This window comes from Adelges cooleyi, unplaced genomic scaffold (genome assembly GCF_023614345.1).
Source record: "Adelges cooleyi isolate 19-005CV unplaced genomic scaffold, UGA_ACOO_1.1 ACOO_flye_CR_arks_rails_tigmint_CR_PRNA_1, whole genome shotgun sequence".
Lineage (NCBI taxonomy): Eukaryota > Metazoa > Arthropoda > Insecta > Hemiptera > Adelgidae > Adelges > Adelges cooleyi.
In genome coordinates, this window is record NW_026095751.1 from 4,648,965 (window position 1) to 4,790,487 (window position 141,523).

The 141,523-nt window shown below is 30.9% G+C and overlaps 11 protein-coding genes across 17 annotated transcripts; 5 read left to right on the forward strand and 6 right to left on the reverse strand.

Moving 5' to 3' along the window:
* Nucleotides 1-399: 399 nt before the first annotated feature.
* Nucleotides 400-9,096, reverse strand: LOC126833331 (uncharacterized). Its single transcript, XM_050564601.1, has 17 exons — nucleotides 8,947-9,096; nucleotides 8,700-8,856; nucleotides 7,481-7,623; nucleotides 6,522-6,711; nucleotides 6,312-6,454; nucleotides 6,078-6,231; nucleotides 5,751-5,893; nucleotides 5,513-5,675; nucleotides 4,114-4,571; nucleotides 3,879-4,029; nucleotides 2,900-3,036; nucleotides 2,709-2,827; nucleotides 2,489-2,613; nucleotides 2,266-2,432; nucleotides 850-1,160; nucleotides 671-772; nucleotides 400-608 (listed from the first exon to the last, which is right to left on the reverse strand). The coding sequence occupies exons 1-17, from the start codon at nucleotides 8,990-8,992 to the stop codon at nucleotides 495-497; spliced, it is 2,823 nt and encodes a 940-aa protein (XP_050420558.1). The 5' UTR covers nucleotides 8,993-9,096; the 3' UTR covers nucleotides 400-494.
* Nucleotides 9,097-10,868: 1,772 nt separating this feature from the next.
* Nucleotides 10,869-11,762, forward strand: LOC126833340 (uncharacterized). Its single transcript, XM_050564612.1, has 3 exons — nucleotides 10,869-11,044; nucleotides 11,176-11,292; nucleotides 11,420-11,762. The coding sequence occupies exons 1-3, from the start codon at nucleotides 11,009-11,011 to the stop codon at nucleotides 11,594-11,596; spliced, it is 330 nt and encodes a 109-aa protein (XP_050420569.1). The 5' UTR covers nucleotides 10,869-11,008; the 3' UTR covers nucleotides 11,597-11,762.
* A 1,836-nt stretch (nucleotides 11,763-13,598) lies between these two features.
* On the forward strand, nucleotides 13,599-21,325 carry LOC126834466 (actin-binding protein WASF3). Its single transcript, XM_050566403.1, has 10 exons — nucleotides 13,599-13,922; nucleotides 16,812-17,115; nucleotides 17,216-17,369; nucleotides 17,433-17,547; nucleotides 17,616-17,768; nucleotides 17,857-18,041; nucleotides 18,131-18,334; nucleotides 19,000-19,258; nucleotides 19,317-19,530; nucleotides 19,595-21,325. Exons 2-10 carry the CDS (start codon nucleotides 16,824-16,826, stop codon nucleotides 19,768-19,770), a joined length of 1,752 nt encoding a protein of 583 aa, XP_050422360.1. The 5' UTR covers nucleotides 13,599-13,922; nucleotides 16,812-16,823; the 3' UTR covers nucleotides 19,771-21,325.
* Nucleotides 21,326-23,168: 1,843 nt separating this feature from the next.
* On the reverse strand, nucleotides 23,169-46,401 carry LOC126836390 (chloride intracellular channel exc-4). 2 transcript variants are annotated; one of them, XM_050569734.1, is made up of 6 exons: nucleotides 46,099-46,401; nucleotides 28,107-28,249; nucleotides 27,418-27,580; nucleotides 25,191-25,365; nucleotides 24,232-24,371; nucleotides 23,169-23,773 (listed from the first exon to the last, which is right to left on the reverse strand). In XM_050569734.1, exons 1-6 carry the CDS (start codon nucleotides 46,180-46,182, stop codon nucleotides 23,672-23,674), a joined length of 807 nt encoding a protein of 268 aa, XP_050425691.1. In that variant the 5' UTR covers nucleotides 46,183-46,401; the 3' UTR covers nucleotides 23,169-23,671. The 2 variants fall into 2 exon arrangements, with proteins under 2 accessions (XP_050425691.1, XP_050425699.1); XM_050569742.1 differs by having other exon boundaries at nucleotides 23,169-23,758; nucleotides 46,099-46,400.
* A 1,565-nt stretch (nucleotides 46,402-47,966) lies between these two features.
* LOC126836373 (peptidyl-prolyl cis-trans isomerase sig-7) lies at nucleotides 47,967-52,633 on the reverse strand. The gene is made up of 7 exons (XM_050569673.1): nucleotides 51,981-52,633; nucleotides 50,962-51,094; nucleotides 50,781-50,885; nucleotides 50,556-50,711; nucleotides 49,659-49,755; nucleotides 49,346-49,581; nucleotides 47,967-49,281 (listed from the first exon to the last, which is right to left on the reverse strand). The coding sequence occupies exons 1-7, from the start codon at nucleotides 52,048-52,050 to the stop codon at nucleotides 47,982-47,984; spliced, it is 2,097 nt and encodes a 698-aa protein (XP_050425630.1). The 5' UTR covers nucleotides 52,051-52,633; the 3' UTR covers nucleotides 47,967-47,981.
* A 494-nt stretch (nucleotides 52,634-53,127) lies between these two features.
* Nucleotides 53,128-55,753, forward strand: LOC126836374 (mRNA cap guanine-N7 methyltransferase). Its single transcript, XM_050569689.1, has 6 exons — nucleotides 53,128-53,460; nucleotides 53,533-53,771; nucleotides 53,891-54,072; nucleotides 54,947-55,226; nucleotides 55,299-55,428; nucleotides 55,610-55,753. The coding sequence occupies exons 1-6, from the start codon at nucleotides 53,313-53,315 to the stop codon at nucleotides 55,660-55,662; spliced, it is 1,032 nt and encodes a 343-aa protein (XP_050425646.1). The 5' UTR covers nucleotides 53,128-53,312; the 3' UTR covers nucleotides 55,663-55,753.
* On the reverse strand, nucleotides 55,668-57,944 carry LOC126836375 (uncharacterized). 3 transcript variants are annotated; one of them, XM_050569704.1, is made up of 5 exons: nucleotides 57,494-57,944; nucleotides 57,384-57,434; nucleotides 56,613-56,750; nucleotides 56,321-56,537; nucleotides 55,668-56,238 (listed from the first exon to the last, which is right to left on the reverse strand). In XM_050569704.1, exons 1-5 carry the CDS (start codon nucleotides 57,589-57,591, stop codon nucleotides 55,750-55,752), a joined length of 993 nt encoding a protein of 330 aa, XP_050425661.1. In that variant the 5' UTR covers nucleotides 57,592-57,944; the 3' UTR covers nucleotides 55,668-55,749. The 3 variants fall into 3 exon arrangements, with proteins under 3 accessions (XP_050425661.1, XP_050425671.1, XP_050425678.1); XM_050569714.1 differs by lacking the exons at nucleotides 57,384-57,434; nucleotides 57,494-57,944 and adding an exon at nucleotides 57,080-57,335; XM_050569721.1 differs by lacking the exons at nucleotides 57,384-57,434; nucleotides 57,494-57,944 and adding an exon at nucleotides 57,104-57,334.
* A 950-nt stretch (nucleotides 57,945-58,894) lies between these two features.
* LOC126833060 (immunoglobulin-binding protein 1) lies at nucleotides 58,895-61,262 on the reverse strand. Its single transcript, XM_050564188.1, has 4 exons — nucleotides 60,995-61,262; nucleotides 60,689-60,915; nucleotides 59,230-59,718; nucleotides 58,895-59,158 (listed from the first exon to the last, which is right to left on the reverse strand). The coding sequence occupies exons 1-4, from the start codon at nucleotides 61,109-61,111 to the stop codon at nucleotides 58,966-58,968; spliced, it is 1,026 nt and encodes a 341-aa protein (XP_050420145.1). The 5' UTR covers nucleotides 61,112-61,262; the 3' UTR covers nucleotides 58,895-58,965.
* A 2,465-nt stretch (nucleotides 61,263-63,727) lies between these two features.
* LOC126833041 (delta-1-pyrroline-5-carboxylate dehydrogenase, mitochondrial) lies at nucleotides 63,728-71,418 on the forward strand. 3 transcript variants are annotated; one of them, XM_050564160.1, is made up of 13 exons: nucleotides 63,728-64,022; nucleotides 64,471-64,560; nucleotides 66,336-66,412; nucleotides 67,076-67,209; nucleotides 67,307-67,354; nucleotides 67,443-67,657; nucleotides 68,793-68,964; nucleotides 69,131-69,318; nucleotides 69,388-69,610; nucleotides 69,667-69,845; nucleotides 69,920-70,108; nucleotides 70,189-70,307; nucleotides 70,821-71,418. In XM_050564160.1, exons 2-13 carry the CDS (start codon nucleotides 64,511-64,513, stop codon nucleotides 70,931-70,933), a joined length of 1,707 nt encoding a protein of 568 aa, XP_050420117.1. In that variant the 5' UTR covers nucleotides 63,728-64,022; nucleotides 64,471-64,510; the 3' UTR covers nucleotides 70,934-71,418. The 3 variants fall into 3 exon arrangements, with proteins under 3 accessions (XP_050420117.1, XP_050420124.1, XP_050420133.1); XM_050564167.1 differs by lacking the exon at nucleotides 63,728-64,022 and adding an exon at nucleotides 64,065-64,414; XM_050564176.1 differs by lacking the exons at nucleotides 63,728-64,022; nucleotides 64,471-64,560 and having other exon boundaries at nucleotides 66,336-66,423.
* Nucleotides 71,419-72,194: 776 nt separating this feature from the next.
* Nucleotides 72,195-99,241, reverse strand: LOC126833020 (bestrophin-4-like). Of its 2 annotated transcripts, none has more exons than XM_050564128.1 (10): nucleotides 98,572-99,241; nucleotides 82,961-83,095; nucleotides 82,570-82,736; nucleotides 82,056-82,213; nucleotides 79,920-79,997; nucleotides 79,642-79,794; nucleotides 77,960-78,040; nucleotides 77,602-77,753; nucleotides 77,376-77,537; nucleotides 72,195-73,850 (listed from the first exon to the last, which is right to left on the reverse strand). In XM_050564128.1, the coding sequence occupies exons 1-10, from the start codon at nucleotides 98,748-98,750 to the stop codon at nucleotides 73,358-73,360; spliced, it is 1,758 nt and encodes a 585-aa protein (XP_050420085.1). In that variant the 5' UTR covers nucleotides 98,751-99,241; the 3' UTR covers nucleotides 72,195-73,357. The 2 variants fall into 2 exon arrangements, with proteins under 2 accessions (XP_050420085.1, XP_050420092.1); XM_050564135.1 differs by lacking the exon at nucleotides 98,572-99,241 and adding an exon at nucleotides 83,156-83,293.
* Nucleotides 99,242-124,328: 25,087 nt separating this feature from the next.
* On the forward strand, nucleotides 124,329-127,993 carry LOC126833077 (apolipoprotein D-like). The gene is made up of 5 exons (XM_050564220.1): nucleotides 124,329-124,549; nucleotides 126,713-126,843; nucleotides 126,927-127,018; nucleotides 127,462-127,554; nucleotides 127,637-127,993. Exons 1-5 carry the CDS (start codon nucleotides 124,424-124,426, stop codon nucleotides 127,825-127,827), a joined length of 633 nt encoding a protein of 210 aa, XP_050420177.1. The 5' UTR covers nucleotides 124,329-124,423; the 3' UTR covers nucleotides 127,828-127,993.
* The last annotated feature ends 13,530 nt before the right edge of the window (nucleotides 127,994-141,523 follow it).

A 141,523-nucleotide genomic window follows, 5' to 3' on the forward strand; every position in this document is an offset into this window, starting at 1 on the left:
CAGTTTTATTATTTTTTGTTATAAAATAAAAATGCTTATAAACTAAAGTGTCAACTGTTAAATTTATAAAAAAAACCATTAACCTCATGAAAAATGCAGAGCTTAAACACCCTCAATTTTTGTATTGAAATTGCGCCTATGATAACAATACTATTCTATTGTTCACAGTGTTTGACTTCAGGGGTGTTGGAGGACGCACGGGTACTAAGTTCCTCAACTAATGTTTAAGGTATTTTACACCTTCTTTTTTTAAATAAAACAGTTTAAAAAAAATAAAATGTAAGTGTAAAAAAGTGATTTGTTTTCGATTGTTTTTTAAATTTTTATACCAACACATGCGTTATGATTAACCGGATTAAACACTTTCTTAGATATCTAAAAATCGCAATTAGCACACAATTTAATAAGTTATATATATTTTTATTTTCATATACATAAAAATCGCTAGCCACAAATGGTCATTGTCACTGATGGGCTCGCTGAACTATTTCTGACTAATTGTGTCTAGCCCACGATGTTATTTTTACACTCTGGACACGTAGGATGGACTTGTCGGGGCTCCACGTCGGTTCCCAGTGGTTCTTGTCTCTGTGGAAATTGACCAGAGCCTGAAACGAGTATTTTCCATTAAAGACCCCTGAAACCAATTATAAAAATATAATCGTCATACTTTAGTGTCGAAGTTCTTCCAAGGTTTCAAATGGCCGTTACTCAAACAACCGTCGGGGAATCTGGTCATGCCGCCTACTGATAAGCCGATGGAGACGTAAAACTGTTGATAACAAATCCAATTAGTGTTTGATATGCATATAATTTATTGTTTTAGAAGAAGCCGAGTAGATAATTTACTTCTGATTCGTTTATGACTTCCAGCGGCACCTCGGAAATGTCAATGGGCCATTTTTCACCGTCGATTTCGTACTCCATACTTGTCTGGGTCCAGGTCAACACAAACGTGTGGAAACCAACGGACCAAGATTTTGGCGAAATGGCTTTGGATAGTTTCGATTTTACGGATCGGTTTGTATCGTCAAATTGTATTCCGTACTTCAAGACGAACGAACTCTCATCGTTGGATCCGCAACGCAAGTTGGCGTTGCCAGTCGTCGAGGCCAATACGATCTTCAACTGTTCGTTGCTCTTGCTGACCAATGCGATTTCTGGAGAATGAAAAAGTGAGGTATCAATTAGCAATACCTAACGCATTGTACGACAGACAGAAAAGTTGCGCTGACACGATTGGCTTTAGCGGATTTAAATTTTGTGTTAGAGAGTCTACAATGTTTAATAAATAGAAACAGCGGCGCAGCGTCCTAGCAGAGCAGTAAAATGTATTTATGATTTTTTTTTAACGACTGTTCTGTTAAATCAACATTAAAAGCGACATTTTAAGGGGTAATTGTTGATAACAGTAAGTATAGTGTCTACAGAGCTGATACGACCCTAGACGTATAGAGTAAAAGTGTACTACGAAAGAGAAGATCATTAAAACCCCTATCAAGGTCCACGTATAAAATTGGCTAGCCTTTAGGTAAACTTTTTTTTTTACGCATATGAATGTTTTTTTGTGCAAAAATTTGCATCATCGAAAACGATCGAAGCCTTTATCAAAACAAAACTAGATTATTGATAAGGGATCATTCATAAGGGATATCAATATAAGACTTTAGTGATAATGGATAACCGCTAAAAGGATGAATTTAAGGATCGACTGATAAGAGCTTAATAATAAGAGATAACTCGTCTGTTCGGATCTCAAACACAATAAATCCTTTTTTGATCATTTTTCGAAAGGACCATTGTTCTAAATAATATCAGGTCCGATAACATACAAATTCTCGTAATTGATTGACACCAATTCCAAACATAACGATTAGATTTCAATAAAAGTAAGAAAATAGACTCCGAGTAAAACAATAAGAAATAGTTCAGGCAGCAGAGCCTTAGAAGTGCGCATACAAAAACACGCGAAAGATGTGACTACAGAAGAACGCAGAATCGACAGCAGAGCATACAGACCAAAAACGCCATAATATTAAATTTGAATAAATTGAAATTGTCTTCATAGAAACCCATTACGCAAAAAGAACAGTAAGACAAGCCATCGAAGTAGAAAAGTGCCCACTAAATTCATATAAGATTGATAGAAACTCAGTAAGACGTGGAAACTAGGAAAAATCCAACTAAAAAGAAACCCAGAGAAATACAGCGGTTAATGTGTGTTTTATTTTACGTTTTATAGTAGTACCAACGGGAAGTCCATACCTGGGACGATCCAGTCTCCCGACGGTAAGTTAGCCGTCACTTCCACTTTGCCATAAATAAATAAAAACGAGTTCCTCGTAGTCAGTTTGGCCGAAACTACTGGAGGCAAGATGTTATAAGTTGATGCGTTCTCGGTACACACTCCGGTCACTTCGGGTTTCGTGCAACTACATCATAACATGCATATTTATGTTTAATTATGAGCCAGTCAAAGCAAACGTACCCCTTCAACGTGACGCTACCCCTCTTCACGGTGTTGTCCGGCAGCAGAGTGGGTCTGATGAATAGCTCTCCGTTTTTTATATATATATTTTTGTCGGAGTTATTGTAAATGACGAACTCGAAGTTCTTTTATGTAACAACAAATCGACACAACAATAACAATTAGTATAATTCGCCACGCTCGCTAACACATTGTAAACGGCATAAATCGAATTCCGTACCGGTTCGTAGTCGTTGGCCAAGTAAATTTCATGATTCCAAAGCGACTCTAAGTTCAGAGTGTCGAATTCTTCTTGTACCAAAATCGACCCCGGGGTGCTTTCGTCCACGAGTAATGAATCTAGGCACAAGACAAAGTATAAAATCACCCTATTGTCCGAGTACGCAGAAAACGGTATATATTCTGTTATACCTCTGAGGTCGTAGATTTGTAATCTGTCGCTATCGCCACACGTTTGAGTGTCGTCGCCCGAACACACGACACTGCATTCCGAGTAGTCTACTTCGTTTTCGTTGGACGGTATTTCATTGTCGCAAAAACAATTGAATCTACACAAAATATATAAAAGAAAAACATAAGAAACAAAACAAATGTACCGAAGATCACGTATGTTAAGGCGTAAACCATTGAAGACGATCAAATGTTTAGTCTTACTCGCAGTAATGCCAAATCTGGGTACATTTTATTTAATGATTATTTTTTTATTTAAATAATTTTAAAAAAATGAGTTCTTTGAAACAATTTAACATGGATATGTTTTTAGCCCAGGATCAATCTAAAATTCCCGAAATATCTTACGGAAATTTAATCTAGTAACATGGTTGTTATTATAATAATAATATTTACTCCTTTTCTCGGTTTATTTACTCGATTTTATTCAACCTTGTACTGTACTTGTATTATATTTCAATTTTTCGCGATGGAAATAAATGTAAATCAAAATTTAATTTTTTTTTATATATAATGTAATGTATTGCATTGTATCATAATAATCATGTAAAAACATTTAATCGTGGTGATTAATGATTATGTATTTCCGTAATGCTAAAACATAATTTTATTGATGATTCAATGCTTTTCTGTTGATAGGAGAAAATAGACGTATTTTTTGTACTTAAAATACTATTATAAATCATAATTCTCTTCGATTATTAGTAACTTTAAATACTATATTTATATAGATTTTAATTTGACCTTAACTTGGCAAGGGCTTACTTTTAAATATCAAAAATAATTAAAATAATAGTACATTTTAGGTTGGCCACGGAAAGAGTTGTAAATAAAATATATTATGTACCTTTGAAGACACAATGCCAAGTTAAGGGACAAAAAGTTTCGCTTTAAAAGTTTGCCACTCGGGCCGGTCTCCCCTAAACGCGCCACTCATTACTTGGAAATTCCCGCATAACGGAAGCCCGCATCGTGGCAAAGTCTCGCACATCTGCCAGGTGTGTTTGTGTTTATCAGCTCGAACTTGACGTCGTTCATGACGTCACTCTGCGTTGTGTAACATCCCACTTTCCTATTCAAGACGTCAAAGTCTACAAGCAAAAAAAAGCACGTTTATGGAAGTTGGGCAACGTGGGTGGATGGGTGACATGGGAAAATCATACTGGAAACTACACCTTTTAACCCGGTAGCGAACACACCCATCCTCCATCCGCCGCCGCAATATTGATTGGCGTCTCCCGAACACTTGGTGTTGCACTGGCTGTCTTCTACTTTGGTAAATCTGACAGTGTTCGGCGAGTGGCTGCCGCAGAAACATTCGGATTTGTACGTGACGCCCGCGTATCCGAATCCCATTTTGTAACAGAGCTTCGTGCAAAACGCCGGCGTGTTCACCATATACGACCGGGAAAACCCGTTGAATATTCGGTTTTCGGCGGTCTCTTCGTAACAGCCCAAATAGTAGTTGCCCACCTCGGTGGTCGGCCATTTCAAACCAGTGCTGTACACGTCGATGACGTTTTTACCGCCGCACTTTGCGGTTGCATCACCGGAACACGGAGTGTTGCATTCGTCGTCGGAGTCGGTCTTTGCCTCGTCCGAAGGCTTAGTAAAGCTGCACATACACTCGGTTCTGTCGAATATTCGTATTATGTGTTCAATGAGATACAATTCTGACATTAGTAATGGCCCATAGTATTACGCAAGATGTATCATCTTAAAAATACATGTCCCTCTTATAAGGGAATATATTTTTGAACATAAGTTCAAAACTTATGATTTTACATATTTTTTTTTTTAATTCAGAAATTTATCATAACAAAACATAAATATTTAGGCTAATAATGTTTATTAATAAAGCCTTTCTTATTGAAAAAAACATAAATAATGCCACGACAATTCCTGCTAAGTCCTCGTACAAACTTGTATAATACTCGACAGTGATATTATTGTTTATTGCTGATGGCAAACTAGTTAAATATGAAATTGTTGTCAAACGATTATTTTTTGATATTTGACAAAGAATAAATGTTGTCAAATATTGTTTTTGATTTCTATTTAACATAAAAAACTATATTCTTATTCGAAAAGCGCAGGGTCATATTTCCCATTAGGCACGGAAGAACAGCTATATCAATTAAGTCAAATAGAAAATTAATATAAAAAACCACTGATGTTTTTTAATACGCTCTGAAGTTGCTATGTGCTCTTTAAAAATAATAGGGTTGAAAATTGAACTATGATAGCAACTTTTATGGGTCAGCTGTGTTGGGAAAAATTAAATATTATTTTCGTGGCGGCTACCATTTCAAAAAAAAAAAACCAGTATTATTACTCAATCGAGTGATTCCTAATGGTAGTATAGTAAAATTATAGTTAACGGGGAAAACAATTTTGGGAAGATATTTTTTATTTGTATTTAATTTATGGGAAGGGGCACCCAAAGATATTTTACCTTATGGTTCAAAATGTCTAAATCACGGCCTTGTTCAAAAGAGCAATTTATTACCAATTCAATTTCTACCCGCCTCAGATTGAGATATTTAGTCGGGCAAGTGAAAATGTTGAACTTACGATGACACAAGTGCGGCGTACGGAAACCTCCTGGCATAACAGCTGCGCACGCATTGCCTAACCGTAAGACTGCGATCGTTTATACGCCAACCGTCCATTGTCGGGTGTCTCCTGGGATTCTTAAAGCACCCGTGTGGCTTTGCATGTACGAGTCCGGTGTTTTCTTTAGAGCAACGAAAAATTTAAAAATGAACAAGACAGTTAAGTGGAAATCATACGAGGGATATTAAATAAATACCGTCATATAAGGTTTTGTAGACGCTTAACACGTTCTGTCCGCCGCAGTAGTCTGAAGGGTTTTCTAAGCATACCGTATTGCAAGCACCGTGATCTCTTTTCAACGAGTAATTCACTTCGTTGTGTCTGCATTCGCACACGTTGCTTAAACATAAAACGATCGCAATACCGCGTTTAAACCGACAGTCGGTATACTCTTTATTGTATTTGAAATACAACTTTGTAAGACTTTTCAGTATGTATTTTGTGTAACAAATACGTGTGTTTTAAATTAGGTTAAAAATAAAATACTGTATTTTGCCCATTCATAAATGTATTTCCTACATACCCTTTGAGCAAGGCGTATTTGTACCGTTCAATGTTACAAAGGTTCATGCATCGCTTCGGACTGTTGTTGGTTCCCATTTGAAAAGTCAAAATACCATTTTTGTGTTTGACCGGTTCGTCGGCGAAACATCCCTCATATTTGGTAGCAACGTATTCTACAAACACAACCCTAACATAGTGTTAACAAAAAAAAAATCACCTTATATCGCTAGAATTGATTTTGTTTTTAACTGACGAGTCATTCCAGTCGAGTATACACCAGTCTTCCAACCTCCACCGCAAAATTGTCTACTATCGCCACTGCAAGGTACATTACAATTCGAGTTTTCGACCATTGACGATTTCGAAGGTCTCTGATTTCCACACCAACACTCCGACCTGGGAACTCGTTTCGGTGAGTATTTGGTGTAATAAACACAAGAGGTAGCGATTTATAAGTACATACCCGTATGTAACGCCGGCGTATACATAACCCATCTTGAAACATATTTCTGAACATTTCTGTGGAGTGTTATTGTTGTATGGTTGAGCTGGTCCTTTGAGCAATCTGTTCTCGGGATCATTAGCGTTTTCGGCGTAACACCCTAAGTAAATTGCCGTTGGATATCCACCGCGGCTTATAAAATTACCATTTTCTGTCAAACATATACAACCGATTATTGGGTAAGTATAAACAATAAAATTAATTCAGAATTGTCTCAGAGCTGGCAAAAGAAACTATTTTTATTGATTAGCTTATGTTAAGTTAATTTAAAAAAAAAAAACACTGTTCATCATCATCATCGTCATCATCATCATTAGCTTAACATACCAACCCATTGTAAAACCGATGACAATGAGCGTTCAATACACTCCCCCTTGACCGACTAGGCCTTTTCAAAAATTATGAAATAAGAAACTCATTACTCCCTCCCTTTTCAATTAAAATTAAACACAGTGTTTTAATTTTTACAAAAATTGTTTTTATTAACCCGAAAAACCCCGAAAACCTATAAAAGTTTAAAAATACCTTCGTATAGGAAATACATTACACAGGGTGTAATGCGTTCACAAAAACAGCTGAGAACATTATTAATGGACCGAATAACTTAAATTTTAAGTTTGTGGTAAGAACAACACTTTATATTTTTTCTGCTCAAAAATTAAGGACTAAACGACAATATTAGGATATAATATATAGACTACATAACATAAAAGGGACAAACATTTACGATATGCTCTATATACAACGGTTTGTAACATGACGTGGAAAATTATACAAAAAGTTAATGCTGTGAGGAATATTGAAGTTGCTAAAAATTTTTCTAAATTTTGACTCATAAATAAATAATAATAAGTATTTTGTAATTGACTCTTTTATGTCAATTTTCAATTAATATAGTTATGTATAGCACGGAGTCTTACTTGAATTATCTGTTAAATAAGAAGATATTAAATTTGGAAAGGCTCCGCAAGAAGCCCATGGCTCTCCTGCACAAGATATTGTGCATTCCTTATCATATTGTTTCATCAGTCTAGAAATGTAAGATTTGCTACAATAGCAGGTGCTAAAAAAAAAAAATAAAGTAAGTATATTAAAGTTTCAACAATACGAGAAAATAAAAAAAGTATATAAATACATTCTTTGCAAAATATTTTTTGTAAGAATTAAATATTTAAATAATACACCAGACTACAATTTGAACGTTTCATTGGTTTCCACTTCCGAACATAATTTATCAGTTACACTAGTAAGTAGTAACTTAATAATTTTTTTCATTGAGAGTGTTTTTTCACTGTGAATCTGATGGCAAAATGGTTAACAAATAGCTTGACACATTATTTTTTAAACAGCATGTATTTGTATTGACTATTGTGTAGTTTTTGATAAAATCAGAATTTACCTATTGTGGTTACTAACAGTGACCTGTGGTTAATAGCACGGTATTCGGATCGAACCTTTAATTAAAATGCTCATAACATACAAATATACAATGATACAATTATATAAGTTTGTCAATGGGAACCCCTTGAATGAATAAATCAACAGGTTACAGGATAGGTATTTGATCTGATTTCACCTAAAAATTCACAATGAAAATAGAACTTTATTCAAATTAAAATAAATTGTTGAAAGGCCAACATTTTCAAACATCTTATGAGATTAATTCAAAATAAAAAAAATAACCCAAAAGTAGTTTTAAGTGATGCTTGCAACATAGTTTTTGACGTAAAATATAAACAAGTTGAATAAAAATGTTTTCGATAAAACAATTTTTACCCATTTTGACACTTAACAAAATTTAAAGCGTTTGCTTGAGCTTTGAGTTGATTTGATTGCTTTTTTTTTATACTAAAATTCAAAAAGTAAGTGCGGGTGACAATCTCAGATTGCATCATCAGATTCAGGGGGTTTGAGTTAGCTTAATAGTTGATTGCTATTTTTTTTGGACTACAACTCAAAAAGTAAGTATGGGTAGCCAATTAAAATAATTGCACCATCAGATTCAGAGTACAACAACATACATTTTGAAGAAGGGGAATCGAAACAATGGCATGGGTACTAAACTGCGTTAGTTCCAAACTGTTTGAACAACAACGTTGTTAAAGGTCAGTAACAAAGGTATAAATATCGGGTTCTTACTCGTTTTTGATAGCAGCGAACAGATAAGAATTTCCGTGACAGAATCCTGTGCATGATTTAGGTGAAATCGATGACAAAACCCGACTTTCCTCTCCTAACGATACTAAATTGTCATCCCGGTAACATCCCAAATAAGTTGGAGTGACTGTCTGTGAAACTGCAACGAATAAACGGCGTAGATGCTTCGATATTATTTTTTTCGATAAAAAATTTGTTTAAAATTATACATTTAATTATATACGATTACCTATTAATGTGACGATGCTAAAAATAAAAAACATTAAACTCATCATTATTAACCTATGATTAAACGAAAAACATTTTATACTATCGTACGTCTTGTATAATTAAACTCTAGTTTGTAACTAATGAGTGGCCACATATTATTCAGTAGGTATTTACCGACTATTTAGTATTATTACAATACCGGTTTACCAAGCAAATTCCCACCATTCCCAATACTCGAAGAGAAGATGTTATTTACACACAATAATAATATTATAATCGCAATTCCCTACCATAACATTAACTTTTCTATGATCCTGATGTTTAAGATCAAGGATCATTCCATAGGTTATAAATAATATGTTTAAATGATAAAAACATTTTGTCAGTTTCTGTTAAACCGTGCAAATATTCATAATAAAAGATTGTTTTTAATTATTTTTATCGCGTTTATTATTAATTATTAGCTTATAGCATTGTTATTTGTTGATATTCGTATTTGTAGTAGGTAGGTACTGTTACTTTTACAATTGATCACACTGTACAACAAAATTTTACCTTTTTTTTGAACAAGAACCGAAATACATCAATTTATTTTTCGTTGGATCCCTATTTGACCTCAGATATTTTTCTAGCACATTTAGTTGATTTTAAAAATCGTCTTATAAGTTGTAAGTAAATATCATATTGTGGTATTTTCCATTTGAGGCGTCAAGAACACAAGGGGTATAAGTGACATTTTCGTTTGGAGGTTAGGTGATTTGCTACCAGATCGCAGCAAATGATGAATAATTCACTTATTATCATTACCACCAATTAAAGTGGACAACTTGTAGTTAAGCTGTGGTCTGTGGACTTAACTTAGATTTTGTAAAAATGTCACTTATTACCCCCTGTGTTCTAGGCGCTTCATTTGTTCTGTATCATTTGGTTACATTTCTAAATTTATTTGAAATGGGTTTTTTTGTTATATTTTCTTGACTGAATCGGCAGATATGACTAAATGTTTAATGATGAAAAATTTGTAACGTCTCATATAAACAAGAATCTTGAATAGTCTGGAAAACAAATGTTCTATAAATAAGAAAATTATTACAGTCGTTAAAAAGTAAGCGGTGTTCTATTAATGATTTATTTCTATTAAATTTAAAACTGATCTTAAGAGTTTTTTTAAATCATATTAAAAATGACTTTTATATTGAATTACTAAACATTATGAAGGAAATATTCATAAAAACAAAAATCTGTTTGTGTAATATAAAAGTAATTTCCTCAATAAACAATAAATATATTAAAAGTACAAATGTACTTAGTAAATAAGTCATATTTGTAATTGTAAGGTTTTTATACTGACAATTCGATTACAATTTGAACCATTTACTTGGTTAGGCATAGTTGAGCATCATTTGAATAAAATTATATTTAAATAAATTAATAAATAAGAGAAATATATTGATTAGTAGATTTTTTTCTTTTTGTAATAAAAAAAGAACTTTTATAAGTAAGAATAATTTATTTATTATTCATTCTAAATTCAATAACTGTGAATATTATCTAATTTTTCAATTTAAAATTGTTTTAGTTCAGTAAATTGTATACAATGATTTTCCATAAATGTTCTACCTTCTCACAACAGCGGAAAATTGTTTAAAATCATGTAAAATTTGCTTTTCATGTTCCACTCATTACTGACATTTTTTAAATGTTGTTCAATACAGATTAGAGTTACTGTTTACATGTAGTACATTAAAAGTGTTCGTAATTTTTTAAACCTCGATTTCAAAAACTGTGCAAGAAAATATCACGCATGTACATAATATAAAATTTAGTCTATACGTGTATAAGTTAAGTACTAATGCGCTCTCGTGGATAAACGGTGAAGCTGTTATTTTTTATAACGTTTTTATGAACTCATTTATCATTGAGGTTATGGCAAAATGTTTAATTTCAAATAATACAAACAACTACTATCTCCAATTGTCCGTCTTGACTCTTGAATAGTTGAGACTTGAGTCTAGCTATTGTTAACTGTTAAATATTATTGGGTTTATTGGTATTTGCGAATTATTTTTCTAATCACATCTATGGTCACTAATAAGATGCCAGAAGGCGAATCCGAGGTAAGACCTTTATTGTCTAAATTAATATCAACCATGTTCTTGGAAACAATACAAATAGTTTATGTTGTTATTTTAAATTAAAAGGTTTAATAATGGCCAAATTATGATTTTAATATTTATTTTATTTCTAGCCAGCCAATAACACGTTAATAACCATAAAAGAACCGGTTGATTTGATTCGACTAAGCGTTGATGAACGTATTTATGTGAAAATGCGTCATGATCGTGAACTACGTGGTCGTCTTCATGTAAGTTAAATAAATATAAGCTATCGCTAATAATTTGTTTAATCACTTATTTTTTTTTAAATAAATAAAATGTTATGTTTATAATATTACATTGAAAACCCAGGTTACATTATAAACCCATTTTTAGGCTTTTGATCAACATTTAAATATGGTGCTTGGAGAAGCCGAAGAGACTATCACTACTGTTGAAGTAGATGAAGAAACTTTTGAAGAAGTATACAAAACTACCAAACGAACAATACCAATGTTGTTTGTTAGAGGAGACGGCGTTATACTTGTTTCTCCACCATCGACTGCATCTTAATAATAATTTTCCTGTTCATTTCTAATGTTATTACTTTAATATTAAGATTATTTTAATACCATTGTAGGTATTCATTACTGAAATAAAACTTTTGTTAAATTATGAAGTATTAAAAGTCACTTAAAAACGTAATAAAATGTTTTCAAGTCGACATTTTTTTAATGCATTCTTGTCTAAATCATTTTTCAACATTTCTTTTATAAAAGCTTCTATCTTTATAAACTATTTAGAAAATAATAAGAATTAATTGAAAATATATTGCACATACTACAAATAGTCTACACTATTATAATCACATTTATGTAACTGGCAGAAGTAAAACTACTGTGAAATAAAATATTTAAAAAAAATGTGAAATTGATGTGCGAACATTGTGCTTTTATACGATAAGAAAAAAGCATGCCATTGTTATTTTTTTAAAACTTATCTTGAAAAAATATATACGGTTCTGAAAAAATTATTATATTATTATTTAAATAAAATATTATAAAACAAAGATACCGATGATAAAAAAATAATTTAGTGGCAATTCAATTTTGTTTTTTATACATAATATTCTATTTGACGCTGAAAATTCTTTAAAAAAATATGTTAGTTTTTGCCAGTTATGTCACTTTCAAAAAATTATTGATATTAAGTTTTTGTGTGTAACTACTAAAGTAAGACTTTTTGACAAAATCTGTGACTCGCCATCACTCGGCATTTTAAAATGCATATTATTATATTTTTTTTATAAAAAATTGTTTAAATTAAATTATTGCTTAAATAGTTATATACCCTGTATAGAAATAATGTAGAAACAAAAGTTGTCAATAACTAATGCTGAAAAAAAAAACTTATTGTAAGCGAATTAGTCTATTTTTTATTTTTCATATTCTGTTTGAACTTTTTACTAGCTTTCTAGCAAATTAATTAAAATTAGATTTATGCCTACATATTTTCAAGTTATACAAAAAAGAAAGTTCAAAGACGTTTTATGCCTTGTGTCTGAAATAACATTTTCGAAGTATAAAAATTTGATATTTTTGTTCAAGAAGTATTGAAAACCCTTTTTTAATTTATCAAGAATCGTAGTGTATTTGACTATTCACTATATACCTATTCATAGTAAATTAACTTTTTTCAGTTGTATTTATGAAACGTTTTTGCTTTGTATGTATAACGAAATCAATCGACAATACATACTTTTTTAGCGGTCAAATTTGATATCTTTTTTTTATAAACATTAAATTAGCATTTATTCTTTATATTGGTGTTCGCTATTGATAGTAAAATTGAAGAATAAAGACATAAATATTAAAAAAGAAAAATCATGTTGAAAAAGAAAAACTATGAAGCGATACAGGCAAACTTACAATTTTCATCTGAGGCCTGAGGGTGTTATACCTACAAAAAAAAAATTACCTAGCTCCCTCATAGAAGACCAAAAATGTTGAACCCAACCATGTATTTATCTTTAGCATAATACTGGTACCAGGGTAATAGTTTGTTTACCTACATTGTCTGTTGTTTTCAAATTTCAATCGGACAACATTTATTTTGTTTCAATTTTTAAGTTTGCTCATAAATAAAAAAAACAAATTATTCAAAAACGTTGTTGCTTGTTAGGTGAAAAAAATTATTAAAATGTCCGTTGTTATATTTTTAAAATAAAAATATAACATTTTACCTAATATTGTAATGAATTTTTTTTTTTGCTTTGTGACATTTCGTTAAAAACTTGTTCGTTAATAAAAGGAGTTATTTATTTAACAAAAAAATTATTAATAATATTTGTATAAAGTTAAAGTCTCTGGGGGAGTGTGATATATCACCCTGAAGCCTGTTCACTCCTTGTAAATACGCCACTGCAGCGATGAGAGTTGACAGGGAAAATATTATCTCCACCGGCAACGGCGCAGCGGGAGTTTGCGCGGCAACAGTTTTTCTCTTCCATGAATCCACCGTGAGTGGGACTGTATTACCGTACGCCATTTGTTGGTACCTCGTATACTACCACGATCACGTCGTCGCTTCAGTGTGATAATCGATGGTATCGAACGTTTTCCGCTTCTCGAGTCCTTGAGTGTGTTTATTAGAATAAAATAATATATACGCTACGATTATTCAACACTGCGTACGCCTTTATTTAGTGCGGACTCGTTGCGAATTCGGGCTCTGTGCTGTCCTTGCGACCGTCTAAATATCGGCCCCCATGATTTATCTGGACGACGGTAACGCATACGAAGCCACCTATCCGTTGCAGATACCGCCATGGACGTATCTCGGTGACCGACGTAAGCAATAGGCGTCAATCCCGTTGTATCACTGTTAGATGACACTTTTGGTAAGCTAATAATAACCACCCAACAAGTATAACTGTCGTAAGTTTTGCCCGTGTCCCGTCGTCATCGGTAGTAAAATGCCGTTGTCGACCGTAGCCGGACAGACGGACGAATGCTTTACGCAAAGAGCCATAACCTTAACAGAGTTCAACCTTTATTTGCATTTTCCTTTTCACTAGACCAAAATGGACAGCTTTTTAGAGTTAACTTAAATAAACAATGTGTTAGGATCAACCCCACCCTTATTTCTTATAGTTTTAACGCCATAACGATACCGGCTATCTCCGTTAAAAAAATGTAATATGACATCATTTATTTGTTAACACTAATGGGAAACGCCCTCTGATATGTAAATTGTCTGCAGTATTTCTATCAAATTTTTTGTTTGCTATTTTAGTGATAAGTCATCGTAACGCAATTCTTGGGAAATTGTCAGAATAAGTTGGGCAAATATTATGTATCTAGGTACTGTCAATAACTGATGTCTTCATTACGTTATATATCCTTACAATCGATAATTTCTTCTATTGTTAAATGCAATTAGCAATTGTTTTCTTTCATAATCTCAAAATGTACCTAGTTGTATTATACGAGTAATTTGTTGTCATATTTATCTATCTAAACATCTATCTATTGAATAAAAAACTATGTCTATTGAGGTTTTACAAAGGTTATATATAGTAGTGATATAATTTGCAAATCTGTGTATCGAGTTAATAGAATTTTATTAAACGTAGGCTTATCAATTGTATCTACATATTATTTCTTAAGGTCATTCAAGTTGTAACCGTAATAATTGCTTCTATATATTTTTTAATTGTTACTAATGTATAATGAATTAGTCATTGTTGTTTTAATTGTTATATATGTATTATGCATTTCTTTCTTGATAACTAATAGTCTAGCTAATGTACTCAGTAGTACCATACTCTTTAATAATAATCTGTAGATAATAATATTACGCACAATCACTGTGAGAGTTTTATACTTATCATTTATTTTTAATTTCCTTTGCAATAGTTGTAACATACTTTTGTCTTATCAAAATGTAATACTTGATTATGACGTATTTTATAAATGGCATATAAATTGTATGCTAGTTATACCTTAAGGCTTAGCAATTTAGTATAAAACATTTGTTTGATTATTGGCCATAGCTGTTGTTACTAAAGTATCAACATACTTCCCCTATGTAGATACGTTAATATTTGAAAACTGTTATTTAATTGACCCTCATCATTGTTAGATGTGAATCATCTCGTGATACACATTAAATTGATAAATTGGTAATAATACATTTTGTCTATGTGACCCTCGTAAAAACTTAATTCTCGGTTTGTTAGTGTTCATTGATGGAGCATTCATATATTTTTTATTAGTATACATTTTTCTATGAAAATAAAATATCATTTACTATGATCACATAACGGCTTTTCATAAGAGTATAATGTGTTTGAGGTGTTTTAATTTAATATATATATTAAACTGTATAATTACAATGTCAAACAAATAGATACATCAGCAAAATATAAACGTCATTTATCTTGATCCGAGTATCATATTATGTATATCGTAATAATATTATACAGATTTATTATAAATGGGTCATCATAAAATGTAAAACTGTATTTTTTCTTTTGATAAAATTACTGCAGTTATATATACCTCAGCACTTAATTGCATACTAATATAACATTATGTAAATTTATCAAATTATTTTATGTAGTTGCTATTATTTATATATTATTCTATAACTGCTTTTTATTAATTTTTTTTTATACAATATTTTATATTTTAAGTAAATTTTTAATGAACTCTGTTAATCTAGAAAATAATAAAATGATGATAAAATTCATTTAGGCAACGCCAACAAATACATATTTTTTCCCCTGACATAATGCAACGCCTTCTATTTCTAGGTCTTTAAATTATGAAAAACTAAGTTACTTTCATAAAATTATTATTTTATTTAAAAAAAAAAAATATTGTAAACATTGCTTTGTAAACATATGAGTTATACTTAAGGTAATAAATATATTTGAAATATTTGTGCAATAAAATATAAAAATTATTATCATTAATCAATATGTAAAAAAAAAAAAAATTAAAAAATACTTATTTGACATATTTTCCTATAGTTAGATGTTTATATTCCATTTTTTTGTATCAACTGTTTTTACCATTTTATTATTGTGTTTTATTTACAGTTGGAATTTAATAACAAACTTGCCTAACAGGTTTTTAAGGTATTAAATATAAAATACCTAATGTGGCTGTCTAGAATAAGTTATTAATATTACTATTACCGTTGGTCAATGAATTATTTAAATTATTATTTGAGTGTTTTTTTTTAATATTAAGCATAATTAATTACTGATTTTATATACCACTAATTGATAAATATAAAAATTCAAATTTAGTAGTTAAAGTAATGTGTTAACATTTTTGTTTAATTAAATAAAGTATTGCCAAATCTGAGATTTAATTAAAACAAATTACAATAAAAAAGTCAAATGCTGTGGCGGCTCATGGTTGTTCCGACAAAGGAGTACTATAAAATAAGCTGATTGTGTGTATTTATTGTATATTCAACGAGTAGTAACAATAATAACAATTCATATTAATTATAGCACAGCATGGTTGAGCTCTAATTATTGCAACATTCATTGATACATCTCTGAGTTAACTTACGATGGTGTTTTGATTTAATACTTAATTTATACTACAAAAAATAAGTACATTTTTTCTGCATAAAACAAAAAATTACTTTTATTCTTAAAAAATGTATGATTTCATTTATGTTTTTCATTTGATAATGTTTATTCTATGTTTTTTTTTTCCATTTGTTATCGTAAACTAGTTGTTGTATTGTTATAATCATCTTATTACAGATTGGATAAACTATGCCTTTGCCAAAACGTGTTGTCGAACCAGTGCATGTGACGCGCAACACGGTTTCACAGGCAGGAAGTTACGGCCCAACGTGTTCTGTGCCCAATGAACTTGAAGCTGTTACAAATGGCACCCTCGCCAACACTGTTCGACAGTTGTCCAGTTTATCAAAACAGGCTGAAGATATGTTTGGAGAACTCGTTCGCGAAGCTCATACACTCACTGTACGGGTCAACTCGTTACAAATTAGGTTAGATAGATTGTCAGTCAACACAAAACAGCTGGATAGTACTGGCGAAGAAGGTAATGCATAATTTTTGAGCAAAAATCGTAAATTTTTCACAAAAAAAAAAAAATAAATAGTGATAATGTTACTTACTAAAATAATTTATTCGGTATTTAGTTTCGCTTCAAGACATTCATATGAGAAAAGCTTTCAAGAGTGCTATTGTTTTTGATCAACAAGTAGTTTCAAGAGATACAATGCCGGCGCCAATGCTTGAAATGTATTCTCAATGCGATAAACCTCCGCCGCTTTATAAACTCAACCCGTACAGGTTGGTTGGATGTGTATATTAATTATAAAAGACATGATGCTATTGAGATTTTTACGTTTTCAGAGAGGACGGTAAAGACGGAATGAAATTCTATACAGACCCGGATTACTTCTTCAATTTATGGAGATTAGAAATGCTTAAAGATACGGAAAAAATGATGCACGATCGTGGCAAAAAGGTATGATAATACCTTTACCTAAATTTCACTTAACAAATTGAAATAAAAATGTATAAACTTACTTTCAGCCTCACAGACCAAAAGCTGAAGGTGGCGGCGGTCGTCATAAAAAGAGGGTACGACAACCTTATAGTACACGTGAACGACAAAGACAGCTCGCTACTCAGCATGGAGAGTACATCATGCCACAAGATAATTCTCATTACAGAGCTCCTCATCAGGTATGTAATAACTGCTACACAATATTATTTAAAGTACTTTATTCTTATATTAGTTATGCACTTTCATTTTGTGTTTGAAATCTTTTAGCCTTACGACTATACTGAAGATAGCACAATGATGTTGGGCGTGTCAATAAATGAACGACCGTCTCGACCAAATAGCATCGAATTACGTAGGTCCTACGGTTCTGAACAGCCGCAAAGCCACAATGTAGGAAATAATATAGTCGACGGACGCATTTATAGTCCACCTCCTATGAATATTATTGAAAGGTAAATTTAAATTCTAAGTACTAAACTTGTTGTGTAATTACCAATTTTTTAAATATTATACATATATATATATATATTTTAAATTACAGCAACAATTACGCTGCTCCGCTTAGTAATAATGTGATGTATGACGAAACGGCCGGGTACAATCATCAAGCGCAACAAAACAATTATCAGTACTCCGGCAGTATGGGTGAAGTATTAAGTCCGTTGGGTACACCTAGTCGAGGAGGAAGAATTAGACCGACTCAACCGCCGCCTGCTCCACCTAGCAATACTAATTCTAATAACAGGTTAGTAGAAAATAATCGTAAAGAGTTAGCGAAAAAAAAATTCATCATAAATTCAGTGTTGAGCAAAATTTAAATCGAATAAATAATAATTTTTCGCATAATTTTTTTTTCTGCAAATAAAAATTATTTGTAACTGAGTAAATAATAAATAATTAATCTGTTTATATATTATTTATAAGAAACCTATCTATTAAAATCTAAATTCATTTAAAACTTATCTTAGGTAGTTTTTTTTTATCTTTAATAGTTTAAAATTGTAAGCATTATTTATAAATCAATTTTAAAACCATTTCTGTAATAATTCAATCAATTTAAATCAAAGTTAAAATATCTTGGGATTTCAACCCAAATTTATGTTTACACAAACTACATCTTATTCAAAGAGTAATAGAAATTAAATTATATAATACATAATTATTAAACAGTTAAACAAATAAAAGTATTTATTCGTAAATAAGAAATGTCAAGGTTGATTGATAATAACAAATATGGAAAATTACATTACTTTAAATCTTGGTTCTAAGATAGCCTTATTTTTTCAAGCCCATTATTGCCAATTATGCTTGAAAAATAAAATTAACAATTATTATTACTTATAGGGTATATCCTTACCTAAGCCATAGCTTATAAATAAATATAAACAATGTTGTACTTTTGTTGTTTAGCACCCCTACTGTATCATCAGCAAGTACTCCAACACGTGGTCGCAGTTTGAGTTCAAATCGAGAAACGTTGCCTCCTCCGCCACCTCCTCCAGTCGAGAACAATTTAGCTTGCACGGAGCCTTTACCTCCACCGCCCCCTCCAGTATCAATTAGTCCACCTATTCCTTCAGCTAACATTCCACCTCCTCCACCATTACCACCGATGCCAGATCTTCCGGCATCTATGGGCAACGGCGATATCAAATCTCCACCTAAACAAGTAAATCAACAACATTCATTATCATCTAAAATTATTATAATTTTAAATTACTTTTTAGAAATCTCCTTCCAATCACGTTATTCAATCGAAACCGCTAATACTTCCTGCTGAACATAACAATGTGAGGCAGATAAACGGTGTCATAAACGAGGCAAACTCGACTGTGACTAACATCACTAGTGGTACGGTTAACGCGTTGAGAAAAACCGCTGGACCCAGCCATGTGCCTCATTATGATCCGAGGAGCGACTTGCTCAAAGCTATTCGAGACGGTACAAATTGTAATTAATTTTATCAACTAGAATAGCTTTAACTAACATTTCTTCTATTATTTAGGTGTCGAATTAAGGAAAGTCGAAAAAATTAAACAGAAAGAAGGTGAAAGAAGTAATGCGTTGCATGACGTTGCTTCTATTTTGGCGCGCCGCGTGGCTGTAGAGATATCCGATTCTGACTCTGCTTCCGGAAGTGAATACGACAGCGACGGTTGGGCAGAAGAGACTTGTGCTTAGTTTGTTTATCTTGTCCAATATTCCTTTTGAATTCTATAAGTTTTTATGCATTCCAAAGTTCCAAATGTACTCTTACTTGTGCCTAACTAACAGTTGCTGTTTAAATAGTTGACTTCAGTCTTAATATAACGCTCACTTTTTATTGTCATAATGTTCATTTACAGTCATGTTTGACAATATGACTTCAGTCTATGAAAATCCGTATAATATAGCTTTTTTTTTATCAATTGATATAAAAGTAAAACAAATTATCGCCCAATAAATTTTGTCTAAAACAAGCAAATAATTTAGTCAACAAATGTTCATTATAGATATGTTATGATTATTATAAAATTTACACTTGTTTTGCCTTGTTAAAATTATTAATATTATAATACTAAAAATATCTTCACAAAGAAAAACTACAAATTTGAGCGTACATAAAAATATTGAAGCAAGTTTATCCCACGAGACATAATGTTTATTTTTAATAATGCAAAAACTATAGAGTAAATTTAATTGCATTTTTTATGATGCAATAATGCAATAAAATGTTATTGGAAAATATTTACTGAAACGATATTACAATGAAATTTATTTATATTGCAAGAATAGTAAAGTTGACTAATTGTTAATCGTTGTTTCTTATCAAAAATAATATTAAAAATACATTGTTGTCGGACTCGTAAATAACTTGTTAGCATTCCACGTTGGAACTAAAATTTCATCATACATTTTTTGTGCCGATTATAGAGCAATATTGTTTTTTTCCCTCAACATATCTAACTTTATTTTGACTAAACCGTGTTTGACTGTAATTAGAAATAAGGATGTTTCCGATTATATTAAAATAGTAAAGCTAAAACGCTCAATTTGCTCAAAATAGTTTCTCGTACAGGAAATTGTTTATCTTTATACTGTCCATATATTAATATCAAAATCTAATATTCATTAAGTATATTTATTGTAGTCGACCAAACTAAATTGGGTTGGAATATTTTGTTGATTGTCGATTGGAAATTCCAATAATTCTTTATTTATACATTATTTTTTTATTTATTATTATAAAATTACTATTGTTTTTAATTTTTTCAAATTTTTCAAATGTTACTAAATTGTGTTAAAATTATGGCGAATTTTGCGCCAAATTTACTGTGCAACACAAGTATGTTTCTTATTTTTCTTCAAATACTTTTGCTGCCGATGTGTGCGTGTGAGTTTGTATTAAACATAGACGAGTTTATATAAACATTTATAATATTACATTTAACCTGTATATCCTATTTATTTATTTATTTTTGTTTTTATGAATTTAAATGTTTATATGTTATTTATCTTAATATTATGTATAAAACGTGTACACTATGTAGCCTCTTAATAGCAGATAAATAACAGCTATTATTTATAAATACTCTTAACAACGAATGCAAAATAATATTAGGTATCGAAATTCAAACGCTTAAGTGTATATTGTAATAACCTTCTTATAGTAAAAAAACAAATTATTATAATTATAAATCGTAAATATTTGTTCTATATTTTGTTTATACTTGTATTCATATATTATTATTTTTTATTTATCGTAATATTATTTTAACATATTATGTGCATTATTATATTATTATTTATTTGTAACCAAAATAAATAAATGTTTTTTATTTGAAAACTACACCGTTATATCAAAGTGATATCAAGTAGTATCACACACATATTTAGTGTAGGTGAGGCAGATAAAAAATAAGGTTAATTATGAAAGACAAGCTAACAATATTTCGGAAAATGATTTAGTGGTATTCTCTAATTAACATACTAAAAATCCTACTCCCACCCCTTTGCTAAATTTTTGTGGTAGGTTAAACACAACAACTTTTGCAGGAGAAGTTTTGCCGTAAGTATAATATTTTTAAAACAATTTTGAAAAAAAAAACAGCTTTGTGAATGTTCAACCCCACTGAACATTTTAGCAGAGAGGACGGGGGTGTGATTTAAGTATGTTAGTTAGGGTCACTTTTTGAAAAGTACCGTTTGTTTTACCTCGTCCTAATCACTGTTTATTTTATATAGGATGGCATTTTGAAATTTTTACCTGAACTTTATTTTTATTTGGAAATATATTGCCATCTTAAGGACTAGTAATAAGCCATTGTCAAAAGCCAATTAAAAATAAAAAAAACTTAATAATTTTTTGAAAAAAGTAAGAGTAAAAAAAAATGATCATGTTATTCAACTGTTTATTGACTTAATTGTTATACCCAATAAACTTTGCATACATATTATTGCTAAACAATTATATTTTATTGGCCGGTGTTCCGATTGGCTGGATTTGCTTGGATTGCCTGGGGGCATACCGGGTCTCCGGGTAGCAACGTTGGTAGTGGCCCGTTGTATGCAACCATTTTCCAGAGCCACTTGGACCGCGGGGTGTACGTGTAATCCGTTAACCACCACGGTTTTTATTCATACGCTTTCTGGAGTTGGTCCTTGGCAGTCAAACAACTTACTTGGATGATGCCTGGATGTTATCCCGAATAGTACACGAGTATATTGATCACTTGTCAAAAATTGTATACAGCTCAATATTTACATAATATAGTTTGCATGTAAGACGCGAAAAATATATTTTTAAATCAACAATTAGGTGTCTCCACAGAAACGAGTAACAATTTGTATATGTTAAAAATAATGTCTTGAAGCTTATTATGCAAATCAACCTGAAAATAAATTAAAATGGTCGAAATTTATTTAATACCCTTTTTTCTTATTATAATTTCTGAAATATTGCCTTTTTATAAAACTCTTTAAACCCGACAGATTTACATTTCCTTTAAAATTTTACAGATTTTATCTATTTAATTCAAAATCATTGGGATTCGTTCTGTTTGTTTGGTAAAATTCAGTTTTATCTAGTCTTAATTTTTTTAAGTCATACAAAATTTGAGAGACCTATTAAACATAATATACATTATTAATTATCTATAAAATACAATCGGTTTTATTAAAAAATGTATTGTGTTGAAGTTTCTTTATCGATAAACAGCCGTCGCCCATTTGGTGTTCGAGTAAGTTCCAATGGACTGTAGTCATATTATATGGCTATAGATGGTTTAGTACCAAAGTACCACTATACTACAACTTATCGCAGATGAGTTTACTTTGTAAGTTATTATCCGAGTACTGTGTAAACGTGGTATGTGTATATTTAGACACGAGTGTCAATTAAAATCTAACATAACAATTTTATTATTTTTGTTTACATATTAAATAAAAAAATATTTCTATCCACTTTGAACGCCGTTTCTAAAGAGACTGTGCAACTCATAATTTTAATGTAATAGTCCACAGTTTGCTATTTGTAAAGAAGACCATCGATCAAACAACGCTATCGAAAAAGAGGTACTTAGAATAAAACTACAATAGTATAGTTTGAAAATAAAATTATTTATTAAACATAACTTTCAAATTCTAAAGAGCAAAAAAAAATTATAATAATAATTATCAAAGGCACTGGACATATATTTTTATACACGCACACAAAAATGTACATAATATTATAGTTATACGTGACACAGTAGCTGGTTAATGCAATAATAAACGTACAACGACTGTTTAGTATAATAATAAAATACTAACTAAAAAAAAAAATTGAAAAATATACAACATTTATGAATAAATTAACAAGAAGCGAATTACATAAGTAGATTAAAAATAAAATCATATAATATTATAATTATAATAAAACGAGAGAAAGAAAAAATAATCGTAGATGCCATTACAAAATAGATGCCAATACGAAATAGATGCCATACGTGGATGACGACTTTACTACAATATTATATTTAAAAAAAAAAAAAAACACTTGTTGTTCTCAGTGATGTTAAACATATACACACATACAGAAGTGAAGGAAGATGATTGGTATATTTTACTCGTCTTGTATGTCTAGTTCCATTGGTATCGATGTGGTGAACGTGGGCGTTTCAAGTTCCTCGTGTTTCTTCATCTTGACGTTCTGTAACATAAGGTTCTAGCAAAAATCATACAATTCCCAACAAGCTGCGGGAGAGACTATTGGACGATCAGTCCTAGTCCTACTAACGCTGCACGAGGTCGAAGCCCCATTGGCCATTAATCCCATAAACACACAAGAGGCGCAGCGGGCACTAAGTACTAGCCGGAAATATGTACAGACTACAGGCTGCATACATTTTACTATGAATGAAAAACGGATTAAAAAGTTAACGAAATTCGTTGCCAATAAACATTTTCAACGTTTAAAGAAAATTCCAGACTGTCTGAGTGCCTCTGCACTCACACACAAACACACACATACACATGACAATCATATTATGATATATTTATACTTATTTAAAGTTAATTTTTTCGACAAATCATTAATCATTATTATTATTATTATTATTATTATTGTTTAACGCGCACAATAGAAGGACTAGGACGGCTGCCTTGTCGCGCATTACAACAGACCTGTTGTTGCTTATAATGGTTGACTATGTCCTGATCTGCCGGACAGCTCTGCGTGAACGCGTCCAGCTGGTACATGTGCAACATGTAACGCCACAGGTACCTCAAGTCGGTCGGAATTAGGAAGTCCATGAAGTATTTTCCTGCGAACAACAGCGACAATTAACGTTATAACTTAAGGTGTAATAACATTGCTGAGAATAGTAATAGGGCGAGGACGAAAAGAGGTTTCGGTCGTGACACGAGACATTAAAAAAAAACTTTAAGAACGAGATCGACACCGAGATAAGGACCAGAAGGGCACCGTATAGTTTGTGTTCAAAAAAAATTTACTGCGTCCTACCGCCAAAGATTGAGAAAATGAAGAAAGTTAACAGAAAAGACCAATTGTCTAATAAAGTTTTAATCATAGCTCATAAATTCGTATCCCTCTGAGCCTAACCTAACCTGATCTTTTGGAAAATGAGTGATAACCCCCCCCCCCCGCTCTCGGTTAATAAAAACAAATATAACAATATTCTAGTATTTTCATCTTAAAGCGGCTCGTTATTTACTCAAAATCAATGCCTCGCGGGAATGACCACCACTCGTAGACTGATTTTCATGAAGTATTTGTAGCAGACTTGTTAAATTTGTTTGGTAAAAACTGGAAATCAACTCGCCTCGTAAAAAACAATCTTCTTTCAAAAAACATCATTCTACGAGTTATCATCATCCCTGTTTACCGTGAGGTTCTTTTTGTATTATAATGTAAATTTAAAGGAATTTTTGGATAAGTTGAATTTAATTCAGGCTCCCCTCGCAATGGACACTGCCCATACATGGTAAACGCCCTGGGAAGAGGTGGAGCGCAGAGGAGACACTGCAAAAACAAGGAAACACGTGGGAACGTAAAACATGTCAGCACAAGGAAAGTATAAGCAAATGATTACATTGAAAAGTCAGACAAGGATATTACTTACCAGCTACGCGAATGTGTTGCAAACGTGGCATGAGTTCACAGTCGAAGCAACACATTGTGTCACCGGTCAAAAACCTTGTGTTTTTCTTCTCCAAATGTGAATTTATCTTGCGCAAATGTGACAACAAACTATTGGTCGCCACATCGTCTTTTTTTAACAACATCAACTTTAATTTCTGTAAATTAAAAAAAAAATACAGTGCAATTAAAATGTATTTAAGTCAATCAATAGCTATTTATGCAAAACAAGAGCAACAACCAAAATACAGTTATTTCTTTAGATTTTTTGTAGAATATCTACAATATTTTTTATCGATTAGGTAAAGAATAAGAAAAAAAATTCATGAATTCTACGACGATCAATATTCGGAATGGCAGTTAAGACCGAAAGAAAAATGATCAGAAAAGTACATGTACAAAACACATCAATTTTTGATAAACCCCAGAATGAAGTATATCTTAAATTGTGAACTGCCATTGGTTCGAAAACAGCCTTAATTTAATTTTGATTACATAAGTTCTATAAAAAAAAAAAAATGTTTTTAAACAATTTAGTTTAGCATTCAGACCGAGTTCCATCTAGTAGATATTATCTATAAACTTATCTGTCATCTATTATAATACATTTTTTGTACACTTGTCTTACAATAATTGTAGAATGATGTAATAACCTTGCGCATACGTGTGCAATGTACTCCTACATTATTATTATTGTTCAAAAAAAGAGGATAACTAAAGATAAAGAAACGGCGAATACTTTATTAGTTCCGTTTACAGCCTAAGATAATATAGTTCCCATTATTAACCAGGTATTAAAAATATACCATTTATGTAAATTGAGTTTTTGCTTGTAAATCTATACCTAAATATGGTATTATGTACTGTGAACTATAATTTTTTTTTTCATTCAACATTTTGAAGAAGGAAAATATGGAAAAATATCAACAAATTATAGTATTTTTTTTTACTAGTTTGAAACCGATTTGCATGGCTCCAACATGCAAATTATTCAAAAACCCATATAAAGACTACCCTAATGTCCGCCTCTCTCTAACGGCTATAGGAATAACTTAAAAAATGGATCGTTTCACAGGCGCACTCTGGAATACATAATAATCGTCGTATAAAGGGCAACTTCAGAACTATTTTGTCTTATCGGACGTGCGGTCGTTAATATTATCATCATATATTATACTGTAAGAAAGGAGACGAGAAACGGGGTCGTCGTCAATGAGTAATAATATTTACGATGGTAATATTATTATATTATATACAGGTACACATGTTGAATTGCAATGTAATGATACGTGCACGGCCGAGGAGAAACCGGACAAACCGCTTTTGAAGGATAAGACGGAGCGGGGGCGACCGCCGACCGGCAATAGGAAGATAAATGATAATAACATCAACGCAACCTAAACAAAATGGAAAGTGAATAATCGAGATAATATTTAGCGATCGCAGACGTAGATGGTATTTATTTAAATATTTAAATATAAGTACCAGGCCGTGGACACTCTAATGTAAATACAAATCGGTAGCCATTTTGTTAGAAGAATTATTATACTATCATTGTTTATAAATTATATATTATGTATGTAACCAATATAAATTCTGTACCACAGAGGTCAAGCATCGCAAGTCTAAATTTAAAATAAATGAGTTACGTTCAAAAATCAAAATATTAATTTAATGACTTTTTTAAACTTATGTCCATTGTTCCATAAACGCATAGATAGCAAGTGGTATATTAGCGTAAGTCCATTTATAATAGTTCATTATTCATTTTTGTTTTGTCTCCCCTGTAAAATTTGCTTTTTGTGGCTTGCGTTATTTGACCTCTGTACCATGTATATACAAATACATTGATTTTTCCTCAAATAAGTTGGCGGATTGATTTCGACGGCGGGATATGCTGACTATGTAATTTGTTATCAGTGCCCATTCCGATTTATCTATTTTGTGTAAGTACTAAAAGTGTAGACGATATCAACATACACAAACCACACTGCAAGTATTGGGCAGAGTACAACGTTTTATATACCACCTATAATTTATTACGATTTATGATCATGTTATAGAAGTTATGTTGTAGACGTATACAAATCTTTATTATAGTCAACAAAAGTCCCGTTTTCTTTTTTTGGTATACAAAAACCCAATAAAACTCATATTTTCGTGAGTTTGGTTTTTTTACCGTCTTGTTATCATATCTTTGGTGTACTTACACTGTATAAGTTTTCGATAAGAGTGGCCACTTCCTTGTCCTGAACGAATAGATTGTAACCACCAGGCACGTTCTTCATGATGTGCCTCTCGATCTTTTCGTTTTCCAACACGGCCATGCCGTTGTCTATAAGTATTGGCGGAGGGTTAGCGTCAAAATTACTCCTGAAAACAAAAAGACACAAAATTTAATTACATAGTTTACTATTATATCACTATACTATTGATAAGAAAAACAAGCTGACAAGAGAAAATACAGCGATTGATTAAAAAACAATTGTTTAATATATTTTAATGAAAAAATAAGACCAGGGAAAACCTTTTGTTTTTGTCTGACTATAAAAAATATATCCTAAAAGTTTTTAAACGTTTAATTCTTTGATTTTTTAACGTTCTTTGAATGTAATCTGAAAAGTTATTTAATATGGAACGAAAACAAAAATGAATTTAGGCTATTAAGAAATTATATAAAAAATTTGGTACATGGGACAACTATAAATGGTAACGTTTGTCAAAAACTATTTAAATGTCCTTCAAAGCGACTTATTTGACATGGTAATTTTGCTGTCAGTAAACGTAAATGCTATATCGTAGGGCGAAGCTAAGTAAAAATTATAAGTAGAGCCCTAATGACCATAGGAAGGATTGCAATACTGCATTGAAACCGCGTGAACATTCAAGAATTATTTACCTGAAGTCAGGAGGTGGTTTTTGCATATCTACAGTAGTCACTTTAAGGCTGATGGTCTTGAGTTCGGCGAGGAGATACAGGTCCATAAAATATTCTTGGCAAAACAGGCAAGCTCCCTTCCGGCGTCCGTCAATGGTTGAAGCCTGTAACATAATAAATAATAATTAATAACACATAATGATGAACAGATCCTTGTTTTTAGAACAATTATTTTTTATTATCTACATTTTTCTGAATATTCCGGTGCAAGGTTTCCAATGAAAACCGTTTTCATTGAACTTTTAACGATTATTTTTTATAAATTGTAAATAATTAACCCCATAGGGCAAACGTAAAGTGTTATTATGCGCTATCCGAATTCCAAAACGAGTCAGAGTGTTGGCATTTATGTGCGTAAAAAAATATGTACACACAGTACATTACAAATGTTCTGAACGTCGAAGGGTATTTTAGCAAGTACGGGAAATATAAATAGCACTTGAATTACTCGATACACACAGTCGAGTCGATAAAAAATTAAAGAAAAACAAATACTCATGACTCGAAGCTTATTAAGCCGGGAAATGTTTTGAACGCCATTCACGCCATTGTCGAATGAAGATAACGAACAGCCATTTGACAAATGATAATCATAGGAAATACACTCTTTACACCGTGTTCGAAACAAGATAAACTATTGGATTTAAGTGCTTTTTAAACAGAAAACAAAAAGATAACTTACATTTGTTGTCTTACGTTAAAAAATGTTTATACAGCGCCTGTTATGTTTTAAGTAAATAACTTGTGCATGCTTCAGTTACCGTCAATATTGATTTATATATTAACACTGTTTTTTACAGCAGAGATAAGGGACAAGGTGGAGTGAGTTCAGGCCGGGACATAACAATTTTTCCAGACCTCTGAAAAATATTTGACTGACCAGAAATCTCAAAAAAAATGTTTCCATTATAGTTAAAAAAAATGGTCAATTTTTTTGCTTTTTTGTCAGTGGCATGTAAACGAACACACTATTTATCAGTGATTTTTGTGTAATTTAAACTTAATTTTTACAACCTTAATTATGTACAAACTGCTTTACATAAATAATAATAATAATAAATCAAAAACTACAAGAACCAAAATATTTATATTGGTTTTTCTTATTGAATCATAATGAGGTGTCAAATGTTGTGCAACAAGTTTATTATTCATTAATTAATTTCCTTAAATAGACTCTTAACTGTGAAAATTTTAATTTTCAGCTAGTTGTACATACTTATTTAAACTGACGGAATTGCTTTTAAATTAACATTTTCAGCCATAAACCCATAAGAATATAGGAAATTTCTGATTTTGTTTACAAAAATATCTTACTAAAAATGTTTTGTGACCAACGGTAGTTAACAGGTTTATTTAACCTATATTCTTTATGATCCAGGCCATCTGGAAAAGTCCAATTTATAGACTGGCCACTACGTTTTCTGGCGCGCTAAATTTCCTTTTAATCGCTTTTAGTTGATGCGGTAAACAAACTAGTGAAAATCAGTTTCATTTAAACATAGTACGCAATATCGAGGAATAAACATTTTTTATGGTGTTTACAAACCAGAAACAACATAATTGACTTTACTGTGGTATATGCACGGTTTTAGTGTTATTGTGGATGGATATACAATTTAACTAAGCTCAACATCAAAAACTAGTGCTATGCGCATAGGCAAACCGCAGCGTACAATAAGACTACATATTACCGACAAACAATATGTACACACAATAAAATCACTTTGAATTAGACGATAGGAGTAGCTCTAACAAGATTATACTTATCGACGGTAAATCGTTATCCAATTACCCGTTTAGGTTAGCATCGAGGTCGGCAAAAGGAATATACAATCGAGCTTAGCGTTCATACCAAAGTTAAGTAGGTAAACGCGGTGTTTTCCTCGTAGCCGTGCGAACTACTGACAATTATTGTAAATACCATTATTATTATATTATGATATGTTGGCCAACATAATACATACAGACAACAAGTGATTCACACCAGCAGGAGTAATTATTTCGCTAAACGTACCGTCGGTGTTGTCCTCGTTATTATTCAACAGTATTCAAGAATATAACCGTATTTTAGCTTAGTTGCGGAGCGAATGTGGTATAGATTTCATTTATACTATAGATATTTTGTATTGATGTGTCTCATTCTTGAAGTGTGTCTATAAGGGCATGGCCGTTTTCCGCCAAAACCGAACCTTTCCCTTTCCCGCCGATTCACTTTTCCGCCAATTATAAAAATGAATTCAAATTAGTCGATGAATTGAGTATAAGCAGCCCATTTCCCAAACTAATTATCAACATTTTATGAAATTTTGGAAAAATAAGAAAAAATTATTTAAACATTTCTAAAACAACTAGAGATATAACATACAATTATTTTTAATTGTCCTATACTTTGTCATTGTCCAACAATGTTCAAAACAAATTCAAGATTACAAAACTAAGCCAAGTGGAAATAATGAAATACACATTTGTTATTAACTTTATAAACAACACATTATATACATTTAATATTTTTTCAAAAAAAAATTAGGAAACAAAATTGATGATGTAACTGTTATCTATTTTTAATATTTTAATTATTATTATGTCATTATTAACCACGATTTTATAAAAAAAAAACTTGTTTGGCTTAAGTGTTTTATCAGCTTAGGCGGAAATTTATTTTCTAAAATTATCATGTACAAGTTTATTTTTAAAACTTATTATGAGTCGTAATAAACATAATATTAAAAATAGTTGTATGTTATATCTCTAGTTATTTTAGAAATGTTAAAACAATTTTTTCTTATTTTTCGAAAATTTCAAAAAGTGTTGATAATTAATTTTGGAAATGGGCTGCATTATACTTAGTTCATCGACTAATTTGAATCAGATTTTATATTTGGTGGAAAAAGGAATGTAGCATTATCTAATTTGGCGGAAAAGTGAATCGGCGGAAGAGGGAAAGGTACAGTGTTGGCGAAAAGGATCTCGCCCGTTTAGAATGGAACCTTGGATAATTTAGTAGATCCACAAGATTGTAATTTATAACTTATAGATCATAAATGTCAAAAAATCAGTTCAGGGCAGAGCTGTCCAAAAATAGCCAGCAGAGTTACCCAAAAAACTGAGCAAGTGAATTTGATCATTTTTGGGTTTTCCGATTTTCTCATTTTCTCACACAAAAAGTTGCATATTTTCTCAACTTATCGACTAGACATTTTTACATATTTAATGTAGTGATGCAAATATTTCATTTGCAATTATATTGTAGAAAAGTGAATACACTACGTTTTAACAATAAGCGAAAACTGTTTTTAATGATTAAATTAAATGTTATACCAATTTTATCGTTGAAAGCAGATTTTTTATAAGAATAATAGACCAAAAATTGTGGGCAGCATGTCAGATTTTAAGACACACAATGTATGTATACCGCTACTCCATCACTCTGAACGTTCCAGGACCAAAACATACATTGTTATTACAGAGGTGAATGCGCGGGGGGTCACGACCTTATAGTGCATTGACTAAAAATATTCAAACGAAAGCGACAGCTGCTGCTGGCAATAAAAACAAAATAAGATCACTTTAAAAAGTTATATACAAAAGTACTTTCACAATTTTACCCGGGTATAATAATATGCGTGTGTCATATACCTACACACAAAACTGGTTTCAGACGGGTTACCCGAGTCTGTATTACAGCGAATGAATAACATAACATACGACTTGTAATAACAATAATATATTATAGCTATACATGTATTTATACACAGAAGTACCGTATTACTGACAAGCTATGGCTGTTGTTGGGCAACGTTTCGTATTTCATAAGTTGCAAAAAAAATCAGGTGGTAGATATACAAGTGTTACACAGGAAACGTTTATTCGAAAACCAGAAACAGCAGTTTAGTTGAGTTCATCATAATGTTATGCAGCACACCACGACCTATCCCAACATAGCAAAACAAAAATACTCACCAAATTGGTACATATATACACAAATAGTATCCAAGGTTATTTTGGAAGGATTAGAGCAATATTTGCAATAATTAAATCAAAATCGGTTTGTGGTGTTGGAAAGGAGGTCCCCCATGATCATGGTTGGCAAAAAAAAATCTAGAGGATTTTTGCTTGAAATATGTGTTTTTTAAGGTTTATACTTTATGTAAACTTAAGGCGTAGTGGTACTTCGAAAACCTAAGCGTAAGCAAAATTTAGTGTAAATAGCTTTAGATAAAAAATATCAAAATTTAGTCACAGTTGATTTAGGGTTGATTTTCAAAGTTCGGATATACAAAACACAATAACTGGTACAATTTTTGAAGACTTGAAAAAATGCTATACTAATAAACAAATATTTGAGTAGAAATATTGTATAAAAACAATACTAAAAGAAAAAATCTATGAAATTCGAAAAATTATATCGGTTTTTTTTAAAACTAATTTTTGACAATTTTAAATGACAAATATTTGTAATTTAGTTGTATAATATCTACAAATTTTATCTCAATGTATTAATAGTTAAAACACTTTTATATAGGTAGCTTAAATAACGTTTTTTTTTATTTTTATAGAAATTTGATTTTTTGTGGTTCCTTTCTTTGTGTTTAACATTTTTCGATGGACGGCAAAATAATATTGTAAGACCAGACTTCCAACTGCAACACTTATACAGCAGACCTACCCGTACGATGTTATTAAAGTATATCGAGAACAAAACTTGGACGCGTTCCCAACAGACGTTAGGAGAAAATTTAATTATACTCAAAACGCAATCATACAGAGCACTACCGTAGAAGGAATGAGGTATACAGTATGTATGCGAGCATACCACGTGTACCTCTATACTAGGATATTAGAAACTCCAATAGCCGCCAAAGTCGATTAACGCGAACCATATGGCTATTTTTCTTTTTCTGTAGGTCAGTGTACCACCGCTTTCCTGATAGCGCGATCCGGCACCAAGGCAATATATTAGGTATACTGAAGTATTAATGCATGCCCAGTCGATTATTATTGTATCTATTGTTAGGTCTGTTGACTTAGGACGAATAATTTCAAGTAAACCACCGTCGGAAAACAAATGAACCGTACAGAGTGAAAAAAAAGCGCGTGCCGGCAGAGGGCCACGAGTCATATTAGGAGTGTACATAGGAGAGAAAGCAAAACAACGGTATTGTGTGACAACAGGAGAGAAAGCGAAATGGGTGCCGCGACCCCAACCTAGACCAATATAGGGCGACGACGTGTAAACCTAAGAATACTTAATGACCATTCAATGGTGTTAACCGTCCATTTAGTCGTCTCGGTCAAAACTTAAAAAAAAAGCTTAAAATATTCTTAAACTAGGATCTAAAGTAAGATTTAGCAAATGCAATTTTAAGACGTTGGCACAAACCCGAACTCCAAAAAACTCAAGTTTTCTTTGTTTAAATCCAGAAGATGTTTGGTATTTACTCGAAAATATGAGTTTAAGTATATCCAAAAAAACTTAGCTTAGACAACCTTTTTTTAAATACAAGTTTAGTCAACTTTTTTAAATGGCAACAACTCGGGTTTTTTGTCTCGTTATCGTCGTCAGATTTCAAAGTTGGTGTATTATACAGTTTTAAGCAAGTGTCAAGATCAACTAGATGGGTGATAAAATATAATTGGTCGAAATGTGTAAATGTTTAACACAAGTTAAACGATAGAGGGCAATCTGTTTAAAGTATTTGAAATGTTCAGCAGGCCGGCATAAATAATTATACACAGAGAAACTACGCGACAGAACAAATAGAACGTAATAAGCATCTACAATTAGTTTAAAAAAAAAGCCCACTAAGCCTCTGACCGAAAAAAAAACGTTTACTAAACAAAATATACATGGCGTATCAAACAATGGTAATGAATTTTAAAAAGATAAATTTGATGAAATGAGATAAAATACCTAACTGAAAAACTCGTGTTTTCAATACATGATGACAAGTTAATAATAATAATATGGCCTTAATGACTATAATTACCAATTGGTAAAAAAAACCCAAATGTTTGGTGTTTACCCAAAATTATAGGTTTTACATGGTTTTTAACCGTATATGTACATCTTACAACACTTTGGTCGAGCTTTTTTGTAAAAAAAAACCCCGTCTATTGCCAACTCAGTTCATTACAGTCATCAAACTATTAAATAAACTGTGTATTTGCATAGTAATTAAAACAAAAGCGGCTTGTCGGTAACGTTCGTTTTGTTTACGTTCACCATTTCTTTGAAAGTATGCGGTGCAAATACTACTAATAATATAAGCAATTAGGCTATGCGCGTAATTAGTAATTACCTATTTTTATTTTTAATATTAATTTATTATTTCCCTATTTCCTAGCAAAATGTAAATAAATACCGAAACGGTCCGGAGAAATAACCGCCGCTCTTTAATTATATTATTAATAATAATAATAAAACTATATATTATGGTATATACTGTATATTTATCTGACTTGTTATTGCTATAGGGTATAATAATTGCTCTATGCCATCAATTAGGCACAAAAACACATTGACCGCTATAAATCTTTTAATTATAGTTTTCTATTTATAAGTATATATTAATATTTATAGCCATGCATTTAAGGTTCCGTGAATACACCGGCAACCGGAATAATATAAATCAAAATATTCTTGTGTTTTTTCTTTCAAAAATTTGATTTTTTAATTCAAAATGTCAAGACAAAATTGCGTGGTAACTCAAAATTCTGACAACTTCCAAAATGCTACTAAAATGTGTTACATTGAATATGTTTCGTAGGTCTTTATCGACTTATCTTCCCTTATTATTCATTACTATCACCGCTACCATATTTCTTATCGACTGTTGTTTTACCCTATTTATCTTTATCAATTGTAAATTGTATTGCTATCTGTTGAAATCCAATTAATGTTAATATAAATATTGGAAAAAGAGACCAGTTCTATCAATATGTTTATAGATAACAGTTAATTAAAAATACAAACCACCATGAAAGTTTTTTTTAATTTTCGTATGGTTTACACTTTTTAAAATACTTTGTAAGCTAATTATTTTATTTTATGGTACTTATTTTCTGTATTTCTACTTGCACAGACAACTAGAGGAATATCACAAATATAGTAATTATCGGGGGTAAATACCTTATTTCTCATTGTCAATCACGGCTCTTATTTCTTATCAGATCGTCCTCCCTTTTAATCGACATCATTATCACTATATTACAATTTATATACCTTAATCAGTTTGTTACCAGCCTCTCAATTTCGTGTCTATTTTAATAGGGTTGTAATGAGTAATGTGTAGCCGACATACATTTCAGTTATTTCTAGTAATCTTTCTAAACTTTCTTCTTCTACGTTTATCGTCATTACCACAGTTAGCCAAAACATTTACCAAACCTTCTTTTATTTATTTTTGGGAGTTTTTCCAAAAAGAATCAGTAAATACCAAACGTTCTACAACTGAGAACAAACAATGGCGCTGCTTCCGCCAACGGATGAATCACGCAGTCAATCGTTTTCAGATGTTTTCGTGTGTGCATATATATATAATATAATAGGTGAGTCGTGAACGTCTCTGATGTATGTATATATGCGAGTGTGAGTGTAGGTATTATCTTACAAGAATTCCTACTGTGGACGACAGACATACAGGCCTTATTTTTGACCAGCAGCTATACAGACCAATAGACAGATAATATACCATCTAGTGTACATACATATTATTATAGTAGTAGGCCGCCGTTCGCATTTTGTTTGTTCCCCGTCGTTTTTCAGACTTCAAAAGAAAACGGGAGTACCTATTTAATATTATTATACTGAATTGAACTAGGCGGCACGAGCACCACGTTGTTGTAGTAAACGTTATAATATTGAGGTGGAAGAAGAACGAGAGGAAAAAATATACGTCAACGTGTCGTCAGATGATAAACGATCGAGGCGTAGCGACACACGACGAACTCTATCTGTACAGCTGTACACGTCTCGTACAATAATAATAAGAAGAAAAATAAAAAAGAAAGATACCTCTGCAACACAGCGACTCGCCATATTAAGTGCATCCATTTATCGTGAGAATTTAACAAAAATAAACCATAGTAATAATAATATTATATACTCCCCCCCCCCCGTTCACTCTTGTCAAACGACAAATGATTCCGTCCACGATACCATTCCCATATCAATAGTAAACGTCTTAAATCACACGTTTGTCCAACACAAGGTCTTCTCCATTTTTCATATATTGCTGTATACCGTCATCGTCATTATTGTAAAACGAGGGACAAGGAAGTGTCTACAATAGTTTTGTGTAACTTGATCAACAACTTAATAAAGACATCTAGGTAAAACGATCTGCTAACCTAACCTACTGAAAAAAAAAACTGCTGAGCTGATCATTGGCCTGATACGTTTCGCACAAAAAGTAAAATTAACTTTCTTTAGGTTCGGTCTGCTTTCTCTTTTGCACTTATAACAGCCTTTTCAAAGTCAATATTTATGATTTTCGGGTTTGCCCGCCCAAGTTGACAATAACTCGGGTTTTTAAAAAAAAAAAATTGATCCAGTTAAGTTACTAGGGGTTAATATAAACCCAATAAAACCCATATTTTTTTAGTAAATACCGAACATGTCTTGGGGTAAACAAAAACCAAAAATTGGATTTTTTTTCGCTTCAGTTTTTTTATCAACTTTTGGTTACACAATTTGTTCTACGCACTAATCAATCATAGTAGTAAGCATTTATTATCCGTCGTGTTGTTATTAGGTAGAGTTGCTTCTCATTCGTACTAAAATGTTTGTTGTAATTATTGAGGTAGTTTTTAAGTATCGATTTTAATAATGTACAATATGAAATATACTAATACGTCTGATTTTATTAATATGTTGTTTGTTCATTATAATTTAGTGGCATTATGATAATTTTTTTGTTTTTGTAATTTTTGACCTGGGATCGTTACCTATATTGTTTCTTGATCCCTATTAAATGAAGGTATATATCAATAAAGTCCAAGCAAAAACCATGTCTGTGAAAATGTTTCCTAAGACACTGTTTAGGTGAGAGACTTATGCATACTAATGTTTGTCAAAATATTTCCCCGAATTTGCATTGATTGAAGGGCTTAGCTTGGAACGTTAAAGGCATAGACAAAACATAACCGTTTCTCAGAACTGCGAACGCGTTTTTGTATGCAAGTTATGTACGCGATTTTTAAATACACAATCGATTGTTCGTCGATTAGTTCACAAATTGTACTAGTTTTTTCTTTCAGTAATCGCTAAAAAAAAAAATATGTAAAATCATGAAAAACCGAGCAATAGCGATGTGCCAGACCACCACATAGACGGAAGGATAAAACAAACAGTAATTATGCAAATCCAAAGACAATGACTGAAATACAATAACTCCGGTCATATGTAATGTGGGCCGGGTCAGCGTTGAATTGAAGTGTCGATATTGAAGTGTTTGCAAATATTAATTCTACAAGGTCCTGATATTACCTGCCTAATGCAGTGTTCGATCAATCAATATTGGAGATCACGGGTTATACTGAACGAGTACCTAACATGTACAATGTACACATTACGTTATAACTTATAAGGTACACGTGTATAATTAATAATTATACTTGAATCTCTACACGCGAGCACTTACAAATGGAAGTCTCTTCTGTCAAGTGTCCATTAGACATATTATACAACAATGTCGATAAATCAAAAAATGACGATGACAAATTTTAAAACACACCTTCGGTTAACAATCAATGCGCGTCTGAAAATAATTATTGTAAACGTTGTAGTAGGAAAAAAATCCAGCTAGATTTGCTCGTGTACAAAATTACTGCAAAATCATAATGATGATAAACATATAAAAAAAAAATGTTAAGCTATTACAAAAGGTGAGTAAACGATAGTCTCTTTGGTTCTTTTAAGTTATCAACTTTATTTCATTGTCACATTACATGACGCTTATTGTTGATTTTTTTAATAATAATAATTATTGAAAAATAATCGATTATATTTGATTGATCTGTTACATTGTTATCTCACAAATATCACCATTCATCACTTAGTGTACACGTCGTGTCGACAAAACTTGTCTTATCAAAGAAAGCACATTTCCTTGAAATGAACGATCACCTGTCAATAGCAGAATGATGAGTGAAAATGAGTGTTTAAAAATAATCAGCAAATGTTTGCTATTGACCCAAAAATATGGGTGTTATGGGTTTATGCATACTCAAAAACCTAAACTGGGTAAAAAACAGGTTATTGACAACTTCAGTATAAACTGTAAACTCATAATTATTAAATGTGAATACAAACTATATTATGAAATATTGTTAAATGTAAATATATACTTTATGGTAATACGATTATATTTTGTTACCCACACCGCACACGGTACCATTTTAGACACTATTTCTATATAAACTTAAGGAGGGGGAGGTCTTGTTCAATTGTTCTCTATTGTATGATTCCTAGTTTAACCATTCTACCTATACACTATTGCGACAAAATATATTTGAAACAATGAGTGCGGTCACATCAAATTTTAATATGTTAATATATTACAATATATATTATTATTATTATATATATAATGTACATAGGACAATTTGTATTGTAATGTAAATTCTATGTTGAACGTGAAACAGAAAAACCGTGGCCGGATGTGTGCTGATACCTATTGTAGCGTGATTAATTGCCGCCGCCTTGACCCGGCACACGTCCCCATAATATATAACCGAGTCTAATTGTTAAGAATATGCTCATAATTTCAACTAATTAAGTTTTTAGGACACTATGTATGTATATTCCATCCCATGATTCTGGTCAAACGTAACGACATCGCCGTTCGAGAGTGCGCGACGCAAGCAATAGGAAACAATTAAAAAACTAAATTAGTTACCTCAATTAAAGGCATGTTATATTAACTAAATAGTCGAGCGACTCGGCGATAACCCGAAACTATGGATCTGACACTAACATCGGTCGTTTACGATTATTTTTAAATTGGAAAAAAATGTTTCGTTAAAACTTGTTTTATACATTTTTAAATAGTGTACCAGCAATACTTGGTCATTATATTTTAAGTAAAAACAAATATTTTTAAATACATATTTAAATAACAACTTAAAATTATTTATGTACATTTTCAGGTTTTAACTCAATTAATTTCTTATTTAAATAAAAATAAAAATAATTATTTAGGTTAAAAATTAATTTAATAAATGCTCAAAAAATAAAAAACACTGGTTGGACCATCAACCAATAATTATATTTAATACATGTATTAAAACATCGAACACTTGATATTTGTTACTTGTATTAATTAGAACAAGTTATGATATCGATACATACATATATCAAGTATTATGTATCTGTACTGGAAAAAAGTATCAATGCCAACCTGTGATCATAGTTTAATACTAACTTTTAATTAATTTTTGTTCTTGTATGTACTTCACAAAACGATCATGTTAGCTTAGATCAGTATACTTTTTGTAATATTTGGTGTCAGGGCTGAACTCCGTTCACTGCCTATTATAATAATATTATACTACCAACACTATTGGTCGCCTCCTTCCCGTTTACCCCTATGCTGGTATATAACCGCAACCGGTACAATTTAAATGTCACATTTATATTAGAGTTTAGAATGCCGCGCTGCGTGGATGATGCGGCCGGCGGTTAACATTAGTTTTTTTTTATAAGAAATACATTTTTTTATAATAGAATTATTAATTCTAACTAAATAGCGACTAAACAATAGTTACAAAACAAATGTTTTTATCAAACAAAGCGCACCTAATCAAACCTGGACACTAGTTAAAAAAAAAAACAAATTAATTAAATATCGTTTCATCATTTTGTAGTATGCCAAAAAAAATTGTCACACAGCCTGATGTCACGGCTCGTTATGAGTGCAAAAAAACATACTTGCAAAACGGTTTATAGTGCAAATGTTAACAACCCATCATTGTCCAAAACACACTATTTCCTACTATTACAGACACAAATATTATAATTATTACTCAAACATGAAATATTTGTATAAATGAGCCGAGCCAGTAAATACACATAATAACCGTATATTTTACAGCCTCGTTACGGCGCATGTGAATGTATATACCAATCATTACGGTGCACCGCAATGGTTTTCATTAGGACCTTCACGACTGACTATTATAATCACAATAATAATATGTATTAAGTATATAATATGTATGCATATGGCGTGCAGCGTGAACTTCTGTTTAATGCAAGTGAAAGTAACGGGTCAAATCCATTGACGTTAATAGACGGCGTTTTTCTTTTTGTTTTTTTATTAATATAGCACCGTTCTCGTGCACGCCAGTTGTACAAATTCAGACCTATATTGACTGCTGTCGTTTTTCAACAGTTGGCATACCTATAGAACTTTCGGTTATGGACAGCGCCGACAGCCCTACTAGAGGAAATGTATGCGCATAAGATATTTCGGCATTGCCAACCAAGGGAAAAATAGTTATTTAAAACAAGTTGTCTGACGCTAATGACTATCATCGTAGATCGACCCCGAGATAATCTTAACCCGATAGGTATGACCAAGTTGCAAGTTGCAATTGAAAATTGAAAATTAGGCCAAATAACTGACGTAAAGGTAACCCAATAAAAAAAACATCCCTTATATAAATCTAGTTTACAGGGCGCATATTTTTTCATTTTTTATTTTGTAAAACATTTGCATTCAAATATAATTAAATTATATAAGACATATTATGTATATTTAGGCTTCCGACAACGGTTTTGAAAACATGTTTTTCGAATGGACAACCTGGAGGAGGGATCAACCGAAAACTTTTTTATTTATCACATATTAAGCATTTAAAAAAGTAGTTTATATTTTTAAAAAATTAAGTTAGAAAAACCTGGTGTTATTAAAAAAACCTGACCTAAATCCTAACTAAGTTTGTACCTATATGTAATATATAACCCGAAAAAAACCCATATTTTTGATAAATACCTAATATTTTTTATGACGAAACAAAAAAAATGACGGATAAAAATACATTATGGGGACATATTTTATGCTCGCGACAGTATACAACTTGTAACCCGAGTTTTAATTTAATTTTGGAATGTTATAGCAGTCTAAAAACTTGTTTTATGTATTGTCGATGATACTCGTGGCCGCGATTGACTTTACTTCATAATATGTAAAAAAAAAACATTATCCACCAACAACATTGTTCGGTTACGATCGACACTACTATAATAAAATGTAAACAAATGCTATATAGTGTCGAGGTTTCTTCTTTAAACGGTGTGCACTGTGCACAATACGTTTTCGATTGGTAAGCATTGAGAGAGATAGAGAGAGACAGGGAAAAGAGTAGTCTGGCGTTTGGTTTAACAATAGGCGCGTATCGGATAACGTTTATCTACGACCGAAAATGTTTGGTTATTTTTTAAGACAATGGGTAAAGCGACAAGAATGCCGCTGCCGTCGTGGTCGCCCGATATTGCGAACAAAAGATCCGTTCATCTTTTGTTATACCGTATATGAATAATATTGTTTTTTAGGTCTCGTACATGACATTATTATTATAATATTATCGTTACAATTACAATTATTATTATTATCACCTGGGTGCGCGTCGGTTTTTTTTTGTTTTACGACAAAGTAGTTTTTATTTTGTTATTAAAAAAAAAAAAATCTAATAATAAAACGACGATGATGATGACGAAGACGAACGATAATGAATAACACAGGTTGGGTTACACGGTGGACAGACACGTAAGCACAACGTGGGAGGACAAAGGACATGACATTTTTTAGAAATATTGGCTAAGTTGATGCAAAAACAAAATCCTTTTTGGCCAATGTACAGAGAGGAGACTGGTAAAAAGCATATAAAAATAACGAATAACGGTGGCCGACAGACGGTACCGGCAGCTGTAAATAAAACAACCGGCGTGGTGTGCACGCGTTGTGACGCATACTGCCGGGTAACTGCACAAGGGGAGGTGACTGCGGGGTGGGCGCATAGCACTCACAGTTTACATTACACAAGGAACCGACCGAGTGGCGAGACATCTGCAACGGGGTCTGTTAGTATGTATATGCCTAGTCGAGGCGGTCCCGTAGGTTGTTTTTACCGCATGTCTATACCGCAAGGCGGTCCACCACAAAAAACTATATAGGATGTGGCTGTCAAGCCAGCTCAAAATTTAACATACAAAACAGTGTACTGTGCCCGAAAAATGTGTTCAACAATAGTATTTTTTCTGTCCAGTTGACTTTGGTAATGAAAGTTGTTTAATTCGACGGTCTCGCCAATTCAAAATTTGTGTTTTTTAAACCACAAGTAGATATTAAAAACATAAGGGAACCGAGCTCAGCGGCCCTGCAAATCGCAGAATTCTCAAACTCATTAAACATGGTCTAAAAATCTATACAAATTCGTTTTTCTACAAACGCGGCCAAGGCGACACGCAAATTGAAATCGTTTGTCCGCAAAAATATAAAAATTGTAATAGTTTTAGCTTAAACGCTGTGTATAGTTATTGTACGACTCGGCATGACTGGCATACTGAACAATATTCTTCTATTTTAAACCGTGCTACTTGTATGGTTATTAGGCATTAGCCATATATTATTAAAATAAAATTGCGCGTTTCATTCTATAACCAGTGTTTCAGTTTGTGCAAAACAGCAACGACCGTCAATCAAAAACAACTCTGTTATTTGGAGTCTTAGTAATATTATTTTCAGACACAGGAAAACGATATCAAAGTGTCAATTATATTAAATTGATCGATTATACAAATTGTCAATAAAAGATTAACTGTCAATGTAAACGGAGTTGGCGAAAAATACTTAAACCCAAAAATAAGCCTGTAAGTTATTTTTGTTTAAGCCTTGCCATTGTTTGGTATTTACACAAAAATAATCGTTTTATTGGGGTTAAGCATCTCCAAAAAAACAACTAGCCAGTTTTTTTTTTTTTTATAGGTTATTGACAAGTGAGAATGACAATTTTAATGACAAAAACATTAAGTACTAAATTGATAGGTGCATTATGATTAATGTATGTATCAAGATTTTTGTACTTACTCTGATTATTATTTTTTTTGCTATTCGACTTTCAGTTTACCAAACGATAAAACACTACAAAGAGCCATCAAACTAGCTCAAAACAGTGGCTAATTGAAAAAATCAAACTTGGGTCTAGTTCAGGGTGTGCCTTCGATTTTACGAGCCATGTATAAGTATGTAATATAACGTGCTGACACGGAGTAAAAGTAGTAAAAAATGAAATAAAACACCAAGAACGTTACGTTAGTCATCAGCCGGAAAGTACCAAAACGGGTCGAAATAATATTTTTTTTATTGTCGGAACAAACAAATATACAGATAAAATATTTTGTATTTTTCTGGCGATAACAAGAAATCGTCTGTGTTGCAATTCATCGGTCTAGAGTCTAGACTCTGGTTAGTTAAGTTCTTTAAGTATATAAAAAAAAATGTTTAATACAATAATCGAAACTAAAGCTCTTAATTCTTTATAAACAAGCGAAGAATAGGGCTTAGAACAACAAGACAAATATCTCTTGTAATAAATTCCAACTCACCACTGTACTCTACTCTGACCTTTTAGTTTATTTAAAATTGTTCGTCCATACTTTGTAAAATAACGTTTAAAAATTATTCACGGAGAGAAATGTAAAATTGAGAATATTGGATGAATGTAATCTGCATTGTCATGATTAAAACTGATGTATAAAAAAAACATTTTTCGTTATTTAAATCACAATTTTACTCCAGATAGCTTTTTTCGTGTTTATAATATAATTCTCTCAACATAAATATTACATACTATTATCCTTAAGTATTGACAAATTTAATGAGTATAGAATTTTATCAATTGTATGATATACAATACAGCTAATGCTTACATAATATTATTCGTCGGGTTTTCGTAGACATATTTTTTCTTTGCCCACCATTGTTGCTGGATATTATTTGCAATAATCTGTCGGCTGTGAATGTTATTTCAAAGTTGAATTTTTAAAAAGTTTTGTTTACAAAAAATCAAGGAAATGATTGAAGTGTTTTTAACAAATATTCCAGATTATATCGATGCGAAATTGAAACAAGTCGCGTTTCCCAGTCGCGTGTCCACGGTAAAACGCGAAGATGCGGTTTTCTTAATATTATCAATTCTCATAACATTAAAAAGAACAAGCTAGCTCATAGAAAAAAAGCACTACTACTTTATTTTCTACCGGTTATACTTGTAACGACACAGTCTCCGCGTTATGTATGCGCTCAAAATGATTACCTTCACTAATATTATGCACGTTAAAACGTCAAATACACATGTACTAGGTATCAATTATCTATATTTATATTAATTTTTATTATACAACGGTAAAACGATAATATTGTTATTATGCATCGCTTATGTATAATATTATCCAGATTTGTGGTGCCGTAACAGCTGGAACGCACAATTACTTTATACTATCACACTAAACCGGTAGTAATATTATTATTTAAGGTTAACATCGACCGATTACCGGATATGCGTTGATTCCCGAACATCCGTATCATAACAATTAGAAATTTCCGAAAAACAGTATATTATAAAAACCAGTGAGCAGACCTGTTCGCGCCATATTATTTGCAGTTATAACTCGATGACCAATTAGTGTTTATTGAGAAAACCTGTTACAAGTAATTGAACGTTTTGTGAAGATCTAATTAAATGGAAAAATAATTTAAAAAAAAAAGTATTCTAGTCGCGGTAGAATTTACAGTAGACCCAATTTTAGTACAATTGCAACTGCCCCAAAAACAAGATTCCACGATACGGGTTTTTAATCATTTCATGTACCTACCAAATCCCCCCCAAAAAAAATAGATATTTTTGCCTGGGAAAAGCAAATTTGACACCACATAAACAGAGTTGGCAAAAACAAAAAACTTGGAAACTATAAAAAAAACTCGATAAAATCCATATTGTTGAGTTAACAGCTAAGCATATTTTTCCTGGATTTCTTGAGGTTTGACTTTTGGGAATTTTTTCCCACCTCTGCCGCCTAACTTTAAATTTTATAGGCGATCAACGTTGTTTTGTTATTTTTAATTCTTGTAATTAATTTGTATTGTTTGGTAATGAACCGAATTCATCGGCATAGCCTATGAGAGGCACGTGCCGGCAGTACAATTTTTATTTCGATTTAAAATTAATCAATTTTTATTTTTTTGTACCATTATCATACATCTGATTTTTTTTAGTTATTTTACGTGATAAGATCAGTTCTAATGTTTTTGCAACCATGAAAAATTACCTTGAGTTAGTATACTCCGATTTTACAGTGAACGAAAGTCTGAACAAATCAAAAATTATAAAATCAGTAATGAGTAACGCAAAGGAAAATCGTAAAGCAGAATTGTCAAAAAAAATATCAGGCGGGCTCAACAATTGGGAATTTTATGCCTGGGTTTTTTTGCATACCCATGAGTTTCTTATTGCGAACTCTGAATAGGAGTGAAAATAATACACCGATCACATAATAAAATCTAATAAATTAATATTATAATACTGTTCAAGTGCTTATTTCATATTGCAATCTCGATACGAATATTGTCACATGCAAAGTATTTGTTTTATCTATATTTTAGGACTTCAATACAATAGGAATATTGTAATTTTCATCAAACCAACAGGCGTTTCTGCTAAGTGCTGCTTTAACAGCTTAAATCAACACGAAGTCATAATTTAAATTTTTCAAACGCAAATAACGACAGAAGGTACATAAAAAATAAAACATGATTCATCGGCGATTTCAGACACTTGTTAACAATTGTGTGGTTTTTTCGAATAGGTTAGTAGCGGCTTTTTCGTCTGTTCAAATTTTCAGACGTCTATCGCAAATCCTATCAGTATATTATATAATAGTTATAAAAAATACCTTGATGATTAACTCTATTTCCGGCACATGCCCGTTTTCTTCGATTCCATTGCCATTTGTGTGGGATATATCTTCGTCGGCCATAGTGTCTTCTATGAATAAGGAACACACGTTTGAATCACGCTAAAAACGTTTTACAGCGAATCGCAGCGTACTACTCGATTAAATAAATTTAAAAAAATATATATGTTTATTTATTACAACTTGTTTTATTATCACTACTACTAAAAGAAAAACGACGGACGATATAACACAGGACCGTTCGGCAACCAACCGCGTCACTGATTGACGATGACAAAAAAAAACATTTATGTTTACACGGACTGTCCTTGAGTTGAGTTTCGAATACATGTCATGGCAGAACAAATGTTTCTGCGACTGTTTGTTCCATGCTTTCCCGCGATCTCCATTGATAATAAAATAATGGATGGCACATCAAGCTTATCGTCTGAGAATAAAGTGATAACATTTTAAAGGTTATGAGGGTTCTTTTATTTTCACTGTTTTACATACGTCATACATTTAAATAGTATTCAACAATTATAAATGATTAAAGTAAAAATATTAAGCAATTGACTAATAACATATTATAATATAGTTATTTTGTACATCGACTGTAACAAAAACGTATGACGTATTATTGTATAAATCATATTATAATAACTTTTGTACCTATAACCTTAAAAAAGACCTTTTACCATCTGTCTCTCTCAAACTCATATAATCTAAATTTTATATCTTTCTCACTCTAGCCTCCTCTCCAAAACAGACTGCGACATCTTGCAGTAATAATATTGGCTTGTCCCATAGACCTATCTTTATAGGTCTATGGCTTGTCCTATCCATTTTTTTATAATCTCCCGGTTGCCATGACGCGACGTGAAGACGTACATAGTAACTAGATAACAAACTTCATTAATCAAAAATTAAACGAAACGAAAAAAAATGTTTCATTTAATTTGTAGTGTAATCGCACCGGCAGCCTTAAGAGTTTAGCAGGTGGGATAAAAACGATAATGAAATATTGATATTTTTGGTATCGACATGCAATAATCATAGATATAATATGATATATCGATATCACTATAGCCTATGGAATTAACTGTTAACTGCAGCTTAAATGTATTTACTATTTACGTTTAATATTCCGTAAACGGCGATGATAAAATATTTGATACATTTTTTAAGAATTACTAATGAAACTTTTGAAATTAAATATCCAATCGAATTTTTCGGTTATTTATGAATATATTAATTTTTTCTTATTTGATTCCTTTCTTATTTTTAGTTTGAACAGTAGCATTAAGCTAACTTGCAGTATTAAAACTCTTCAGTTATTTTTAAAAAATACATTTTTTCCCTCAACCATTTACAAAATTAAACATATATTACCAATTTTTTTTTTAATAACATCAAGTAATATGACTATAAATAAATAACACTGTTAAATAATTAATTTTGTTAATTTCATATATAACACCAATTAATTTAGTTATTTAAAAACAGATTCAGAAAATGTGTCAAATTAAAAAAAAAAACATTTATAAAAAAAAATATGAACTTAAAAGTGAACTCCCTTACATTGTTAACAAAACATTAAAAAATGAGGAATATAAAATGTTTTGAACAAAATATGTAAAATTTTACATACAATTTCTAAGTACAAATATTATACTATTAATAACAACGTTGATAAATTTTTTTCTTAATTTGTACATGGTATAAAACAAATATGTTGACAACAAAATTAATTATAGAAGAAAAATATATAAATCTATATTAAATAATGAAAGTTTATACATACAATACAATGATAATTAATGAACATATTTTGCATGAAAACAATTTTTTAAATTATAATATACAATTTATTATGAAAACATTTAAGCTTTAACTTTTTTATTATTTTTTTTTGAACCCTGTTTTTTTCTTTTTCTCTTTTTATTATTCTCGCTATCGCTAGAAGATGAATTTGATGTAATTGACGTACTTCTTTTCTTCTTTTTAATATTTTTGTATACTTTAACTATTTTTTTTTTATGACGTCTTTTGTGATTACGATCAGAGTTAGAACTAGAATCTCGATTCTTCACCACTTTAACTAGTTTGCCTTTTTTATCATAATACTTGATTACTTTAGTATCACAACTAGAACTAGACGATGAGGTTGAACTTGAACTACTACTGGATGATGAACTAGATGAATCTGAACTAGAAGATGATGACGTAGAAACAGTACTTGAACTACGTGACCTTCTCTTTTTTTTTATTCCATTTTTAGATGCCTTTTTTTCATCCGATTTGGTTGATATTTCTTTATTAGATAATTCATTTTCAACAGTTTTTTTTCTTTCTTGTATTTTAATTGGTTTTCTATTTGATAGTGGCGTTACTTCTTTATTTAGTTTTTGTTTGGATAATCCATTTTCGTTATCATATGACTTACGCTTTGAACCATCGTTTGATCTAGAATATTTTTCGTTACTTGGCGATATGTGCCTTTTAATATTTTTATCGTCTTTTCTGGTATTTCTATCACGTTTTTCAATTTTTCTATTTCGTTCATCTTTATCATTTCTTCTACCGTTGTCGTATTTTTCATATCTTTTATCCTTTTCTTCTCTATCCCTTTTCTTTTCTCTCTCTTCCCTACTGTGTCGTTCGCTTTTCTTATCTCTGTCATCTCTTTCGTTTTTCTTCTCTCTATCGTTCCTATCATTCTTCTTTATGATTTCTTCCTTAGAATGCCTTCTATCGTTTGTATTTCTATCAACTCTTTGATGACTATCACTTTTTTCACACCTTTTATTTCTATCTTCATAATCATTATCTCGATGCTTGTATTTTTGTTCATCTTTTTTAAATCTTTCAGATTGATAATCAGATTTTTTGTCTCTGTTGTCATGTTTAGCTCTATCATTGTTTTTATTTTTATTTCTATTTTTCGAATATTTGTCACTTATGTTTTTACCTTCGTCTTCTTTATCCATATACTTTATTCGTCCTTTACCCAAATATTTAATTTTTGATACACTCTGACTGAAATCAACATGAATACGTCGATCGTCTATCAACACATTATCCATTTTTAAATAAGCGTCCTCACATGATTTCTGGTTGTCAAATTCAACAAAAGCATATTGCAAAGAGTTGCCAGATTTTTTGTCTCTTATAACTTCACAACTAAAATACAAATAAACTGAGCTTAAAATAAAATAACATTATACAATTGATAAGTTTAGGTTACCTTATAATTTTCCCAAATCTACTAAATATGATTTGTAAGTCATCGTCACTAGTGACTGGATTTAGCTTACAAACAAATAATACATTTTCAGGTGGAGCTATTTCAGCTGAAGGTAAATCTCCAACGATTTCTAGTATAGTGGCACGAGCTAACGCTTCTTTTTTTTCTCTTCTTTCTTCCAATTCAGCTATATCCACATCTTCTGTTATGTCTTCATCGGCTCCAATTCTATCACTCTACAATAAACAAAAGTATGTAATTTACAGTGCTACCATACAACCAACCAAATTCTATAATGTAATAATAAATTTACCTGCAGGACTTCTAAAGGTGGTTTTGGAGAACCATCGGGAATAATCAAACCATTGGGGTCGCTGTACGGATCATCTAAGATAATAGTATGCGTTATTCTGAAATATCAACATACGTAAAATAAAATATAATTCGACAAAGATATCAACAAGATTTTGCCAAAATTAAGTGAATTTTATCCTTAAATTAACAGAAATAATATTGAACTAAATGTTTAATAATTATAAAGAAATGATTTTTTATTGACGAATAATGCACTTTTTTTATAGAATCAATACCAAGTTTTAGTTATGTCAAATTTCATCAAAAAAAGCTAGATTAGTTTTATAAACTTAATTGGGTAAATACATTTTTCAACTTTAACTTCCTGTCACTATGAATAATGGTGAGATGGAGTCAAAATGAGGAAGAGAATTTGACAAAATTTAGAAGCGAGACTAATTTTTTGAAAGGGGCAACCCAATTTTTTTTTTTACAAATTTCTACATGTTATGACCATTTTTTACAAGTTTTAGTGTTCATGGTTCAAAACCCAATATACAGCTTTTAAAAATAATAAAAAAAGGAAATCTGAATTAAATAAAAAAGTGACTCAGACAGTTGAAGGTAGTTAAATTTTGGTCCGAGAATATTTGTCAACTTGATTCAGCCATTACCACATAGTTATAAGAAGGTAAAGTAAAAAAAAGTGCAACATCTTTAGATGTTTTCTTAATATTTAAGGGTGAAGATGTGAGCATTTTAAAATTTAACTTAATATTATCTTTTAAATTAAATAATTGTATTCAATTTTTTTTATAATTTATACATTATTCAAACATGTTTTTACCCAGGACTGGCACCTACATTACATAAACTGTAATAATAGATATTTTATCCATAGTTTTGAAATACCAACCTTATATCTTGGTATGGTCGATGACTGTTATCACAAATGGTCTCATTTAATTTGAGTAAAATGTCATGGCCTTCGGATATTGTTCCAAAAACAATGTGTTCATCTAATGAACAGGTTGTATCTTCTCCTAAAGTTATAAAAAACTGGGAACCGACTCTAAAAATAAGTAAATAAATAAATAATCTAAGTATTTAATATTACACGGTTACAAACTTGATTACATACAAGTTATCTCCGCAGTGTACCATTGAAACAAGACCAGGTCGATCATGTTTTATTTTTGGTTTTCTTTCCCCTTGATAGTATCTTGCGTCTTTACCAGAAATGATTCTAAATACAATTAATTAGGTAGTATTTAAGTTAAAAGAATAACATAAAACATAAAAATATAATGATTTATCTATACCCATAAACTGATTCTCCCCCACTTCCAGTACCAGACGGATCGCCCGTCTGTGCAACAAAGTTTGCTTCAATGTGATGGAACAAGCAAAAATTGTAGTACTTAATTTTGCATAATTTCAAAAAGTTTTTGCATGCTAAAACAAAAATTCATCATACTACTTAAGTATAAATAATTATAATTTAAACAATAAAAAAGATTTTTTTTTAAAACAATAAAATTGTTAAGGTTTTTGCTATAAACCTTGTTTATGGAAAATTTTAGATCATTAGGTAATAATTGTAGGTTATCAAATGAATTGTTCAAGTAGATGAAATCTTAAAAATTAACTGGTCATAGGTTAATTTATAGCCACTGTTTAAAAATGCACTCTAGATGCAATATTTATAAGACTGAACAACATATCATCAAACATATTTACCAACAATGTGAAATTATGAAAATGAAAACATTCAACCTCCAAGACAATTTTAAAACCTCTGAAACTAAATGTCTAAACGGTTACAATATTAAGCAAATGGTTAGCTTAAATTTGTATTATCAAACATTGTTAATGATTGTCACAAGTAAATTTTCTAAATTATTTCTAGTGTATACCCGGTTTTAAACAAAAAACGGTAGACCAGGCTACTGCAATGACCATTACAGGCTTTAGTTACCAGACAACCAAACTGGCTACATGGGAAGAAAACAAATATAACTCTATAACAAAAAATTAAAGGGTAAGAGCCCAGAGGATACAAGTGAAATTATTTCAAGAAATAGGTACTGGCTTATGAAATCTTTTTTTTATCTGTATTGGTTTAACAATTTGTAAAAAATATATTAAATAAAACTGATGAGCCTCCCCTTTACTTGCACACACACAAATATATATAAATAATAATATACTTTAAAATATAATAATTGTTTTGCTCTCCTGCTTATTATTTAACACAATTAACCAGTATAATTTTGATTCTCACATATTGGTTTAGACTATCATTATGATGTTGTTTTGAAATAGTGGATTGAATACTCACAGTGAGGTCTTGTTTCTGTGAACAGATCAATTGTCAAGTCTCCTATAGTAGTTTCGAGAACTACCGACATAATTCAATGTTCGTGTGGATTTGCTTGAAATAAACGGCCGACTGGTCTAAATCCCAAGGGCAAAACAAACACAATCGGGATGAAACATTGGGACAAACACGATCGTAAAACTAAATAGTAAGCACCAAGAAATTTTTTTCAGAGGAAGAAGTCAAAAACGTATCGTGTCGCACGAACGTGATAAACTGAATTGCCAAGTGCCAACTGCCAACAAGGGAAAGCCAAGGTAATAGCGGTAACCGCCGTTTGGTAACCGTTCGACAGCTCTGCGCGCGTGGTGCAGCTTTCGGCTCATTTACCTAGAATAGGCCTTCAGCCTTCTATATTCTATAACAAAATAAATAGAAAGGATATCAGCAACTCGTAATAACTACAAAATGTCTGCCGGTTTGTTCGGCCAGCTGTGTATTTCTTTCTAGAAAACATCGGCTACCATATTGTAAAAATTGATGACTCGTCTAGTCGTTGATATAATATATTTTTATTTGTAAGAGGCCACCGATTGGCGATTACAGATCCGCCACAGATTAGATAAACCTAAAGTAAAGTTCATTCTTAATTATGGATCCGCCAACACATCGTCATATTATGGATACCGCCAAACCATAGACTATAGAGTAATATCTTTGATTATTATTATTTATAATCAATTTATCAATGGTAATATATTATATTTTACTCCGTTTTATGCGCCAAACAAACCGTGCTCGTGGCGATTCGCGTTATCAAATTTAACCAATAGGTATAGACACAGAATAACCAGAAGGGAAGCCTAGGCCGGGACGGATGTGTTCGACATTTTGTTTTCACGAATTTAGTACATTACCACCGACTAAATTACAATGCTGTTTCCTGGGTCAGTGTGACAATCTATATATATTGGAGAACTACAATTTTCGAATAATATAGTCTATAGCTCCCTGCTGCAAAAGCAATAACCCATGTAATTTTTTTAAAGTTTTCCTTCTGGTTATTCTGTGCTCAAATTGCGGCCATGTTTATGTTGTGTGGAATCCTTATCAGTTTACGGTTATCACAACAATAGCGGATCATTATTGATAATATATTTAAATTTTTATTTTCCATTGATTTCACTCAGATTTAGTCGGTACCACGATTGCTTAGGCGCTGGTACTCGATCCTGTTAGATTCAATGATTATAAAAAATTTAATTAATTATTAATCTCAAGCTAACACTAGCAGGTGTTGGTTTATTACAATTTATACCTTATAAAAAATACCAGTAATTTTCATCTAGATCAATGGCCGAAATCGTCGAACCCAAAGAGCAGCTAGCGGCCACCATCGTCCGTCATTATGACAACGGAGAAAACGATCTATCAGCCCGAAACGAATCTCGTATATTGTACTTAAGAAATTTTAACAATTGGGTCAAATCGACACTTATAAGTAAGTTAACTTGCAATAATCTATTTTCTCAAATTTCAATTGCATTTTATTTTTTTTTAAATAAATTTATAGAAGAGACCGCATCTATATTTAATGAGGATTTACACGGTGGTAAATTGAACGTGCTAGACTTGGCCTGCGGCAAAGGTGGAGACTTGAATAAGTGGAGAAATACGAGCTGCATGGAAAATCTTGTGGCTGTAGATATATCGCCAGGTTCGATAGCTAATTGTCAATCTCGATACGAAGATATGAAAAAAAGAAATAGATATATTTTCAAAGCCAAATTTATCGTAGCCGATTGTACAAGAGTAACCATTCACTTTATTTACGTTAAATTATCCATTTCAAAATTATATTTCAAGAATGCATAAAGTTGATGTCGTACTACGTTTTAACTATATATCTGTAATAATAATTTTTTTTTCAGGTGCCTATAAATAAAGCTTTTATTAATCCCAGAGCGAGATTGCATTTGGTTAGTTGCCAATTCGCATTTCACTATTGTTTTGAAAGTTTTCAGCAAACTCGATGTATGTTGAATAATGTATCTTCCAACCTATGTAAAGGAGGTTATTTTATAGGAACAATACCTGATGCAAACGAAATTGTGTAAGTGACGTTATATTATTTACCATGTAGTATATATATATTTAGTATTTGTGTAAATACTTAAATTAAAAAAAAGTTCATTTAAATAAGTTTGTACTTTCCAAAAGGAAAAATTACTATAATTTAATTTTTTAAGAAATATTACTGTTACGGTCGATTCACACATATCAGTGCCGTGACAGGCACGTGGTCCCGCCGACAAAATCCAAAATATTCTTCCAGGATTTAAAGGGGCCGTGACAGTGCAAACAGTGCCTTCGCCAACACCGTACTGTGATCATCACATTAATTCCCGACAATATTTTTTCAATTTCACGACCGCGTGTCGGTAGGGTTTTCAGCTATTGCGTGTTGTGCTAACTGTGAATAGAAAAACTCCATTTATTTTCTAGCTCTTTCTATTCTCAGTTGGTCGTTGGAGATAGTGATTTAAAAATATGAATTACGAAGTTTCTGACATTCTAAAATATTCCAAAAACTTTGTTCCATCATCTGTTAATTCTTTATATAATGTAGAAAATTCCCCTTCTGAAGACCTATTTGTCCATGCCTTATGAACCCACATCCGTTTTTTACCACATTTTCTTCCTCTTCTTCGTTCAAAACTTTAGCAATCATCAGTAGTTCATTTTCCGAAAACATTTTGGCCACGACCTCCAGACCTAATGACGGATGAAACACTGACCATTGTGAATAGAAATCACGGCTGGCGGAATCTCGGAACGGTCACGTCACTGATATGTGTGAATTGACCTTTATTATTTAAAAAATATGTACATATGTATTTTTAATCTAGTATATTTAAATACTATATAGCATACCTTTAATTTTTTTTTTATTAATAAGTTTATATTTAATGTATTCATTTATGTAGGAGGCGTTTAAAAGAAAATGGAGGCAAAAAATTTGGTAACAGTGTCTACAATATCGAATTTGAGTGCGATACTGACAAACTTCCATTATTCGGAGCTAAATATAATTTTCATTTGGAAGGCGTTGTTGACTGTCCCGAGTTTTTGGTTCACTTTCCTTTATTAGAAGAGTTGGCAAAAAGCTATGGATTAGAATTAAAAATGAAAATGAAATTTTCAGAATACTTTGAGAAATATTACTCTAAGGATCTCAACTTTTTAAATCGTATTACAGCACTAGAGGTAAAAACTTAAACTAAACAGTAGATTACTGCCCATAAAATCGATTGAATAACAAATAAACCAACTTTTTAGTTATATCCACCGCGTGAAGGAAATAACGTTATGGGAATGACAGAGGACTATGTAAAAGCAGAACAGTTTTTAAAAGCAAATGACACCAGAAGTATAGGGACACTTACTCAATCGGAATGGGAAGTTGCAAGTACGAATACAATAGTTGCAGTGGTGTAGTTGTAAGAGTATACCGCAAATAATGTGATATGTAATCTGTATTATATTTTTATAATTTGTGAATATACGCTTAAGATTACACCACTTAATATTTGTTAATTTGACATTAGTCATTTTTTAAATTTACTTATTATATAAACATTTATTTTCAGCTCTCTACATGGTATTCAGATTTGAAAAAACACACGACCAACAGGATGACTGATCATATAATAGTGAACTATTTTATTATTGTAGATACATTTTTTAAAATTTATAGTCCAATTGATTATTATTTTATACTTAATACTTATCAATTTGTGTTTTTTATTTTAGTTTTAATCCTCTTGACCTTTGATTTTCTATCTGGATTTGGTTTGACTTTTTTCATATTTAATGCAAAATATCTCAACGGCTGTTTACAGTCTTTGGTTTCACGTTTGACCACTTCTCCCATATCCTCTGTTGGGTTTGTATCTATACAGAGCAAGTCTTTAGAGAGGAATTCACCCTTGCCTCGATCGATCTGCATTTCTTGACATGTTTTTCCAATAAGTATAAATGATGGATCACTTAGTTCTTGTTGGCTAGAAATTGTTCTCGGTACAAAAGCTCGACCCACTCTTGGTTTTTTCAATAGGTAATCATCCACATTAATGTGAATCTTGGATCGTTTCTTTACAGTTTTCTGTTCTTTATTAATTATTTTATTTGGATAAGGGTGTTTGAATTGCTTCGAAAACTCTATAATAATTTGAGAGAGTCGCTGAAGAGGATTATCTTTTAATTGTATAACATCAGTCTTGAAATATAAAATAAATTAGTAACGAAACATATTTTTTTTAGCAACCTCGGTATTTTAATACATTTTTAACCATTATTACCTTAAGTCCTAATGCTGAAGACGGAAAACCAATTATACGGTTTGTCACCAGACGCATGTCCGGGAGGATAACACACGGTACTTTCTTAGTTGCGGCCATTATAATTAAATAATTTGCTATCACACTGTTAGCTACGTCTGCGGCCACTACACAACAAGCTAATTGATCTTTTTCAATCGATCTGCTGATTTCATTAATTCCCATTTTGAGAATTAACCTGTTATTCAATTTAAAAACAATAATTACATTTATAGAAATCATATTAAATAATTTTAAATGTGTTCAAATTTACCTTTGTGCCTTTAGATTCGGACTTAAAACCTTGTGTTTTTTTGAGAGCTCTTTAATTTTTTCTTTTCGAATCAACAAAGGTAAATTTTTTAATGTAGACCAATTTACTTTGAGTTTTCCGTTTTCTTTTAAGATTGTTCTGTAAATATATACCAATAATTATACACTGTATAAAATAAAAATTCGGTCGTTCGCAATAAATAGATAAATTATAAATCATATTAGTGTAACATAAAATATTTTACTATTTCATACATAACATAGTAAGCAACCTACAGTTTTAGATCAAAGGATTTTCTCACAAAAAAATTAGTTTTAATTGCCCCAGCACAAAATTAATAATAATTCAATAATGTGTTAAAACAATTTTTTTACAAATATTTTATGGACAAAATTTAGACAGGATTCCATGTCTTAAAATATTAATCAAAAAATATTGTTAAATCATAATGAAAATGTTTTCAATACTTGTAATATGAAACCAAAACAGACCTCTTGTTGGCATTGATGATTTTAAGAAAATGACAAAACATTAATTAAGTATGATAGCTTAGTCATCTTTTTAGCTACGAATGTGTAACAGATCACAGCATTAACTTAGTTTTGGAAATGTTGCATCAAATGTATATTATTTTAAACGAGGTATAAATAGACTGATATACCTTGTTTTAAAAAATATTAAAAAGCTTTAATAACAAAATTTCAAACATTATAGTTGCAATTCTGTTAATAACTTTATAAATTTTATTTATACGTAATTATTGCCATTTACTTCTCCATTTCGTTGACTAATGTTTTTGAATTGTCTGAATCTAAAAGTGGCCTGTAAAATATACATATATGAAAACTATATAACTATTAAGTACAAATCTCTAGATTTACCAAAACTTCTCGTATGGATCTGCAATAATGAACCTTGGTCTTTCGTTTTTTTTTATTATACCCTTTTGCTTCAATTTATCCTCTCTTAATGTAGTCATTATAGTCACAATTTAACAAAATATTTAGTTGAAACAATTATTTTTTTTTAGTAGAAGTAACTGAGTTTTTTTTTAAACATTGAAAAGTAAGAATTTACAGTTCGTTACGTACTACAAAATTTGAAACTCGTAAGCCGTATGTACTATGTAGTATGTTTAATGATAAAAGATAAAGTTATGTTATCGTGGTATGATAACAGATTACCAAATAAATAGGTATGTCAGTGCTATCTGTGTTATCAATTTTTACTTAGTGGTAGTCAGTTTAAATTTGTAAGAAATCTGAATTCTAAAATACACAGGCACACAGCTACCCTTAAAAATGGAGTGACGTTTACCAAAATGCATTAATTCAATTAATATCCACTTTAACTACACAAAAAATTGATGTTAAACTGCATAGTTGAACATAATTTTATTTGAATTATTTTTAACATGTGAAAAGTTAATGAAGTGCAACTTACCGTTTTTTCAATTAAACATTAAAACTATGTCATATATATATATATATATTATATTGTATAAATTTATACAATATATACATTTTATATTAGTAGAAATATATATTTTCTCAAATCCTTGTGGTTCCTGGTAATAAATAATTTATAACAGCAATTTCTTTGTGATTTTTTTAAAGGTTTCAAAATTAAAACTGGTTAAATACTTTTTTCTTGAGTAAATATTTTCTAGTTGCCATAGAGTATGCCGCTATGCCGCTGTTTCAGGTCATAGGACTGATATGCAGCATAATATTTATGTCTCGTTATTGGGTCCCAACATACGTTAAGACTCATCTCATTATCATAAGACCGTCCAATAAATAGGACTTAATATTCATTATCTGCCTTAAAATTTGCTTACACCAGATCAAGGCTGGTAATGTGTTATGAATTCAAACTGTAACTATTTATTAATTTTTAGAATTTAATATATTAATTATAATACTAAAAATACAATTTTAAGCACATTGTAGCATTCACAATATTTTTTATCAATATGCAATACTCCTACCATCCACAGATTCATATAGACGTGTTTAATATAATGTTATTTTATCACTTTCAGTTATAATGACTTCTAGAAACCTGTACTCTTCCCAATCCCAATATGCTTTGTCCTTGCTATGCCAGAGTCAGGGTCCACTGTAGTTACATTTTTTTTTTTTATAATAATTGTGAGGTTTTTTTAAAGTATTCTATTGAACATAATAGATATTTCAGTAAAGTTTAGTAAATAATAAAAAATAATTAAAAAATTAGAAAATTTACTTTGTAAAAATTATCAACTTTAAAAAAAACAAACATTTAATTAGCAATAATTTTTAATATTAAAAATTTACAGAACATATAAAATCTGAAACTATACATAAAATACTTAACTTCGGTTGTATCTATTTCCCCACCCTCTTCGGTGGTCATCTTTGTATTCATCGCGTGCATTTAGGCGCTGTCTTTCATTTTCTTCTTCAGCTTCGGTTATTATATCTTTTTTTTCTTCTTCCTCTATCTCTGAAGTTTCGGCTGTTTGTTGTAAGCATTTAGTATTTTCTGCTGTCGGTAAGTGCCACCTATTACAAAAAAATGTACATTAATTATTTTTTACCAAAATCATTATTCGATTATCATTACTACTACTCACACTCCATCATTAAACCTCTTCTGGCAGAATTCTTCTACTGTCATAGTAGGTAAACTTGGATAACCGGCACCAAATACTTTTTTCTGCAATTCATTTTTAGTAATAATAATCGGCATCAGCGGTTTACTTTTTATTTTTAACCCTTTAGCTTGGTCTGGGTTGTCTTTGTTCTCATGTTTAAGTTTGAAGTACAATATTCTCATTTCAGCTTGAAGCGAATCAATTTCTTCTAGAGCTTTACCAATGTTATACTTAAGTAAAGAAGTTACATATTTTCTTTTTATTTCTTCGTCGACATTGTTGGATTCATTCTGTTCCTTCAGCAGTTGTAACTGAGACTCCATTAGTTTTTGTTCTTTGTAGCTTTTAATTTTTTCTGCTCTTCTACGAGCCATAAGTGAAAAGTCCATTGCTGACTGAGTAGTCGTCTCTTCGGATTCGCTGTACTCAGAAGGTAACGTGAGATCTGATATACCGTAATCTTTACACCTATAACAAACACTGTTGTAGTAATGTGAATACATAACAATAATTTAATGGTTTGCATTTTCTAGTAAATGCAGTGGCGTAGCGAACCTATGTGCGATGGTGGGATCGCACCTCCCTCTACTGAAATTATGAAAATTAAAAATAAATTGTTTCTATTATTATTACGAAATACCATGTTTTATAAGAATGAAAGTAAATTTTTTTTATTTTACACCAAAAAATAAAAATTAATACAGTTAAATGTGTCGTTCTGCGTTCATTGTAAAAGTGAATTACCTCCTTGTAATTGAATTTTGAAATAACGAGCTTTTTGTAAATTAGTGTGTAGGAAAAACAATACAAGTATTCATTCAGCGTTTTCTATTTTTTAATTTATTGGAGTTGCTTATCTTTTATAATGAAAGATATGACTAAATGTGACCCCATTAAGCAAAAATATGAATATTTTAAAAGCTTGGGAGTTATACCACTTTTACAATGAACTACTCAAATTTGGTCTGTATATGAGTAAAGTATAAAATGCAACTAAATATCACTCCGAGATGTGCTGATGGGGGTTTTATAAATGTATGTATATATAAGTTGTAGCACCTGAAATGAGCGACAATATTTACTGCACTGTAGGGAGTGTTTTGATAAGATTGATTGTCGTATGTTATAAAAATGTATTTTTATTGTTATTAGGCTACACAATATGCTCCCTTACTATTAGACTAGTAAGTACGGACCCGTTTCAAACACAAACGCAGAAAAATAAGAAAAGAGAAACAATATGGATTTGAAACAATTGACAACAAACCAGATAATAAAAAATGTTTTGTACGCCAATAGACTGGAGTAGATTAGAGCGTAGCAACATACTTGGAAAATATTACCAAGATAGACCACAGTATGCTCAGACTAGGAAAGATAGAGTAAATTTCATAGAAACCGCAAAGGAAAGCAAAATATAAACTACTAAAATGTTTACCGTTGTAAATAATCTCTGAAATAAACTTCTGCTGTTTTCACAACATCTAATCGATTTCCATTGTTTGTAAGTTTTAAGGCTAGAGATCCCAACATAAATGGTAATAACATGTATTTAATATCTGAAGTCGGTACTTCATCTATAGTTTCGTTATTGCTGTACAGTCCAGCAGCGGACACAAGTTGTGTAGCATACTCCAACATTTTCATGCATTTTATTATTTTATACTAAAAAAAACGTAATTGTAATAATTAATATCTTATGTATGTGTTGGTATACACTTATTGTTAACTTAAAATAACAAACTTGAACTCCGGATTCCTTGGCTGGTTCTGTAGAATCACAAATGCTTTCGTACGATGTTAAACCTTGATCAAAACATTCTGACAATGTTAAATTTTGAAATTCAACCGATGCTGCCATTACTTCAAAATGTTGTGTACAGACTATAGTCTGTTGTATATAATTGTATTTATATTTTCCGTTATTACTTATTACTTTTATAGTAAGTAAAGTAAAATATTTAATTTGCGATTTTTTAATTTTGTTATTATATGGGATTTTCCGTTATCACTATAATTCGTTATCTGCAAATACTATATACAGGATGACCAAATAAATAGGTATGCGGCGACTTGTGTTATCAATCATTTAAAGTATGGAAGCCGGTATTCTCTCGTAAAAAATACATAGCTGCCCGAAAAAACCCACAGCCATTTATTGTTTATCACCAGTTGCTAACATACCTATTAATTTGTTCATGCCCCATCTCATTTACAGTAGTCAGTATTTGTTATGAGCCAAATATAAGCAATATAATTAAAGTTACAGCCTTCAGTAAAACTAAATAATGAAAAAAAAATGTTTTTAATAATTAATTCAAATTTAATTTCAATTTTCAGAATCCAGAATTTTCCTAATCGTATTTTCATTATTATTAAGAGGACATTATTCAGTAATTATCCAATTTTCTAGCGTTAATTCATACCTATACAGAATGCGTTTTACTCGCTCCGTGATGATTTTAGAGAAAAACTACTTGTAACGAAAACGAAAGTTGACAAGATTTTGGAGACAATGCCATAACTTTTTTTTTTAAACCTAATATTTAACATTCAGTAAAAACAACTAGTTTTTACTTTTTTTTAAATAACAAACTTCTTTGTACGTTATTATTTTCAAACTCGGATATGATATTGTCTCCGACATATTGTTATCTTTCGATTTTATATTAAGTGTTTTTGCTCTAAATTCACTATAGGGCGAGTATAACGCATTCTGCGGTGATATGTTTAAATAACATTTGTTTTTTAATCACTGTCAAGAATGCTGTGATATGTTACCAAAAAAGAGTTCTAATTACTGAACTAATAAAATATTTACACACCACAGTTTAACCTTCAAATTAATTTTTTACAAAAAAATGCCTATACCTAACTTCTTAATAAATAGGAGGTATAACGTCCTCTTAAGACTCAAGTTATTTTCAATATCCAGTCATATACAATTATTTCTTTTCGTTCAAAATGTTTTAAATAAATACAATGTCTAGTCCTAAATTTACGAGCGAAGAACAATAATAATTATTATTAACGGTCCAGTTATAATTTTGATAACAGCAAGTGTAATGATGTTGGTGTATGTTCTAATGCCAGTACGTATTATTTTAAGGAGCAGAACATACACTCTTATACATCGACAATAATTATTAACGAAATTAAACAACTAATTATTTTAGCCCATTGGTGAAATTAGTGTGGGTCATTCGCTCTTATAAAAAATATACCTACATCGAGTAAAAAGAAAATTAGAGCTACAATAGCATAAGAGCTTTTGTATTGGATATCGTTATTCGTCAGAGACACCAAATTGTCCCTCTTTAAATAAGACGTGCGGAAAAAAATTAATTACGTCAAAAATTGTTTAAAAAGTATTCTAATATACTACTTACTATTAATAACTACTTTTTGTTCTGTTACAGCTATAGTGAAATTTAACAAGGATGTTATGGCACCGGTATCTTTGAAGGCCGTCACCCTGTCGACGGTTAATTGTATAAGCGACTGTGTTCAGGAAAAGGCCTCGTTTTAAACTTATATTATTCGAAAGCTTATAAAAAGACCACAATAAGAATAACACTGCACCGGCAATAAAGTGACGACCACGAGATACCGAAACTGCCCAAAACCCTTACTAGCGCGATTTAAAAAAGGTAGAGTTTAGCTAGATGGACTTTTTAAATTATCCATCTCGTAGTAAGTTATTTAATGTCAAACTGAAAATAAAATTATAAACAATCTAATAGTCGACTATGCGTTGGAGCCGTATTGTATGTTGAGGGACGAACTCATTTAAAGCACTCTTATTAATATATCCCTAATACTATTTACTTAAAAAAAAAAAAAAAACGACATATAATATTTTAATATTGTCCAGCCACAAAAAGTAAAAAAAGCTATTCGACGTATATTCATTTCAAATTTGAAATACTGTTTAAGACTGTTGACCCACTCATTTTAACGATATGAAATACAAATAAAATGGTACCTAGATGACACGAAAATCGGGAAGAATAAAACTATAAAACTTTATTATTGTCTTTTTTCGTATATTTAATAATGTCAACCGAAAAAGCTTTCCTAATGTAAAAGTTATAATCGATTTAATAGTAATATTATTTTATCTTAATGTTTTAGATAAAAGTGCAGTCGTAAATCTCGTTTCGTGGTATTGAGACTTACATTATGTAGTGATGCAATACTATGATTTATCAATAATTATGATGATGATGATCGTCGTAATGCGTTTTGCTGTGACATAAAAAGCGACATCTACTATGGCGGCATTTCCTTTTGTAATTTGTATCAATAGTGCTGTGAGGCGTGAGCGGTGAGCTGTCTGGTCTGGTCGATCGCCACGAGGTTGTCGCGCGTCATCGCCGTTTGTCGCCACTCGTCGCTGCGGTCGCCCACATTTTAGGTTGGCAACACTTCCCGTGCTTGCAGCCTGGACGGTGTTTTCAGTTTTTTGTCCGGTGTTTTGGCAGTATACCAATCGAATGTCCGCACGAGAATACCTCAGGACAGCCTTCGTTTTGCGGCGGTTGGACACTTGGACGATTTTGTGTTATACGTTTAGTTAATGCACATTTCACACACTCTGTATATACACCATCATACATATAGACAGACCGCGCTGGCTTTATTTTCTTTGCTTTTCCATTTGGCTAAATAATTAATAATATAATAATTATAATATTTTGTTGACCAACGACGGTTCGAGTACCGCATATGTGATTAAAGGCAGTAGCGTTAACAGAAGCAGCTGAGCGAGTGTAAGCAGTCGATTGTTTTTTTTAATTTTATTTAGGCGGCAGATGAGGCGGTAGTTTCTATTTTGTTGACTCGTGTTTTTCGACCCAATTTTTGACACCGCACACTGTAATTTTTGTTGGCAACGTCCCGAAATCCGTAATGAATAACGATGTTTGCACTTTTGTCGATTCCGTAAAAGCGGAATTGTGAATTTTGTTCTGAGGTCGTGTTCGAACTTTCAAGTCCGACTTTGGACTTTTAAACAACTAACAATATCAATATTTTTTATCTCAACGTTAAAAAACCGATCCGTCAAGTCAACCAATAATATCGTAGCCAGTTTTTTCCCATTATTGTTATCGTATCAAGTAAATTATCGAGCCACCACCACCGTTGTTGCAATATTGAACTTGTACGTGTATGCTAGTTATAGTTTTTAAATTATTCTTTGGTCATTAATTTGTTTAGGTCGCGAGTGAACTTGTGTCGTGTGCGGGACCTGTCAAAAATGTTGGCCAACGCAAATCGATTTTCGTCGACCCTAAAAGGATTCCAAAGGTATTTAAATATTATATATTGATTTCAGTATTTATTATAGGGAAGTTGCACAATATGAATTTATACAATTTTAATTCAAAACGTAGGTATTAAGTAAAAATAACTTTTCGGCAAAACCTGTTAAATCATATTAATTTTTAGTAGAGATATGAATTTTGTTAAAGTTTCTGTTTGTTTAATTAAATATTATTGTAGGGATTGAAAACGTTACCAACTCACAATTTACATTATTTGTTAATACTACAAAAAGATGTATTGATATCATAATAGTATGATATTCTGCTATCTTTATTACTATTGTCTATTCATAAAAAAAAAAAAAAAAACTAAATTTCCTACTATTATTTTTATTAAGTACTTAGTAATATGTTAATTTATATTTGTCTATATTTATTATTGTAAGCTTTGGGTTACAGTAAATTGTCTATTGGCAAACTTCTCTTTTAAAGTTCAAACTACATTAAAAAAAAAAAAAAAAAATTAATGATATCTGTACATTATACATTTTTACACTCACACTGGAAGTGTAGAGCTTATGACTGTCAACATTTATTTGAATTTTCTAAAGTAATATATTGTTTGAATTAGTGTCGAGGTAAAAGGGTTAGGTTAAGTGTAAAACGTAAACTTAGCTTCTAAGTGACTAAAGTGTTTGTGAATATATCTAAAGAAGTTATCATTGATTGAGCAGTAATTTTTGTTGTATCAAACTATAGATGCTCAAATTTAAGCCAATCAATCTTAAAGGAATTTTCAATATTGAATAACAAATGCTCACCGTATATGAGTGCAGTCTTATAGTTGAGTGTTGACATTTAACCTTCTGTTATATACATTTGAAAAAAAACATTTTTTTTTCTTTCTAAGATTCAAACTGATAACCAAAGAACTGGTTATCTTTCTAATGTCGTTATAATTTCTTGTTTTCAACTACATAACAAAGGTCATAAATAACAAAAAAATCCAATTGTTTAATAGCCTACTCTACTATCGGATTATAGTATGGAAACTTTAAGATTATGCCTATCAAGTTCACATTAAAAAGAAAATGATTAAGATTTATGACATTTTATTAAAATAACAAGTATCAATAACATACTTGAAATATTTTATTCGAGACATATCTTTAATATGCAATCTAGAAAGAATTGATGTATGAGATATGTAAGTGTGTATTATGTATTATGTACGTATTACTACGTAATCTTTTCTTAGGTTTTTTTAATATAATTTTGTTTTTATAAGTTACTGATTTGTTTTATTTCTCAGCAAACTGGGGGTTGGTTCCTCCGGGCGGACAATCGTTAGGGGGAGTGGTGAAATGGCCACCCATCTCTTGGGAAGAGCGTTAAGTCAAAATAAAGTAAAAAATACAAAAAACTGTCAAATCTATACCATCTGAATTCCAATTTGAGGGAATAAGACCTAAAACGTGAATAAGAAGCAATATTTTTTTTAAAATTTAAAACAATAAGTTTCAATAAAAGCATTAAGTTGTGTAAAAATACTAAACTTTTATTTTAAAGTTGGTTTTTACGACATATTTGTATAGTTTGTTGGCAAATTTAACTTTGGAGATTAATGAGTTAATTTTTGTTTGTGGAGTATTCTAAAATATAGATTAATCTTTATTTAGTTTTTTAGGATACCAAAAAAAATTTTTTATTGATAGTTAATAACTGAAAGTCTAAAGTTTAATTAATAATGGTTATAATAACAAGATAACTAGATAACTTTTTAATTAAAGTAACAAAAATAAAATATTTTCATTTCAGCCTGTGTTGTCGAGGTTTTGGATCCGTTGCTGTACCTAAAATTAAGGATTTCACCATCAAAAACGAACCTCTATTAGGTAAGAAAAATGTAAGTGCATCTGCTCTTATTCATTCATTCATAAAAGTCGTCGATCAAACGTAAAATATAGATCCTTGTTGAATGTAAACAATTAATAGTAAAAAAACATTACTTATTGTATACATTGTTGGTATTTGGTATCAGTTAATTAAAGCTATTAAATTATCTATTTGGGGTCAGAGAAGCATTTCAATTGTAAATTTATCAAAAATATATATTAATAATTTTACGTATTCCGAGGTTGTTTCTCATTGTGTAGGTAATTAAATGTTTGAGTGATTGACTAATTATTGATATTATAAATGATTTACTACATTATACATGTTTAATAAGAGAAATGCAAATACTTAGTAATATTTGTTTACTTTATATTTTTTTATTTACATAATAATTTTCTTTTAGTTAGTTATCTAGTGTTGCAAGTTTGTACTAGTTGAAATTACATGCTGTGGTTTAGTTGTAGGGTATTGTTTGTTTGTACCACCTATTGCATGTGCTCAAAACAAAATTGTGTACTTGATCTCCGTGGCACCCAATTTTTTTTATGAGTACATACATACAATATAGAAAAGTGATTGGAGAGTTTGCAAAGTGCATACCCTTACTACTACATCACTGATTAAGTTGATTTTTTATTGATGAGTTTGTAATAATGTTGTAGAATACATGCAGGGCAGTAAAGAACGTCAAGAGATAGAAGCTGAATTAAAAAGACTGTCGAGTAATGTGGAAGATGTGCCGATTATTATTGGAAATGAAAAAATCCGAACCAAAGATGTTAGGTACCAAGTTATGGTATGTATATAATATAAATATTTATAAGCTTTATTATATTCTGCAAATGTAGTCATGTCAAATCGATTGTCACATGTTATACCATACCATTTTACAGCCCCATAATCACGGAAAGAAAATCGCTAAATTCTACTATGCGTCGTCCGTAAGTATTTATAATGAATGGGTGTTATAAGACGCATATAGAATGTTATTTCTATGGTTTAAAAAACAAAAAAAAACACCTACATTAGGATTTGGTGGCAAAAGCAATTAAAGTAGCAACAGAAGCTCAACTAAAGTGGGATGCAGTCCCGATCGAAGAGAAAATTGACATCTGGCTAAAGGCTGCAGATCTTATGGCTACTAAATATCGAATGAAGTTGAATGCAGCGACCATGTTGGGACAGTCAAAAACAGTCGTACAAGCAGAAATCGATTCGGCTGCAGAGTTGATTGATTTTGTCAGGTTAATAATTATTTTTGGTTCATTTCAATGCATTTCGTATTAAGTAAAAAGAAGTTTTAAGCGCATTACTAAATATACTTTTTTGGTTAAATTCTACATTTTTACACGTTTTTGTTTTTTTGAAAATTTTGTATTGTCACTATTTTTATTCTGGTATTCATTGTTGGCCATCTTTGTATAGCAGCTGTGTTAAAGTTAATAGCAAAAAGCATAGACTAAAGTCGTAAAACTTTTTTGTTTTTTAATTAAAAAAATTGCCGCTTTTTTACTATATTAAACAAGCTTTAAACTCGCTAATGAATTAATTTTATATTTTGTGCTTAGTATAAACGTTTTTTTTCATTGTATTAATAAAAATTTAAAAAAATTACCAAAGAAAATGTATTAAATTACAAACTACTTATTACACAATTTGAGGTATTTAATTGCAACTTACATTTTTATTTTTAATCTTTAACCAAAAGACAATTTAAATACTGTGAATTTCATTTTGTAAGTTACAGTTTATAGTTTTCAACTATGGAGGTTATTTTAAGATACTTACTCACTAAAAAATGTCTTAAGACCATATTTAAATGCAAGTTGCACCAAAAAAAAAAGTTTATTAAATGGACCTTAATTTTATGGATTTTGTTTCTAATATAATATGTTAAAAATTTTGAGTTAATTAGATTTATATTATTATTAAGAAAATTCTGTACACCAAATTTACTTTTTTTTCTGGCCTTGCGAGTTTTTCTAGACTTTTTATTTTTTTAAAACGTCTTTATAGTTGTAAAAATGCACAAAATTAAAAGTGAGAATGTATTATTGCTTGAAAAAAAATAAACAAAAAATTCTACAGAAGTTCAAAGTTAAGCAAACAATAGTTTAAAAATTTAAAAAAATCAAAATCACTATTAATTTAAAAATTAATGTTAATACATCTCACATAAAAAACTCTACAAAAAAGTATTTTTTTACACCCTTTAGATAATTTAAAAATATGTATACATTATATATTTTACAATGTATTTATAAATACCTATACATTAAAAAAGAAAATTGTAATTGAAAATTTAGTTGAGTAATTCAAATCTGCCTATTCTTACACCTATGTTGATTCTATGATTTTAAATGAATAATCTTTCTGCAGGTTAAACGCATTTTTTGCTAAGGAATTGACAAAATATCAACCAATTAGTGAAAATAAAAACGTCACATTAAATAGCTTACGTTATCGTGGTCTCGATGGATTTGTCGCTGCTGTATCGCCGTTCAACTTCACAGCGATTGGAGGAAATTTGGCCTATACTCCCGCGTTAATGGTAATTTTTGTAATCCAATAAACCATAACAGTTCATGTTTTAAATATTAGTTTAAAAACTAATAATAATTCATATATAAAAAATATAAATATATATTTTTTATAAAATAATAGTAATTAAATATTTTTTAAAACAATCGTAACAATTTTTTTAAAAATAATTATAGGGATGTTCAGTCTTGTGGAAACCATCAGATACGGCTTTGTTGTCTAACTGGGTTATTTATGAAATCATGACCGAAGCCGGAGTTCCAGCTGGAGTGGTCAACTTTGTTCCTGCTGACGGTCCTGTATTTGGTGACACAATTACAGCATCTCCTTATTTGTCGGGCATCAACTTCACTGGATCTGTACCGTATGTGGATGTTTGTACGTATAATTATTGTTTTAATTTAATATTTGTATTTTTTTTTATCAAATGTAGAACCTTCAATCGGCTATGGACACAAGTGGGACAGAATATAAATAGTTACAAGAATTTCCCGAGATTGATCGGAGAATGTGGCGGTAAAAACTATCATTTTGTCCACCCATCGGCTGATGTAACGTCCGTTGTTAATGGTACTATTCGGTCATCGTTTGAGTACTGCGGTCAGAAGTGTTCGGCTTGTTCTAGAATATACGTTCCACAATCTTTATGGCCTAAAGTAAGTTTTATTTTCTTGTTATTATGCAGATAATGAAGATGTATTTGTTTAATTAGATCAAAGAAGGATTACTTGAAACTCGTAAAAAACTTAAAATCGGCGATGTTAGCGAATTTGACTCATTCGCTTCGGCAGTCATTGACGATAAGGCTTTTAACCGTATCAGCGGATATATTGAACATGCCAAGAAATCTCCCAATTTAGAAATTATTGGCGGCGGACAATATGATAACAAGTATTTTAACAATATTTATATCAGTTTTTTTTTTTTATATATAATTCTACTATTTTATTATAATTAACTTATAGAATAGGATACTTTATACAGCCGACAATAGTGGAAACCAAAGATCCTTTGGATAAGATTATGACTGAAGAAATATTTGGGCCAGTTCTGACTGCTTACGTGTACAAAGATTCGGAAGTCGATAAGACAGTCGACCTAGTAATGAGTTCAACACCTTATGCTCTGACCGGAGCAGTGTTTTCTCAAGATAAGTATGTTTCTATTAATTTGATTTGTATATTAGTGAATACAAAACCTAACCTACTTTTATTTCTCTACTTTTATTTTAAAGAGATTTCTTGAAAAAAAGTCTCGAAACACTCAAGTATTCAGCTGGTAACTTCTACCTTAACGATAAATCTACGGGCTCTGTTGTGGGACAACAACCATTTGGTGGAAGTAGAATGTCAGGTTAGTATTTGGGTAAAGACATGGATTATTAATAGAATATCTTTTTTTTTTAAAAGCCTACCGCAGTTTTTTTTGGCTATGCATAAACCAGCCATTATTTAAAAAATATACTGGTTATAATTTGTGACTTGAAGAAGCATCCAAATAAATACAATAATTTATTTAGTAAAAAAAAATTAAAATGCTACATAAATTATGAAGTTGCTTTTCAATTCAATAAAAGAACCATTCGAAATAATTTATTATTAAATAATATTTAATTTAAATATATTTTTATTTGTCCGTTTTAAATAACCTGTTATTTAAAATTGTTTTAACTTTTATTTTTTTGATATCTTGTTGCCACTTATTCAAGTAAGAAATGGTTTAGTTAAAATTAAAAATATATTTAAGTAATAATTATATTATTACTTAAATTTATTTAAGTAATTAATTAGTATATTTTTTAAGTATTTATTTATTTAAATAAAAACAGGAAATTTATATTTATAATAATTTTAAATATATTTTTAGGAACTAACGATAAAGCCGGCGGACCACACTACATTTTGAGGTGGACATCTCCACAATCAGTGAAGGAAACATTTGTGCCTATAACCGAATGGAAGTATCCTTACATGAACTGAAGCATGCTGCGTTATAGAAACAAACGAAAAGAAGGATATAGTGTTTTGCCTGGTATTGAACTATGGCAAAACTGTGATACTGTTTAAAATCCCATTTAATACCAGACGTGTATTTCGGATTCCTATATATATATAAAATTTATATTAACCCACAAATAGTACTTGTACGTTCTCAATTGAGTGCGTTGAGTAATCAAATTCTTTTAATATTTACTTTTATAATTTTATTTATTTTTAATTGTTGTTGTAATTTTATTTGACGTTTACATTCTTTATCTTTAATTTCCAAATAATAGAAGCCTACATACTTGTTAAGCAACCTCGTCATTACCTTTTAGACATAGTATTTTTGACAAAATTTGCAGTATTTTGAAATTGTTAAATTTTTACAAGTTCATCATTGAGTACTAGGTGTAAAGAAAAAATATGTACCTAATAATAGTATTTAAATGCATTATTGTTAATATTAAATTGTGTATAATTTAGTTGTTGGTTTTGTAAATTATTGATATTAACCTTTACCAAAATTTCCATTCTTTGTCTAGTTATTTTTTTTAACTGTTCGTTGTGTTTCTCTAATAACTCGTTAAGGCAAAACTAGTTAGTTATTAGTTACATCAATAATCCATGAGCGTATTTTATTTAATAAATCCTTTGAAGTCAAATGTCACGTGAGAATATAGTGTTTATTTTGTTTGTGCTAAATTGGTGTCCCGTGTCCCCTTTGACAAAAATATCTTTGTCTTCGGTCTTGCCGCTGTTTAATATAGAATAGCATCTGGCCTTCAACCTATATTTTCTTTAAATATTATTATTTTGATCATTATTTCAACAAATTGTTGACAATCCGCCAAATTGGAAAACAGTCAAGATGACTAATGTTACTAATATATAATAAGATTATGTGAATAAGACGAGTGTCAACAATCATCGGAGTGCTTTCAAAATAGTCTCGGACACACTTGGTCTATCTGATGTCATTATCGATCCTATCGCTGAGTCAGAATCCTTTGTATAATTGGATTATTATATCCATAAGTACTAATTTTTTTTCAAATATAATATAGTATTTAGTATAGGATATATTAGTAATTTTTGTTAGCTGTTTAAATTTGGATCATTTTTAAATTTAAAATGTATTCAAAATGTGAAGTAGGAGGTATTAGGTAATCTATAAATTCTACCTATATATTGTACATTTATCTATTTTTATATTTATAATTTTAATAATAATAATAACAACAATTAAATAGTATTTACTTATAACATTTAGTTGTGTAGGTACAGTTTGTAAAAAAAAAGGTACCATACATATTACACTTATATTTATGGTTAATTCGGTGTTTATCACTAATAGCGTATGAAGGGTACAGGGAAAAAAAAGAAAAATCACTTTTTTAAGTTTAAGAATACAAATTTAAAATTGATGTTTAATAGATGTTAAAAAATCAATAGTTAAAACAAATGTTATGACACCAAGATCGCCATTTTGAAAAAGTGATTGTTCTGGTTTTCCCCTGTATCTTTCATATTACAATGGTACATTTTTTTTTTAAGAATATTAATTTACACATTGTTCCAGGAAAACGTTTAGTACATAAAGCTAGGTTTGTTAGGTTTGCAAAATAATTGGCATTCAGTCACAAATAAAAATTGTATTCTATCATTAACGGGACAAGACTGTAATAATATGTAAAACATAATTTCGATGCCTTAATAATGTCAAGTGCAGACTTAAACTTTTCTTTTTAAGAAAGTGTTCAATTGCTTAAGTTTGGGTTATACAATTTTGAGCGTATGAATTCTGTTTTTTTTTTTAAATAAAAATAGTTTTCGAGCTTTCTAGTCGTAAACGTTTAACTTAAACTAATTCGGTAAAACAACAATTAAATAATAAATTTGGTCGAACATTCGAAGCACCAATCAAATTTGCATAAATAAATAATAATCAATAAATATTACCTTTAATTATTATAATAATTATGTATAGAATTGTTATTTTTATTAAGATAACAACAATTATTATAATAATTAAAAAATACTCAAGTTTTAATAATTCTTTAGACATTTTAAATTAGTGCTTTGAATTGAGAAATCTTTCAAATGATTTTTTTTTTGGTGGAAATGAAGATTGCGAAAGGCATTACACTTAGTCGAGTTCTTTTTGGTTTAGGCGTACTAACAATACATATGTAGGTCTAACACTAACGAAATATAATAAATGTAATCACTAATCTATGTTGATATATCACTTATAACTGAACATCAGCGTCTAATTTATATATTCCAGTTTAATGTTATAATAATAATATATGTATTTATAAATATAGACTTTATAATATAGTTTCAACAAATACAGTCCGCGCGCTAGACTCTTTGAATAATTGTACCCGGAATAGACATTGTGCGGCGCCGTCGTCGTTGTCAAAGTTGTCTGTCGTAACAAAACGCCGAGTTGTCCTGTCCGCCGTCGTCTCGCGTGTACGGCGGACCCCGGCCGGCGTCCATGTTGGCCATGTTGACGTTTTGGTCGATCGCGGACGGCGGCGGCGGCGGCTGTCGGTTATCGGCACTATTATTGTTGTTGTTGTTGATTAGCTGACGGTCGACCGGCGTCGGCAGCGTCGCGGTAAACGGCAACCCGCCGTCTGCTGCGACTTTGTCCGGTCGGCCGCCGCCGCCGCCGTCGTCGTCTACGTCCGACGGTTTCCACTTCATGGACTTCCATTGTCCCGAGTTGGCGCTGCTCGGCCTCCGCGTCACCGACATGAGCACCGCCGGCTGTCCGTAACCCGATTCCAGGTCGGCCAACTTGCGCTTCGTCACCGGCCTGAACGTCCGCTTCGACAAGTTGACGAACGAATTTCTTCTGCCAAACGGCACTCCGCCCGTGCTCGACTTACGCCTGTGTTGCACGCTGCTTGAAAGAAAGAAAAAAAAAACAGAGTTAGTGTCATTAAAATATGTGTTGGTGTACACCTGGAAAACGATAGGGTGCCAAGAACGGTATTAACATAACACCTACGTATAGCCACTTACTACTGCCGTTATTATGCAAAGGCGGCGACCATAATAAACCGGTAGAATGATTGTTCGAAGGAATAAGTGAATCGCTAAACTCGCAGAAAGGTCCACATTTTCTAGTTGTTCGTGAGAGACAAAAATTAAATGTTGACATGACAATTTGACGTTTGCACAGTCGGTTTTGACTCCCTTCTGCAGTAAATGCTGTATTTACACGTGCTCAGTACAAAGTGATAATAAAATCGTAACTGATAAATACGGACAAGTCCCGTTTTTGCAGTTAGCGATTTAAGTATTCGACTAGGTAAATCCAAAGAGATTTATTTAGTTTTGAGAGTTGAAAACTGGAGAAAGATGGTTCAAGATAATAACATAGGACGAAAACTTTTTTAAAATATCAGAGTCTTAATGTAAATAAAGATATTTGTTAAAAACTGAGTAAAACGTAAAAATCAATAATTAGCCAATTAAAAGGAGGTCCAGGAGACGATCGCGGATCGCTTCAGAGTTCAGTCTACAGGCAGCAGCGGAGCGAACAACACGTGAGTCGTGACCAGCACACAAGATAGTCCTGAAAATGAAAGTCTTCCGAAACGTTGGCGAAGCCAATTTGTAAAAATAGGTCTAACTGTAAACCGTGTAAATATTGCAAACAAGCCCCGTATAAACTTTAATCAATTTGTAAGATAATAACTGTACACTACTTAAACATCATTGATTAAATACGATCTGTATTTAATCATGTCTTATGTGAAATTTCAAAACAAAAAAAACAGTAAATATTTCAAATAATTTTGAACAAATAAAATTGGCTTAGTGCACATTAATTATACTTTTAAACTTTTTGTCATTCTAAGTCATCAGATGTAAAATTTTCATTTAGTAATAACTATTACTTATTTTTTGTTTTGGCACTCATGTGCGTAGCCCGTAATTCCTGATATCAATTCCTCATTTTTTTTTCACTAGTTATTTTAGTTTTTATCGAGGGACAACAGATCTTATTGGACAATTCGAATATGTATGGTAAATGGTAATAACAGCTGAACCAGCGAATTGTTTTTCAACTGGGGTTTTCGTTTGTTGGGAAAGTGAAAAAAAAAATGTATCACATTTAATTTTAACCCACGATTTATACAGCTCGATTGAAATTATAACTGTTATAACTGCTAGTTTATGATAGTTTATATGCAAATTCAATTTAAAATTGTTCCTTTAGAGCTTGTTATATAAACCCTATCATATTAGGTTGGGTTCGACAAGAAGTATTTATAGAAGACCCATTCACCTCGGCTACACTTGACTAGCTTTGTCGACAAATCGGCATGGTCTTATGGGCATTTTGTGGAAATGAAAGTTCGAAGGTTATAATATATGCTATGGTTCTTGGTAATGTTTATTTTTCTCCTTTGATATCACCAAAGTCAAACGTGGAAGCGAGTGGTTGTTTGGATATGTGTATATATATAGTTATCTGTTCTGTGACTTCAAAAGCAAACGTTGGGACGGTCCAAAACTAATAACTGTCCAAATAATTTTCCATTAACTGGAACGATATTTTCATTAAACGTTCGACCGTGTAGATTAAAAGAGCATACTGTACATCCGTCTTGACATATCACTCTTAATGGTAAGTTTAAACCGTTTGTTACATGTCAATATAATCCCACTATAATACACTATGATGCGGTCGAATAAACAAACGCAGAACTAGTAAAGTGTCAGGTAATAACAACATGTTCAATTAAAAAGGTTCGACTGCGTTGTTAATCCTTTGAATGTGACACATATATTTAATAGTGTAATAACGATTAAGCACTGAGAATAGCTTAAAGCCCCTTTTTTTAAATACCTTTCTTAAGGTAAGAAACGCACACAATTTTGGAGGTCGAAGTACATCTAAGCCCTCAAACAAATTGTATACTTGTAATATTTACAATTAAAAATGTATAAAATATTTGTACGCAGCATAGGTTGGCTAATTAGTTTTTTTTAGTTTCGCTAAGAAGCAGGCGCGGATTCAGGATGTCTGATTGGGGGAGGGGGGCATGAAATAAAATCAATAGAGATTATTAGGGTTTACTATGTTAACATTTTTTTATAAAGTTAAATATAGTATTATTACTATATATTATGTATACCTATAATAATTTTCACCAGTCTCTTTTTTTTTGAGATTTGGGGAGCCCTTACTCCCATGCCTCCCCCCCTTGTATCCGCGCCTGCTAAGAAGCTATTGTTTTTATTTATTTCTATTTTTTTTTCGATATTTGTGCCTACACCCTCAATATTTTAGTCTAATGGCCCGACTTCTTCATGTAGCAAGTCTATAGAACAGTTATGTATAGAAAAATATACCAAGAGCTTATAAATTATAAGGCCAAAAATAAAAATAAATTACCCACCCCCTCCCCTTTTAGATCAAGATAGAAATCCTAAAAGAATTCACATTTTTCATCTTAAATTTTACGGCACGCTATAATTTTTTTTGTAAAACCAAATTATTTATATTCGTATGGTAAATAATTTGTACTATCTACAGTTTTGCGTCGAAACGTTTAGTGAAAAGCGATTTTATTACTTTCTGTTGTGATATTCTTATAAACTCGTGACTTCTACGACTTTACTGTGCTGGCTTTTTTCTGTTAGAAATGTATAGCATTATATTTATCAGTGATTTTATAAACCACAACGGGCGATTTTTCATTAACCCGGCATACACGTATTTATACTAATTATGATTTACAGTCGACAATTTCCACCTGTGTTACTCGTTATTGAAGCGCATTATAGGCTGTTACACGTGAAAATGTTGATATGTTTTTCTTTGACATAACAACGGGTCGCTTAAATAATAAAACACATCGCTCTCCCTATAACAATAAAAAATATGTGTCGGCGTTGGCCCCATTCACGGCCAATATATCATTATTGTCCTCATTAGGTGTATATAGGATAGGTGCAAATATGAAATACATTTCGGCTGTCCCCCTTGCCACTGTGCATTCGGAGGGCTCTAAATGGGGTGCGTCGGGACGGGGTGGGAACGTGTTACATTTAATTTCCATTAGTGTGGGCAACGCTGTTAGGTTTAACGCGCCAAACCCGGCCATTACCCACATGCGTTCGGGGACTTCTGCAAAGTCAAACAATTAGCCTTTGTAATTAAATACGTGTGTGCGTGCGTGCTTCTTCCAAAGTATATTTATGCGATGAGTTCTGTTTTGGGATTTTCAAAAAGTTCAACTCGACGCGCAAAGTTTAATCTCCCTCGGGCTGCGTACACCGTATGCTGCTGCTGCTGCTGCTGAGTAGGTACGACTGGCAGCTGTTTGTCAAATTAAAACCAACAAGTAAGAAAACCCCGCGCCGCTCCATTTTATTAGAAATTCCTCTTGGATTTACTGTCCGCACTTACTGCATGATGCCCAAGGCTTCGTTGATCTTTTCCCTCTGCAAGCTGTACTTGTCATCGCTCAGGTTCGAGCACATCGACGTCTTCCGACTCCTCACTTGATCCGGATCCTTGTCCTCTTCCAATATTTCCGGCAAGAACATCATCTGTTGTGCCTCGGGAACCCTGTACATAACGGTCAAGTAGAGGGGGCCAATCAAGCAATAAACAGTAGGTATAGAGTTATTACGACATGTCGTGCACCGATCCTCTGTGCGTCTTCTTTTTGTAGTGAGCAGAAGCACTAGTGTACGGCAACGTCAAGTCGAACTCGTTGAAGTAAACGTCTTTGACCAACGGCGGAGTGATCCTGGTAAGGAAGTCCACGGCCAAAAATGATACCTGAATCGATCGGAAAAGCACATTATTATTTTTTGGATGAAAAGTACAAAAGCAATCGCAGACCCAGACAATTGTATAATGTCTACTACATTATTTATAAGTGTCTCAGCACAATTATATCATGCTATAATTCAGCCCTTAGTCCCTGATCTGTGCAAAAGCTTTAGTGTATTTTAATTGTCAGCATTGATTGCTACCTATTTTACCTTGGTGTGTCTGTCGATAAGCCAATTCAACTCAAAGTCTTCTTCGTCGTCGCCAAATGGATTAATCAATTGCTCGGCTACCTAGAAATTTAAAGTCGTTTAATATGCCGTCGATAATATTACAGTCAAGTCACAAATCATAGGATTTAAAGTAAAAAAAAGGTGAATTGAGCTCAAAATACAATACTTTTTTGTTGAAAGCCAAAACAGGTCTCACAAATGTCTTATGAAATTAATAATTTTATGTTTTATCACTCAAAATACATAAAGCCTAAAGCACGTTGTTCATTCCACATTTTATTTAAGGGTTTCTTTGATTTTTTAAGCTAACGTTTTATGTAACACCAATCGTATTATTACTCAAACCGATCAACCTGTCCGTTTACCTTAAGTCTTCGTTTTCTCTGTGGCACTCGTTGGTTTAATTTTCTATACACAAATTATATAGGTACAATATAATACATTGTACACTGCACAGTATTTACAATGTATTTGTATTAACTCTGCGTGAGGAGGAACTAGATTAGATTAATCATTCATAATTACAATATAATATCATTAGCATTTCTTTTAATGTTATTACAAAATTATTACCGGCCACCTATATTTAGCACAACAGCTATTAAACAATTAAAAAACCTCTTTCGTTGGTCCTTGGTGCAAATGCATTATCAACGATAGTATGTTGAATATTTAAAATTGTCATAATATTATGTAATCTAACATGCACCCTTTGTATACCACGCGGATGCCTTGGTCTACTTAATATATTATGCATGCAACTCTTTTGACGTCCGTGTAAACACGAGCCATTTAATTAATTTTGTTATTATAAACAATTGATCGCTAACGCGATTGGACTTATGAATCGACGATTCGGTAATACTAGTTATAATATTTTCAATGCAACTGATCAATAAGATTTGACGAATCACGGTATTGCAGTCGCTGTCGCCTATTATAGAGTTGAATAGTATACCTGTATTAATTAAAATTAAAGTTTAATAAGTTTGTCGGCCTTTCATGGCGCAAAAACAAAAAAATATATATATATATGCAACCCAGTTCCTCCGTGGAAATCTCAAAAAAAACCTTTGGCGTCTTTTACCTTGAACGATTATACCCATTCGGTTTCGCCAAATCAATACACATTTTCACATTGATGCGCGCCCACAGAGATGTGTCGTGACAGTGCACAATTTTTGCATTCAATCGTTTTCGCACAAACACAATAATGTTATGATACGTTTACCGCCCCGCCGAGCATACGTTGGTCACGGTAATAATTATATGTTTGCGAACCCTGAGGTCTCGTGTATAACACAAAAAGGTCTATTTTAGTCACTTCCTTTTGTTGATCCTCATCTTTCAATGATTTTCAAAGGCAGTTGATCGTACGGTGATTAATCAGCGTTATGTATTGACGGCCACTAGTTTCAGATTGAGATTTACACGCTGAAGGCTATAAAATATTTTAGTGGGCATTTTTTAATATATACACCCGGAAAGAACGACACTGTTTTCACATGGGGTCGTGCGGTACTCTGACCGTCTCGGCCGGAATTTTACGCTATTTATACAATTAATTTTGGTCCCTAATATTTGTATTGTCCCTGTAAAATGTGATCATATGCTGTAAGTATGAGTAGTGGTTACTAAAAAAAAAAAAAAAAATGATTTACTTTCAACAGTCCCATGAAAAACAGGAATTGCACTATGGTGAACACCGGCACGTAGACGTCGTATTCGGTTTGCAATTGTTTGCTGGACCCTTGCACGTACTGTCTTCCCACGATGGCCGCAATGAAAAACGAGTAAGTCGCTATCGTGACGACCTTTGTGTGTATGGAAAAGATACGCATAAGTATGGAACCCTTGTGCGTGTGTGTGTGTGTGGTGGTGGCGAAGTGTCGCGTCCTGGAAACGCATTTTTTTATTTATTTTCTTTTAACGACATTACCTGCGTGTACGCCAACGGTATGCTGATCCAATCGTAGCTCCACAAAAGGCCGCACTTCGATCTGAACTCGTTGAACTCCTGAAATGTGACAAGACGTGCCCGTCAACAAATAGACATCACGGACAACCCGTTTTTGTGTGTCGTTAGGTCGGGTTAACCTATGTTTTTTAGAGGATTAACGAAGAAGTTGACGTACAAAAGCTGTTGAGCTTTTAATTTTTCGAGTGCGAAAAAATAGTACCCTTAGAGTACACGTATGTAAAATAGTGGGAATGTAAAGTCCTATGGGTTTTCGCAGTGTTAACCGAAATAATTTACCTTATGATTAAATTACGCAATAGCTACCCGTCGTTAATACTTCTACTGCCGTTTGTGTGATTTATTCAAATTTTAGCTATATAAATGATATATTATTATATTATATTCCGTATGTTGTCTATTACAACTGAATCATTGTACTTATATGTACCTATACCAAATGATAACTTTGCTACTTAAAGATTATTTTGGTTAACATTTTGGTTACTGATTACGATTATTATTAATAAGTATTTGTATGGTTCAACGGTCTCGGATTTTTTTTTAATTATTCAACTAAAAGTACAGTTCTAATAACTTCAAATAACTTTTAATGAATTTTAACAAAAAAATAAACTTTTTTTTTTATAACAGACTGTTTATGTTGTCTTGTCAACAATGTCGAAATAAACCGAATATACATGGTTAAATATTTTATTTTTTGATCTATACACCTATCACCATAATGATTAGTATTAAAATGAAACCTGACCCATAATATTATACTATGTATTTATGTGAAATTTTCAAAAAAGTAAAAAAAAATTTATTTCTATTAGTTTTTTAATATGCGATAATTTTGGAAATTCGAGGTTTTTCGTAGGAAAACTTTTGTAATTTATATTTAAGACTTACGGATTATTTATGGATTGCGGCGACAAAAAGGTAAATAGGATATAGATTATAGTTTTTGGTTTTTAGTATGTTGTACACCATGATATTCGGTATAGAATCTATGCTATAAACAGTATCGATTTTGTTTTTAATGATTTCAATTCGTTTTAATATTTCTGTACTTAGGTAATACAATTGTTATCGTGAAATTGTCTACTTAATTCTTTATTTCGTGGTTAAAAAATTTGTTTTGCATGAAACTTGGTCGTTTTTAATAGTAGGTAATTATTTGATAAATATAGATGTGGAAAGAAGAAAAGTGTTTTTTTAAATAAATACATGTGATATGAGACAAATATATGAGTACAAATACATGATTTTTGTGAAGATTTTCGAAATTGTACATCAATTATAAAATGTAACTCAATACATACTTAATACTATAGAATCGAGTATTATTTTACTCAATTTAAATGTATGTAAATAGTCTCATAATAATTTTGTACAACTCTTTTTTAGACTTCGTTAATCGTTTAACTATTTTCCTTGTGGTTTCCACAACAAGACATATATAGATAAAATTAGAACGGTAATTATTATTATTGTTGTAGGTTTATTCGGGAATGCACACTATCGGAATTGAACATTAGACTTGACAGTTGCGGAACACAATACACAGTCTGGTATGTTAACGGTTTTGCTTGAAGTTTGTTCGACAGGATTTGTATTCTTAAGGCGCCCCCCAAGCCTATTCAAATTCAATGATACTGGTTAGTTTAGTTTTCGTCGTGCAAGAAAAATGTAGGCTATTATTTATTATTATCGTGTTTGTATATATTTTTTATATTAACGTTGGGCTGGTCGGCCGGTGCATGTATGTAAGCAGGATACTTGTTTTGCCGTTGCTTTTAGTGCTTAGTAGAGCGTTATCGCGTGTATCGCCGTAAACACCGCTCGGCGCAAAAATAAAAAATGTGTGTTAGCCGTAAGAAAATGAAACTCGTTCTTTTTTATTTATTTTATTCCATCTTATCCGCATCGCATAATAAAATCTATTTGATTAAAAGCGAAGGATTTACAGTCTGGCCGCAGACAGCCCGGTATAATGTCTCAATATTATGTCGCTTTGCTCGAGTTCGTTGAGGTCACATATTGGACCTGGCCGGGTCCTAAATTCTCATCTGCTTGTATTTTTCAAAACAATTACAAACACTGGGGGCTCACCTCCATTATGAGTTTCATCCCTTGTGGGTCATCGATCCTGTTGGCCTTTTTGGCTTCTTTCAGCACGTGAGTGAACCAAGTGCACGGTATCCAATAAGTGTTGAACTCGATGTTGGGAAGCGATTGGAATATTTGCAGTTCGTCCGCCGTCATGAAACCTGTACAGGAAAAACTCACAATATTATAATGGGTAAATTATATGGGCGAATCCACTCCAAATCCACCCAAGCCGGTTTGTAAAAAAAATAATATTAATACTATTGTTATTCTAATTAGAGAAAAGCAAAAAAAGTGATTTTTTAATTAAAAATATGTGGTTTTATTTTAATTAAATTAAATAAATAATTGTGTTTTAAATTTCGAAGTCTTGGTTTTTTCCATTTTCTGCGTTGGCTAACATTTTTAAAAATATGGTTTTTTTTAATATTAATCGAGCAATCGGCCTGGTCGATTTGACATGGATTGTCCCACGCACTACCGCTACGACAGGCCACCACTGGCCAACCGAGCTAACCAGAATCGACCACGTGCTCCAGGGTTGGGAAACGTTTTTTGACGGATGAGCTGATGGATCGCAATACCATTATCAGGGTGAGAATCAGATATCTCATTAACGACCTCCGTATCATCCGGCCATGGTCGTCGTTGCCGTCAATGTACAACGATACCGTGTGCATAGCTCTGGAACAAGTACAAAAATCACATTGCATATTATACATATTACACAAAAAACTAAATCGAAGTACATAAAGGTAAAATAAATAAGTCCATCTTTCAAAAATTATGTAAAGAGTTTTCAGTGTTTAAATGTTTTCAATTTTTTTTTTTTGAAAAACAAACTTATCACATTTCTTTTACACTTGTAAGTACATAATAATAGACCGTATACATTATAATAGGCTTACTTGTCTGGCCAAGGAATAGCCAGGTACTGCTTCCACCATCGTTTGGCCACGTACGTGACATAAAAGCCCAAGATGAACGACAACGGCAACTGAGTGATGAAAGCGTCACAGTATCTGACCATTTTTTCAAATACTCTGTGAAAACGCCGCTTTTAATTATTAATAGAAACAACAATAATAACGTTAACCATTTACATTTTTTTATCATTAAGGCAGCACCGGCACGTCGAGGAGAGAAACATAAATACCTAAGACCGGGAAGTTCATAGTGCATTCAGGCGCTAGACTTAACTCTTTGGATTTGTTGTGAGCAATTGTGTAAAAAAGACACTTTTGTAATATATTGTATTCAAATACATATTATACAAACAAATTCGTTCACAATCTATTTATAGTAATTTCAAAAAAGTGACTTAGAACAAATACAAATACCTACTTTTTTTGTAATCTCATTTAAAAAATTAAAAAAAAATTAAAATGCTTCTAAATAAATAAATTTGTTGAATATATGCCTCATATTTTAGTTGATTTACTAAAGGTACAATACAGTAACCCGGGGTTCAGAAAAGGTTAATGATGAACACATAACAATATATGTGTGGGTGTATCATAATTTTGTATACGTTTGAAATTTTAATAGTATTTTGCAAACAGATGTTTGTTTGCATAGTTCGGGCCGATGTAATAAAACAAAAAAGAAAAGTAAACAAACGCGGAACATATTTACATAATTCGTAATAAAAACGGTAATTTCAAAGTTTTTTAAACATTTTTATTTTTATTTGAAAAATGACACCGACAATTTGACGAACGAGAAATTGTTTCGGGTTAATACTTAGATGCTTCCCGAATTGAAATAGATTTCCAGAAACTTACGGTGAACTATATCAACAGCACCAAGCCGTTAATTGTGTTCATTAACGATATTTTAATTGTCATCACTCAAAAGTCGATGATGTTTTAAATCCTACGCCACAGCAACACCAGTCAAAAGCTTCATGATAAATTACACGGGCCAAAATACAAAGGGCTATATATTTTTAATGATGATGAGCTGTTGTATACTTCATACTTCCAACATTCATGGTAATAATTATTTGTTGTTGTTTTTTTTTTTTTTTTAGAAAGAGTTAAGTATGTTGTAATTATTACCTCTACATACTAGACGTATCTGTCTAACGAAAAAAGCAGAAAATTGTGATTATTTACGAAATGTTCGACACTTATAATTACATATTGGCTTTGCCAACGTTAAAAAAACCTTTCATCTTCCATTTTCAGGGCGATATTACTGTGCTGAGTTCGATGTTACTCGTTAACAATTTTAAACAAATATTGATCTAAATAACTTTTTTTTCTAAGTTTGGTATTTTCATTTTTCAAAAAGGTTTCGTTCAAAAGTATAGCCCATTGCGCTTTACGTTTCTTAAGAATAGTAACTGTTATTTATGATTGTATCAAACATCACTATTTTAATACTGAACGTTAAATATTTTTATCACGTGGATGAGAGTAGTAACTCACAAAACCATTTGCATTTGAACTTTATCAAACACACGAGCCGATTCGACTTGGGATACTTTATCGATTGGTAATACCTTTTTTGTTTGTCATAAATCATAATGTATTTCGTAGGTTTTTTATCGTATTACAAAGCAAGCAGTCAGATAGTCAGAAATCAGAATTATATTTACCGAAAGTACATAAAAGTTAATCGACCGACGACCGTAATATTTTATTGAGTTTATGTTGTAGGTATATACAAATAAGCTAGTAAGCCTTTTTGTGTAAACAACCGCTTATCCTGTATTATCTTAAAAATCAATAAAGTACTATATATGTAGACTGTAATAATATAGGTAAGTATTCGAAATGATAAAATGTACAGCCGAGGAAAAACTCAGCTTTATGTTTATTGTAAGCCTGTTCCGCAGTACTCGAGAATTTTTATTATTATTTTATAAATCACTATAATTATACTTTATATCATTTAGTGAGGAAATTTTACCGGTACGCATGAGTTAATTTTTTTATTACATTGAACATTTTTTTTATTTTTAAAAGGTTATAAATTATATAGTGTATACATAATACAATAAACAAATTACTTGTTGTGTCTAAAAAGTTATGTAATCTAAATATGTGTGATATGGTATATTTACATTAAAAATTGAATTTAACAAATCATTTATAAGCTGTTAATTTAAATCGGAATGTTAATATAAACTTAGATATTATTTCATTTCTAAAAAAATTATTGTGGATAAGAAGTAACCCATATATTTCCTGTACTAGTTTCGCCTCCTGAGGGCACCCTGTAAAAAACATAATCTTTAGGTTGGTTCAAAAAATTTTTTTTTTATAAATTTTGGCAAATGTTGCAAATGTTTTAAGTGTTAAAGACGATGATGTTTTGATGTTAACATACAATTTTGCACAACGACAACCGTTTCACGATAATAACTAATTTTGACAGTTAAACGGCAGGTTAATGAAATTCACGACTTTTCAGAGATTTTTCGGTTAAATATTTTGCATCATAAAAGTTGGCATTGGTATATTTTATGACATGTGAAAGTTAACAGAAAATTACCTAAAACAAATTTACATTCTCTACGTCGTGATGTATTCCGAACAATAATATATTTAACCTAACCTAATGTATTATCTGTATGTATAGTTGTAGCTAATTGAAATATATGACACTAGTCTGGGAAACATCGAATGCAATATATATTGTCTTTGTTGCCAAAAACCAATACAACTCTAAGAATTGGTTCGACAGAACCCAATTAGTGTTTATTAGGTAAATTACACCTTGTAACCGATAAGTTTGCTTAGGTCTAAATCGTTTCCAGATATTTTCGGTTTGTCCAATGCCAATGTCGCATTGTACACAATACACAGTTTAAATGCGACAATCGTATAATATAATGCAATCGATGTGTTGTATTATGTTGAAAATTGACACTAGAATAATATTTGATGGATGATGGATGTGAGAACAGACATGGTTCGAACATTTTCGTTTTACCAAAAGTGAATGACTACTAAGCACTTAGCCTTTTTTGTTTTACTCCATTATGCTCGAGACAAGGACGCCAAACGCATTAATATTAATTATAGTTTATGGTTTTTAGCAGTGTTACATACTTTTTCTACCACATATTTCTTTGCAGAGAAAACTATACCAAATTTGATTGTAATTAAATTGTCATTGTACTTTTACATACATAATTACGTCAACAAAAAAGTTATTGAATCTGTTATGATTCAATCGCTGCATAATATAGTTTTCTTTGCTGACAACAATGTTGCTTACTTAACGACTAACATATTTACGGTTACACATTTTGTAATCATCAAATCGTAACCATGGTTACAATCATCAATTTCTTTTAAATCACCATTAAGCATTATTACATGTATTACACGTTGATTGACTTAATATTTAGCGTTATACCGAATATAATATGAATGGTTAAATGCTTTAAAATAACGATAGTAAGAGATTGCTATTTAAAAATAAAGTAATTGGAAATCATAAATACGACTAAGTTATTATTATAAAAATACCATAATAATATGATTACTTTGCCCAACAATGATTACATTATTCTAATATTATGATTTCCCAGCACCACCTGACAGTGTTTGTAAAGTCATCGATCAATTGCTGAAAAATCAAACCACCTCTCCCAGAAATAATTGGTATTATGGATATTTTTCAAGCAAATTTTATTTTTTTTTCACACAACTATGTGAAGTTTTGAAACAACTTTGGGGAAATGTTTGTGTACCGCGCGTTATAAGATGTTGTGGAAGTAAGACAGCTGTCGTATTATAGTTTGTTACTGTCACACATTAATCATGCGCCACGGCTTATTATTAAAATGCATGCACTATACATAAATAATACAAATAAATATTAATTACCAAACGAATTCAATAATACTAAATGCTAATAAGATAATCTTTGATCAACATAGTCAATTGGTACGGGTGCCTATATAATTGTGCTTATAATATATTAATATATTATAGTATGTTCTCCGTAAATGAATAATTACTATCATTCAATTTCAATGTATAGTGTAAAACAAAGTGGCTTCTTAATATTTCGGATGTAAGTGTATAGATATTAATAAATAAAATACAAAATATAACAGTTGTTCGACCCGCCGTAACGATTCAAGTAACAAGTTATCTGGATTGAATAGGATGGATGTAGATATTTACGTATACATCCATTCATATGCAAATATAATTAAATTAAATTATATATATATATATATATATATATATATATATATATATTAAGCATTTGTGAATTATATTATTATCACAAATACACCAGATGCCTTACGCGTATTCGGATATTATGTTACAGATAAAATAACCATAGCAAAATCATAATGGGAGCTTAAAACTTGTTTTTTTATCGTGTGATTTACATATAACTGGTAAATGAAAAAAACACACTATAAATTATATTATAGGCGTGTGCGCTGTTTCGTGGCGACAGTAAATCTGATGAACCCGAATAACCTCAGATTCTGAATACATTTTTCCATGCGATTGTTCTCGTTTAACGTTATAAATTTATATTATAATAGACAAATACTTGTGCTATAACATTATATTGTTTCTTAATAGCTGTTTCCCTTACACGCGTTTATTGCAACTGAACGGCCACACCGAAGTGTACATCAATTCTGGGCTCTAAAAACATTAGATGACAAATACATGTATATGGATCATACACCAAGGACAGCTCATCTATCAAACCGAAGTCTGTTAACGGCTAATGGTAATTTTCATTTTTATTAAGCATAAATATATCGATAAATAAGAGGGTTGAATAACTGATTTCATTTAAAATATTATAATCTCTCGAAAAACATTTTTTTTTTAAATAGGGATCACTGTTCTTAGTGATCTTTTCCCGCTTGATCCACATTCATCCTAATAGGATGTATTATGGATGTGACGATTGCGTTTATAGCCATAACAGGGTTTGGCTTAAATTATTACTTTACACGATTAAATTACCAAACTAATCTTGGTTAAATAATGCGTTAATATGTTTTGATGTTTATTTAAAATGAATTACTAATCATGATTACCTTTGTCATCGTTAATCATTGAATTGTAATCATAGTAATAAAGATTTTTAGTTAAGGAGTAAGAGTACAGTAATTATAGGTTATTAAAAGGTAAAATCATTAAAAAAAAAAATAGGCATTTATATACTGAATTGTAGAACATGAGTAAATTTCAAATGATAATATACACAACTTTAATTTTTTTAATTTTCAAAAAGGTATAGCCTCCAAATAGCTTGAACCTACTGAATAATTGATTTGACTTATAAACACTGGAATAGTGCTTTGGGACGTATATATTGCGTACCTTGCGACTATTCACTAGGGGACCATAAGTGTTATATGATTGCATTTAGTGCAGTGTACGGTATGAGTATAGGTATTAGGTACATTAAAGTTGCATTGAAAAAATAAATAACTACGATTACGAGCGTAGTGAAAAATAATTTAAATATGTTCTGGATCTTAGAAAAAACACGAAAACCAATTTCGTTGTAATGGAAAATTGACGATTCTTTATAATACTTGTATAATGTATATATATATATATTATGTGTCACGGTATTGACATATCTGGGAAATGTAAAAATATACATTTATACCGTTAAAACTGGATTTACGAACGCTATTTGCATGGAACCCCGCACATGTCATCGACATAAGTCCGAGCAACATCCAGTTTTTTTATTATTATAGTATTATGTCGAGTTGAACGCATTAATCGGTCGTCGGCGCAGCTGTGGGACTAGGAAGCATTCCACTGCGACGATTACAATTTTCTTTGGAAAACCGTATTGTTTTCGAGCACATCAACCAATACCAATGCAGTTATCTCGAACTATAATAAAAACTGAATACTAATTTAATACTTTAAAACGCAGAACCAAAAGGCACAGCGTATTATTCAATTTACATTATACACAATAGAACAACTCGAATTGATGGCTGATGCTTTTTGACACTGAGACCTGTGATCAGGGATCCTATACAATCAAGTTTAACATTGATAATTCAAAAAATTGATTTCAAAAAAAGTTAAAAGAAATTTTACAATATTTTTTGTATGATACAAATCTTCAGTGCAAAACAACCGTGGACGTACTATGCAGCTAAGACAGCACAAAGAAAGTTCAAGGAGATCTCGTGGTTATCACTTAACAGACAACCCTGAACCCACGTAGATGATATTAATTTCACATCGTCTTAGACGAGAACAATTTATATTTTATATACAGTAGATTTGTGGTTGCGGTATTTAAAACAAATAGTAGCCTACTATAGTTCTACACTTCTATCTATTCAATGTAATATGTCAACAAAAACTAGATACGACAGAGAAAAATATTTAACTTTATTTAACCACATCGAAATCCAATTGTAAACAGCATAATAATGTCATATTGAAAAATTGTGTAAACAATTAAAAAAAAACACCGTGCCAATATGTACAAACAAAGCTGTACGAATTCAAAACTCATTACCAATATTCTTATCAATTATTACTTTTTATTTTACACAATCTTCGAGATTATGATGTAATGGAACTTTTCTATTACGCACTCATTAAATTCGTACAATACAATTACTAACAAGTAAGGTAATTGTTACTAATAGAATTAGTTTTGGTGATAAGTATCCATGAAGTATATTTTGCAACATACAAACTTACCGATGTTTAAAACCCGTCCAATAAAAACGTCTACGAATAATTTGTTGGTAGCGAAGCAGCTTGCAAAGCTGAGAAAATGTTGTTTTTTACTGCGTTGACTTTTTGTTTTTGTAACTACTTCTTTGTACAGAAATCACTAACGAGTGATGTATTATGTGTGTACAACGGGCGTGTTTTTTTTTTCTAGCAGTTTTTATTCAAATTTAGTACTTTAACAAAATTTTTTTTATACTTTCGTTGTGCGTCAGAGTTAGACAAGAATGAAGTAATTGTGAGAAAAAAACAAGAAGACGAGTCCACACGAACAAATGAATCTCACTTGATAATCGTCTACTAGCCGAATAGAATACCAAAGTAAACAACAATAAGGGATGTGGCCGTGGTCTTAGCCGAAACCCCGTTTCAAGTCGACGTGCCCATTACCTAAGCGACTTCCGATTCATTCTAATTAGAAGAGCGTCTCCTTAAGATGGCGGACGGAATATGATTACCCGAGAATCACTAAGCTAAAAACACTAAAAATATTATTCTCACAGTGACCTATAGATCACAGAAATGTTGAAAACATATTTATCTAAATGATGATTACGATTAATCATTAATTTATTTGTAGTTAGTTTACAAAAAACAAATTATTTTATTTTTAACTAAACGTAGTTACGGTTAGTAAATAGTTTACCATTTTTGTTTATGTATAAACATAGGCTAATATATACCTTTCCCCCCCTCCCTCTTTCTAGCGAAACACAATCTGATATAGCAAAATATCAACGTGAACTTACTTAAAAAATCCCATCGTTTAATTCGGTTGGAAGGTCTACAAAATAACAAACTTACAATTCTAAAAATAACATTTATTTGAAAGCAGAAAGACTAATATGAAATGATTTTTAAAAAAAAGTAAAAGTTTTGGATTACTTAAGGGTATTAGAGATATTATTTTAATAACAAAAAAAAAACACTTGCAAGTTTTTAGTTAATTTGAAAAAAAAATGGCAATAAAATAATATAAAGGGACTCTATACTAAAATTTTTAATGATTTTCAAATCCCCGTAGTACATCTTATAAAACTGTGATTACATTTTTACTTTTTTAATCTATTTTACGCTAACATCAAGTTCTTTTTCTGTTGGATTTTCAGATCTCAAATCTAAGAACCATACAAAAATAAATGTCATGTCTTCTCTAGGAAATCTCTAAAAATGTACACGCTTTCTAAGTTTTATTCAGTAAAAGTTTACTTAAAGATTTGAACTATATTTTCCGCAATAATCACAGTGTAGTTTAATTAAAAAAATTGGGATTATGTACAATATTCTTGATATTATTTTTTTTATTTTCATAGAGTTGGTTGAAATCTTTTTAAACTTTTATAATAATTAATCAACAATAATAATTTTAAAAAAATCACTATATATTAAACTATTAGTTCAATAAGTTTGATTTTAATAAAAAAAATCTAAATATCAAAGGTATTTTTTTTTATTTGAATTATTTTCTTTAAACACAAGCGATGTATCTCAAATGCGAAACTTTACCAGTCCTACCCTTCCCGAAATACAATCGGGACGATTAGAAACCAGGATAATTTATTACGATATGATTTATATTGCTTTGGAATTTACTATTTAGATTACTCAATTGACATCTAAGAATTGATTTTCGATGAAATAGCAACAAACGTGAATATAATACAGAAAACGTTTTTTTTTCTCTCTCGAAAAGACCCTTATATTTAAATACCTATTTACTGTCGTATTATTTTGCTTTATGATATAATATATTTGATACTATGTGTGTTTATAAAAGCGTCTACCCTTTTGCCAGTGCAAAGCTTTACAAAACCTCGCTCGCATACGGTCGAGTACGCTATACACGGGCAATAAATTGATTCAAGTTGAAAAATAATGTACTTGTTGCTGTTGTGTCGTGTGAACACATAACGGTCGGTGATTTATTGCCGCCAACGGAGCTGATGAAATGCTAGAAGCAATAAAATATAAACAATATACATTTAAAAAAAAAATAAACAAATGCACGAGCTCTTGTAATATAGTGTTGTGTGTGTATTTTTTTGAAAAAGTAACGTGACCTTTTCGTAGAAAATTGTCGAACGGTATAATGTTTCAAGAATTTATACCCCCTTTAGCTATATTAAAGGAGAAACATCTGATGTTGACGTTAACAGAAACATTGAGACTTATGTACTGTAACTGGCACATTCGGCGCCCCGTTATACCACTCGCCCAAATGTTAAGAAGTGGCAGACACACACGAACCGGCGACTGAACTTCTTAATTATTTGTGCAATTAGCCATCTGTACATAATCGGTTTAAATGATACATTAGTTGTTCGAGGGCGTCCGCCTTGAACCTTGGTCCAGGAGAACGCTTTAGGGACCCAGGTAGAAGTGTAATATATATTATTGTGGTGGTCCTTATGTTTTTTTAAATTCCGCATTGGATACTTTCAATAGGTTCTAAAGAGGAATAAATAGCTCCAAACATTTTCAGATTTTTATTTCATCCGCTGAGTTTCCTGAGTATAATAAAAAGTAAAATAAGAAAAAACAAAAAAATATTAATTTTAACTCGTCACCCACCACAAGAGAGTTTAAATGGGATTTATCATAGGGTTTCGACACTTGTGCACAAAATAATGCATATATTTTTTACCTCCACCATAGTTTAAGCTAAAACTTTGATGCATTTACAGCTTAGAGTCAACTAAACACGTAAACTATACCCAAAAATACAAACCTGTCAAAATCATGGCAAAGTAAGGAAATTTAACGGAAAATGGGTGTTTTGCTATTTAGTGTACTTATGGGATGTCGCTTTGGCCAGAAACTTAATAATAGAGCTGAGTGTATCATAACTTTTGGTATGAGGAAAACATAAAAAAACATTTTTTTGGGTTGTGACGTATAATGTGGAGATGAGATACTGATAAGAGATTATTTATAAGCAACTCATCTGTTTAGCGATGAGAATAAGTAAGAGATTATCTCTTAGAGATAACTGATAAGAAAGCTGCTCAAAACGATCAATGATTTAAACTCACTTACTTACTTTACTGAGAAAAATGACAAAAACTAAATATATAATAAATAATATAATATAATATATATAATATATCATAATAAAATTAATAAATGATAAATATTAGTTATTTTTTTAATAGGTATAAGTAGAGTTTCATATTTTGTAATTGTTTTTTAATATCTGAGATCCTTAACTACTTGGCCCTTTTCTAAAACTGTACTGCCTGTCCAGAAAGTCTGATTGCTGCGTCTATCATAATTACATACTATCTACTAATGTCTACGTCACATGAACCTACATTGTGTCAATCCCCACCGCATGGCCGAGTCAATCGTAAAACAAAATTAAAATCGCTATTAAAAATATAATATAAATAATATTATGTATGTATAATCGTAGTGCCTGATCAGTTTAGAACATGTGTATTTGCATAACGGCACTCAGATGAGTTTGTACTTGTATGCGAATATACATATCAACAGCAGACAAGCCGACAAGTGTTGTTTGACCGACCGAACCGGCTAATAAATGTGTAAGCGATATAACGTGCTATAGTAGTATCCATAAAATGTAGTGCCTATAATATAGGAGATACCACATGTGTATATTAATAGTAGCCTTGTCCTCACCCTTTGTTGGGCCACCCACTTAAGTTCGAACAAACGGCATACAAACGTTTAAAAGCGAAAAACGTCATGTGTTTACGTCTTACGAATTTCCAAAAATTACCATATTCCATTCCATATTCAATGGACACGTCTAAACTTTTCTACAATATATGCGTTTATACACAGTGTTTTATTGTTTAGGTAATTATTGAGATAATAGAAAATTTGTTTAAAACGTGAAACTAAAAAAAAAATTAAAATTAACTTCTCGAAGACAAATAAGGGTAAAGCAGGTTTGTGTAAACAGTTTCTTAATTTAGTAATGAGGTAACAATACAAATTATAGATCCTGCCCAACGCAATTAAACATTTTTAAAACTGTTGGTAACCTTTTTTATATTATTTTTATTTAAAAAAAAAATCTGAAGCCATATTAAAAACTATGTGTTTATAACTAAAATGTTTTAACCAAAAGAATCGTTTTGGTAAATTTTTGGTTTTCAAGTATATACATTTTACCGAATTTCTAACTGCGAGCGCTTATAAAATAACCTGTCGACAATTTTGATAAAGCATTTTTGTTTAAATGTTCCATACGTCAAATCAGCAATGTTAACTTACATTGTCATTTTACTATGACATCAGCTGACCAGGTGACCTTCCACAAGCATGTTTTTTTATAGCACCTGTTACGAAACGACTTTTGTATATTTGATACAATATTACAATCGTTTTGACTTTAGGAAATAATATATAACTTGTAGTTGTCACAATACTCTACATTGTTTTGGTTTGATATCACTTCTAAAATAATAGATTTGTTTTACAGCTTTGATTTTATTATTTAAATTTATCAAAAAATATTAAAAATATTCAGCGAAACTATACAATGAGAACCCAAATTCTTTGAACTATAAATAGATAATAGCTTTACTTCAACCGAAGCAAGTCTATAAACTTTATTCGTGCCCCCCTCCCCCTGACATGTATGGCTTAAGATAGGACTTTTGATTTGTCGTTTCGGGATTGCTTATTTTATAGTTTGGTTAGACGACACTATAAAACTGTTTATTTCCTAAACAGAATGCCAATTTGTGTTATTCTTTGTAGAAAATACATGCAACTTAATGGAACTCGTTTTTATTGGTTATTAAGTCTTATTAGTTATTGCTTATTATTTAAGCATACGCGCGGTTTTTCATTTAAACAATTTGCAAATTGTTTGTTAGAATTATTACTTTTAACCAAAACATAAGACATTTTGTTTGCATCATACATGTATATGTAAATTGTATGTTCACTACAAAATTGTGTACTTAACGCATATGTGTTACGTATTTCATGTTTGTTACTTTAGATGGAACTAAAACGTCAACACTTAATAATGTGCTAAATAATATTTAATATTTGCTTAAATATGCAGGTGTAATGTGGCATTGCGTTAATCGACTACAAAATTTCATTTTAAGTGTATAGTAATAAATGAATTTGGAGTTTTTATGATTTTTGTAAATGCATATTATTGAGTTAGATATTAAACTGTGGGATCATTTTTAAAGATTAACGGTCCATAACAATCATAATATTGAAGTTCTAGTTTTTTCAATAAAATTTATATTTTATCTACTCGAAGATCTGATTAAATATATTTAGGCTTTGGCAATACTTAGTATATACTATATACTTAATATGAAATCAAAGCTAGAAATATAAATTGTACGGTGTGTACAAGTGAGCATCCTAGCTACCTAGTTTAATTAACAAGAGCTCAATATTTTAGTAATTATGCACAAATATGTGGAATATTTGACTAGCTGCATCTCTAACTATTAAACATTCTATACATTACTAGTAGCTTAATTAAATAACTACGATTTCACAGAAACATCGTGTAATATAATAAGTAATTGTTATTTTGTACAGTTTGTTTTATAAATTATATATTATATAAATTGTAATCGCATTGCAAAACTAACTGGTGAGATGGAAATATTTAAAAGTAATATTTTAAATACATTTGTTCGGTATTGAATAGAAATTTTACTGAATACTTTTAATACATATATATTATTAATTATAAATTTAGTTTTAGTTCATCTTTAAAAACCATTTACGTGTAACTCCTAGTTTATCATGTTTGTGTATTATTATCATATTTATTATTCATGATTTGTACATGTTTTTTTTACAGCTTATTTTCAAAATAAAAATTTAAAAAAAAAGTTACAATAAGGGCCACCCAAAAAGAAAATTATCAACAAAAATCGGAGAAAACAAATGACATTTAATACAGTGTCAATGAAGTGCAAAATTAAACAGAGCTAGCGTAGTATATAATTAGAACATGTTGTGGATTGAGTTTAGTAAGGTCTAGCTGGACACAAGCCTTTAGAACTTATTAAAACCGACTGTGGAGGATGACTTTCAAAAAATGCGTTTGGACGAAAAGTTATTTAGATCGTAAAATGAAATTTAAATTGTTACATAAAAATATTGTTGTTTATGTCAGTATACAGGCAACATTTTTTTATTTTAATATCTTTTGTAATTTAATTCCAAAGTAATCAGTTACGTTCAACACCGTTTTGAATAAATATCTGTTATTTCAAGTTTCAACCAAACTTTTAGTTGAGAAACTTTAACTTTAGATGACTCTACTAAATATTTGGCCGCAAGAACTATAATTATTTATAAAGTCAACTATATGTTTACATTATTATTATACAACGTAAACAATTTGGCTGAAGTTTGCAGTATTAACCATAGTAAATTTGTCCAATGTATAATAAATGCTGTACAATTCCAGTTTCTCAATTATTTCTCGGTTTACGCGTTGTATTACATTTTAATTGATAATAAATAAACGTGTAAAGCGCGTTTTTGGAATGTCACCTTCGAGTCAACAGGCGTTGGTCGCTCACCGATCATAATCGAGCGTTTTATAATGATAATAAAAATAAAAATATAAATTAGTTATTATTAATATCGTTTTTCATTAGATTGTCGGTAGAGCTGCATTCTACTGTTTAGTTCTGCAGACTGCAGTAGAGTATAATAAAACGGGAGACTTATCGGCATCCTTATCACGGGTAACCCCGGAGAAGTATAAAAATATTACGCTGCCTACAATATTGTTATAGTGGTAGTACACCAATAAAATACCTTTACAATAGTAATGGAATCATTAGCCATAAAACGACAACCGCTGTATTTATATATTATTATTATTATGGAGATTTCGAAGGATATTATAACACAGCCGAACACACACTGTACCTATATATATATATGTATAAAAGTAAAGAAACAATGCAGAAAGATAACTCGTTTCGAACAATAAAATTACATTTCTATTATAATATTATGCGTTCGTTTAGGACTTTGCCGGGCCGCATAAAAACCGTTCATTAAACGCTGTTTCCCTTTTTATTTTTTGGTCGACCATAACAAACGTTGCGACATCGGCTAACGCGTTATTATAATAAACGCCAGACGCCTAGGTCAATGGACGAATTTGACAGCGACTTGTCCGATTTCGATCAAGTCAGATTGTTATCCGAAACAAATTAAAAAAAAAATTCATGTAACAAATAATCTTATCCGACCGAGACGACGTTGCGTCGTCTGGCGTTAATATCTCTTTCGCTACCGCCCCTTTCCCTCACTATAGGTCTGGTTGCTCGTGTCGGTCTAATTAATGAAAAATTGTACATTATAATTGTATAAGTATGCATTCGCCAAAATGAACTCTCCGTTTTTCAAAAGCTTTCAACTTTTAGAAACCCGTCTGGTTAGTGTACAATTCCGATCTGTTGTCGTTGCAATTGGATTAGTATCAGTCGCATCAGTCATTCACCTACGAATGTGGATTTTGAGTTAAAGATGGCATTGTAAGTATTAATAAATTATGTTAATCCTTTTGCAAATAAAATTATTCAAAGATCATTTATAAGAGTCCCTGGCAAACATAGTTCGTTATCAATCGGCTAAAACTGATATTTTGAAATGATAAAATTACAAATTTTTTTTTTCAACTATAAAACGTTTTATGCCAACCGATGCTGGATATAGTATAACATTTTAATATGCAATTCGGTATAGTAATATTTCAATTTTAATATACTTTTATATCTCGCGTTACTATGAGTAACATGTACCATAAAAATGCAATTATAAATAACAAACTATATATATTCCTAAAGTATCACACAGAAAGAAACAGAAAACGTATTTATCTTCTAATCCATATTACAACGTAGTGTATTGTTAACTTAAACAGATAAATTTATTTAAGTCACATGTACATTATTTTATAATTAAATAAGCCTACTGTTTAACTGTCGAAACTTAGGTTTGATTAGATCTTTAGGAGTTATTAAACCTAAAAATGATTAAGTCACTTTCAAATAAACAGTTCGATGCAAATCTATAAAATTTGCGAAAATATGTTACATACAAGAAAGTTACATGCAAATAAATTACAGGAAATAATGTATGTTTATAATCATGTTATTAAGTTGTTTTGTGTTATCCTATAGTGAAAAAAATTAGTGATTAAAGATTTTTAGTTATGCTATAAAATGTAGTATAGGTAAGGTACAGGTAGTATAGGTAGTATAGGTACTAGGTAACTATTAAAATGTTTAATTTTCAGTCAATACTTTACAGTAGTTTTTTAAAGTCTTTTTACATTTCTAAAACGGAAAAAGTTTTAAAATATACAGCGACAAGATTTTATAGTTGAGACTATATTAAATGAATAGCTGATTTTTCAACTAAACTTTATTTTTGGTAGGATTGCACTATTTGATATGTTACTTTTTCCAATTTAAGAGAAAATACAATTATTAAGTAGGCTAATAGGCTTTCATATTAGCGCAACCAAAGCTCGATAATGAAAGCACCCAATTATACCATATTTGCCACTTTATGTAATAACTATTTTAAAACATATTGGTATAATTACATCATAATTGACAAAAAGTAACAGGAATTTGGCCACCATACCACAGATTTATAAGTAGAGACTTTAGAAGTGAATTTTTTAAAACATATTTTTTTGAAAACAGTAGGTTTACATGCTGCTGGAAAGCGAGTTGTCGTGGAAAAAATAATAGGTCGTTTCTGGCGACGACCGGTGTCGCCTTTCTTAAATATATATATTAGAAGTCGGAGGGGCTTACTGTTTTTGCGGGTCGGTGAAAGTGTTGCGGTACAAGGCGCTGAGGGTGCCAAAGGCTATCATGAACAACATCAACTCTCTGTACAGCACCTGGTACAGACTGCCTCGCCACAGGAACAACAACTTGGTGAACCCTCCGCTGCTGGAGGACGCCACCTTCGACTGGTAGCTGACCGTCATGACGATTTGCCGTGTGTTTCGTGCCCGTTACAATGTATTAATTATTGGCTATCTCTTCAAGCCTCAGGGCATGTCATCTGCTGCGATGAACGTGTCTTCTCCGGATTAGCAGCCCATGTTTGTTGGGCTTAACACGCGTGTAAATGTACCGTCGGTTAAGGCGAGTTACGAAGCGCGACTGCGACGGCGATCGACGATCGATACGGGTACATACTGTTATTGTTATGGTAATGATAAATGATAAATGATAAATGATTATTGTTTTATGCGAAAAACACAACACACGCGACCGCGTTCGCCGACTGAGCCGCGCCGGTACGCTGACACTTGTTGGATTTTTCGCGCGTTTCTCCCCCTTTTCCTAGAGTTTACATGTATAAGTACCATAGGTACGGCCTATCAGTAGGTGTATAAGTAGTAATAATAAATAAATAAATCACACGGGCGGCCAAACAAAACGCGGTGGAAAACTGGATAGGGGAAAAAAACAAAAATTGTCTAACCTTCCACTCCGTGCGAAAATAATGTAATCATATTAAATTTTAGGCACGGCCGGTATAGGTATATACCGCCGCACGTTTTACCTAGATAAAATACAAATTTACCTTGCGCTGTTTACACGTCTACTGCACGGTGTGTATGTGTGTGTGTGTGTGTATACGCGTAATCGGTAAACAAAGAAGCCGGTTGTATGTGTGTACTTATGCTTGTGTATAATATGTTTGTGCCCAATTCTAGCGGAGAGGGTTTGGGTAGCAGACAAGAGGGGAAGTGATGGCGGGAGGTGTTAGGAAAAAAAAAACAATTTATAGAGTCGACTTCGAGGTTGTGTGCGACACCGTTCGGTGCAATTTGTCGCGATGATTTCCTTAATTCGAGGATTGCTTTTTACCTCTCGCTCTTGTCACTTATATATTATTATATCGAACCGGAGCGCCCGCAGTGTGTTGGGCGCCTTGCTGGAAAAAAAACACCCGTGACGAGGGTAAAATAAATTAAATAACGCGTGGACGCGACAAAAACAAAAAAAAAAAAAGCAAGCAAACGAATCGTCAAAACCGACGACCTTAAGTATATGCAGCGCATAGTGATAATTCGAGGACGCTCCATTAATCGCTTTGTGAGGCACCGACAGCCGACGCGATAGTCTGCACTTCTAACGTTGTATTTACATTTATTTATTTAACTATTATTTTTTGTTTAACACTTGTTTTTCCCTTTAAATTTAATTATTTCCTACCTCTGAATACAACCCATCAAAATTGAAACGTCTCGAGTTTTGGCATTCGAAGTTCACTTTAGGTCGGGCAATAGAAGTTCTCAGCTCATGGGCAGGATAAAACCGCGCAATGCTCGACAACCCGGCAACCTGGACTACTTAATTACTAAAGCAAAAAACCGAACATTTTTGCTTTTTAAAAGCAATTTTCGGATATAAAATTAGAACGAATAAAGACATATTGAGACTAGAACATTTTTGTCGTACCTATATCCGTTGTAACGTTCTACAATTAACCTTTCGGTTTAATTTTTATATTTAAATGTTAGACGAGGGAAATGTGAAGAGAAGACTTAGAGGTAGAATTACACGCAAGAAGAAGTGGTCAGATGTTATATATAAAGACAATGATATACGTATGTGGAGTAAATAAAGAAATGTTGATTACTTGTGAAGAGAGAGAATAATTGCTATATCGACCATGTTTGTATTGGTTGAAAAATATGAAAATTGATGTACCCTTTTATAGATTTAAAAAAAAAATCGTACACTACGTTCAAAAAAAAAAAAAAGCGTGAGACGTGTCACATGAGTAAATTAGATTCGTGGCAGTATGACATTTCACGTTTAAATAGCTTTTAATTGAAACAACTGTCTTAGGCAAACAATGGGCGCGTGTCTATTCGTTATTGCGCGAAACACGGTTACATACACAATACGCGGCACAAGTCTAATTAATTTAGACATTTTGTTTTTTTTTATCGACTTGGCAGGTCATATTGGTTTTGTCAAGTAACATTTATGATGTCTACACGGTTTAGTATGAAAAAACGTTTTACCATTAATGGATTTTAATTGTGTTAGTTGTTATATGCATAGACGCGAGACGAAGAGTAATGATGCGCTTCCATTGGCAACAGAAGCGGTTCGATGGGCTCAAATGCGAAACATGGGGGTTATATAACTCGTAGTGAAAGTATCAGTCCAATCGATAAGTTTACTTCCAATTTGAAGTTTACTCCAGACATATGTAGACCCTCGTAGGAATTTCAGTGATGGAAAACCAGATGACACAAGACAAATCATAATTCTTGTTAACTCTTCAAGGAACATTTTGAACTCAAACTGTGCAATCATGAAAAATCTCTACGTTTTTCATGTAAACAGATTGACTTCTTACATAAGGTACATAAGCGATCACTTGGTCTAATTTGGTTTTCATTACAACGCGTACACAGACAAAATGTATTATACTACTCCTATTCAAAAGTACTAATACCAGTACATTCAGCAATACGGCAAAACAGATAAGTTAACAATTCAAATTATTTTTTGTTAATATAAAAATTGCAGTAGAATGCATTAAATGAGTCATGTTAACTTGTTATTCTGTTATAACTTATGAAATATAATTTGAGTAATACGTAATAATGTTTAAAAACTGAAAACGCGAAAAAGCGGTTTCAGAGTTGTGTTATGACGCGCCATTTGATTGACTAGGAAAACTTCTCTTTCATGTTTGCACGCCGCTCTGTCATTTCGTGTGATATCACCATCATGATAGTTACCCCCAAGGTTAATAGATTATAGTCTATTGTAGATGATAGTCTATATCTATTAACCTTGAGTTATCCCTATGTCATATCATATTTAAATAGCTAACAATCATCTGGGAAAACACCATACATTATTTTAATTAAATATAAATATTTGCAGATTTGTAAAATATATATATTATACATATTTATAAATTCCTAATAGTCTAATGGAAACTACGGTACGAGCAACATCGACCACAGCCCTGAAGATGGAATGTGTAAGTATTCCGAAACGTTGGTAGACCAGTCAATTTATTCGAGTGGGTAATAACCACAAGATGTGTAAATAGTGTTAGTATAATACCCCTCTTCGATAATATTCCAAAAGTTAGTTAAATGCATAATAATACAATTTGTTATTATAGCCCAAAGGCACTTTTATTTACATAAACAATATTATTTAAAACATATATCAAAGGGAGTACACATACTAACTAAATATACATGTGTAGGGTTCTACTTCCAATGAAGTAGCTCTATATATAATATAATAAACACAAAAACAAGTAATGTGGGTAAAGTTACTTCAAAAGATTTTGCCACAATACCCAAAATCGATTGCTTTTATTTTAGGATTTTTCTCGCTAAATAAAAAAAAAAATTTTAAACATTTTAAGCAAAATATAAAAATTTCTAGTTTTATTTTTAATAAGTTTTGAATAGGTACTCAAAAAAAGTTTATACAATTTTTTTAAACAACTTTGTAAAATTCTAATTTAAGTTATAAGAAATTGTTGTACAACGAGCAAACAATTGATGGTTTAATGGATAAATAATTGTAAATTGTAAGCAATATAAACATTATAAAGTAATACCTACTACTACTACTACTACTACTACTACTAATAATAATAATAATAATAATAGTATTGTAATTATCTTAACAAATGATAGCGGGTATTTATTATATTATAAACAATAAAGTCAATAATTCCCCTGGTTTCACAACTTAAATATACATATAGGAAAACAATTAACATGTTCTGTCATCTTAGGTTCGGTCATGATCTTCTTTCAGCTTACGTTTATATTTTATCTCTTAACTCATCTCTTTTCTGCTATTTTCATGATGAGGAAATGGTTGGTGACTTCTCCCACTACCCCCTAAACTGACCAGCTTTGTCTATCAATAGATCCACTTTATTTAATTTTCTAGCCCCTCACTACCTCTTTAGCTCCCGTTCTTGGCTCTCAATCCATTCATTTATCCACTCTTAATTATCCTTTCTTCTGAGCGCAGGTCATACAATTTAGCTTTTATGTAAATATTGTATTCTCTTTTCATTGTAGTACCTAATTTTATTTTATAACAATTTCGTTGTCAAATGCTATCATTCTAATTGCTGGGCTATATATTTTTGTTTAAATAAAAGCTATCAAAGTCAACATTTAAGTCAATAAGGTAGGCAACTTTAATAAATGAAAAAATTTCATAGAGTCATAAACAATGTAATAACGATCTAAATTATATGGCGTATTATGAACTGCACCGTTAAACGTACAACAAAAAATGTAGTGCTTGTGTAAATAATAATTTTATAGTATAAACGTAATACACATAATACATTTATTGACGTTAAATAAAAATTGTTTAGTATTCGTAATGCGTTTGTGTAGGGGATATGAGAGATATATCATTGCCTATCATGCGTATTTTATTTTATAGGTTTAATACAAAACCAACGGTATCATATTTACCCCTGTCCCCTACATAATATGATATTTGTGTTGTACTTAATGACGAGCAAAAATATTAAAAATAATTGTCAATATTTAATTTAATAGTATACATTAAAACCGTTATAAAACATTTTTTTATTTACGGAAAAAATTACATTTTGTACAAAATGTATTGTGGATTATTTTCCAAATTGAAGTCAACAAAATGAGTAGTTACTAAAAAAATTAACACAATAACAAATTAAATCAAATTCAAATGAAAAAGCATTTTTTATATTCAATTTTTGTTGACATCCTCTCATAAAATGTAAATAAATTGAGTTTTTTTTCATATAATAATATGCAAATATTTATGCTATGTAGTAACAAAGTAGCTTTTAATTAACAACATTATGTTAGTTAGAGTTTTATTGCCTCGTTCCATCGTTCATAAATAGTCAAGTATATAAAAGACAAAAGCCATAAATAACTTAGGATTAAGTTTTTAGAAGTTTACGAATAAACATTATTTTGCGCTGTTTAAGCTACTAAGTTCTACGGACCTAAAAATGATTTACTTACAAATAATAATACGGCAGAGTGTTAGGTAACACAATAAAATGATAGATAACCAATATTACTTTTTTTTTAATTGTATAGATTTAAATCATTTTTGTACAAACATTCATAAACTCACCTTTCTTTACTATTGTTTGTTCTAATTAATAAATTATTACAAGTATAAAGATTAAATACCAGTGGTCAGACATTGTGCCGAAATACGTTATAGTAGTTAGAGATTGTAGTAATAGTACTTATAACTAAATTGTAGCTAATTAATTAACTACATATTTATAACAATCTTGAAATAAGAACTTTCGATGCGATACATATTACATGGTTGTGACTTTAGCTTTTTTAGCATTTAAAATGTTTTGGAGATAGCTTAGGTCATTTCAAATATTTAAAATTTGGCACAATATTTATTGAAATAACGTTCACCCAATAAAACATCATTTCATTTCTGTCACGTGCTTATCAAAAACATATTTAAAAAAAAAGTATAACTCGGCGAATACGATCCCCATGACATTTACATATATTACATAAAGGACAGCGAATGTGGTTAGAATTCAAGAAAATATCTGTAAAGAGTTAAAATAAATACAAATTGGTCGATATTTTGGAAAGAAAAAATTACTTTTGGAGTTATAAACATCATACATTATTTAGTTCATTTATATTTATAATGTCTATTTATTTAATAATTAATAGTTAATCTTAAATAATAGTCTGCAGAATATTATGATCTTCAGTTTAATTGTAATATTATCAAAAGCGCAAATAGAAAAATGTTCAAGGACGTACCACGCCTAAACAATTTTTTTAAACTCTTTTAAACCAATCAACTATTTTGGTCTAGAAAATTACATTAATTCTAGCTCGTAAAATTGAACAAATTGCTTTCAAAAACACATAAACTCGACTTTTTGAGATAAAGAAATACTTTGTTCGTTTTAATTTTTATTAAACATTTGATTACTTTTTGAAAAATTAAAACTATTTAACTAACGATTTTGAAGTTGTACACTTTGTTTTTAACTCAAGTCTAAATCGTAATACCTATAAAAAGAAATCCACGCAGTGTTAAATAAAAAAATACTATTTTTACATAGTATGTTTGGGTACATGTAATTCATATAGGGGGCGCTGAAGTCTCTATAAATAAATGTTTTTTCCAAGCTATCTGTAAAACCATATTTTTAATGATATTGAGAAATCACTACAGTTTATAGGAAAAAATACTAGTAGTAATAAACGTTTAAAAATTAAAATCTATGTATGTTTGTACAAATAGACATAACTAAATTATTCTTTCATTTGTTGAACAATCATAAATTGCCTATATTTTACTCCTTAAACAGTACTATCATGGTTTCTTTTTTTCGAAAAAGTTAAGAAACTTTTGAAGTTTTATTTGTAAAGCGAAGGATTTTTGTTGTACCAGAATATTATCTGTCAAATAATAAAAAAAAAAAAATCAATAAAGAATCTACACTGCTGTGTAAAATCTATGATTTTAGATTCAACTTAATATTCAAGCAAAAAATTGCCTATGTTTAAGGCGTTTTGCATTAATCAGTAGAACAGCGTTTGCACCATCAGATCGACGTGACAGTTACCGGTATAGCACTAAAGGAGATGTCAGAATGGGTGGTTAGTGTGTAGGGGTTAACACTAGTGGCCCATAAGATAGAATTGGACATGTTGACAAACAAAAAAGGCGAGCACCAAGCAATTGCCTAGCGCCATTCTCGGAGTACTAAACAAATGTTTGAACTAGCGTGCTTTCTCGACTTTGTGGAAGGTTAGCGGCCACGTTAGTGCCGCCAAGGAAGAATGATAAGCCGCTAAAGATTCCGTCAATATACCAGCCACTTTGTATGATAAATATATTTGGGAAGCTCTTGGAGAAGGTCTCGGTTAGCTGGATAATCGTATACGAAAACACCGGAATGTTAACGCAGAGCTCACACCTCGGGATACTTGCTTTCCGGCCGCCGCGCCAACTACTATATTTTACCCCAATTCGCTGAGTTCGACGACGGTGGCCGTTCTTGTAGTAATCGTCCGTAACAACAACAACACATCGTCAAGTGCTGTTTGTGGTTAACCTAATTAAGTCTTACATCTGTTAGCATGTGTGAATTTTGGCGGTATCAGTTAGCGTGCCGTTGTTGTTGTCTTGTCGCTACCAGACCGCTAAGATTTACTGTGTGACTTACAGGTTAAATTTCATTTAATTTGCTTGATGTATGAATATTTATGTTCTGAATTATATTTAACCTGACTAACATAGGCTAAGGTTATTCGTTTGTTATATTAATGTATACACATTTTTTAATTAATTATAAAGAAAAATTGTTTTTCCTACGGTTGACGGCTTATTCGTTTGATTGATGGTAGCCTATTTAAATAAGGAATCCCTAAAATTTCAGATCTTTAGCTAAACTCTAAGTAGGTACTTCCTTATTATTTTCTTTTTTTCATTTGATTATTGTGGGAAGTTTTGGTTTTCATTAAAAAAATGTTTACTTGTAAACCGATCAAAACTTTTTCGATTTGAGAAATGATTCTTAAAGCTAAAATATGAAGTGTTTTTTATTTATACTACGTGATCAAATTATTTTTTTAGCAAGTCACCAGTTTAATTAGTTTCAATAGACCGAAACTGACTAAAAAAAAATTGTATCACAAATATCAATACAATTTTAATTGGTTTTTAAGTTAGAATTTGTTTAATACAAATTTTAAACTTTCCGTATTAATTAAACGAAAAAAAAATCACGAGAAAGTACATAGAGTCGAGCTAAGGATCTAAAATTTTAGGGATTACAGGATTACTAGGATTTTAGGCCAACAATTATCGTTTGGTGCACGTTTTGAAAATATGAGATATGGTCGTGCTCTTGCGATGTCCAATTTAAGACATCAGCTCTTGGTTGAGTCCAAAGATAATAAAAAATAGTCACTGTGGCGTTATTTAGGTGTGTAGTCATTTTAACTCTGCTGCACAACGTCGGCTCCGGGCCAAGCTCAACCGTGACTTTCTTAAGCCGTTTTGTGTATAACAAAAAAAAAACATACGATTATTATGATTTTATTCTCCGTGGTTAAGGGCCAGTTCAATAGCACAACAACAACAATAATAATATTAAAAAAACATTCCTCGCGCATTCAGTCAAAAAGCTATCACGACAGCGGTTTGTTGCGAGTTACAGGAAAGATTTCTACCTTTTCACTGGACCGATTCATAATTAAAAAAATAAATAATATAAAACGGTCACTATTCGAAATAATATAATATTGATGGTAACGTTGGAAGTGATTGTAGAAAGTCAGCTGATGACGATAAATACATATTTTAATGGTGTATTCAGACTGTCAAATGCGTGCGTCAAAATCTTCACGACTGAGCCAAAGCCGGATTTTCAGAACTTAAAAAATTCCTAAAATTGTTTTTCCCTACAAAAATTAAATTTTGTTTCGTTGTAAAATTCACACAAATTGACATTCTGGCAGTTTAATGTAAATACCGACGATTATGGTTCTTACATGCTTTAGCCTTTATTGATACAGCACATAGGATGACATAAACGCTATTTAACAGTTGTTGGTTTAAACTGTACTTCCAAAATTATATTCAATAAAACTGTTTGCAAATATTTTACTTATATTGGTGACAGTCAGTATTAAACTATTACGATATCTGTAGAGTTTCCATCTGTTAATCCGACATTTAATCACAATAGCAAAGAGAAAAAGTTTCGACTTTTGAGTGACATTTATAAAAATTATAACATTAATTAAATATTGTATAATATAATTATTAATTTTCGACAAACAATAATTTGCTTTGTCCAATATTTATCGGTTTTTAGCATAATAATTATATTATAGAAACAATAGAAATTATGTTTAAACTATAAATGAACGTAATTAGTTGTTTTATACATCAATGGGATCTTTTCACTGCATTAATTTATGTACTCTTTTATTTTTAGAGAAACTCAAAATAACTTAACCGTGAGTATAAAACCACTGGGTTTTTTGTCCAAATGTAATTGTAATAGGCGAAATTTGTTTGCAACCAGATTTCTAATTGCCAAAACGTGTTTCGTCGATTCGAGAAAAAATATTCTGTTAATTTGTTAGACAATAGGATGAAACAACATGACATTTATGTACTGTATAAAGATATTATTTATAATTAATTGTTTCCTTTTCCTCGACTAAGATATTTGAATTTACTCAGCTATTAAATCGTCTTCGGGCGATTTTACTTGTAGTAACCCATTAAATGGCTGTGATTTAATGCTTAGAAGTTTCTATAGCGAAAGCGATTTTTGACTGATATATGAGATACTTGAATTAAAAAACAATTATTTGATAAATACAAATTAAATACTATTCAAGTTCGATTCATTCGTTGTTATTTTTGAAAGGCTCGGCAAGTTAATAATAAACAAACTGATTTTGATCATTAGGTCTCGTGTCCAGTTGTTTTTTTAAGCTGCTCTTTAACAATAATCGAGGTGCCATATCGCACGGTATATAATATCGTGTACTAGCACACTAGTGTGTGCTATGAACTTTGCCGGTCTACGGTTGAAATGCTTGTAAATGTTAATATTATTAAAATGCAGTGGCAAACGCACACAAGACCAACGACCATATTGTACGGTTTACGGCGGACAACTCGAACGGTCAGTTATTGTTCTAAAAAAAGCAAACAAAATAATTTACATTAAACTAAAAATAAAAAATAAAACTCACAACAAAAACGCGGTACTTTCAAAAACGATTTCAATCAGTACTTCACGAGAGGCCACGATTTATTTTTATTGGTCAGAGCACTGCTTTTACCTAAAACGTCATCTAAGCCGTTTGATTTGCACTTAAATGTCTGCGTTTTTATATCATGTTGTTCGGCTTACTGTATAATTTAATATATTTAAATGCATGCAACGTAACGTCACAAAAGAAAATAAACAGAACGAACAAAGACTTAGATCGGAGGTGGACGACCAGTGTCACCCGTTGCCAAAACCGGTGTCGGATCTAGTTTAAGGTAAGGAGGATAAAAAATAAAATAACAACAGTTCATATTTTTTTTTTTAAATATTATAATTTGGGAGACAAAACGCTCGTATTTAAAAAAAAATATTGTAGTTCAAATTTGAAAACTGAAAAAACTAAATCTAAAAGATAAGAATAAAAAAAACGGATCCATCCGGTAAACGTACACCTGTTTTGAACGTTAGGCGATTAACCTACAGTAAAATTCATTACGGTTTGGCCTACTTCTGTGTCTGAATAATATCCTCAAGTAAAATTTAAACCTACCGAGTGAAATAGATTTGTTGACGATTCGCACGTACTAATATATTATACTATATATTTATGATATCCTATTAACTACTTCCAGTGCTACCGGAATTTACGACCAAAAGAAAGTCATATAAATCCAGATATCACATCTGGTTTGACATTTTATTTTCTGAACTAGTTGATCGAGTTGCAGTATATTAGATCCACCCTGGCGTGCGTCTCACGTTTATAAAAATGCCTATTACCTACAGTTATATTAACATATTTAAATATGTATGCAGATAACTAAGTGTTACTCGTTATAATTTATGTGTTAAGAACTGGTTAACTATCATTTTTTTACACCATATTGGTAAAAGAGTATTTGAAATGTAAATGTTATTTACGATCGTCCTGTAGATTTCCTACCCACGATTCCTTTAAAGAAATACAGTATGTTACTTCTTGTTTCCCGGAGCATTATTCGACTAAAAACAAAATTGATTAATCAAATAATCACTCATTTGAATAAAAAAATAGCTTCACAGCTACGCAACAAAGCTAAAAATGTAATTAATATATGTATTGTTCATATTCTCTTTGAGAATATAGTTATAACCTATATCATGATTTTAAATTACTTAAATACATCTATTCGTTATTGACCGAATAATTTTTTTCGAATAAAATTATTTATTGAATTACATTCAAATACATTTATTGGTTGTTTTGTCGAATAATTACAGAACAAAGAAATAGTCGAATATAATATTATTTGTATGTATTCAATTGGTTTTAGTTTATTTTCGTTATTTAATTACATTTTTCCCAGTTCTACTATCAAGTGTTTCTATGTTTTTGAAGGGTACCCGGCAGAGCTGAGTGAAATTTTTATAAAACTGGTTTTGAAATTAAAATCTCAACGAAGATTTTAAGAAACCGAAATCCTTTCATAAAATTGAATTACATTGAATAAAATATATGAATTGTATTAATCCAATGTTGTTATTGTCGTTAGATTCTGTTTTATAGAAGCCTGGGTCCTAAAATGAACATCCTTCTTAGGAATCGTGCTTATTAAAAAAAAACCATAACAATATTATTAATAAAGTTATGTAGTGTATTATATTATTATAATGTTGTGTAATTACTTTAATTCAATAATTATTAATTAACATTATTATTATTACATTGTATCATACAATATCATTGAGATGATTTTTTCTAGCCGAAACCTATTATAAGGGCCCTATCACTGGATAGCTTCCCTACTCATAGTCTACTAGTCATTTATTACATTGTTAGCATATTTTCTTATTGTATATTTTGTATGTACAGATTGTAAATGTTATTTCAAAAAAATAAAAAATAAAAAAATGATTTTAACTATGAAAGTCCAACATCCCAAAAAAATAGATTTTCAAAATCTAAAAACCAGATCTTGATTTTGGAATTGTAACCCCACTCTAGCTACTTGATTGGTATTAAACGATTTTGCTTACCTCTGTATTTTAATGAAGCGTTTATGCTATGCGTTTGTTTAAATTATAGACACTTGCAAATGGCGTACAACTCTTTTAGTCACTTAATACATACGATGGCTAACGGGATAACCATGTTGTATGGCCGAAGACTGTGATTAGACACTTTCCATTTTAAGCAAATGCGGCGATTGAAAAGAAAAGTAGCAACTTATAAAAATTGCTACTGTGCTCGAACGCATAATACCTTTTTTTATAACACCCGTCGATAATTATTTTTATGTGATGTTACCTATTATTCTATTTCTGGATTACAGCTATTACCGTTAGTTGATGTTATAGCATCATTCGGTAAGATCTAATTGAATTGTGCTACCACTAGGCAATTGCTGTGGCATGGTGTTGTGTTCGTTGTAAATTATGCAGTGCGATGAAAATAATTTATTTGTTATTAAATTACTATACATAGTTGTAATTGACGGTAACAGAAACGTTTTAAAATGAACCGAGTGGAGTTTTCTGGTATAATGTTAATAATGTAATAATTGTTCAAAAACAAAGTTTGTATACGGTACATAAATGTGATTTGTGTAGCAAAATGTTTGAAGCGTATGTTGATGATGAAAATACTTGAATATGCACTTTGTTTCCGCTGTGGTGTTATACTTAATTATTATGAATATTGTATAGCGCATCTAACGACCCATAAACAAACGATGAACTTATTTAAAGACGACTGATCAGTGATCTTAACTTTTCCGAGTTGAATATTTTACATAATGGTATATCACACATCGAGTTCAAAGTTTATATTTGAGTAACAGCGATATAGGTATCAAGTGTAGAATAATTAAACATTTATTTTGACTCGGTAACCACAGCCTACAGTTTTGGATTGTTTTATTTAATTAAGGTAAATTCGTAAAATGCTTATTAGCAGGTATATTATTGGTGCCGTTGTTGTGTTCTACATGTCTACTTCAAAAATTTCAATAATTATTGCTTTCGAGATTTTATTTCAAAGTTTAACTAATATTAATTAAATGAGTCTACTGATACTAATTAATAGGAACTTGTCCGATGGCTTGGAAGAAAAATTATATTCCAAATTATCTGCAAAAAATCATAAACTTTGTCTTATAATTAAAAATATTTATCTAAGTAGTAGGTACGTAGAGAATAAAAAAAAAAACGACGTTCCTTTTGTCTTAATTAATAAAAAAAAAACATTTATTGAAAATGATATCCATACATTATTATCAACATATATTATTAAAACCTAGCTATAAATAAAAATAAAGATTTAACCATGTACAGAGATACAAGATTACATTTTAGATAATGTATCATTCAATTGTTGATACATGATACTTGTTACATTAGTGACACGCATTCTCAAATAACGATTTTTAGGTTTTTTCCTCGGCCATCGCAAAAGGGTCGGTCGTGTTATGTACCCTGAATCCAGTGTATTATACTCGCAGTTTGGCCGCGAACAATATCCGTTTTTATTACAGTCCGTATAACAGCGTTGGGGGGAGGGCTATGGTGGCGTCGGAGGGGGGGAGGGGGTGCAGACAGCTCCGGTGCGGTAAGGTAATCCTTCCTCTTTTTAATTATTATTGTTTGTCCAGCTGATCGTATACGGCCGGTGTGTTGTGCGTATATCTATTTACATCCATAATGTAATGTTATACTGCATCGAGTGACACCCACGCGCGGTTAAGCCCGGACCGTCTGACCCACACGCGTTTCGGTCAAATGAACTTTTATTATAAATAAAAATAATAATAACCTGAATGCTTTGCCATGCATGTGTGTGTGCGCGTATGTGTCCACGTTTAAAAAAAAAAATTCAAAATATGTACGTTTGTTAGCCGTTCGGTCTTGTTGCCGTACGTGTCTCGCCTGGCAATCTAAAACATGCCGTTGGACACTGTGATATGCGCTTGGACATTTTGCATCTGTGTTCCGAATGTTTACCAAACTCGAGTTGAGCAACAGCTGTAATCACTGTGCCCATAATATTGTCAGTGGACCCACATACATTTTAACTTTCCTGGTTAAAAGTATCCAACGCGACGTTAAACGATTTTTTCTGAGAAACTAAACTGAATATGTTCATAGAAAATTGCCAACATTTAGATAAAGCCTGAATCGTTAATCTCGTTTAAAAACTTTGCTTTCCAGCTGTCAAAAACAATTTTAAGTATTAATTTCAATGAAATTTAGATATATGTCAAAATTTTACTTTCGTATTTAAAATGAATACTACACAGTCGGTTATAAATGTAGAGATAGATTAAAAACAGCGAGTTTGATACAGACAAATATTGTATAGATGAAAAATTAAAGTTGATGGATTTTTTTATCAAGTTTTTCCACAATCGATTTCTAACAAGACATAATTAAAACTTATCATCTTTCAAACAGTAGACAAGTTTTTGTTGTACTGCGCAGAAAAAAAAACAGTTAGCACACAATTTCCTCAAAGCCGAATTGATGAAATTTAATTATTTAGATAAATTATTATCCCAAAGTAACCTGAAAAAAATGCTCGTCATAATGAAAAAAATCACCCAATCTCCACCAAAATTGAATAAATTCATCTAGATAACTAAACAAAATAATACTGGTAAACTTTAGGAAAAAATTTGAATCGACATAGGATGTATACAGAAGAACGGACCAATGAAGACTCACATACACAGATAGTATGACAAGTTGTTCTACTTACGATAAGGACACATATGTCTTACTCCCACCCGAGATCGGAAAAAACAAATTTCAGTGACCTGTCACTTCTTTAAGTAAGCAAAAGTTATTTGCATCTACAAAAATGGTGTAGAAATGATATTTTAATATTTATTGATGTTTGACATTAAGTCAAGTTAAACTAAATTAAATATTCAGTTAATGATAATATTAATTCAGTAAAGTTTTTTCAGTGTAGGTTGACGTTTACTTAAGAGAACTTAATACTTGAAACGCAGACGAAGGTTTTATAGATTTTTTTTTTTTTTTAATGTTTCCTAAAAAAGTAAGTGATAGTTTGAAAAAAAAATACATTACATAAATTGTAGATTTAGCTTTAAATTAAGATTTGGCCAAAAATTGACAATACTTTACTTTTTAACATTAATTGAGGAGGAATTTCACTAAATATAGGTGATTTAAAGGCCTTTTAATAATCAGTTTTTTATGAATTTAACCGCAATTAAAAAAACTTAATTTTCAGTAAACAATACTAATTGTTAAGTAAATTCAAATAGAATGGGAGAATAATTTATAAGACAAATGTATACACCTTGAATCAATTGTGGGGGAAAGAGGAGGGGCGCTTCTCCCGTTGTTCCAATTAAATCGCTTCTGAATTCATTCAAAAGTGACATTTTTTAGGCTTTTCGCTTAGCACGATATAACATTATGTAGGTCGTATTAACCATTTTACAGGCTCAAAATTATCGCCAACAAACTAGTCAGATATCGGATGACTGCAGTTACGGTTATGGTCTCGTTAAAGGGCTAGAGTGAAGGTTTAATGAATATATTATGGCGATTATAAAATAGAGCATAATATTTTCTTCCCTTAATAATAAACGCGCAAAAGGTACGCCAGTTTAACGTTACGATAAATAGTTCTTAAAATAGATGTCGCCCCCTTTTTTTTTTTGCTTTTATTACTAATTGGTTTCTATTTTTGCTTCTATAATGAATTCGTGCTCGGGCTTATACATTTTTTATATTCCGTTGTCGACGCCCCCAATGACAGAGCCACGAAACAGATCATAAAACATTTTTTTTATTGAATATATCGTTGAATTTTTAGTAGTAGTGTTCAGTGTTATAGTTTGTTTACGACCAAAGAGTTGTGTGTAGTTTCTAAATAATAAATACGCCTAAATAACCAAATTGTCTTAAGTTCTAAAGAAAAGAGATATAAAAAAATGCCACGGTAGTAGAGCAGCAGCACAGCGAGAGAAACCAAAATTGTCGTATTATAAACTGTAAGAAGTATTATATCTTTAAAAGTAATACAAAAGTAAGTAACAAAAAAATCCCTTCTATGATAGTGGAAAACTTTACAAATCGTGAAAATGTAAAACCGAGATTATGTAATATCGCACAAATAAGTTTTAGTTAAGTTAAAAAGTTTATTTTAACTTTTTATCTAGACTAGTAATTTATAATTTTTACAACTTATAATTCAAATACCTTCGCCATAAACTTTTAGATTTTGAGTTAAGGGTTTACTAATTAAATAATATAACAGTGATACGACAGTTAAGAAAAATAGTCTAATTTATGACATGAAAATTAAGGTAAAACTATTTTTTCCAACTTGAGTTCGTTCAATTAGGTTAATACAAACATATTAAATGCGTAATTAAAATCATAAATTGAAATTTTGCTTTAGTAAGAGAACAAAAAATGCAATACAAATGTTTTATATTATTTTTTTACTGTTTGAAGTATACATTCAGTGCAAAACTAATGTATCATATTACAACAATCGCTTCTATTCTGCAAATACAAACGTTGACTTGTTGTCCATATTTATATTAACTACATATATCAGAGTGGACGCCGTTCGTGTTATAATCGACATTATTGTTGACTATATATTATAGTAATACTGTACTATTGTAATATTGTGTATTATTATAATACTATAATTAGTTACCAAGCCTACACTATACTCGCACTTATTATATATGTAAGCTTTGTATGTGGAATCGAGCGCGTAACAAGGCTCGTATAACGATAGGATTAATTAACGCTAAGAAGTTTCAATCACACTGACCGTCTTAGAGATTTAGTATACAACGGCTACTTCACTCCTCCCCCAAATCTCATTACTCGGACAAGGATGTATATTATAATATATAATAGGTAGTTGATCATCGCATCGGGTACGAGACTCCTATATAATTATTATGTAGAACAGAAGCCACCATAATGATTATTATGAGTTTATTATAGTGTTATCAACTATAATATACTCTTACGCCCCCATAATAAGTGCCTATAGCTTAGACAAGTCACTTCCACTCGTCTTAGCATAATATTAAGAGCTGAAGATATAGTTCTTTCAATCGACAAAGATCATGTATAAATTCAAGAATACAAAGTTGTATTTTCACGTGACTAGAAAAATATTATCTTAGTCAAATATGCGATAAAATTAAAGAATCGGTTAGGTTATGTGCTTGTGTAATCATGTTAGCTTCAAATCAAACAACATCTTATGTCTTGTGTCCTATGATGGGTATAATGAGATAAAAAATGATATTTTGCACAATTTTTAAATAATGGAAAGTTATTGATATGCAAATACTTTTTCATAATTATTAAAATTATGGAACTGTAAAGCTTGAAGTTAAAGCTTAATAAATTAAAAGAACTAAATTTCTATAAAAGTTAGAATACTTAAATTGAACTTCTGAGTAGACTGTTATACATTTAAAATCAATGATATTAAACATGAATTTTTAGTATGGAATCTAAATGTTATTTTATAAAAAACGCAAAGTAATATTTTTAATATCGCTTTATTTTGAATGAGTGATGGTTATAAACCTTCAATCAGGATATGACACTTTTCATACCATAATTGTTAAATTGTTAATAAAATAGGGTGAATGTTGAAATCTTAAAATATATAGGTATTATGTTTATTGATTGTAAGGTTTTGAGTTGAAAACTAAACTTTTAAACTTTACCTATACTTATTACACCAATTGCGCAACCCATTAAAAAAAAAAAAATTATACAAAGTGACATCTACAAAAATATTTTACAGCAAATCCTATCAATCTTATGTTCACTCAAATTTAAGTTGAGAAAATATTACTTATTTAGTAAAGTTAAGTACAACATTTTGTTGTCACTTGTTATTTTACAGCAGTTTATAAAAGTTAGTCTACAAAACGTTAAGCAAACTAAGTATAAGTAAAGATTTTTTGAATTATTTTTTTTTACAATATTTTATGCAATCTTAGACGGTGAGCCTATCCGCCTAAGATTAGACCTAGGTTAGGCCTAACCTAACCTCACCGGAATACCAAGCAAACTCGTATAAGCCATTTTTTAGTAAGCGTTATTTATATTATATTATTCTATACAGTGTTCGGTACTTAACACTTGCAAATGTACACAAGTCACAAGTGCTACCTTTTTAATATCTTACCAATAATTGTTTTACCTACTAATAAAAAATAATTTTAGACACTTTTTCTGGCTCAATAATCTATGAATTATTATAATTTAACATTTAATAATTATTCTTAAAATATATGTTTATAATTTATAAATACATTTTATTTATACATTTTATACTTATTTCAATATTGATGTAATTGAAAGGAATACATTTTGTGTGGGTATAAAAGGGGGTATCCCATGAGTCGGTCCGTGTCTTGGTCATATTTTTTATATATTTTACCGGTAACAAAAATTAAGCCTATTCGCCTCTGTAAATGATATTAGGTGGGTGGGATAATTATTATAAAGTTTTTTGTAAACAATACTTAAACCGTTTTGTTTGTGTTACAAAAAAATTTGCTCTACAATTTTAAAGAAGTGTACATTAGAAATTAAGGGTACAGGGAAAAAACCAGTAAAGTTAATGTTTTTATTCTAAGATAAACATGTTAAAACAATGCTAAAACATGATTTAAAACATTAAAAATATACTTGAAAACATTTTTAAAATGTTCAATCATGTTTAAAAATAAGAACAGATTCGTTTCGTATCAAAACGAATTTTATAACAACAAAATAGCCATTTTTAAAAAGTGACTTGCCTGTTTTTTCACTCTACCCTTTAAATATATTATAAACCCTGAAGTTATTGTGTTTTATAAATTACAAGCTTACACGGTTTTAATTTATATTTAACTTAGAAATTCACAATTATTATCCATTAATTTCGGGGAAAATGCCAATACGTATTCACATCAGATGCACATTTTTGGAGTGATACTATAATATCTACATAAGACTACTACTTTTGCTATCAATGTAGTTTATGAAGAAAACAAATTATAATACTTAATAGAATTTTAAGATTTTACGGCGTCATTATTATTATTATTTTTTTAATCATCTCTATTCATATATCATGACCCAATTATGTTTTTGAATATTAGTGTTACAAAATACAACATATCCCTTCTATTATCCCTACGCGATTATGGACCTTCCTCTTCCCAGTTGCTTACCACACCCGTATACATGCTTAATATTAAAATGTTTTAGACGAGTTTGGCGTGTCAAATATTTTGTACCTGCACATACATCCGGTGCATACCAATTTCTGTGAAATTCAATTAACTTTGAAAACATAACCGGACGTAAAATGTATGGTACGCTTTGTTGGTGCGCGCAACGTTACATTAATGGCAAAATAACTAAAAGGCTTGTACTATACAAATATGCGATCAATAATAATTAATTAATCACGTTAAAAACCAATTTTCCCGTTCAATATACAATCCAAAGGCCGACCTTTAAAAACAAAAACAAAATTTTAAACACAATAGAATGTTTACGTGTAACATAGAAAAGCCGGATTTTGTTTAGTCAGCATTGGCTATAGAAAGCAGTCGAAACTGTTAAGTACGTTTTTATCCAAACGACCATTTTATTTGACGTTCACGGCCGCCAAGTCCTATGTATTTCTTTTACTCAAGGTACAACGGCGGCGAAAACAGGAGATTCGTTTTGTTTACATGTCTGAAACGCCATAAAACAGAAAGTCATCTGGTCTTTCTTGTTGGTCTACTAACTGTGTTATAATATATTTATATATATATATGCCCACGGTTAGGTCCACACGGACGCAATATATAGCTATTTAAATGCAACATATTATGATGTGTTTGTGGATAAAGGACTTTCTTCTTGTTAATGGACACCTATCACCGGCGCTGCTACCGTCAACAAGTCAGTGTAGTTAGTGAAGGAAACTGGACTGTTATAACACAATAAAAGTTTCTCGAATTAGTTTTTTTGTACATTACATGTGTTTCATTAGGTAAACGTTTTATCTTTATTTTAAAAACAAACGCCCAAAGGCAGTAATGTAGAGTTTGCAGTAAATACAAAAATGTGTATAATACTAACATACTAACGTACAAATAAAAAAAAAACTAATATTGAATAAATGAGGCGTCTAGTTATAAATCCAAACTAGTTAAAAACATTTTGAAAACATGTTTTTTTTTTAAGTGGCCACACTATTATTAAATATCAAATAAAGATTATATGTAATACAAACTTATTTGAAAAAATCTTGGTTGGTTTTAAAATCATATAGTCTCATAAATAGTTAAGCCTGTGTAGGGAAAGAATTGGCAACTTTGTGTTCAATCGCACATTACAAATTATACCTCAATTTCGGGAAATTTTGCTACGTTTAATCCAAATTAATTCGATTCCTAAAAAACTGCACAACATTTGTAGTGTAGTTTAGTCCATTTATATTGATTTTTTATTATCAATTAATTATGATTTATGCCATATCAAAACAAGAGCTAATGAAGCAAAACAGACTTGTCTTTTTCAAAATTAGCGACTCCAAATTGATCCACTTTGCCTTGTTCCAAAACAACACATTTTTTTGACAAATATCGTTAGGTATTATTATCATTTTGGAATTTGGATAAGTATCAATGCTCCTTTTTCTCGTGTCTAGTTAAAATATACAATTTAAACAACAGAACATTATATTATTCAGAGAACGAAACAAATTGAATTTTAAGTAATAGTTGTAGCGACGTCGCCGAGTAGTATTCCCAGTTGTTTCCAAATTGTTAGCCTAAAAATAATTGTTTTGAAAAACGAAGAAAAAACTTCACAAGTTTTGTATCGTATGTAAAATGATTAATCGCACCCAATGGTATTGCACGTGTACAGACTTTATCTAAACTCACATTTGTCTACGTTTATACTAGTGTGTAAACTAAAAAGTTAGACTATAAGTAAACTTACACACAATACATGGTGAAAAGCTTAGTCTGCTCATAACACTTATTCGACTTTAATATTCGATGTAAATTAAAGTGACTTCTTTTATTATTATTAAAAACCAAAAAACGACAGGAGACCTATGACTTGTTTTTGGATAACGGAGACCTCCTAGTTTTATTTTTTTTTAATATATTTTCATTGTAATAAACTATTACGATTTATACATTTTAACACTAGAACCTTAATCAAAACTTGATACATGTATAATGAAGTATATATTATAAACGAAACGTTGATTAAGAGTATATATTATTTTAAAAATACAATAATTATTCACTGTATGAAAATAATAAAGTCAGCAAAAAAAAAGTTTAATTTAAATTAAACATTTTACGATTTGTACAATATGTAATTAAAAACAGTGTAGCAGTAATCATGACTAGGTTTGATGCATACACTGCTTATATTTATACATATTTAAATAATTACAAAGCCTTTGCGGACGTGACCGCAACAATTTTAAAGGCAAACGGCAAACCAAAATTAGGGACGAGGGAAAACGTATACACTATAATTATTTCTGTAGTATAATTAAACCAGAGATAGAGCAAGTTATACAATTATTTATGTTGCTTTTATCCATATAGAATGGATGAAAAATTAAAATAATATATACAGAGGGGAAGTCATGACGTGACCAACAGCCCCCCCCCCCCATTAGTTACGTATCATAAAGATCCGTCTTATAGTTTGTGGATTTCGGTTTAAAATATATTGCAGTACTTGAAATTTCACAATAGAATATTAATTATCGTACAAGTTGCAACTAAGACTGTACTGAGGGTAATTGGGGGAAAATTTTTAGTACCTTAGGTATATTAAGATAATTTTAATTAAAACTATGTTTTATCATTTATCGAAGAACTGTTTTACAAAAAAATTATTTTATCAAGTAAAGTACTTCATAAAATGTGTACTCAAAGTTACTCTGTTTTACGGTACGGAAATTGTTTGTTTAGTAGTAATTTAATGTCGTGTTTACACATTCAAAAATATGTACTTGGTTTATAAAAATATTGTTATATACTAGTATTATGTTTCAGGGGCGTAAAAATAACAGAAATAATTTTTAAAATTTTTTTAATTAAATAAAATGTTTGTTATTTGATAATGGTTTATGCGTTTTAGTTTGAACGAAAAATGTGTATGTGCTTAATCAAATAGTCGGTATGACATATTTTAATTTTAATAAAAACTAAAACGATAATCCGAGAATAATTTATAGTAACTTAGGTACTATTTTAGAACCGTTAAGTAAAGGCAAGACCTTTTTCTCAGTCGGGCAATATATTATATTGTTGTCTATGTGATTGTTAATTACTTTAATTCCTGGAATCGTTGTCCCGTAAAGTTTCCTAAGTGTGCGACAAGGGTTTAAAACATATCTTTGCAAATTTTGAACATACTTAGAAGTTAGATTGTCCAACTGCCTAATTATTGTAAAATATAGATGTCTATATTAACCATACTATACATACCGACTTATTTATAATAAAATATCTTTACAACATTAAAGTTGGTAATCAACCAGCTTATAATAAGTCGTTAAAAAAAATTCTATTAGTTTTAACTATAATATAGAGCTAAGTATTTTTGAGTTTGATTTCACCCAAGTAACTTTGGTCAGTTTATATTCAAATAACATTTTGAAAAGGTCACGGTCGAGCCATGAATAAATTAAAACCCGTGCAAAATGAATGAGCTTTATTTGTGGCAGCTTTGTTATAATAAAAAAACAATTTACCGAACCAAAGAATCGAGTGTCGCCTATTATAATAAAGTGTCAAGCGCAAAATGTACACTTTAGCTAACGTTAATGAATTTTGCACGAAGTTTCCCCCTACGCACACGCTTATGGAAACGCTATAAAATAATTAATGTCGTTAGAAAGTGAGAAATCGCGGTACTCAAAACAAATAACAATTTGGCAATAGAACTAGGTGAAGGGCCTTTCTGTAGAAATTAAAACCAAACACGGTTCAGAAAATATAATATATTTATTATGATACGGGCGAAATTTATAGAAACCCGTTTAACATATGTAATCGTCTATGAGTTACAGGATTTCTAGTTTTCTGCGAATATATTTTTAAAAACTCATCGTGACTCATTAGGCGAAAAAAAAAATAACCCACGCACGCGAGGCTAAACAAAACAACATAAATCACAAAAATATATAATAACAATAATATTATAATATATTATAGTAAAACGATCAGTGTAAACTTTTACTGCAAACAACTTATGCGGCGTTTGAATAACGACAAATAACCTACCGGACGGTCTGTATTGTACGTTGTCTAATGGTTGATTAACGCTCAGACTAGAACAGTGCCTATACATACAATATTATTATCATAAATAACGTCATGGCGACGTTAAATCGAATTTTCTTATTTTACTCGCCAGCTCACGCGAGACCAGCCGGTCAAACAGGAATCAGATATTATTCGCGAATTTGGAACAGCCGGACGACCTACAAAACCGACTATGCTTATGCTAATATAGTCCGTGTGTAGGAAAAATTAAGCGACCAAAACGGTTGTTGAAAGATTTATCGTACCGTACCCAACGTACAAATGCAGTCGAGGGCTTTGTTTGAGCGACCGCCGATGATCAGCTCTAACAGCATAAGGACCCCTTCGACCAGGTATAATAGACCAATATGAGAGGATATATCGTTTGATAACGGAAGTAGAATCCTGAACAGTTTCCTGAACGGTCCGCCTAGACGTTACCACAATCCCCAGTATCCATATTTAAATTAATAGATCACTCCAAGAATATGGCTTAAAATAATAGTCAATCCGAATCGTCCGAAGAAAATGTTTCTCGAATACATTTTTCTTTAATGAAATTATTCCCAATGAAAATTTGCCAAAATCGTTATTTATTTGAATTAATTTAATACCAACAAAATATATAAAACTGAACAGTCGCATGTAGGAAAGCACATATATCTAGCTCATCGTAATGGTAGTTCTAAATGTTTTTTTTTTTATCTCAAACATTTGCAAATGTCAATTGATTTTTGATTAGATCGAGTACTCTTGCCCCTGGAAAAATTAAGTTACTCGGATCCAACTCCTATGAAAAACTATCTTGGCATCAAGCCGTTTATCTGCCCAGAAAGGTCCTTTTATTGTTATGAGGATGTATTAAAGGGAAACTTGACTTCTTGTTTTAATGCATTTTAAGAAGTTAACTTCTTGACAACTTTTATAAGTTCTAACAGAAACCTTTGACTTCCATTAAGCTTCTGTTTTCATTTGACTTCTATAAACTCTAAAACATATCTGACTTTTTTTAGACTTCTTAGTTATAACCGACTTTTATGACTTTAAGACGATTTCAATCACACTTCTTACCAATTTTCAACATACTCATTATATAAATCTTTTGTTTTATTTTTAATACATAAATATTTATATTTTCTAATCAAAATAAATGCCTTTAAATCTCATAAAAATATAGTGACTTGCAAAAGTCTTCCTGCTAATTTGTTTGAGTTCTTATTAATAACGGAATTTGAAAAATCCGAATAGGCAAAAAACCGACGGATGACACTATTTTTAATGCTTGAAAAAATGTGTAAATGTTAATAAACGCAGACGTCTGATAAGAAATATCGTACAAAAATATCGGTTTCAGAATGATATCGAGAAGAAAAATCAAGTTTTAAAGTCTTTTTAACTTGAGTTTTCGAATTGTATCGTTTTTCGCATTTAGTTTTGACTTTTCAAGAAAATGTTCAGCAATTTCATTTAATTAAGATACATACCTACGAATTGCATCGAAAATGAACAATTCTGAACATGTTTTACGGGTCAAACTTACCGATTTTTGTAAACATTTTATTGTAGAGGTCTCGCCCCTACTATCTCGACTTGCAGACTACGGAAAATCCGTACACCGCATTCTGACCGCGGCTTGTCTGCTGGGATATACGAGTATATTATACATAGTTGTTCATTTAGTGATGATCGACGAAGTACGTTGATCGATCTTACCTATATTGTGGTGGTGTTGGTTCTCGCCGGATATCATTTGGTTGGACAAAAAAAAAAAAAACCGAGTTCTCCGGAAAAGTCAATGAGCCTCACGTGTGTTTCAAGTGTCTATTGGGTATATACCGGTGGGACGGGGGAGGTTGTGCTGTCAGGGAGGCGACACACACCCTGTAGAAAATCGCCAAGTTCACACACACAGACAGACAGACACACGCGTATAAACATTTAAATCGTAAATCCGAACGGTCCCGTTACCCGGAATCCGTTATGGGGTCACGGCGACAGCGCCGCGGCTGAGGGGGTCTCATATGCATATACACACACATTATAATAATATTATCGTCGCACATCGTATACAGGTATAACATAATAAAAAAAACACTCGGGAACCGGTCTTCGCGCGCAGGCCAATGGAGTTCGTCGACCGCCCCCACGTCTTCGTAAACTTTCTTGCTCTTTGTCCGTTCGCTGAACGCCACCGCCGCCGCCGCCGCCTTTCTTCCCCCTCGGCCCACGACACCGCCGGCCGGGCGAAAAGGATATTCTGCTAGGCATCGGGACTGTCACCTTCTAATGCAGAGTACAAAACAAAAAATAAATTTAAAAAAAAAAAAACCGTCGCGCTATTACGGATATCCCAATTCGGAAGGAGAGCGGCGTACGGGCGAGCTTCCCCGCCGTCAACGTATAAAAAGACCTCGTGCAGCACCACCGGAAGCCACACTCGTCTCGTACGCCGTACCGGACCAGTCTTCGCAATATTATAGTTCTTGTATTATATATCTTTCGTACATTATCGAACATGACATTCAACGAGAAGTTAGTTTTGTTGTTGGCGTGCACGTCGTTCGCGATGGTCGCCTGCCAAGTTCCCGGATTCGGCGGTTGCCCGGATTTCGACTCCCAGCCCGACTTCGACATGAACAGGGTAAGCCATTATTAGCGATAAAGTCGAATGAGTATGACAGAATAGCCGTTTGATCGTTTGAACCATTGTGTAGTTTAATATATAATATTGTCACTGGAAAAGCAATTTAAAATATAATTTAACGTTATAGTGCGATGCGGTGGTGCTAAGCTCGAGCGCGAAATTAGAAATTCTGAATTGGATTTTTTTTTTTTTTAATATTGTATCTTTGTGTTGTCGACTGCCGGGAAAGCTTTGTTGAATATAGTATGTACAACGCGGTCTGCTATTGCCATTCTGTATTGTCGAAGGATTTGAAAACGGGGTCGTTCTCGCAAATCCTTTGGATTTCAAAATTCACCCCGTCGTGTCCGTACTTACTCGACAATACGGTTTTCGAAAAGTCCGGGTAAACATCCGATAGTTATACGAGACTTCATTGAAAACGTTTGGCGTTCGGTGTAAAGACCATTTTCGCCTTGTTAAACCCTCGGAGCGACGGTAGAATTGTACCTATTGTACTGTATAATAATCACTACCTATGTATGTTTGCTTTAAATCTCAACTTGGGTTATATTCGGTTCTGCAGTTGCCATCAGGCATTGTCAGATTTAGTTAAGCCGCGTTCGCTTATATTGAATAATAAAATAAATATACATCAAAACCGTTAAGATCTAAATGCCCCGACATGCCATTGCTAAATGTTTTTATTCATTAGTAAAAAAAAAAAATTAACTAGTTATTGGTTATAAGTTTTTTTCTTAAAACAAAAAATAGTAATTATTCTATATTGAATATTATTTATGTTTAGTCTTTATCAATAAATGTATAATTTAAGTAGTGTTGAATCATTAATACATTTGCATTTGTTGTACTCAGTTTTGAATTTAAATCGGATTGGTAGTATGAACGTAAATCGAAATTTGAATCGAGCAATAGACCATTTTTATTGGTTTCTCAAATACCATTAGTTGTTGGTCCATTACATTTTAATTGCAAAACGAAAAGTTTAAAATGGGACTTTATAAATAATTGTACTTATTTTTTTTTTTTTTTACTTCAATATTATACTATCATAAAGTTTGTGCGGAGAGGGACATTATTTGAATAATTTTTTTATCTAAATACAAAATTATCTTTTTTTTATGCTTTCGGTTAAAATTATTCGTTATTTCTTATTATTTGAGTACAAATATTTATTATTTGCCGATACATTTTTTTGTTCGTTATTTTTATTTGTATTTAGGGTTTGAAATAATTTTACAATACAACTATTTATTATTCGATTCATAATAAATATGTCCGACTCGGACACTATTTAGAGAAATTGAGCAACACACCGTAAAAGTTCTCCTGGTTTTTAGCCTATAATTTGTTTATATTTTAGATGTACATATGCTATTTTGGTAGACATTTATTTGTGGCCGATAAATGTTTCCACATTTAAACAAAAATCATTAAATAACGCCATCGTATCGTGAAAAGTAATCAAGAAAACAATTAATCAACCGAGTTTGTAAATTCGTTAATTCGTCGTCAAAAGGTCCTACATTAGTTTGTCGGATTATATTTTCCATGCTCAATGACGTATTAATTATATCGTTTCTATAGAACTGAGAAAAAAAACTTTTTCTGAAGACACTTAATTAAAAGATCTTCATATGAGTTAAACATTCTTTGTCCTCATTGTCGATTGGAAATCGTGGATATAATAATTTACAGTGATCGAGCATAGGTAAATAATAGAAATATTATTTTCGAATAGAGAAATTAATTCTGGTAGCGTCGATCGAGCCAAGGCCAAACAATAATAACAATAATAATCGTTACGTTTGTAAACCAATAATTGCTGCTTTTGATCACAAACTCAAATCCTGTTACTACTGTACACTGGGGACTACTTACGGTGTCTGTCAACGATATTGTTTGATTTTTAGAGGAAAACCGAATAATTTAAATTGTAACTGTCGGTGTATTATAATAACTGTCAACTTTGTAATGATATGTAATATTACTGAAATGACAAACTTTGAACGCGAATGAATGGTATTATTGTTGACTATATACATTTATGCTGTAGTTTTCGTAGCACGCTATAATACACATTACACAACTTTCTTTTTAAAGAAACAATTTTTATCATTTGTTGATTAACGTTAATTTGATTTGTTTTATGGATTTCAGTACTTGGGAACGTGGTACGAAGCCGAACACTATGTGAACGTTTTCGAAATCGGAACACGATGCGTGAAGACCAACTACACCAAAGCCGTCGACGGCCGTTACTTGGTCACCAACGAAATCATGAACAGATTGTAAGCGGATACGAAGATCTTATAAAAAAACAAAAGAATCTCCTTTAATGGTCTTAGTTTTAATTAATATTATTATTTTTTAGCACCGGAGTGAAACGCGTTTTGGACGGTGAAATCAGATTGGTCGTCAAGGGAGCCGAATCCAAAATGAACGTCAAGTACACCACCCTGCCAAGTAATAATACCACTCATTGAATTTACTAAAATAAGAAAGTCATCATGTCCCAAATAAACAATGTTGTTAATGACTACAGCGTATTATAAACAAACAATGCTGGCTTTACAACGAAGCTAAATAAGTAATAACCATTCCTTTTGATTGAAATAATTGAAATAACAGGCAAGGAGTCACTTCTTCCAAGTCGACAAGTTTTAGAGATTTGAAAAAAAGAACAATGCATATTTTACTAATATAAAATTAGTTTAGTGTTTTTTGCGATTCATGAATTGTCCAAGACTGTTATGAACTATTAAATTAAGTCAGAGTGGTATATCCGGGAGGTCAACTCGTCGACAATAATTTATAAATGACTTAACATATTATATACAGTCTAATGTTCTTTTTTCTTCTATAAACTATAACCGAGCGAAAGTAACGACCGTTTTTTTTCCTTCCAGTCCCGTACACCACTGAACAGATGATCTTGGAAACCGATTACGATTCCTTCGCCGTCGTCTGGTCTTGCTCGTCTCTGGGCGTTGCCAACACCCGTAAGTGCTACACAACACTATATGCATTACAATTCATCTATTTCGCTTTAACGTCAATGGTTATTTTTTTTTAATGACACAGAAAACGCGTGGATCTTGACCCGTGAAAAGTTGGCCCCAGGCACAGTCATGCAAAAGGCTTACGGAGTTTTGGACAAATACAAGATGAGCAGAACTTTCTTCGTCAAGACCGACCAGAACAGCTGCGCCATCGCCGAGGCCGCCCCGAATGAGGTGACCGACAACAAATGGAGAAAGAGGAGCTTGTACTAGGCCATCCGCAAAGAACTCAACAGTACAAATGAACAGTTCATTTTAATTTATACTCGTAGGCTTAAGAATAATTTATTTATTTATACGACATATAATATGTAATATTGTTAAATACGAAAACCGACAAATAAAATCAATCATATCTGAGTATGATTATAAAAAAATATTATGCACTTGCACGTATTTATCGTTTCCTTTTTTTCCTAAGTTTCAATTTAGACTTTAAAAAGTATCAATTTCCCATTAAAATCAATATGCAATTCTATAGTTACAAACGTCGTTCCAATAAAATTACGGTAAAATATACCTTCGAAATAAAGAAATTTTTAATTCAACATTAAAATAGTTAAAGTAGTATATAATATTTAATTTTGTTCGTATAAGTCATATTACTTATTAAAACATGATATATAAAAAAAATAATAATATAATACAAACAAATTAAAAAAAACAAGTTTGTATAATTCAAATTCGAATAAAACTTAATTTCGTAAGTAAACAGTTTTTTAGTATTTAAGTCATTATAAACTGCATCTTTTAACCTTCAGTTTACAATGATTTTGGGAAAATTATGACAATTAACTAATTATTACGTTAGATGAGTACGGATTTTATTTTTTACTTTTAAATTTAGTACAATATGTACCTACTTACGGAATAGAAATCAGTAGTCACAATTTTTTCTAATTAATAACTAGATGAACTCCATTGAATATTAAGTGATTTACATAAACCAATATAATTATGATTTCAATATTCACGAGCCAATATTGATTTTGTTGAATTGTTGTTTTGATTGTTGATTTTGTTGAATTGTTTCGAGTATTAAATGTTTGTTTTTTGTCATAACATGTAGGTTCGCATAAAAGCATTTATTCTAGATTGGTTTTATTAGTTTTAGACAATAATAAATTTACAAAAATCCGTGACCGCCCTAATTTGTGATCAACCGTTAATTTTAAAATTTTTATTATATCAGACTTACGTTGTTGTAAACCTCGTGAGTAGAATAGCTCTTATCAAGAGTACTTTAAACATTGGCCATCGCAAAGTTTACCTAAGAGTAATTCATATTTACTTTATGTACATTTGTATTTTATCTGGATATTCATATTTCAATACACAAACATGATAATTAGTGCGACGGCTGTGGGGGTATACCTTTACAAGGGGTTTCAAAACATTTAATAACGTACTTGAAAGGTTTATTGAAATAGTTTGTGTATGCAGTCTAATATGAAATGAGTATTCTCAAAGGTTCATGCAACAGAAGTTATGTTATTAAAGCATCAATAATGTTGTAGGCTTAAAATATAGTATTGGAAATTTAAGTATACACAAAATTAATATTCAATGCAAATATAATAAACGTATTTATATATTATATTGAAATGTACCTACTGACTTTACTAAAATTTCATAAACCCCTTTGAATATCACAGTAATTGCATTTTCTGTCCCAGCGGGTTATTGAGTATAGTAAATACTCTCATTTAATATAAAACAGATAATCATATTATTATTATTATTAAACCTATAATCGTACTTAATACATACAAACCGATCATTGATCAAACATTTTTTCTGTTCGATAATTGCGTTATGATTATTTCAACTTAATATAGGTATTTTTGCAGTTTGCAATGTGTATTTATAGGTCCTCTGATTCATTCAGTTTGTTATTATTATACGGTATTGTCAATTAAAAAAAAATATATACCGCTGAAAGTATACTATACAACCATACGAATACACAATATATGAATTAATTTAATGCACTTTACATCGTCTGTACTCATTACAAGCTATTTAGTCGTAAGTAAGTTGTTTGATGTCACTGAATTTGTACTTTCTGATTTTTACAAACATGTTTTTGTATTTTTTTTAAAATGTTATCAGGATTGAGACTTAAGACAATAATAAGTGTTATTTATTGCATCGACAACACGTTGAATAAACAAAATAAATAATTGTAAAGGGTCAAATTTTTACAGCTCAAAAATTGCATTATAAAGACACTTAAAACTCTGTACACAGTATTTGATTTTGAATTTCAGTAATTTTTGTAGACTCGTACTATACTCGGGAATTATTTAAAATAAATATTAATAATAATATAATGATAGCTAATTATTGAAACGTGACTCAAAAGGGAGATAATTTAATTAAAAATGTTTTTGTTCGTTTCGGAATAAAGTATCTTGCTTGACGAATGGAATTCAACAAAACATCTTATCGTTTAATTAAGTAAATATATTCATTTCTTCTGATTTTACATTTAATTAAATTTGCAAAATACAAGAGCGTCAAGTCAGCCGATAAAAATAATAATTTTAATAATAATAAAAGAATGCCAAAGTAACTTTTACATTTTTATCCATCATTTAGTTAACAAACAATTCAAAATCTGAAACGAACAGAGTTAAATGAGATTAGTGTCGACACTCAGAATTGACAAAATAAAATATAACATTAAATTTTAATGAATTAATTGATTTTATTTTCCCAAGTGGAAAAAAGTGAAGCTGTTTCAGTTGCGTATATTTTGAAGTTAACAGGAAAACTATATAATAATAATGATAATACTTTTAATGCTGATGAAATTAAATACCGTCTGCCGCCATAGTATCTCCCTGCTGGATTAACTATTGACGTTTATGTCAATGACAAAGATAAGGGTGAATTTGACAGCGCCAGTCTGTTAATAATGTAGATAATTTCCGTTTTTCAAACAAAAGAGATTATTGCTTTTTACATTAACTTCTGACAGCAAAGTGGAATTATGATTTTTTCTCCACTACACTGTCAACTTTCAACTGTTTGTTTGTACTGTCACGTCGTACATTCGGATATGCATTATATGCCTAACGAGCCCTTTTTCATTTTTAGCTTCGATGCGGAGTTTTTTTTTGCGTTTTCAATAATATTATATATTATTTATTTATGTATTGTCATTATTATATGTATACATTATTTATGTATGATCTAAATGACCTAACTGTTTATTTTCCAGTCGCGGATTTGGGTACCTTTTTCGGCCAAAACTGATATCAACTGACTCCATTTTCGACCACTTCAATTTAAACGATAAAATAATAAAACCATATTTGGAACAAATTATTAAAAAAAAAATTATATTTATACTATAAATATGAATTACAATTCATGAATACACCTTGTAATACAAATTGTAATTATTTTTATTTACTATTGTTGCGAAATATTATTTATTGATTATCTGATTAAATAATTTAGTTTCATAATCTAGGTTGAATCAGAGCTGATTATTACAGAGCGACTGTAAAAGTATGTTGGCCGAATAGAATTTCGCCAACGCATTTATATGGTGGTGTTTGGATATCCACCATGTCTATTGGTAAGCCTAGTAGTATATATTTTAGGCAAAAGTATTTTGTTAAATTTTTCACACTGAAACATGCAACAAATTTAAGTAGCCTGTCTATAAGTTTCAAGGGGACTTTTGACGTGTATATTTGTATGTATTGAAGATAATAAACAATCTATAAAAATTAGAATAAATTGAAATTTTGAAAATTAAAAAAAATGTATATATATATATACATATAAGTAAATGATAACTTGTTGTTGAATGCTGTACAAATTATACAGTTAAAATGAAATTTCAGGCACGTGCCGTTATGGTTGTGTACATTGTGTGCATTTGTTCTTCTGATACTAAAAAATATTTGTTGGTTAGTTTTGAACGCGTTTTTACACTTTGTACTACTCTCCTAGGTTGTTCCAATTTTAATAGAGCAAATAGCATACTGTTATATTATAAAGGGAGGCCTTTTCGAATCAGAAAAAAAACCGAACATGGATATTGTACGTTGTTGACATTATGTGTTTTGTATTGCGTGGGTGATTTATTTACTAAGCTTTGCCAAGTGTTTCAGTGTTGAAATTTATAAGTATTTAAAATACGAGAAATGTAAAATGCCAATAATATTAAAACAAAACTTTAGCCGATTCAAAATGCCTATCTATGCCGCCATTTTTCGAGAAATAAATGTAGTCTTTATGTATTTCTGGTAATCAATTAATCGTCAAACTCCCTATACATTGCGTTTGTGAATGGAATATTCAAAGGAGTTATTCTATTTTGTTGAACAGCATTTTTTTATATTTCGATAATTAAAAAAAAAAACATCAACACTAATTATTGTTTTCAAGAGGTCATGTTTTTCAATAAAAAAATGTCTCAAAGCATATTTTATGGTTTTCATGGCAGCGAGATTGGCTGATTTTAATTATCTAAGAAGATAATCTATTATTTGAATTATCTATTTATTTAAGAAGTTTAAATTAAATTTCTTAAAATATGTAGTATTATCCTGCTCCAAGCCTCCAAAGTACTAGCCTTCATAAAGGGAACGGAAAGCATACATTTTTAAAAAATAAAGACTACTAGTCACTTTTGAAGAACCTACCGAACCGATTTCAATCATTTTTTTTTGTTTTATAGTTTAACATCTTCTCTGTGGGGGCTAAATGGCAGATTTTTTTTTATTATTTTCAAATTTGATAAGCATTTATATTGTAACTTTTTTATACTTTTTCTAATAAATCTAATTTTCTAACTGCTAAATCAAAAATCGGCCTTTAGCCTTCATAGAAAAATAGTAAGTTTCACATAAAAAATAAATAAATAATAAAATCCTTCCGAAAGGTACGTAAGAAAATGAATTTTGCAAAAGTCGTTTTTTGTCAAGCTATTGCCATAACTCGGAGAAAAGTAACTTTAAAAGTATTATAACTAGAAAAACTACAATATTTGTTTACCTTAAAGTTAGTCGGCATATTAAAAATGGCATATTAAAGAAACCATCATCTCGCGAGGGCAGCGTTGGGCCTTAAAGGCCCGTTAAGCTAATGATGTTAATGATGATGTTATTAAAAATGGCTACTATAAAATTTAGTACAAATATTTTATAGATCAATTTGTGTCAAATATTGCCTATCCTCTGCCCCTTAATAAATAGCGCTTTCCGTTCCCCATAAATGAAATTTCAATATTTTGTCGTAAGATGAAATCAGATTTGTTCTGACATGATTAGTTTCAAAGCTGACAATATTATTCTAATATGTGGTGATGTTATTTTTGAAAAATTATTAAACATTTGGGAAATTTGTCGAACTGAATACCTACAGCATTTTTAGTTAAAAATGATTTCTATAGAGTTAGCCCAGCAAGTTTTGGTCTTATTAACCTTGGTCACCCTGTACATAATATTGTATAAAACCTCATTTTGTGAATACAAGACTAACGCATTTAAAACGCGACAAGAGACAAGAGATGACCGATTTGACATAGGTACCGAATACAACAAAGGGGGTTGGCTGGTATAATGGATCTACTACACAGATAGGTGCTTTATATACTACATTATGTGATTATGAACGACAATGGTTTAGGAACACGAGCTTAAAAGCGTTTGGTGTGTAACTAAACACGATGCCCTTTCAACTTTCATAGTATACACTTATTTCTAACGTTTGGACATACCCTATACAAATGACTCGGTTGCCGTGACTATTGTATAGCGAAAAATAATAAATTAAAAAAAATAAAGTAAACACTTTCAAACAGTTTCCAAAGCCTCGTATATGTTTACCCGAATGAAATTTTGTGCTACTATTTTGTTATATTCAAAATCCGAAACAATTGGAGTATTTACTTGTTCCCTATCTATCTACCTATATACATACATATATTGTGGTGTATATTTTTTTATCGTTTGTTGGTTCAAATGTAGCGAATTGTATTGCGCAGCCATAACACATCATATTATATACAATATGGTTGAATTTGAAGAAAAAAAAAACGATTACATTTTTATAATTACCAATACATACGACGTGGTTCGTAGCGAAATTCAAGATATGTTTTCAGTTTTGTTTTCTGATAAAATTCCATTTTTCAAACGGTAACAAAAGCAAACATAAAATTGGTCGATTTTTGTCTTTCCTATTTTCAATAATTCTTGTATTCAAAAAGTATATTATAATGGGGTTTTATAAAATAATATCTAGTTGTTATTTTATCTATAGAGGAGAAAAAAAAATCTCAATCCTATTTGGTACAAAGAAAATGTTTTTAAAAATCATAACAAAAACAGTAAAACTACTTAAATTATAATTTAGTAGCATTTCAGTACAGATCTGAAAATATAATACGTATGTTAATAATATAACTTTTCCTTTCTCAATCTCTAGTATCGATAAAAACTATGTAAAAAATAATAATAATTGAACATTGAAGTTTGATAATAATTTGGAAAACAATTAGGAATAGGTTAGCAAAGCGAAATTTTAGTTAAATACATCCAACGTACTCGTAATTTTATTTTATTTTTTATTTACCTTACAAACAAATGTAACCAAATTTTAGTACTCATATTCTCTAGATTCTTAAACCACTCTAAATAGCTGCTATTTAAAAAAAAAATATCAACAATTTCTGTATTTATTAAAATGATGTATTTTGTGATATGATTATTTTTTTCTACCATGTTCGCTTCTCATTCGTAAATAGTTTTATTTTTTTAAATATTTTATCATTTGGCTGTTATATTTTGGAAGTAACTTATTAAAACGAAGTCTATATGGATTGAGATTGTGTGTAAACATAAGTATAATAAATATCTCTTGGTGGTAAAAAATAAAACAAAAATAGCTAAAGATAAAAATCTCTTTTTCTTTTAAATAATTTTTTAAGCTTTACCGAATTAATAAATATTTGATTCAGCCCGTGATATGTAAATTATATTTTAACGAATCATTAAATGTATTCAATTTTGTGCAACTCAGCATTTATCATTGTCGAACAAATCTAGATAATACAAAACAATATATATTTTATTTGTTCACAATACTAATTTAATATTTCTCAATTTTGTATTTTAGTATTCACTATTGACTGTAAACACTAAAATTTGTAATCAATGATTATTATTGATCATTATTTATTAATAAAAATAATTTAATCCATTATTGAACAAATGATGACAATGTATTTTATGTATATCAATAGGAGTACAAGTAGAGATTTACATATTCGATATTATTATGAAATTATATTGCTTACACATAAGCTTACCACGCGAGTTTATTTTGGTGTCACTGAAATTTCAACAATACAACGACTAAGTCAACAAAAACAAAATGTTTGTAATATAAAAAATAATGTTTGGAACATTCTTGTTTTGGCCGCCTTGAATAAAAGCGGCCTAAAAAACTTAAATAGAATTTATTTAGGTTTCCACTATGTTACATTATACAAATGTTTTAGATTTTAAACTAGTTTTTTTAAGATATTTATGCTCAAGAAACAAAAAGACCCAGTTGTGTTGGGTTGAGTAATTTCATACTTAAGTTAAAATATATTATTATGCATTACATTTGATCTGACATTTTTCTTTTGTATTCAGAACACAATATGGTTTTTCACTGTCGCGAGACGTTGCCGTTTCTAAAACACAATTGACACAAAAAGTACGAAGTATAAAAGAAATACTTTATTGCTTTTTTTTTTATTATTATCTAGCTTTCATGTTTTTGGCCAATGACAGCATGTCACAATCAAGGTAAAAGCACCTTCAGGAAAAGACTTGTATTTTATTTCAGTGTTGCTTCTGAAAACTAAAAATATTTTCACAATATTTGTCCCCTGTCGGGTTTCAAAAAATAGAACAAAATAAATATATACATTTTTTCAAGTATAAAATAACGATCATACTGCGACCAAAGTTATGCTTTGTGGACTTAATACCAATTATCAGCAAAATAAGACTTCAATAAGACAATGTTCAAGACTTATTTATTTCTTAATTTTATTTTTGGGAATTCGTCGTTCGTTAACACTTTTTGGTTAACGAATAAAAAGCTTTGGAAACAAATGTTAAAAACGATTCTGGTTTTTTTCTGTTAATTTGATATTTTGATGTAAATGTATTGTTGTATTTTTGATTCTATTTAATTTAGTGTTTTTGATTGTGCCAGTCAGTTTGCCACGTTTGTAAATATTTATGTTTTGTACGATATTTGATGTCTTGAAATGAAGAAATACGTTTTACTATTATAATGGAAGAAGCTTTGATTGCTTTGGTCTGAACGTTGGATTTCTCATTATCGCATATAACAAAGTCGACGGTTTTTTTTGTTAAGTTTCATTAGTGTTAAAGATTAATAGTCATAAGAAATTCGAAACGAACACAAAGGGGAATGATGCCGTTTATTTATTGGGATGTTGTTTATATATTGAAGAAAATATCATTGTCATACGCCTAACTAAAATAATTTGGAAAATATAAATTATAATTAAATTATGAGTATGCAATAAAAACTAATGAGTAACTTTTTTAAAACTTATAATCGAAAACATTTTAATAACAACAAACTCCTATAGGATCTAATGATTTATTTAAATTTTTATAATTTTTTATTCGAAATATTTTTGTGATAATTGTTTTAAATATAGGATATGTTTTTTTTTCGATATGTGTTATTTGCGTTTTGCGATTTAGCCAAAGGGTTTGAGTATAACGCGAACACTTCAAAGTACCTTCGGTATTGAATTTACTCGTTTGAATTTACCTACTTGTGTGATAAATACTCCTACTCAACGAGGACTTAATTCTATAAATAAAAATAATTATATGTATCTATAGCAATGAATAGTATTGAAGTGTTTGAGAATTTTGAATGATGCTTAAATACTTGCACATCCAAAAGTCGCGCAATCAAAAATACAAATATACAAAAAAGTTCGGCGGATTTTCAACTTGAATTCATTTTTCTTTTAAAAATAGTTATTATAATATAACGTATTTATTTTTTAGAAATTAATAACAAGATAAAATGCATAGTACATTCAAGTACATGTATATGTGCATGTATTACATGTATGTTAATATGAATTTGAAATTCCCCAATAAATATAAAACGATGGGCTTTGTAGCCGAATTAACGGTTTAAGTCCCGTTAAGTTTTAGTAAGGAAAAAGTGTTGAACAAATGTAAGCGAAAATGAAAAAATATTTGAAAAAAACTTTGATAGGAAAAATGTGAATATTTTTGGCCAACGCGAGCTTATGTTTGGTGTTGTTGTTGCGGTTTGTATATAATTTAAAATACTGTAGCAGTGAAATAATTTTATATTCGTTTGTACGTAAACAACCCACCTGAGCCAGATCAGTCAAACATTGAAATCTATCATGACGACGGTGTCGTGGGCACAAGTTTAATCGTCCAGAGGTATCTCCGCCCATCGGAGAAGAAGTAGATTCGTGTAATTTGAATTTGGTCCACGGTTTAAAGCTTCGAACCCCGTCAAAATCGCATTGGTTATCAACATAGATATAATCCTTGGCACGAGAATCGCGACTCCACTTTATTATTATTCGACAACTGCAATTAAATAACTTTGGGGTTATCCTCGGGCGTTGTAAAGATGAAATATTATTATACAATCCGGCCGTCGAAAATTATACAGCACTTAATGAGCTTTTGAGACTTGCCGCTTTTTACACAACCGTCCCCCGTATCAGCATACGATTGTTGTTAACTCTTACTTAAAAAATAACAGCTATTATGCTTAAACACACCCTACCAGACTACCGCAATGTCAGCGACAAAATGTATCCGTGCGTTGGAATACAAGAGGCATTGTAGTAAGTTTTTTTTATAGTTTCTTTTTAAGAAAAGTAACTGAGATTAATATTAACATTCAACGATGGTCGTTACATGATCATATGTGGGTGTCAGTGAACATATATTTCTGTACTTCGGATCTGAAAAAGGCCAATGTCACTTTTTGCAACTCTCGGAAAATGAGGTTTAATTTTTTTGTTTTCCATGCAAGTCTGTGTTAACCATTTTTTTTTTACAAAACTCTGAAGGTAAATTGATTTACAAACTTAAAAGTAACCGACCCGTTTATGAATAAGTAGTAATACAATTTCTTCAAAGGGTTATATAGGTAAATTATAATAATTATAACGTGATTGCTGTAGTAGACCGACACAGCCGCAACCGCATTAACTATATATGCGCTGTTGTATACATAAACGTTTCCAACTAAACAAACATTTGATCCGACGGAGGTTTTTCACTAGAGATTCGTTGGGCAAATATAATATATATATGCGCGTTATGTTTGCGTTGACTTTGTGAAGTCAGCCAGCATACACAGTACACTCACGGGTAAGTATAGGTATATGGGTTTCCGGAAAGAGGTCATTCGATTTGATCAGAATCGCTTTTACTCGACCAAATTGAAAGGCGCAGCGTTCCGAGAGCAAAACGCTATTTGTTCAGCTGTCTTTTGGCTCCACTGCACAAAAGGTCGTTCTCCGATGTTGTGTCCGGCAAATGTCTTCACACGTGCTTTTAGCCATCATCATCACAGCCAATCGCTGCCGACACTCTTTGTTAGATTATACTACTGACTATTTGATAAGTAACAGCTACATACTATTGGTAACGGCCCAGTATAGACATTGCACTTGGATAAAGGCCAACAACCGACGGCGATAATTCCTAGGCCGACATTTTTACACAATGAGCATGACCTATATTTTAGAAAATCGTTTGGTTATCAGTATATAACCATAAATTAATAATAATCATTTTTAAAAATAATAATCTTTTTTTTTTTTTTGTAATCTCATGTATAAAAAATGTTTTATGTATGCGACGTTTGTGTTGTCGGCGCAAAATGTGTATAAATCTATAACGCGTCCAAAAGCTAATAAAAAATTTAAAAAAAACACTATCGCTTCGTGTTTTGATGAAGACGGCTCGATGATTCATAAAAAACGAATCACACACGCGCATACAAAAAACCTAAAGCATAAAAGTACCTTGAAATATTTTTTTTTTTCAAAAACAACACCTTTTGTTTGTTGCTTATTGTTGTACTTAAACGAATACATTTCACTGTAAAATAAAACGTACCAAAATACATTTAACTCTTATGTAGGTTGGCGTTAACTTTACTCGCATTGATTGTAACATTAACGCGAGCTGAAAGCACGTTAAATATGTGAGTTTGATTAAAAATGTAGTTATTAATCTCGGTCAAGTAAGAGTCAATACAATTTCATCAGCAACGAGGAATCGAATTAAATGATAATTAACAATAGCAATGAGTTAATGCATATTAATATATGCGTGTAAACGTGGTATACATACTGATATTTAATCTCTACTTACCTACCTACAGCGTTTACATGCAGTGGTTAATTTACATTAGCTCAACGAGTATTAATATTTGGGTTTAGGTTCTCCTTTTAATCCTATAGTAAAAGTTAATTAATTTGAGGAATCGAATGAAGTATGTTAACTAAAACGAATTGAACTAATGCTATAAACTGTAAACATACATAGTAGAAGGTTTCATATATGTAATTAAAACGTGTTCAGTGATTAGTAAAATCACCTCTAACAGCTATTGGTGTTGACCAATTTAACACTTGGTCACAAAATATAAAAATAATACTTTAGAAATAACCAAGTACATTTTTAATATTATATGTATTTACTATTCATTAGGATATCCGATATGATGGAAATTATAGCCCACCATAATTTATTAAAACATTAAAAGCCCATTTTATATGAAATTCCAGTCTGCATATTAGCAATTTAGTTCACTGATATAAAATTAAGAATATCATAATAGTAAAAAAAAATGTGTTTAATGAATAAATATTTCATTAAATATTTTTCTTAAAAATGACCTCTTTGGACTAATTTTTATATCAAATATCTTTAATTTGAACTAAAATAAGATCATAGCACAAATAAATAAAAAATAAGCTAACAAAAAATGTTTTTAAAAAATGGAAATATTTACTTTATATTACAAGAAATCAATCGCTTAAATTGATCGCTCTGTATACAAATAATACTTATTCTAACAAACATTCGTGATAAGAGTTGAGGGGTTAGGCTAAGGTATGACTTAAATAAATAGGAATTTACCGTGTTTGCTCCGCACTGGGAGCAGCTATGTAATTATTATACAAAAAGTTACTTAAAGGCATTTCCTATTTAGTGATTTAATCGTGATTGAAAAATTAAGACTGGATAAACAGTTAATTTAATTATGGATTGTTGATAAATCATTCTTGTTCAAACAAATTAATGAATAATGGAATACTAGTAAGTTTATTGTTCATGAATTTATATTTAAATAAAAATGTACCTATTGGAAAAAATGCCCAACATAATTAATAAATCAAATTGGTTTTTAATAATGATTTTTTATAAGTGTTTACCTGTGTTTAGAACGTTCAGAATATTGTGACGGTAGTTTTAATGTTTTTTTTAAGTATACGAAAAAGTGAACGTTTTGTTTTGTACAATTTTAGACTATTAAAAAACTGCAAGTGCTACATGAAATCAAATTCCGTTATACGCACCCCTAATAAACCAGTATAATTAATTTACCGTACATTCTTTTTTAATTTTCACAAAAAAACTAAATGTTGCTGTTCTTTTGATTTTATAATTACACACTGATGGAATTAAGTAAGCCGTCAGTCAAGAAGAACATTAAATATTGCAAACATGCTGGTAAATTCACCATCCTACCTAGTTATGTTTATTCCTCCCGAATGTTGGCAACTGTTGTTTTTTAACAATCGGGTAGACCGTTTATTATACAATAACGATGTTATTACAATTGTTACAATTTAATATAATTAAATAGTAGTATAATTAATTACAAACAACACACACATTATTATGTACAGTGCTGTAATTTTAACACACTGGGCCACATTTATTTAATACATTAAACGCTAGCCTACGACCCCTCAACAAGAATGGTCTCTAGTGGAAACAATTTCCGCACTGTCCTATCTGTCCTGCGTGTGTTGCCATAATGTCATATAATAATAATATTAACATCGTTATGACTCAATTCGATCAACGAACATAATAATATTGTATTATTACAACGGCTTAAAAGGATTAACACAACAACAACATGTTTCTCAACGGCAATCAAACAATATTAGTACTCAGTCGATTAAAAATATAATTACAACGTTTTTATTGAAATTAAATATAGATATATATATATTTATATATATATATATATATATTATAGTGGTTTATAATTATTATAATTGAAGTTCAAAGGGAAGAAAGGGAAAGATATTTGACAAAAAAAAAAGAGGAGAACATAGTAAAGCGTTTGATTTACAAATACAGACGGCGAGTACACGAATTACATGTTATATTTACAAAAAAAAAAAATCTACACGGAAAATGTTAACAATTCGTACACATCTTATATAGTAATAAATTATGACTAGTTTCAATTCCGTGTTACTTTAAAATAATTAATACAATATACTTATATATTTATGTATATATAATTTTATTATACACGATGTCGGTAGTTTTTTAAAATGTTATATTTACACGTTCTCAAGTCGTAGACTGTACTTTATAAAAACGTCTAAAACTCTAAAAATATTATTTTATACAACGAGTTATAAACTATTTAACATAATATACGTTTAAAGTTCTTTTATTATTATACGTACAATTTTTGTATTTTTTTTTTTTGTATACACAACCGCGACGTTTGTATATTATAGACAAATAATCCGAGATCACGTGTATGTATATATATGCAACGCACTATCGTTAAGTGTTTTTTT

Excerpts from the sequence above, each read along its gene's own strand:
- LOC126836390 (XM_050569734.1), bottom strand. The coding sequence starts at position 46,182 with ATGGCCGACGAAGATATATCCCACACAAATGGCAATGGAATCGAAGAA. Across the intron at positions 25,366-27,417 it reads TTATCGAAAACTTATACAGT|AAATTAAAGTTGATGTTGTT; the intron begins GTAAGTACACCA and ends TTTAATTTACAG. Across the intron at positions 24,372-25,190 it reads GCAACACATTCGCGTAGCTG|GAAAATACTTCATGGACTTC; the intron begins GTAAGTAATATC and ends TGTTGTTCGCAG.
- LOC126834466 (XM_050566403.1), top strand. The coding sequence starts at position 16,824 with ATGCCTTTGCCAAAACGTGTTGTCGAACCAGTGCATGTGACGCGCAAC. Across the intron at positions 17,548-17,615 it reads TGCACGATCGTGGCAAAAAG|CCTCACAGACCAAAAGCTGA; the intron begins GTATGATAATAC and ends ACTTACTTTCAG. Across the intron at positions 17,769-17,856 it reads ATTACAGAGCTCCTCATCAG|CCTTACGACTATACTGAAGA; the intron begins GTATGTAATAAC and ends GAAATCTTTTAG.
- LOC126833020 (XM_050564128.1), bottom strand. The coding sequence starts at position 98,750 with ATGACGGTCAGCTACCAGTCGAAGGTGGCGTCCTCCAGCAGCGGAGGG. Across the intron at positions 82,214-82,569 it reads GGAGCACGTGGTCGATTCTG|GTTTCATGACGGCGGACGAA; the intron begins GTTAGCTCGGTT and ends TTTCCTGTACAG. Across the intron at positions 79,998-82,055 it reads GGATGAAACTCATAATGGAG|GAGTTCAACGAGTTCAGATC; the intron begins GTGAGCCCCCAG and ends GTCACATTTCAG.
- LOC126836373 (XM_050569673.1), bottom strand. The coding sequence starts at position 52,050 with ATGTCGGTAGTTCTCGAAACTACTATAGGAGACTTGACAATTGATCTG. Across the intron at positions 50,886-50,961 it reads GGGGGAGAATCAGTTTATGG|AATCATTTCTGGTAAAGACG; the intron begins GTATAGATAAAT and ends AATTGTATTTAG. Across the intron at positions 49,756-50,555 it reads CGACCATACCAAGATATAAG|AATAACGCATACTATTATCT; the intron begins GTTGGTATTTCA and ends TTGATATTTCAG.
- LOC126833060 (XM_050564188.1), bottom strand. The coding sequence starts at position 61,111 with ATGGCAGCATCGGTTGAATTTCAAAATTTAACATTGTCAGAATGTTTT. Across the intron at positions 60,916-60,994 it reads CCAAGGAATCCGGAGTTCAA|TATAAAATAATAAAATGCAT; the intron begins GTTTGTTATTTT and ends CGTTTTTTTTAG. Across the intron at positions 59,719-60,688 it reads TTCAGAGATTATTTACAACG|GTGTAAAGATTACGGTATAT; the intron begins GTAAACATTTTA and ends TGTTTGTTATAG.
- LOC126836375 (XM_050569704.1), bottom strand. The coding sequence starts at position 57,591 with ATGACTACATTAAGAGAGGATAAATTGAAGCAAAAGGGTATAATAAAA. Across the intron at positions 57,435-57,493 it reads GATCCATACGAGAAGTTTTG|GCCACTTTTAGATTCAGACA; the intron begins GTAAATCTAGAG and ends TATATTTTACAG. Across the intron at positions 56,538-56,612 it reads CCGAATCTAAAGGCACAAAG|GTTAATTCTCAAAATGGGAA; the intron begins GTAAATTTGAAC and ends ATTGAATAACAG.
- LOC126836374 (XM_050569689.1), top strand. The coding sequence starts at position 53,313 with ATGGCCGAAATCGTCGAACCCAAAGAGCAGCTAGCGGCCACCATCGTC. Across the intron at positions 53,461-53,532 it reads GGTCAAATCGACACTTATAA|AAGAGACCGCATCTATATTT; the intron begins GTAAGTTAACTT and ends ATAAATTTATAG. Across the intron at positions 53,772-53,890 it reads TCGTAGCCGATTGTACAAGA|GTGCCTATAAATAAAGCTTT; the intron begins GTAACCATTCAC and ends TTTTTTTTTCAG.
- LOC126833340 (XM_050564612.1), top strand. The coding sequence starts at position 11,009 with ATGGTCACTAATAAGATGCCAGAAGGCGAATCCGAG. Across the intron at positions 11,045-11,175 it reads TGCCAGAAGGCGAATCCGAG|CCAGCCAATAACACGTTAAT; the intron begins GTAAGACCTTTA and ends TTTTATTTCTAG. Across the intron at positions 11,293-11,419 it reads AACTACGTGGTCGTCTTCAT|GCTTTTGATCAACATTTAAA; the intron begins GTAAGTTAAATA and ends ACCCATTTTTAG.
- LOC126833077 (XM_050564220.1), top strand. The coding sequence starts at position 124,424 with ATGACATTCAACGAGAAGTTAGTTTTGTTGTTGGCGTGCACGTCGTTC. Across the intron at positions 126,844-126,926 it reads AACGAAATCATGAACAGATT|CACCGGAGTGAAACGCGTTT; the intron begins GTAAGCGGATAC and ends ATTATTTTTTAG. Across the intron at positions 127,019-127,461 it reads CAAGTACACCACCCTGCCAA|TCCCGTACACCACTGAACAG; the intron begins GTAATAATACCA and ends TTTTCCTTCCAG.
- LOC126833331 (XM_050564601.1), bottom strand. The coding sequence starts at position 8,992 with ATGATGAGTTTAATGTTTTTTATTTTTAGCATCGTCACATTAATAG. Across the intron at positions 7,624-8,699 it reads TTCGCTGCTATCAAAAACGA|CACCTGCTATTGTAGCAAAT; the intron begins GTAAGAACCCGA and ends TTTTTTTTTTAG. Across the intron at positions 5,894-6,077 it reads AAATACGCCTTGCTCAAAGG|CAACGTGTGCGAATGCAGAC; the intron begins GTATGTAGGAAA and ends TTTATGTTTAAG.
- LOC126833041 (XM_050564160.1), top strand. The coding sequence starts at position 64,511 with ATGTTGGCCAACGCAAATCGATTTTCGTCGACCCTAAAAGGATTCCAA. Across the intron at positions 67,658-68,792 it reads GAGTTGATTGATTTTGTCAG|GTTAAACGCATTTTTTGCTA; the intron begins GTTAATAATTAT and ends ATCTTTCTGCAG. Across the intron at positions 70,308-70,820 it reads TGGTGGAAGTAGAATGTCAG|GAACTAACGATAAAGCCGGC; the intron begins GTTAGTATTTGG and ends ATATATTTTTAG.